General features: G+C 48.5%; 1 protein-coding gene and 1 long non-coding RNA gene across 2 annotated transcripts; one reads left to right on the forward strand and one right to left on the reverse strand.

Moving 5' to 3' along the window:
* Positions 1–34,849: 34,849 nt before the first annotated feature.
* On the reverse strand, positions 34,850–35,628 carry LOC128816913 (uncharacterized). The gene is made up of 2 exons (XR_008440048.1): positions 35,119–35,628; positions 34,850–35,006 (listed from the first exon to the last, which is right to left on the reverse strand). It is a non-coding gene; the product is annotated as an uncharacterized LOC128816913 (long non-coding RNA).
* Positions 35,629–62,467: 26,839 nt separating this feature from the next.
* On the forward strand, positions 62,468–95,102 carry LOC128816904 (heparan sulfate glucosamine 3-O-sulfotransferase 3A1-like). The gene is made up of 2 exons (XM_053994883.1): positions 62,468–63,036; positions 94,461–95,102. The coding sequence occupies exons 1-2, from the start codon at positions 62,468–62,470 to the stop codon at positions 95,077–95,079; spliced, it is 1,188 nt and encodes a 395-aa protein (XP_053850858.1). The 3' UTR covers positions 95,080–95,102.
* Positions 95,103–133,702: the final 38,600 nt, after the last annotated feature.

Below are 133,702 nucleotides of genomic sequence, written 5' to 3' on the forward strand. Positions count from 1 at the left end.
CCTCTTCTGTACACGAGACATCTTCAGAGAGCAGACAAGTGGCATGTGGAAACCCAGGGCACTGGGAATATTTCTCTCTCTGCTCTGGGGTGTCCTGACCCCCAGGGGAGCACTGACTTTGACCTTCATTCATGGAGAAAACTTCCAAAGCCTCAAGGCAAACCAGAAACCACAAAAGTGTGAAATAGATTGTGGAGATTGTAGAGAATAGTGTAGTGTGTCACATGGGTGAGAAATTTAGGTTTTAGGATTTTTAGTACGTTATAGATGGGTTCAAGATGGAGGGTACAGGGTGTTGAGTGCCCTTCTTTCTTCTTCCTCTTCTTGGGTTTGGGTGGTATCTTGTAATTGGGCAGAAAAATCCACATTGCGGGTCTTTAGGGGTCAGTTATTGGGTTAGAAAGGAAAATAATTTAGGAGTCACTTTTTAATTGGGTAGCTTAGTTTTTGATTAGACTTAAAAGGCCTTGTAACACAAGATTGTTGGCCATTTTTGTGCTGTTTTTTCCTGCACGCAGAGTCTGGTGCAGACAGTGCTGAAGTTTTGATAACAATAAACAGAAGCTGAAGACAGAAAAAGTCCAATGCATCTCTGGTTCCTGACACAGAGCTGCTCCAGGAGGGTCTCCCCTGCCAGGGGAGCCCCCAGGGAGTTCCCCAACTTGGAGCCTGCAAACTCACGGAGGCAGTTTACACAGGGCAGCACCCTAAAGCCTGTCAGGGAAAGACGAGGGCTGGAGTGGGATATTTCAGAAGTGATAGCATTGGAAGAACATGATCCTGCATAGGGCTGGGAAGGAATATGAACCATCTCCTTGTTGGTTCTGCAATTTATAGGCTGCAAAAGAAGAGTGAATTCCAGCACTGCCTCTTCCTTCTAGAACATTTCGTGTGGGACCAGCTGTTGAACGTTGCTAGTTTTGTAACAGGACTCTGTGAGACTGAAAATGCCTGAAGGTGCACGGAGCTGTGCCGGCACAGAAAAGCGCTTGGTTTTTTCCTGGGCACTGTGAGAGCTCATCAGAACAACCACACGATAGCGCTGCCGACTCGCGAAAGAAGGAAAGACCAGCTCGGAAACACCCCGGGGCAGAGCCAAGCTGGAAGTGTCCCTGCTCTCAAATAACCTTTGTCAGGACAGCAAGTTTTCACTGACCTTCCCCTTCTAAGCGCAGGCTCTTGTTTACAACACACCCAAAGGGTGTGACACGGCATGAATTCCTTTGCTCTAAGAAGTCTTTTCACTCTCGCAGAGTCTGCCTACAAACTTGAAAACATTTGGCAAAACCAGAGCTCACAAAAGTGCCAGCTGAGAGAGCTCTTGCTGCCTACAGCTTCAGCTGCACCCATCAAACCACCCTGGTGTGTTCGCTTTCCTTCTCAGCACTGTGTCCTGTCGTAATCCTTCAGCCTCACAGAGCCAGGATGCAAACAGAACACCACCAGGCACTGCTCACACACTGAAGGTACCGGGACTAAAAGCTCAACAGCCTGGAGTTTGCATTCGCACCATAACACTTCAACAGGTCCAGCCCATAGAGCTCCCTACTAGGAAAAGCAATTAAATTCACCAAGGACCACCCAATGTGTGGAATCCAAACTGGTTTCTTTGCTGAAGAGAGGAGCTATAAGAAGAAATGGGATTCCCTCCTCTAAAATAGAAAACATCTGGGGATTGATCCCATAAAAAGGTGGCAGAATGCTGTTACTGGGCATTAGCTGCCCTGGTAGGCCAGGCAGGCACAGGGAGGGGGAGGCAGGGAAAGGCCAGGGAAGTCAAGGCAGGGAATGGGTACACAAGGGATGGGCAGGCAAGGCAAAGCAAGAACACAGAGGGGTCAGAAAGGCAAGGCAAGGCAAAGAAGAGCAAGGCAAGGCATTGCAAGGCAAGGGAAGAAAGGAGCAGGCAGGTGAAGGCAGGGGATGTGTCTGAAAGGCAGCAGAAAGGAAGGGAGTGGGTAGGCAGGGCAGGGAAGACAAGAGGGGGTTTTACAAGGCAAGGCAATGAGAGATAGGCCCGGAGTGAGAGGCAGGGCAAGGCAAGATGGGGGAGGAAAGAAGGAGGCAGGTAAAGGTGAGGGATGGGTGTAAAAGGCACCCAAACAAAGCCAGATGTGTAGGCAAGGCAAGACAAAAAAAGGAGGTGGAAAGGAAAGGCAAGGAAAAGCAAGGTTTGGTGGGAATGGCAAGGCAAGGCAATAGAGTGACAGGCAAGAGAAAGCCCAGAGGTTTTAGCAAAAGCAGGGCAGAGGAAGGCGAGCCCAGTGACGGGTGGGCAAGGCCAGTCAATGGCAGGGGTGTAAAAGCAAGGCAAGGACAGGGAAGAAAGAGGTAGGAAAGTCATGGGCTCTGAAAAATGAAAATGAGATTTCCAAATGGCAGTGGCCCAGGGGAGGTCAAAGCCAGCCTGCCCTGTCTCTGCTAGCTGCTTTTTTCTGGGAGAAATCCTTGGATGTGCTGAGATTTGGAGGTGCAATGGAAATTTCGGCCATGGGCTTCTGGGTGAGAGGGGCAGTTCTTCCCACGGGAAGAAAAGCAGGAAGCCACAGTGCTCAATGTGCAGATGAGAGGAGGCCCACAAGAGGTCAAGGCCAGCCAGACTCATCTGTCCTAGCAGTGAGCAATCCTTGCAAGTACTGAATTTGGAGATGGAATCCCAATTTCAGCCAAGAGCTTCTGGATGAGAGTGGCAGTTCTCTGCCACAGGAAAGAAATCACATGGCCCTGGTGTTCCAGGAGTAGATGAGAGATATCTCAGGGGAGGTCAAGGCCAGCTAAACCCATGTGTCCTGGTTGATTTTGTCTGGGAGCAGTCCTTGGAGGTATTGAATTTTGGAGGTGCAATAAAAATTTTGGCCATGGTCTCCTGGATGAGAATGAGAGTTGCTCTCCACAGGAAGGAAAGAACACAGCCCCAGGGTTTCACATGCAGAGGAGAGGCAACCCATGGGAGGATAGGGTTAGGGGGTTAGGGTTCCATTTGTGCAAGGATTAGGGTTAAATGAGGGTTAGGATTAGGTTTATAGAAGGGCTAGGGTTTGGGATTGGGTTAAGGGTGGGTTTGGGTTTCAGATTGTTTATGTAGTGGTTTGGTTTAGGGTTGTTTAAGGATTATTTTTAGGGTTATGTAAGGCTTGGGGTTCTAATTAGTGTTGGGATTAATGTTTTTTTACATTCTTTATTAGGGTTAGGGTTAATTTTAGGATTTGGGATTGGTTTAGGTCTGGGTTTAGTGTCAGGCTCTTGTAATGAGTCAGGATAGGGTTAGTGTTGGTGTTAGTTCAGGGTGACTTTTTGGTTATGGTTAGATTTACGTTTTTGCAAGGTTTAAGGTTTGGGTCGTTTTTTGTTGTAGGGTGTGGGTGATGGTTATGTTTTGGGTTATGGTTCATTTTGGGGTTATTGAAGGTTTTGGGCTAGGATTATGTTAGGTTTATGGGTGTCATTAGCTTTAGGGCAAGTTTAGGCTGAGGCCTCAGGTTACCACGAGTGTTATTATGTTTAGAGTTAGATTAATATTTAGGGTAAAGTTTAGTGACAGGTCTGGTGTTCGGCTTAGTTTTATGCTCTCAGTTCTGCAGAGTTGAGGTAATATGTCTGGAAAACAAAAAGTAAAAATCACTCAAAATTGTAAAAATCACCTTGGGTGGGAAGAATAGGAAGAGCTGGGTAGGTGAGCCAGCTCATTAATTAAGTGGTTAATTAACTCATTAGCTCCAGGGGAGTCTGGGACTGCCATTTGCAGAAATAAAGGGCCACTTGGAACAGATGCCCGTGGCACGCTGGTGGCTGGAGCTGGGCGTGTGCTGGTGGCACACAGCAGCAGCTGGTGAGTGGGGTGTCAGCTGAAACCCGGGCAGGGGACACCCTTTGCAGGGGTGACATCCCACGCAGGACCTCTCCACGGCTTCCAACAGCCTCTTGGGGGTAGCACTTGAGTCAGAGCTCCCAAATTTGGATGAAAATATGGGGCAGACAAGCACCCGTGCTGGCCAGGGCTTCTTCCTCACTGCAGGACTGATCTTCCACCAGCCTCTGCTGCTCCTTTGGGTTTTCTCCCATGGCTTGAAGCGTTTTTGGGTAGCGTGGGGCTGGGGCTGATGGAGCTCAGCATCTCATCAGCAAGTGCTAAATGGCTGCAGAGCATCCTGGGGTGGGCAGGGAGTGAGGAGGGCTCAGGCTGCAGCGTGAAGAGCAGGAGCTGTGCAGCCTCTTGCCTTCCCCTCAGCAAATATTTATGCTTTAAGCTTTCTCACTTAAAGGCCTAATTGGAGTCTAGGTGAGCTGGCACACTAGAAGGGAGCCTAATAGAGACATTGCAGTGCTATTAGCACAGATGGTTGTCATATGTATGCAAATGAGGAGCAAATTGAATTTGGTGTCCCCTCTCACCAGCTGTCCTATCAGCACTGGCTCCTGCAGCAGCACAAGGCACTGCCACTGCTCTGCTAATCTGTCATCGCAGATTAATTACAACTAACACATTAATCTTCATTTGTTTCCCCATACAAAGGAAGTATCCTGTTCTTTCAAGTGCACTCTGATGGGATGGGGTGCTCCAACCTGGGAAAAGAAGAAAGAAAGGGAAGGAGGGCCAGGCAGCTTCATTAGTGCCAGCCCCGGGGGCTGGGGCTGCTGCAGCCTTAGTGGGGCTTTCGTGCTCCTTCTGGCAAACCAGACCCCACTGGGGGCACTGGGAGGCTCAGCCACCTGCCGGGAGCTCCTGGGACCTCCACTTTGCTCCGTGAGCCTTCCTGGGGCACGTTGCTCTGCTTGGCTTTGTCCTGAAGTGACAGTGTCGCTCCTTTCCCAAGCTGGCAGCTTCCAAGGGGGTGGTTGGTGTTAGCACAGACGTTTGCTGCTTCCCAGTAGAGCAGCTGTAATGGGGGTGCTGGGCCAAGGAGGCCCTTCAGGATGCTGAAACTCCTCAGGCAGTGGCACTTTTACTGCTGCCTTGGGTGGGAAGAGAGCGGCTTGCTTCAGTCTCACCACTAATTTTGACATTTTGATGAAAAGCAAAATAATTCTTTCTGTTTCTTGTTTGTTTTTTGTTTTTTTTTTTTCGCAAGTGAAAATATTGCAGCTGAGACATTTTACAGGCTTCTGGAGTTAGCACCCACTATGTTTTTGGGTAGAAGTCTAGTCTCTAATGTTTTTTTCACCCCAATTTTCTGCTATTTATTGGAGCAGCCCATAGTTCTGCTCAGTTCTCCATTAGCTTGGTGTTTGGATTGCTGTCTGCCCCACGTGTGGTCTCTAATGCTGCCATCTGAAGTGTCCTGATGACAAATGTTAACCATGTCTATTTAATCAGTCTGTAGAAGCCCAAATGCCATGTATCCCATGGGATGGAGAGATGCTAAAGGAGCCAAGGTGAACAACTTCCAGCCAGCTTGAGACAGCAGGAGCTCTCTTACAGGCAGCAGCAACAGACAGACAAGCACTTCCAGCCATCCTGGAGGTGTTTTCACATGTCCTCTTGATCCCAAAACCTATTCCCCTTGCTGGGCTGCTCTGCCCCACCACTGTCCAGGATCCACCATTCCCTTTGAGGCCCTTTTGGGACCATTTTGGTTCATCTGGGGTGCAGCCCTGGCTGGGCTCTTGTGCTGCCCAAGGTGGATCCATTGAGGCCTTTTAATAAATCCCTACTTTATTCTTTAACTCTGTCCAGCCTCTGTTCTAGGTCAGCCTTCTCAAGGCATCACATGCAAGCAGAAATCAAAGGGGCAGCAGAGATGCCCTTGAACAGCCAAAAAGGATCTTTCCAGCAAATTCCTTGCACAGCAAGTTGCACTTGAGACTGATTTTCCTGCTCTGTGAGAAGTCCTTTCTGTGACCCACAGAGTGTTTCCTCTGGTTACGGTGTGGAAACTCAGCTATTCCTTCTGTCTAACAGGGTTTGAAGCTGTCTGAAGTTGGGAGTGTTTCTATTAACTGCAGACTTCATCCCCAGCCCTTAATTCATGCTGGATGTGTGGGGGGAGTGCCTGGCATGAGGGCAGGATTTGGGGTGTCCCTGAAATTTGTATGCTTTGGCTGAAGCTTGCTTGTGGGCAGAAGGGCTTTTGGGGCGTGAGGCTAAAAAGGGTCTTTGAGTAGTTGTGCTCAATACTCTGTAAGGGTTATGTTAAAGTGTCCCCTTTTTTGTCAAATATGTGTCTAGACAGCAAATTCGTAGTCGTGGCCGAAATGTTTCCCTCCTGGCCTCATAAAAACATACCATCACCTTGAAAACATCATGCTCCTGCAGGAAAATTTGCTGCTCTGGAGTTACAAGGAGCACTTGAGCATCCCTGCAAGTGGAAAAAACAGGGGAAAAAATAGTGTCTGGTTTTCCAGGAAGGATTTGGGCAGTACGTGGGGCATCATCAGACTCACCAGGGGCACGTCCTGGTTGTTCTTTACAATTGTTCTTATTTTATGTGAGTGTAGAAGCAGTGCAGGTGCTGTCCACCCATCTAGAGCTCCAGAAAAACCAGGTTTCTCCCCTTTACCCTGCTGCCGGGCCCTCGTCCTGGCAGGAAGAGCCGGTTCACCCTCCTCACCTCCTCCTCTGGTTTACATAGGCAAAGAAATGCAAAGCACATCCCAGGAAGGCGACAGGGCGCTGCTGCCACCCCTGGCACAGGTGACAAGGTTCCTGCAGCATCGGCAGCTCCCTGCCTTTGTCCCCGAGGGTGGGCATCCCGTTGTTTGCATTCCAGCCGCGATGCCAGGCCGGTCTGTGGTGCTGGGAATTTATTGGGATGCAAACACACAATGGGAGTTGCCACGACTGGTGCCCGAGCCCTGCTGTCTGGATAAACAAAACTCTGATTTCGGATCCAGCCCCTCCTGTGCCCACTGCGTGCGTTGTAAATGAATGGTGTGGGGAGGGGAGACAGCTGGAAATTCAAGGCTTTTCAGTGACCCCACAAGTGTCTGGATGCTGCCCAAATCTCTGCTAATTGGCCCCGGGAGACCCCCATTTGCTGCACCCTCATCATTTTTTCCTGAGCCTGAGGGGGGAAATAAAAATCCCTGGATGGAGTGGTGGGGGTGGCATTTTGTATTCACATTCAAATGTCACAGGTTTGGGTAGCAGCAAGCACCTCCTGATCCTCCAGAGCCCACCTGATGCTGGCACCTCTCAATTTGCTCCAGCACAGACAAAAGGATGGGACTTGTCCCCAGGGCTGAGTTTTGCCCGGTGGTTTCCAGGCAGAGCTGGAAATGGGGAGCAGGTGGGAGGAATTGTAGCTGGCCCAGGGTGTTTTTGACAGTGAGTAATAAAGAATTGCAGTTTGAAAGAGTGAGACTCGGGGCTTCTGTGCTGTTGCATGACAATGAAATGCCAGCCCCAAGGTGGGAGAGGTGGCCTGGAAGTCTGGGCTTGCAGGAAGGGAAATCAATCACTCCTGGGCAAGCTGACCCCATCCCTGATTTGCCACAGGCTCTGCCAGCAGCTCTGAGACAGCAGTGTGATAGGTGGGTGATGCCACGGTTGACTCTCACAATTAAAATATCATGTATGTATGATAAGAGAAGTTTTATAGATTTATAGTTCTGTTTTACCCCCCTTGTGTTGTTACCAGGGGGTGCCCTGGCTTTGGGACATTTGGGAGGGTGGGATTGTTACTATGGCAACATCTGACCTCCAATCAAGATTTAAGGAAGTGATCTCCACCACTGGACAGCAAAGGAGGGGTTGATGGACAGAACTTCGGGAGGGAATAAAGGGTTAAAATGTGGAACACCCATTGTGTGGATAAGCACATGGTGAGGAAAATCCTCTGCTCCCAGCGCTGTAATATTTTCCCTATTCAGTCTTCTGTTGTGTTTTTGATAAGTTTTTAATAAACCTTTTAAATTTTTCGAAGTGAGCATCATTTCTCACAGCAGGGAAAGGTTTTCCCTGGATTCAGCTCCCACTCCAGGCTCTGGAGCCACCATCAGCCAGAACAGCAGATTGGAGCAGGTTGAAGGTCTTCTCTCCCTCCTGTGAATGATTTGATTTGGGTCCCTGTGCCCTGACCCATCTCTCCTTCCTCTCTCTGGTGCCTGCTGAGGTTATGGTTGACTTCTCCTATGGGGTTTGTGTCAGCAGGGTCCATCTCTGCCCTGCTTCTTTATTTTCTACCAATTTGTAGCTTATCAAAACCTCACCAGCAAAAGCAACTCCCTTATAGGAAATATTGGAGATGGGGTCTTTGCAAACTGCTTTTTATTTCATGGCACCACCCTCTTCCCAATATAAGATTTGTTCTGACTTTATCTGAATTGGTTTCCTGCAAGAAAACTTAAATATGTAATTTTAAGGGTTTGTTTTTTGTTGGTTTGGGGTTTTTTGTTTGTTGATTTTTTGGGGAGTGGGTCAGGAAAACGTTTTGTTTGTCTCAGCATGCTGTATTTGATTCTTTCTGTTTCCTCCTTTTTAATTATTAAACATGAGTATCTTTTGAGACAGAGCTTGGTTTCCAAATGAAATGTCAAAAAGTTTTCCTTGAAAACACTAAGGAAAATATGTTTTGGTATTTTCCATTTTGGCATATTCCAGAGGAATATACCAATATTTCCATTTGGTATGTCTCATTCTTCTTCCTGTTTTTGTTGCCAAATAACCCAATTAATTTAATGTGAGTTTGCTATTACTTTCATTCAATTGTAATTAAATTTTTTTTTGAAAAGAAATGCTTTCTCTTGAAAACTGAGGAAGGGGGAGGAAACGATGCTTGTGGCAGAGCAGGATTTTGAGTATTGCCTTCTGACAGCACAGAACAGTTTATGGAAGGTGGAAACTGGAGTTGTAAATATAAAAAAATAAAAAAACCTGTTCATCTCTAACCAGGCAACAGTTTCTCTCAGGCAAATCACAGAGATCTTACCAAGGCCCCAGGAAGTAGCTGGAAATGTTCCCACACCATAAATACACTTGACATCTGCCATTGAACAGTCTGTTGTGTGAAATGGAGCCAAATTCCATGAATTGTGTATCTGTTTTCTACTTTGCAATGCTCTATGTTCATTTGCTGCGTTCTTCCAGGTTTTTAATACCTTTTTTTTTTTGGAATCTTTTCTCCAGTGACGTTGTCCCCAAGGAAAGGTGCTGCTGCCACACAGGCTGTGGTGGGGACTTCTGGATGCTGCCAAACTTTGTGTTTTCTGCTGCCTCCCAGAATGGCAAACAACTTCTCCAAAGCCTTGTGGCACCTCCTGTGCCCTGGATGGGAAGTTGGGGATGGGAAATTGGGGATGTGGCTCCTTCCTTCTCCAGGCAGATGTAAAAGGATGTCACAGAACCTCTTCTCAGACTTCAGACTCGAGGTTTAATGGCCTTTCAAGTGTCGTTTTCTGGTTTGTTCTCTTTGTGTCCAGCACCTGGCATGTAGAAAATGTGCTTGGAAGGACAAATAAATCATTCTGATCATCCTGAAGGTCACAATAAATCACACAGGCCATGGGAATTGCTCCCAAAGACCCCGTGGGAGCTGGCTGTCAGGTTTTGATTTGGCCACACCTCAGCTCATGGCAGGTTTTGGTGCTTTGCACCAAGAGCTGATCCCTCTCGTGTGGGTCAGGGATGGAGGCAGGAGCTCAGGGTGGGCCCATCAGCTTTGGCCTTGCTGCCCCAGCAGGTGTGGTGTGGGTGGTGGGGACATGACATGTGAAACCAGCCAGCTTGGGATTTCCTGCTTTTAATAAGGGCAGAAAGGAAATAAATGGACTAAAGAGCAGAGCAGAGTTGACTATCCAAGTGACTGAGAACTGTGAACCAGAGGGGAAAAAAATAAATTAAAAAAATAATTTAAAACTCATGATACCTTTGGGAAACTGATAACACAAGATTTCCATCTGGCTCTTGTCTTTTGAGCCCGTTCTGCTTGGGATTTTTTGTTCAACCTGACTAGAAACCTATTATTTTGTGGAAATGAAAGATGATCCTGATACCTGGCTTGAGGACGCCATTGCACAACAAACTTGCCAGCTTGCGAAAAGAGAATTGCAACACTGGCAAAGAGCAGCTAAAGTTTAAAAATCCTCCTCATCTAATACCCCCAAGCTGGTATTAAGCACCCACAGATAAGAGGCAAAGCCCACAGCTCTCCCTTCTAAAGTGACTCATGAGTAAGAATGCTTCTACCACGGAAAGTTTTCATTTCAGCAATTCCTTCTTTGTGCACAGAAGCCTCATTAAACCGTGGTCACTGCCTGTCCTGTTGGACTTGTTTGCTCTGGGCCTCTGCCTTGCTGGGACAGTTTTGGGAAGCGTTGCTTTACAGCATCAAGGTGTTTGCTCTGGGCAAGGTTTGATCTCAGTGGGTGGATGTGAGGAGGAGGAGAAGGAGAGGAGGAGAGATCTGTGGTGTGAACCAAGTCTGGATAAAAGGCAGCAGAGGTAAATGGAAACACTTGACTCCCCTGCTCTGTGCTTCCTAGGAGCATTTCCTTTTAATTGAGAGGCATTGTTTGCTGAGCAGAACCTCTTGATGGGCTATTCCATCTTGCAGAGGGGCAGGAAGGGCTGCAGCTGGGGCTGCTCTGTCCCTCACCGCTCTGCACAGCTCGACACACTCAGCTGCATCATTCTCACTCACTGTGCAGCATTTTATGGGGTGGGCAGCACTTGCCCTGGCCTCAAACAGCCCAAGGATGGCCATTCTAGAATGGTTTGGGTTGGAAAGGACCTCAAGACCACCCTGTTGCAGCCTCTGCCACGGGCAGGGACACCTTGCAGGAGTTCAGGCAGATCCCTCTGGGCTGCACAGGCTTGGATGGGGTCAAACCCTGGCTCTGGGATGCAGAATGACCCTTTGGCTGCACTGCATGGGCCACAGAGCCATGGAGAAAGCCAGCACAGGGCTGAGCATCAGCCTGGGGCTGTGGGGCTGCAGGTGGGGACATTCAGTCAATCACAGTCATTCTGAGATGACTGGCAAAAAGATGATTCTGGAAAGCAAAAGCATGAGGCAATACAAGCTTTAATCCCTCATTAAGGAGGGTGCTGCCCATCCCGTACTGAAATTGATGCCTAATGGGTTTTGGTTTTTGTTTCTTTCATATGTTCTCTGTATTCTTTGCACAAATATGTGGAGCTCTGTAGCCTGTTACTGCATTCACAGATAGTTTTCTCAATACTTTTCCCTGCCCTGATAGGCAGAAAGACAAAATATATTCCAAAGCCCCTATCCTATCTTGGTTCTCTCTGGGAACCAAGGCCATAAAATGGCTCTTTGAGACATATTTTCATCAACAAAGTACAGTCCTATCTGAGGGGGAAGGATTTAGAAAGGGCTTGAACTGGAGGGGAATTGCATCACCACTTGTGCTGCTAATTGGTGCTTTTTGTCAATTGTGCTAATTTACTAACTTGTTTAATTTACTAATTTTCTAAACTTATAAAATTGTATTCACCCCCATGGTGGGAGGTGGGCTTTTGTGGACATTTTCTATACCTGCCCCTGGAGGCCTCCAATAAAGACCAGCCTTTATATTACCTCCTATGCTAATATTATCTCCAAAGTGTGCTTTGTTTCATTTTTAGCTTCGTTAGGGCATCAGGATGAGCCCCTGGGCAGTGCACTGTGGGAACCCAGCACAACCCTCTGGCTGCCCTGGCTGGCTCCAGACCCTGGCAGGGGGCTCGGAGACCTTGGCACAAAGTCAAAAACACCTGTGGCTTCCATTTTAGCCCATGGAAAAAGCTGCCAACTCTGTGTGAGGAATTACAAGCCACAAGGGTTTGAGCAGTGTGGCAGTTGAATTAACACAGGGTGAAAAAGTGGAATTTTGGGGCTTTCTAGAATGGGGTTCAAGGGGACAAGATGGAGGGATTTGGGCATGTCCTGACCTTCTTCTCCTTGCCCTCCATGTCTCGCTGTGCTGGTGACACTTTTCTGTTGGTTTAAGGCACAGACACACTGTCCAACATCAATGACAGATATTGGCACGTTATTGTAAACACAGCACACAGAGTTTTTGGTATAAAATGTGAACACTGCCCTGAGGGCAGACAGAATGCCATGGCCGAGCTGCTGGACAGAGCTCAGCAGGGCAGAGAAAGAATGTTCTAGATAAGGGAAAATAAACAACCTTGAGAAGCTGATCCTGCACATTCAGACTCCTCCTTTGGCTGCTTGGGCTGGGAGAACAAGGACTTTCACACTCTTGGGGTCACCTCAACCCCTGGACCCCAAGAGTGCACCTGCATCAAGGGGAGCCAGATGGATGTGGGAGAACATCAAACAAAGGGCTTTGAGCCCTTCAGCACCAGGGCCGTTTGCAGAGCTGTGCACTAAGGGGTTAAACTGCCCGTGTCACCAAGGTTTTGCTGGCCCTGGCTTCTTGGAGGATTGATGTGTTTGGCACATGCACACCTCCCTGCAGATAGGGCACAAGCACAGTGAGCTGCTTTGTGTGCCTGTGCGTGGATTGAGGTCACCTTTGTGCTGAGGGTGAACATATGGTTCATATGTATTTCAGAGAAGGGAGCAGGAGATTGAAGCTTGATGTGTCTGCACGGGGGTGAAACCATTTCAGAGCACAGGGTCTGGGGTGTTGGTTCTCCGGACCCTGAAAGAAGTGGGGGGATTCATTGAAGTGGGTGTTATCGTGTGTCATCTCTGTTGTTCACCACGGCATGGTCAGGATCTGGCAGAATTGCAGGCAGAATCTGGCAGAGAAAGGGTCAAACCCCTTGCTTGGGGCCTCCTTTGAGTCATGCTCACGTTAAACCCTAAAAACTCAAACACAAGCACAGTGATGAATGATGAGCAAGTGGCTTCCTACCCCTTCCAGTGGGATCCCCTCCACAGGAGCTGAGGGGACAGGAGTCCTGCAGGGAAACAGCAGCACTGACAGAACCAGAGGACACAGCCTCAAGCTGCACCAAGGGAAATACAGGTTGGATATCAGGAAAAAGTGTTTTACAGAAAGGTGATAAAGTTCTGGAATGGCTGCCGGGGGAGGTGGTGCAGTCACCATCCCTGGGTGTGTTTAACACAGACTGGATGTGGCACTGGGTGCCAGGGTTGAGTTGAGGTGTTGGGGTTGGCTGGACTTGATTATCTTGACAGTCTCTTCCAACCTGGTAATTCTGGGATTCTGTGAATTCTGCAAATTCTGTGAAAGGCATGGGATAAGGAGATAGTTGGGGTTTGGTTTTGGCTCAGCTCCTAATGTTCTAAAGACCAAGTCCAGAAACTAAAGTTAAGATTCCTATTGTGATAAATGGACTTTACAGCTGATTTTGATTTAACTTCAAACCAGTTCTCAGGACAGGAGGTAATATGGACTTCATATAACATGCAGGATATTTTCAGTAGTATTGGTGGGTAACATGCCAAATTCACTGATTTGAGTCTTTGAAAATCACATCCAGATATTTAAGAATACCCAGACCTGGAAAGGAGCTTTTTTGCTTCCACTGGGTCCATTCTTCCTATATTGCAGAAATAATGGAGGAGATGGAGGTGGAAAAGTCTGGCATTCTGCAGCAACAATATTTTTGCTGCCCCAGACTCTCTGAGGATTGCAGTAGATCTTCAAGGTAGTACCAGACACTGCTGTTGCCTTTGTATTTTTCATCAGCTCTCTGATGGCCTTTCAAAGGGAAGAAACACGTTGAATATGGGCTGTACAAATACACTCTTTTCCATCTGGAGAGAGGAAGTGATAATTTTAATGCCTGTGATTAGTCTGCAGTAATTTGTTTGTTTGCCTCTTCGCTTGCTTTTTCCCCTCCCCAAAATGAAAACCCAGAAAATTTTTGTTTTTGCTGCAGCCTGAAGTGCAGCCTTTTGTTTCCATGCCTTGGTAATTGAAGGTTTATGTTATTGCTGCTACAGCCTTTTTTCCAACATTAAATCAGTAATTAATGCTCTGTTGCTGGAATGTTAGCAGGTTTGAGCTCTGCTCTGTAGGAGTGTTTCTCCATCAACATATGAGAGAGACCTTTTGGTCCTTCCTCTGCGAAGTCTCTTGCATGGGCTGTTTCAGAATGCACTCAGCTAGAAAGCAAGCATAAGGCAGATTCTCCAGCCTGGTGGTCAGGGTGTGCTTTTGGGAACCAGAATTGCTCAGTTGCAGCCCTTGCTCCAATGAACCTGACATTGAAATGCTGACAATGGAAGCTGCTTTATTAATACAGCCAGCTCAAAGCGTTTGGAAATCATGTGTCAATCTTCTAAATGTTGAGATGGTGGAAAATGCAGCTGAATCTTTGGCTAGTTTTTATTTCCCTTTTGGTTTGTAGCTTTTGAGGGACACGTTTTCAAACTCAGGACCAAGACCGGGGCTGGGAAAAGCCGTGTGCATAAACCCTTCCCCTCCCTTCACAGGAACCCCCTTGGAGGGAATTTTTCCTCCTCATTTTATTTTATCAGCACCTTTGTACCCCTCAGCAGAGGAAACAACCTTTTAGTGAAGGCACTTCAAACTCCAGGGCAAAAGAACCATCTCCTCCCCAAAATCCTTGCCTCCAAAGGGGATATTCATACCTCCCTTTTACACTGGTGCTGCCTTCAACTCACCAATTTTCAAAGGAATAACCTTGAGGTGTCTTTTAGCACTATTCCAGACTGAAATGATTGCTCATCTCTAGTTTGCAGCAGAGCCTGACCAGATTTGCTCCCAGCGACCTTGTTTGAGCATCATTGTCAGGTTATTTTTCCTGCTTTCTCTCTGTATATCAATATTGAATCAACAACTTGCCATTAAACAAACAGGTCCCTGTTGATTTAGAATTTAAATTTCAGCCTTAACCCATTGCTTAGAAAGATTCAGTGACACGTCTCAATTTAAAAAAAAAATCTGCAGTGAAGATGATGGAAAGGTATCAGAGCCTGCAGGGTTACAGGGAAGCCCAAGGAGAGGATTTGGGGAAAATGCCTCACTCCCCATTTCTGCCATTAATGTTAGAGAGGTGGGGCAACAGAGGCAGTTAAATGAGCATTTTTTTTTTAATTTATAAACAAAATAATCAGCCTTTCCAAAAGCAACAGGGCATCTCCATTTATTTTGGAAGAATGTGTGAAATGCAAGGAGCTTTCCCTTTGCAACTTGTGGTGCCAAAAATAATGAGGTGAAGTGGGTTAGAAGAGTGAAGTTGTTAATAGTAATCTTACTTTTAAATTCACCACATTTGAAGAAGCTCTTAAAGAGTTCCTACAGATGCCCTAGTGCCTGATTTCAAGCTATCTGCAGTTCAAAACATAACCTGCTCTGACACGGTCCCAAGAGGGACCGACATCATTGGTTCTTATTTTGAATTACTATGAGTTTTGAGTTTTCTTATTTTGGGTTTTCTTATTTTGAGATTGAGTTTTCTCATTTTGAATTACAGGGTCATGTTCCTGAAGTAAGACCACTCTAAGAAGCACGACTGCGACTTCAGGAAATAATTCCCTTTTCCTACACTGAATATTTCAGTCTTTGCAGGCTCAAAGGACATGGAAAAAATGAAAGAGTCTTTAAGCAGCAGCCACAAGCTCACCTCTGGCTGCCTGCATCCCCACTTGTAACCTTCACAACGTTCAACTGTTACTCCTCGTGTGGATATTTTAAAGATTGGTCATGCCCATTAATACCTTTGTTCCAGCCCATGTCTTGCTGAATGGTGTGATATGATACAGACCACGATTCATAAAAGTTTCTTGGAAGTGGCTCAAGAGAGATTTGGTGTTTTCAAACAGCTTTTTGAAATGTTAATGGCTGTTTAAGAGCAGCAGTGAGCAATTTCAGCTGGGGATGATTCAGCTGGGGAGGTTCTTGAAGCAAGTTTGAAGGAGTCAGAGAGACCCAGAGAAAATAGGAAAGCTGGTATTTTGCTTAAACAGTTCAGAGTGGGAATTGCAGCTTCTTTAGAAGGAAAAAGACTCCAGTACATTAGAAACCACTTTAAAAATCAAGAGACTTTCTTGAGACCAGAAACTTTCCAAAGTTACGTGCTGGTACATGAGCAGGATGGGAGCAGGGGCTGGAGCTTTATCCCTTTGATAGAGGGAAGGATTCCATGGTGCTGCTGCCTTTGGGAGTCCCATCATGGGCTCTGGTAGAAAAGAAGGTTTGTATTTGTATTTTGTTACCCTGCTTGATCCTGCTGCTTGTGCTGATCCTGGGTTGCAGTGGAGTCCAGATTCCTGCACAGGCACCCTCTGGAAATGCTGAATTCCTGCTGCTGGGGAGGATTTGGATTCTCACTCAAGACCCTGGGCAAGGCACTTCATTCATGTTTCTTCTCGGAGAATTGCACACTTGGGCACACTGAGACTATAAAATTGAGCAGAGGGATCTATAAAACCAGACCAATATAGAATAGTGATCTATATGGAATAAAAGATCTACAGGAATAACATTCCTGACCCTGGTTAGATTTGTGTATTCTCAAGTGCTTTGCCTTAACCAGCAGCTTAACTCGAGCCAGCTCACAAAACACATCTCCATGTCCCAGTCCAGAGGAAGTGCTCTGAATGGGACTCCAGATTCCTTCATTTCAGCCTGAAAGGATGGTCTGATTCAGGAAAACCAACAGGAACTGGCTGTATGGTTGTAAATGGCCTCTCCAATGGTGGTGTGGCATTGGCTTTCCCTTCTTTGCTACCACTCAAATGTAGCTGGAAAGAAAGGAACTTTAACCGTATTTCTTGTGATAAATTTGCAGCTTACTGAGGTTGGACTTGCAGCTCTACTCGTAAAAAGAAGCTGGAGATTAAGAGGAGACTCTGGTGTGTCAGAGTGATGCCGCCTGGATTTCTGCCTTTTTTTCTTTGATACATTCTCTGTATTTTTTACACATATATTTGTAGCTTTGTAGTCTGATATTGTAGCTTAGCTTCAGTATTTTCCTAGGCAAAAAGAGAAAACAAATTCCAGGGCCCCTACCCTATCTTGGTTCTCCTTAGAAGCCAAGGTTGAGACCAGCTTTTCGAGACATGTTTTTTAAAAACAGAGCTTAGTCCTCTCATCTAAGGGGGGAGGGTTTAAAAGGTGCTAGAGATGAGGAGATTACTTCATTGGGAATGCTTCTAATTGGGGATTATTGTCAGATATGCTAATTTGCAGAATCTATAAAAATTTTGTACATGTTATACAGGGTGTGCTTCTTCAGCATTTCCCACCTGATGAACTGTGCACCTCAGGATCCTCATAGAAAGATTTTTGTGAGAAATGCATTTGTAAAGAATTCTTAAAACTTGATAGAAAGCTCACACAGTCTTGTACATTCTTATGTAAACACTGAGATAGGATGTGTTGACTTCAGAAAGTTATAGAATAGAGATGACATTGTTGAGAGAGAGATTGAAATAGAAATAAGTTTTAACAAGTTATAAAATACAGCTTTATAAAGACTAAATATAATAGAGAATTAGAACTGTAAAAAAGGTACTATAATAAGACTGTGTGAGGTAAAAATATAAGTAATTGGTGTTAGAAGTAATAATAGTATTGTGTAGTAAAAGTTAATAAGTTAAAAAACTTACTAGTATTAACTTATAAAGTATTATAACTATTAGTATTAACTTATGAAGTATTATAACTAAGTATTAATATTAACTTATAAAGTATTATAACTAAGAAATAAGCTGACTTTTAATAGAATAGTGTTGAGTTTCATATCTCTTATGTTTTACTTTTTATCGAGACTCATGACAGAATAAAATCTTTTAAATAATAGAATAAAATCTTTTAAATCTTAGTTATCCTGTCTCTAACACCCCAGCTGTGTCTGGCTCATGTTTCTAGGACCAGAGAAAAAGGCATCAGGAGCAAGAGGGTTGTGTGGAGGAGGGACCTTGCTGCTGAAGGAGCTGCACAGCCCTCAGCATTCCCCGTGTGGAGGTGGCTGTGCACGCCTTGCACACGATTTATTGCCAATGGAACAAACCTTCCCTGAAGGAAACGCTGCAAAAATAACCTTATGAGTGGCCAAAACCCAGCTGTAAAGTTTTCCAAGGCCACTGGTGCATAAATAACACGTTGCAAAAGCTCGATTTAAAGTCCGGAGAGTCATGGATGTTCCTCAAGGCCAGAAAGCAAAGAGAGGCAAGGCTGGGGCACAGTTTATTCACAGAACTGGGAAGTCTGGGCTGTATTTACCCAGCTGGAAGCAGGCTTCACATCTATTTCTGCCTAGGTTTTCCCTCAGGTGCATACTCTCCCATTAGGTTTAAGTGGCTGGAAAAGGCCAAATATGTCTGAGGTCACTTCTGGCTAATTAATACGGCAGCAAGTGCTGATTAATTAGTTTGGGCCTGAAATTAGCTGAGATAATTTTTTTTTTTTTTGCAATGGCATAGGCCATAGATTTATGAGCACTTCTTCTCCAAGACAAACAATACTCTGAAAATGCTGGTTTTGGGGTGCATTCACCCTGAAAATTGCTAATTGGATTTCTCAGAACTTCAACAGTAACTATTTTATTTTATTTCATTTAAATGCATGTTTTAATTTATTTTTACCTGATGGAAAATCTTACAACACTCAACATCCAGTGACAATCACTTTCCTTATTGTGTTCCACTCTGCTTGATGTGTGCCTGTATGTCAGAACAAGTTAAAAAACCTTTGGGATTGAGGTCCAGATTTTCAGTTCAGCTGGACATCACAGCAGGCAAAAGGTGTTGAGGTCTCAATGAAAAATGTGGTGTCCTCTGGTCATCAACATGCTTAACACCCAGACTTGCTGATTTTAACAGCTTGGTCAGTGAACTCCCAGTTTTGGTGATGATTTACTACTGTGCTAGTTCGAGCTGTGCTGTGTCTGACTTGTGGATATCCAGAAGTCCAGGACCTCAGAAATGATGGTGGAAATTCCCCTTTACACCTGCACAGAGAAACTCTGCTCTTTGCAGTGTACAAGCTGTAGGTGTGGATTGCAAGCACGCTGTCAGACTAATAATTATGAATAATTTTGAAGCTGATGTGGGCATGGATAGTGATGCTTGAGAAATATTGGACTCTTGTTCACAGATTACTGTAGCAGAAGGGCCCACCACTGTGTCTGGCTTAGGGATTCTGTGCAAGAGATTGAAATTGAGTCTGGCTTCCATTGTCCATCTGTCACACTACGACACGAAATAACTCGCACACGGACGCCAGATGCAAAAGAGGGAAGAAAAGAACCAAAAGAGAGATTTTATTTTCTGACTCCACAATATATAGAATTCTAAAAGTGACAGTGGATTGGAGGGTGAAATTGCCACCTCTCCAACCACACTGGTCAGACCAACAGTCCACCAGTTCTCTCCTCCCACAAAGAAGGATGCAAAACAATCATTATTTATGTGAACATGCGTGAGAACTCCAGTACAAATATGTAAACATCAGAAGGCATAGAAAACTTTTAGAAAAACTTTGAAACTTTTAAAAGAACAGGGTGACAGTCCATCCAAATGCAGCCACTTTGGAAATATAAAATTGTAAATGGGAGTGGCTGCCTGTGCCCCACTGAGGGCTCAGCTCTGCTGCTGATGCAGCAGGTCAAGAAGCAGGATTTCCTCAGCATGGGATTCTTAATTTTGCATTCAGACCAAATCAGGATGAAACCATGAGCGTTCACATTTCTCATGTGCTGGAGGTGGTCACCGTGCACGATGAAGAAGATGTCTGCTATTAAAAGAAAATTCCAAGGAACAGCTACAAATGGCTGCCAGTTCTCAAATCCAGAACTAACCCTGGGACAACAGCAGTACCCAGAGTGAAAGATCACTCAGGTGGGAACCCAGAAAACCGCATCAAACTCAAAATATTTAGGTATAGATGTCATGTCCTTTTGTCATTGCATAAGGAGTTCTTTATAACTCTGCTCCATCCATCCATCCATCCATCCATCCATCCATCCATCCACCATCCATCCATCCATCCATCCATCCATCATCCATCCATCCACCATCATCCATCCATCCATCCACCCCAGGTGCCTCTCCCTCTCTCTTGGGGAGTGTTTATCAAATTTTAGCAGAGGGACCCAATAATATTTCATTTGGAGCACAGTTTTGCCATTAAAGCCTCTTTAGTTGCAAGTTTTTGTCCTCCTTCTTTTCTTTTTTCTTTTTCTTTTTCTTTTTCTTTTCTTTTTCTTTTTCTTTTTCTTTTTCTTTTTCTTTTTCTTTTTCTTTTTCTTTTTCTTTTTCTTTTTCTTTTTCTTTTTCTTTTTCTTTTTCTTTTCCCTTTCCTTTTTTCTTTTTCTTTTTTCTTTTTCTTTTTTTCTTTTTCTTTCAGCTGGTAGGTCTGGCTGTTGCCCAGAGCCAGGAACCATCAGAACCAGTCTGGCAAGAGGCTTCTCATCCTTGATAGACTCTTCTGACATGAAAATTTATGTGAATTTGCAGGGCCTCCATTAGGTGAGTCACATGTTTGGGGGTGGAAAGGTATGTACTGCAGAGGGTTTATTTATCCCAGAGGTGATAGAAGCCAGAATCTCTGCTGAACAGAAGTGATCCTACAGGAGATCATGCAGGTGGAAACCTCAGAGAAGACTCTGCAACCCAAAGTCCTTCATGGTTTGGCTTTTTTTTTTTTTTTTTTTTGCCAGTGATGAAGTCAATAATGTCGATGCATGCCTTCAGTCATTTAATTTCATTTCTGGGAAGTGACTGCCAGTCCCTGACCTTGTGTGGTCCCATCAGAGCAGCCTTCCCAGGGCAGCAGTAACGTGCTCCAGGTTTTCCATGCAGTTACAGCTGAGCACGTTCTGGACTTCCCAGCCTGTTCATATCCTTTCTGCACCACTGTCCCGTGCTGCTGAGGGGCTGCCTTGTGCCATAGCCCAGGGGGAACGAGTGACACGGATCTTCAGGCTTCAGATCCTTGTCTGAAGTGTTTTGTTGGGAGCTAACACAGACCAGAGTCTTCCGCTTGGATTTCTGTTGCTGTGTGACTGCTCCAGTCTCCAGGTTATGCTTTATAATCCTGTTATCCCAGAGCTGCTTCATAACCTCTTGTCCCACAAGCCTCTTTCCAACTCATGTTTTTGCAGCTTGTCAAGTTTTCTTTGCCACTTTCCCCTACAACACCTTTTCCCTTTTTGTGATTTCTGAGCTTTCTGAGATGCTTTTACATGAAACCACAACCAAATCCTTCCTGAGGCTTCCTCATCCATTCTGCTGCTTCTGCTCCATTTCCTGGGAACTCTGAGCTGGTTTTCTCACTGAGTATATTGTCCAAGGATGTAATAGCACCTATTTCTTCTCAGCTGCATACTTGAAGGAAACCCTTTATTTTTTTTTTAATTTTTTTGCCCTTCACTGTCCTGTTGCATGCCAAGATAGTCTGAAAAAAATGCTTGTATGAAATTCTCTTTGCATTAAACTGGCCTGTGCAGCTTAGCAGGGGCTAGTGGACTCAACTGATCATTTATTTTCCTTCATTCACTTGTGAAAAGGGCTGTCCAGAGAGCAATTCACTCCAAATGGTTTAGGTCTGGATGAAACACTTTCTGAAAAGTGCTTATTTCTCTTCAGCTTCTGCTATTTCCAGCCTGCTGGGACTTAAAAATTCAGTGTAATGTTCAAACACTGACACCTCTATTTGACGTATTCCTGGACATCATGAGTTGCACTTTGAACAGTGATGTTAATAGTGATAACATCCTGCTAACTCTTAATTAAGACTAGACAACATAGCAACGCTGCATTTAGGCTGGTCACAAGCTGATCTCATCAGCTGATCATTTAAATTTAGTCTGATCAGATCCCAAGCTCAGGCTTTTGAGAGGGACTGGAAAGTTGCATTACCTGGTAGGCATTTCTTCCCTGGTTATGCCATGCAAAATTCAGTGTCAAACCACCAGCATATCTATCTTCATTTGGCGTTTGCAGCTGGCCATGCAAACAGTTTTTAAACCCTTGCTGGCTCTTTCAACCCTGCTGCTCTTGATGGGCATTTTTCAGTGCAAAGTCCTTCAGTGGCCTCTGAGCTCCACACCTTGTGAGTAAGACGTAGCAGAAATAACAGATTGCTGCATGTTTTGCTTGATTTGTGGTTAGCACACAGTGGAACTGGGAAATTAAGGAGACCTATAAATAGCAGGTCTTATATGTACACCTGAGCCTGCTGAGCACTGGACCACCTGCAAGGAAAGCAGAGCTGGAGCTGAACACCTCCAGCCCCTGGGACTGAGAGCAGGGCAGAGCAGCCAGACCTCCCTCCCTCACTGGCAGGAGAAAGAGCTGAGTGTGCCCTCGGTGGGCAGGCAGGAGCTGGGTGCTGCCTGTTGGGATGCAGCTCCCAGCCAGGAGGGTGCCCACGGGGATGTGCAGAGGATTGAAAGGGGCTCAGGGACAGCCCCTGTGCTGTTGGTCCCACTGGGATGCTCTGGAGCAGTTCTGGGCTGCCCTGGTTTGTAGCCTTGCTGCCAGAGCCTCAGGGTGAAGCAGGAGTGACCCTGCTGCTGGGGTAGGCAGGGAGCTCTCCTGCATCAGCCCTTTCCCTGTGCTGCTCCCAAACTGAGGCCAGGAGCCAAGGGTTGGCTGGAATCAGCATTTCCTGGGTGGGAGGCAGAGGATTCTGGTTTGAACTGGGAGAACAGGAGCTGTTGGGGCAGCTGATGTGAGCCTGCCTTTGGGCTCCAGTGGCTGTGGTCAGTCCCCATCACGCTGTAGCAAAGGGGAGAAGGGAAGAGGAGCTTTGATGGAAGGTTGAAAACCAGAGAGTAATGTGCCAGATGGAGGGAGGAAGTTGACTTTGCAGGGAAGGAGGAAGAGGGAGTGTAACAAAGGTGTGAGGGCATCAGCAGCTGGCCCTCAGAGCACTGGGGCTCAGGCCATGTGCTCTGCTGTGGCTCCATGGAGGTGCATGGGCTCCACCACAGGGCGTGCTCTGCTGGCCCCACCAGCCCAGGCTTCACTTGCTTCTGCTTCCATCTGGAAAGAAAATCACTGAATGCAGTTTGGATGGCCATGGGCTGGCGAGAGGCAAGGGACAGCATGGTGTACAGAGGTTTTGGTTCATAAGGAGGTGCAGGCTCAGGTGAAACTCCCTCTGGATCCCCTCTTTCATGGCAGCTCCCTGCTAGGAGGGCTGAGCTGCTCTTTGCATGTTTCCTTCTCCGACTCAGCCACCTGGTTTTGCAGAGCTGGTGGGAGCTGCATACCTGTAGCAGCAATGGCCTGGTCCATTCTGGAACAGGGGACGGCCCAGAAGTGGGGAGGAGACATCCACAGACACAGGAAACTCATGAGCCTCATCCTCCAGAGAATCCAGGATGGAGAGACATGGAGGAAAGGCTTAAAGCTTTGTCAGGCAGAGCTCAGCAGTGGCTCTGGCAATGCTGTTTCAGTGGAGTGAGCACCTCACGAGCACCTTATTTACATGTTTAAATCAGCCACAAGCTCTGTGCCTTCCCCACATGTAGAGCCCATCAATAGCAGCTTTATGCAGGCAGGAACAGAACCTGGGGACTGGAGCACCAGCACAGTGTCAGGGGAAGTCAGTACAAATTGCTCCATCGGCTGGACATTAAAGCAAGGAGTGATATCACTCTTAAAATAAGAAACTTAATGTAATGTGCTTTAATGGCTGAATAATTGCTGTGAGCAAAGAAAGAGGCTTTTGTGAGGGAGGATCAGTGAGAGCCAGGAGTGAGTGCCCATGACATCACGGCAGTGCACAAGAGAAACTTTATTCTCACAGCTCCAGCAGAACGGCTCCTCGAGCTGCCAGTCCCAGATAACTCGGTGGGAGACTTTAGAGAAGAGTTCATAAAATGATTGATTTACAGCTGGAAAAAATTAGAGCCTGAATACTGGCAGGCTGACATTGTTTGAAAGATGTACTAGAAAACTCCCCCACTTTTTTTTTTTTTTTTTTTTTTTTTTTTTTTTTTTTGAGAAGAAGGTCATTTGCACCTAAATTTGGAGCTTGCAGCACTTGAACTGGTATTTTGGGGGACTCACTGTCAGTTACCCTTCACAGGAAACGGTTGTCAAACTATTATCATCTTAATTTAGCTGTGTAAAAATAGATCTTAAAAGTCTGCACCTTCTTTATGGGAAGGAGTGGGTTTAAAATATTTTATTTTAATTTACCAGCTGCGGATCAGACCCAAAACCTTTATGTGTTTCTTATTGCTGGGTTTGAGTGCAGTGTGTTTGCTTTACTTGTTAGGAAAAACTGTCAACTTTGTCTCAATTCTGTATATATTTTTAAGGTGGTTTACAAGCACAAGGCAAACTAAGGGTCCTTTCACAACTTTTGGAGCTGGTCCATCATATTTTTTTTTTTATATTTACTTTGTAAAAATACTTCTTTAAGGTTGAAACACATGATTTACTGTTGATAGAAACAAAATCCTGGGGACACTGCATTGTCTTTGCAGAGAAATAGTATTTTTTTTTTTTAATGAAATTTCTCAGGTGTGATGGTAGAGGCAGCTCCAGGAGCCATTTGCAGCAAAAGGCAAAGGCATCCATAAAAAGTAGATGTTGAAAGGCAGCACTTTCATGCTTTCAATCTTCAACCACTCATTTAAAACCACATTTCTATTTGTGGTGTCAATATGTTTGATCCATCACTTATACAGCTAATAAGGCACAAGTCTGGCTTTCAGAAATCTTTCATGGGCTTCCAAAGACGTAACAAAACTTGCTCCAGACTGGATCTGACTCAGACTAGACGTGGAAAAAAAACACCTTCACAAATGTGTGTGCGAGTTGAGGGTAATCATGTAAGATGCAATGAACAGAAATTAGGAGGACATGAAGAAAAAAGAAAGGAAAATAAGGCCAATCATCAGCAATACACACTTTGAGGCAACCACAAACACAGTGGCATTATGTCCACAGCTCATCTCTGTTATTGAAGCCACTTCAGAAAGCGAGTGTCTGGAAAAGAGCAACACAATTGATGAACTTCAGTCTCTCACAGGAAAAAAATGTAGGCTCTGTGTTGGCTTTTGCATGAGATAATTATCAAGCTGTTTGTGTTTTTAAAGAATAGACAGGACCAAGGTAAACAACAGAGGGAGAGCAGTTGAAGAGGTTTAAAAATTTTCTGGTGTTTGAGGCTAATGGACTCTGAAGCCAGATGAGTTTTACCAAGAACTCGTATCTTTATTTAAGTCATATTGAGATCTTATCTTCATCAGACAAAATCATTGGTGTATCAACAGTCTGTTTTCACATTCTGTTGGAGTCTTGTCAAGTAAATCTACTTAAGGAGTTGTGCTCTGTGCTAAAAACCTCCTAAACAATTCAACAACTCTCCCACGCTAAAAATAGCCCTCAGTTTTACCTAAATGTATGCTGACATGTCAAATAATTTCATTTCCTCCTTGGGAATGAGAGCCAAGTGATGGCTTTTGAATGAGGAGGCTTTTGGCAGTGTTTGGATTGATGCTCTCCTGACTTAGGGCAGTGCTGTCTGGAGGAAAGCACCAAGTGAAAGATGTAATTTCAATATACACTTGGTTGAAAACACCTCATGAGAATAAAAATTATCTTAACAAGGCATGTAGCTGATTAGGAACCCGGCAATGTAACATTCAGTGAGAACTGTAAAAGGGGACATTTTAGAAGAACACAAATGCACAAGTACCACATCAAAACTAATTGACTGAAAAATGGTCTGGCATAAAAATGGATCACAAGTGAAACATGGGCCAAAATGGCAATATAATGCAAATCCTCAGTGAAATCTCATTCAGGGATGTATGAAGATAACTTCTTTGCTTCTGAGTGTGTTTGAGGTCTTGTCCAAAGCACCACATCCCACTTTGAATCCAGCACAGCTGAAAGAGAGAGGAGTTACAGGCTGAGGTCAGGAGAGCGCTGCAAGGTCCCAGCAAGGACTGGGCAGTGCCACCACTTAATGGTTTTGTGATTCTAGGATTCTTCATCTGGAGCACTTTCACGATACCAATTTATTTTTTAGTGCAAATGTTTGTATCTTTGTCATAATGTTGTTTCTTATTGAAAATTTTCTAACCACAATGAAAGTTTTCTTTTCTTTTTATACTGCTGGGCTTCTAGTGTTTCCCATTTCTGGGGAGGTGAGGTACAATGATTAGCAGAGCAGGCAGTCAGGCAATCCTTTAAAATGCCAGAGTGATCTTTTTTCTTTAAATTAAACCCCCAATTAAAACAGAAACCAGCAGCTCAGAGGTGGAAGCAACAGGAAGATTATTGTTAAGAAGAGAAGAACAGAAGGATAAAATGTGTAGCTTTTGAAAAGTCCTTTCTGTAATGAGACAGTTCTCTCTGTTTGCAGATGACAGAATAAATTAAAAATATTTCTGCCAGTCTAAAGATACTGATTTAGGAAGCCAAGGTTGCCTAATGGACTGGAATATCATCTCCATGTTTTCAATTTCCTCCATTTTACCCAAATCATTCACTTCAATAATTAAGGGATAATGAACCGAACAGTTTTCCCCTTTATACCCAACTCTCTCTGGATAGAGATTCAAAACAATCATTAAAAATAAAAGGGAATCCTGTCTACAGAACATGCCTGCAGATAATGGGAATATCCTTCACTTTCCCTCTCCTGGGGTTTCCTGGCTGCCCTGCCATCAGCTGCCATTCCTTGGGATGCTGTGAGGGGCCATCCTCATCCAGGATGATCTCTCCAGACCCACATTCCTCACACAGACACAGCCCCCTGCCTCGAAAACAGGTTTGTGTCCATCCATACAGAGAACCTCATTGATTAGGTAGAAAGAAAAATGGGCTAATCTTAATTAAAGCACTTCTTAAACTTTCCTTGACCTCTCCCTGATGCTGTCACCTCTTGGATCCACTTCCTTGCCCAGCCTGTGACAAGGATCAGGGAAAGGCAGGGCTGGTTTAGCCAAGAAGTTGTGCAGAAAAGGGGATTTTCCACAAAATCTGCACTTCTTGCATTTTTTAAAATCTAGTGCGAAAGCATTACAAACACTGAGCAGCTCATGCAGGAAAACATTCCTAAATCTTTGCATTCCAATGCAGCTGGATGGATTCACACCACCGAGGGCAACCCAAGGCCATGAGTGTGACCTTCACTCCCTGTCCCCAGCAGGGAACTCGGTGGTTTTCCAGTGATTCCCAGCCTTGTGCTGATGCCTTGTGCAGGCTGGCCTAGAGCAGAGGCTGGACAGAGTCACAGAATAAAGCAGGGATTTATTCAAAGGATCTCCTCCATGGATCCACCTTGGGCAGCACCAGAGCCCAGCCAGGGCTGCACCCAAGATGAACCAAAATGGTCCCAAAATGCACGAGCGCTCCCGGGGGCTCTCACTGGGATCAGCTCTGCTCCATTTGCACCTTGCAGTTCATTGTCCCATTCCAGCTCCAGCCCATGCAGTCCCATCCTGCTTGTTTTTCTCTCTCCAGCCCACGGTGTTTGTGCTCTTGGGCCTGCGATTTGGATCATTTGTCCTTGGTGCCCAGCTGGAGCAGGAATTGTTTTGTCTCCCTGCTCTGTGCACGGAGCTCAGCATCCCCTCATATGAAGCCCAGACCCACACACTAAAGCAGCACAGGATGTGAAAAATACAAAAGCTCAAACCTGAGCTATCAGTGCAAGCAGCAGCTCTCCTGGCCCATGTCCAGCACTTAGCTGTCTCCTACAAGGAGACTGAGCCCCTTCAAACATCTCAAAGACCAGGATCAGGATTTTTAAAAGTGGTTTGTGTGACAAAAGTGTCAACCAAGACAGATCAACATTTGATATTTTAAAATATCAAAATTCTTTCCATTTTTTTCCTAAAATCCACCCAATGCCCATTGCTTCCCTCATCACAGTCTGCTTCCACTGACCACCAGGGGCATAAATAAATTAATTATGAGTTTTTCCAAGCAATAAACCTTCTTCTTTGGAAAAAAAAAAAAAAGAAAGAAAGAAAGAAACAAACAAACAAAAAAGAAACAGCAGTATCTAAGAGCTTTCCATACTGGAGTCTGGGAGCTTTTCAGAGCCATGAAGTATTTATTTTAGTTTTTCTTTTTTTTTTTTTTCCATTAGGTCCTAATTCTCAATATTTTATAAGAAGTTAAATTATCTAGGAGAACTGAGTTTTCATTTTGGGGGAAAATAAAAACCCCAAAAGGCATTTGACTAATTAGAAAATGACCATCAGGCACAGAGTGCAAAGAGCATTTTGGATGCAGAGAACTGAGCACAGAAGGAACCGAGCACAGACTTTAAAAAATCAGAACTGTTTGTTTTTCCTTCAAAGAGGATCAGTTTTAAGAACTGAGCAGACTGCAGTAAATTTAGAGTCCTTTCTATTTCACCCCAAAAGCAAAGCAGTGCTTTTTATTCTTTCCTTTCAATGCCACTTCCTTCTCTGAGCCCTGTTTGCTGGAGCAAGCCCCTCCTGGCTCTCCATGTGCCTTCATCCCACCGTGCTCCACAGCTTTTCTCTGCCCTGTGCATGTTCAGCCCAGGGCAAGTAGGAATTTCAGGCCCCAAATTTAGGCTGGAATCTCTGGACTGTCTATTCAGGCCTTGCAGCCCCCAAAATACTGTTTTTGTGTCATGTGAAAGCTCAGAAAGCTCATAGAGCCAGAGCACCAAGTCCTCTGGGGAGCTCCACGTCTCTTGGCTCAGGCACAAGGGAGAGGGAGAGGGGCTGAGAGAAAGGAGACGTGTTTTATCAGAGTGAAGCCACCATAAAACAGGTAAAATGTGACAATTCACTTGTGGGGAATTTTGGAAGCAATTTGAGATGGGATCTCTGAATTGTTTTCGATGATGAGGTTTATTTTTCTTATCTTCTCCACAGGCAAAGGGTGAGTTTGGCTCACACCGTTACAGCTTAGTTCAGAAGGTCACAAGACCCTCAGTTACAAGACCTTTTAAGGAGTTATTGACCAATAAAACACTGTCAACAAGGATATTTATGTTTTTGACCCAGTCCTTAAATATTTCATCTTATGGACTCATGCTAGAGCATGAGCTTTCTTAGCCAATCATGTTATGGCACACAAACCCAAAGTGCTGCATTCTAAACTCCTTGTTCACCTCTGTAACTACTTTATTTTTTCTGTATCTTAAACTCTAAAACTCTAAACTTTCCTTTCCTTAGCTTAACGTGTCTCTGCTTTAAACTACAAATCCACATTCTTGTTTCTAGCACCTGAGTTTGGGAGCCTTTCCCAAGGTCTCAGCTCAAACCCTGGGTTTAATTCTAAGCTTTGGCTCGCAGGCCCAAAGTTCTGAGGGTTCCTTGCATTTCGGATTCCAGCAGTAAAACCCCAATTCTAGGTCTTCTCATATGATAAATCAGTTTGGCTGGAGCATGTTTGTCACCCTTGAGCCAAAAATGACACAAGAACAGACAAGAGACTCAGTGTAAAAAGGATGAAAAGAAGGCTTTAATGGAAAGGAAATTTCAGCTTAAATAGACTGATATGATACATTCTATTTGATTGATTAGTTAATAAAAACATCTTTCTCACACACTGTCCTTGAGAGTAACAGAAAAGCAGAGTGGAAAAACGCCACCTGCAGATTGTTTAGACTAACAAGTTATCACATTCCTACAACTCCCTAAAAATTCTCACAAGCCCCTGTGAGGAATGATTGCCATTTCTCTCTCCCTGACCAGGCTGGCATCCACACACGTTGTGGTCTGCCTTGGCACAAGCAGAAACGATGGGCAACCTGCAGATGGGAATTTGCAGCCCAGGAAAAGGGAAGGAGTGATGGCCCAGATGTGGGCTACAGGGGACAGCAGTGAGGGGGAGCAGGTGGCCCTTTGTGGAAGAGGTTTTACAGCAACTTCTGTGAGCCAGAGAGAAGTTTGAGAAGAGGATCCATGTTTACCCCTGAAAGAATTTTCTACCAAGGTCGTTGACATAGAAACCAAGAAAGAAAGAAGGATAAATAAGAGAAACCTACAACTGCCTGTTCCAATGAGCACTTTGCTTGTCCTTTGTGACCAACGAGTAAAGTGTAAACTTATGAGTTTTGTAAGAGTGCATAAAAAGCATGCGTGCTGTAATAAAACCAGTTTGAAGCCTTCTGAAAATTGAGTGTTGCTTTGTATTGTGACTGTCTAAACTGCAACAACCCTTGGGTACCCATCTGAATAGTCCTTGGTGGGAACATCCAGACTTCTACCAGTTCACTCTAGACTGAACTCTATCAGGGGAAACCCAACCTTGGCTTATTTCAGACCTTGCCTAAGCACAAAAGAATTTCTGCTGTGACCCACTTCAGTATCAGAGCTCTCTGGCCTCTCTGCTGGCATTCCCAAGGCATCTCAGTGTCACGAGATGTCACAATTGTCCTCCCAGAGCTTTGTGCCTGCCCTGATGCCCATGCAGGGGCTGAGAGCTGCAGCAGGGAGCAGCACTCACATGGTGAGGGGCTGATGAATTCTGGGGTTGGAATTTGCCATAACTTTTCTCATTAATTATATTCAAAGGTTATTAATTATGAACTCACTTGTTGACAATAAGCTGTTTCACTGTCCAAGAGGCAAAGACACAAAGAGTTAAAGGTTTGTGCTTCCCTCTGATGAACCAGCCACCTTCTCTCAACACTATCTCCATCTCACCCCCCTTTGTCCCCCAAATCAGGAAAGAATTTGCATTATTCCTCTGAAAGCGTTAATTGAGAGGAGAACAAACGGAGTTCCAGGCAATTTGAAGAAGCCTCATTACTGACTGAGGGCTTGTTTTGAATCAATGTCCATCAAAGCAACAATTGCACTGCCCTGGCCCAGCACCAGAACTGTACTGGGAGGGCTGGGACAGGCAGAGACAGGGTTTTGTTCTCCAGGAGACAGTTGTGCACCTCTAATGATGACCATTGCAGCCAGCTCCTGGCTGATTGCTGCACAGTCCAGTGCATCCTTTCCAGCATTAAGCCCTTGTTATCCAGCAGCAGGATGGAGCCCAGGGCCCGGGACACGCCGGCCTCCACACCGTGCAGTGGCTCCCAGACAATGTCACACTTCTCTGCCTGGAGACCACCCGCAGCAGGAGGTGCCACTTGCAATTAGGAGGGGCTTTTTCTGCTTTGCCTGACTTTTTCCCAGCTAGAAGAGAGCTCCAGCCTGGGCCAGGGTGAGCCATGAAGGCTTTGCAGAGAGCCCAAAGGGATGAAATACCTTCTGCTTCTCTGCACAGGAAGGGGGCACAGGGAAGGCTGCACAGGTTTTCAGCTGGGCTCTGCAACAGCTCCTGCAGCTTTTTTATTTCTTATTTTTCTCTTTCCTCTTGCTTCTCTCCTTTCCCTTTGGCCCAAATTCCCATCTTCAGTCACTTTCAGTTCACTGGATGGGATGACCTCCTCTGTCTCCAGGCATGTTAAGTGTCTAAGAAAGGCACAAAAGTCAATGTGGAAACAGAGGAGTCTAAGACAGGGTTAAGGGTGTTCCTGCTTCTCTCCATTACCCTTAAGGACATCAACCCATTGACTTCCTTTCTCCACAACTCACTGCCTTAAGGTGCTGCACTATCCTGAGTTGGCTGGTAATTCTTGATGGGTGAGAAGGATGTGTGGGATGGAAACAGAAGAGTTTTCCCCAGCAGCATCCAAGGCTGCTTGGACCCAGAGATTTTGCTTTCAGCCCATCTGTGCTTTCTGGGTGAGCAGTATAAGGGCTGTAAGCAGGGTAAGGGTAGGCAGAAGAAGCTGCTCACTGGGCCAGCAGACTTCTCCCCTGATGCTGGACAAGCTCTGTGGGATGATCTCTGAATTCAGACAGAGCTTAGGGACACTTTAACAGTTTGCTTTGTGTCTGCTCGTTGTGACTGATGCTGAAATACCAGTGTGACAGAAGAGCTGGGCTGAGCCTGACTTGGATAAAAGCTTTGGTAGCCTGAGCTGTACATGTGCAGCTCATCACCACCACGGTCCTCCTACAAGTGCCCAGCTGATTCAAAGTGGTCCTCAAACAATCCAATAGTAACTGTTTTCTCTAAACATTTACAACCAACAAAATGTGCCTGTGTACACTCAGCAGAGAGCCAAGGAGAGCAACGGCAGCTGCTCCCCGCATTCCTGCTGCAGCTTGTGTATATTCCAGTGCTTTTTAAAGCATCTATTTACATTTTCAATTTTGGATACCTCTTCGCTTCCTGAGAAGATTTGGCCAGCTCCAGGCCTGGTGCAAAGAGGGTGCATTGCCCTGACAGGGCACAGCCACACTCCTCCCTGCCAGGCACAGGGGTGACCTGGGGTCTTTTTCCACGTGGACCTCCCGCTTTGCTTGTGACACCGCGTTGATTTTTGCCTTTTCTTTTATATATTCTTTGCACATATATTTGTACCTTTGTAGTCTATTACTGTAGCTTAGCTTCAGTGTTTCCCAAGGCAGAAAGGCAAAACACATTCCAAAATCCCTGTCCTATCTTGGCTCTCCTTAGAAACCAAGGCTGACACCAGCTCTTCGAGGCATGTTTTTTATAAACAATGTTTAGTCCTCATCTGAGGGAGGAAGATTTAGAAGGTAGTAGAACTGGGGGATGACTTCACCGAGTGTGCTTCTGATTGGGGATTATTGTCAGATATGACAGTTTGCAAAATCTATAAAAATTGCATATGTGTTATGCAGGGTGTGCATTTTTGGTGTTTTCCACCTGACAAATTATGCATCTAAGGATCCTTATATAAAAGTAACCCCTTTAATCTCCCTAACTGTGTCTGGCTCATAATTCTAGGACCAGGAAAAAAGGCATCACTTGTCCTTATGAAAAAAGGCACTGGCACTTGGCAGCTTTACTGAAGTGTCCAGGCTGTGCTCTGTGCTGGACTGGTACCTTCAGGCCACTCATGGGTCCCTGGGACCTCCCCAGCAGGCAGGGATGCTGCTGAGGGAATACTGCACATCATGGAAGGCTGGGAGCCATGGGAAACCACCTTGGACATCCCAGTTTCACCTGCAAACCAGCGTGGCAGCACTACAGCTCCTCTGCTTTCAAACTGCAGCCCAGCCACTCAGAAGTTGAGAGTTTTTTAGAGCTGGATCAGTTGTGTTGGCTTCAGCAACGAGCATCAACCCCTCACGAGGGGATGCAGGAAACAGCCTGGCTTTGTGCTCAGCATGGCTCTCACCAGCTCCTTCTGGGAAGCAATGATCCTACCAAAGGCTGGGAGGAGAGAAAGTGCCATCCAGCCCATGCTGGGCTCTGGGGAGCTGTATTTTTATCAGACAGCATGTGATAATTTCAGTCTTTCCCTCCTTAATGATGTCTCGGAGCAGCACAATTCCCATCTCAGAGGAGGTCTTACTGCCCAGAGAAGCAATTCTGCCAAGAGAGCAAAAGGAAAGGCAGTGGTGTGTGTCCTTGCAGGATCACACTCCCCTTGGGAAGGCTGCACACCCCCAGGATTGGTGTCCCTGCTGTTCCACGTGGGACACTGCCAGGGGAGGTGTCTGCAGCCTTCTCACGCCTCCTGGCATCATGCTATGAACATTGCCCGTGGCTGTTTTTGGTAGGAAGGCAGCATGGCTGTGTCCCAGCTCTGGAAAAGTGCTGGAGATGGGCCAGGCAGTGTTCTGCTGACCAGAGAGCTCCCAGAGCATCCCCCCAGAGCAGCAGCATCCCCCAGGCATGTCCCGAGGGCACAGCCCTTGCTGGAGCAGGGACAGACAGACAGACAGACAGACAGCTGTCAGCTCTCAGGGGGATTTGATGGGGAATTCTCCCGAGTTCTGACACACAGTGCTGTGTCATGTCAAGGCTTAAATTCCTTCTGAAAGACGAAGCTGAAGCTCACGGGTGTGGGTTAGGAGGAGGCATGAGTGCTGCCTAAACATTTAACACTTTGCTCTTTACAAAATATAAAATACATGAGACTGCTGCGGCTGGTTTTGGAATCTCAGAGCTTTCTGATTTCTGCTAACAACATGCCTGCAAGCTGCAGGTAATTGAGAAGGTCAGGGGAAGAGGAAAAGGGCACTCTGAGGTTGTAGCTGATGCCTCCCCTTCCTTCCTTTCTCTTTTCCCTGCCTTTGCATGGAGGGGATCCTCAAAGCAAAAGATATCCATTTATAATTGTTTCATTCCAGGTGTTTTTTTCTTTGGATGGAAAGATAAAAAAGCCTTTTCATACAGCGAGACACGAGTGATCTTACATATTAAACAAAATGCTGACTATTTAAGGCCAAAACCCTCCAGGGGGGATTTTTAGAGCATTGCCCTAGGACCAGAAGGGAATTAGAATATCCTGTGCAATGTGATAAAATATCCTAGAACTCCTTCTGCAGGGCATGATCCCATAAACCCTGGTGTTCCCCTGGTACAACACAGGGACCTCCTTCTCTCCCCCAAGCTGCCTCCCATTCACTTTAATTATCTGGTATTTAATTTACCTGCACCACAGCAGGTATCTTGCATGGTTGGTCACCTTTAATGGCTGCTCAACAGGAGAGATTTAATTAAATTAGCAAGTTCAAAAACAATGGAAATGAAGAGAAAATAGGCCTGGCATGTTAAACATAAAAAATATCACTTAATAGTGATATTAACAAATGATGTTCACTACTAATTTTCCAAATGACCAAGTCTGATATCTGACGGAGATACAGGGACTTCTGGTAATTCTCTTTTAATCATTTTCCTTCACATGATGGAAGGTGGGAACTGCTCACCAGTAACACAGTGCTGGGCCCAAGGGGAGAGGCAATTCTTTATGGACGACAAGCTAAGGTTTTCTCTTGGTGCAGCATCAATGTGACCAGAGAGCGAGACACAGGGAGAGCAGAGTGCAGCAGGGTTTTAATCAGGGGGCAGGTTTTGATTGCCAGGCTCGGGCGAGCTGGCTGATCAGCTTTGCTTCCATGTGGCAGCACCTCCAGAGAGAACATAAAGACCTGAGTGGTGTACAGCACTGCAATTTCATAGCAGTTAACAGCAAGAGACCATAAAATCTACGTTGCTTTTTGCTTTAGCCTCCCCTTGAAGATCCATCTTCCCGTGCCTACGTGAATCTCTGGTGAATTCCTAAGAGCCATGAGTTTATTTATATTTCTGTGCCGCTCGTTCCTGTTTGCTCATCCCCTGTTAACTGCCACCATCTGCTTTCACCTCTGTGAGTTGTGCTGCGCATCCCATCTTGGACTCTGCTTTCACTCCCAGATTTCATAAATAAACCTTACAAAAAAAGGCAATGGGAACTGACACTGACTGCAGTGTCTCGCTCCGTCAGTGGTTGATGTGGAGGAGCTTTGCGCTCCTGCAGCAGCTTTATTTTCTCCTTGCTCACCTTTCAGAGCATCTGTCCCTTTGTGTTTTTCCCTCTGCACAGTGTTTGTGGCTGGTTCAGAGGTGTTTGCTTCTGCAGGCAGATGTGCTGTGGGGAGCACACGTGTGTGCTTGTGTGGGACGTGACAGGACACGCTGTGCCACAGCCCGAGTGCAGAGCAGCTGCTGGCTTTCCCTGGTTTTGTGTTGTTATTGCTGTGGGGGCTGGAAAACACCTGCCCAGAAACCCACCTGGGCTTAAAATGGTGGGAGATGGCTCTGCCTGTCCTGTGGTCCTCATTCTGCATCCCAGCACTGGCCACACTGCTCAGGCAGAGATGACTTTTAGGCACTGCTAATGATTACAAGTGAACGTTGCATTGCCTGCACAGGCCTTGTCCTCCTAAGTCCCACACCTCTAAAAACAGCAACCTCAGCTCCAAAGAGTTTGCAGTAATACCCAGCAGTGCCTTCCCACAGTGGTTACAGACAATTAACCCTGCAGCAGGTAATTCATTAGTGCGTGGAGCATCCCAAGGCAGAGCCAGCAAGGGCAGGCACTGCTGAGGCTGGGAACGGCACTTCAGGCACATGGGGTAGCTTTGTCCTCGTCTCCTTGTGGTGTGTCATAGAATAATAGAACATCTGGGTTTGGATGGGACCTTTAAAGGCCATGGCAGGGACAATTCTCACCAGAGCAGCTTGCTCAGAGCCCCATTCAACCTGGCACTGGAAGTTTCCAGCAATGGGATATCTGGTGCCTCATTCCTTGGTGGAAATTAAGGCGCTTTTCTGTCACCCCGTTGTACCTCAGGTGATATCCACGGGTGTCCTGGTTTAGGGCAAATTTGGGGAAAACCTCCAAAAAGGCCCCCCCCACCAGAAGGCAAACCCACATGGACCTTCCCCCCAACTGGTTCAGGAAGAATTTCCTCAGGGAGAAATGGAAAAAAACCTGTTTATTTAACAGGCAAAGCACTCCCCAGAACAAAAAATTAACAATACCAGGTTGTCGCCCTGTTCTTTTAAAAGTTTTAAAGTTCTTCTAAGAGTTTTCTATACCTCCTTATGTTTACATATTTCTACTAGAGTTTCTCATGCATGTTCATGTAAATAATGATTGGTTTCCATCCTTCTTTGTGGGAGGAGAGAATTGATGGACTGTTGGTTTGACCGGTGTGGTTGGTGAGGTGGCAATTCCATCCTCCAATCCACTTCCACTTTTGGAATTCTATATATTGTGAGGTCAGGAATAAACTTCCTCTCTTTTCCCTCTTTTGCATCTAGTGTGAATGTGTGAGTTATTTCGTGTCGTAGCACGACACCAGATCAAAAAACTCATTCGCCGCTCTGAGGAGATGGCAAATTAAGAAAGTCTCTCCAGTGGGTGGTCACTCTGTGTTGCCCTGACTTTTAAAAGTGCTAAGTTTTCTTTTATAGTTCTTTTGAAAGTTTTAAAGTTCTCATAAAACTTCTTTAGCCTTGTGATAACGTTTACATATTTCTACTGGAGTTTTCACGCAGGTAAATAATGATTGATTTCCATTCTTCTTTGTGGGAGGAGAGAACTGATGGACTGTTGGTTTGACCAGTGTGGTTGGAGAGGTGGCAATTCCATCCTCCAATCCACTGTCACTTTTGGAATTCTATATATTGCGAGGTCAGAAATAAAATTGGCTCTTTTTTCTCTCCTGAACTCACCAAGCTTCTGTGTGCTCATTTTGTGTCCAATAGTGACAGCTCTGTTATCGGTGCTGGGAATGGCTGCTGCCCAGAGCAGGCCACAAAACGCAAACTCTCGGTGCTCCCCGGGTCCTGGTCCAGGGCAGGTTCAAACAGTTCCAAGAAAAGGGAAAGAAAACCAGTCCAGGGAAAACTTGGACTGCCTCAGCTAGCCAAACTAGCTAAAAAGCAAAGGAGGATGGTGTTCTGCACTGTCCGTGTCCAGCAGACTGTGGGGGAGTGAGCAGGGTGATAACAAAACTCTGTGCTTCTTCTTCTTCAGCCTGCTTTTGCTTCTCAGCCAGTCTTTCAGGCACAGAACATAATATCCAGCATAAGCAGAACAGAAGATTGGGGATACGAGCATCATAATGCCACCCTAGGACAACAGGGTACAGGGGTGTTGTGATGCACTAAATAGTTATTTATTAATAAATAGTTCATTTTAAAAGTTTATATAAAAGTTATAAATTTATTTATAAATAGTTATTTTTGCACTGAGTAGTTTTTATATTGCACTATGTCACGTTGGTCTGTCCCACACACCTCTCCCCTTCACCCCTGCCCAAGCCTCAGGTGTGATGGGCTCTCCCTGCTCCCCCCTCTCCTCACCTGTGTCCCGTTGGATGTGGCTTCCCTGTTCCACCCCACCCATTTCTCCCTGAACTCAAAATCCCCCCAGGACAAAACATTCAGCCTCTTGTCTTTTTCCCTCCTGGACGCCACCATGGCCTCTGTTACCCCTGAGGTGTCGCCTGGATCTGAGGTGGCTCCTGACAATGAACAGGATTTAGTCCCGAGGAGAAGAGCGCCTTTTGTCTTTTATCTGTGTCCATGTAGGATTCCCACCCGTGCTCAGAGGGGACCAGAGGGAATTCCTACCCAGGGGCTGCTGGCAGAGCGAGTGGCACAGCCCGCAGCTGTGGGGAGGTCAGGCTGGTTCCACCGTTCTTTGGGACGTTCAGCCCCTTCTTTGCAGAGGTTTTGGGGCTGTCTGGACTTCCCCAACACGCAGGAGGGATCTCCTGTCCTTACGGTATCAGTGCTGTACCTTGGCAATCTGAGGGGAGCAGGAGTGGGACAGTTAACGTGGAGGGTTAATTCTTCTCAAATTCCTGAAGATTCCAGACAAATATGTTTCAAATGCTCTCTTTCAGCTGAGCTAAGAGGAGAAACCAACACCAGGGCATTGATGGAAACCATTGGTGATTTCTGTGCTGTCCCACACAGCACGTTCAGCTCTGACACGGGGAATTGTCACTGCAAATCCTTGCAGCCCTTCTGTGCGAGGCTTGGCAGTGCACTTCTCTAAAGCCCGGCTGCGCACGGATTTTGGGAGAGGGTGAAGAGAGCCAAGGACACTCCTGGGCAGCTGAAAAGCTGTTAACACAAAGTGTGAGACACAGCAGTGTCCCAGCACAGAACAACCCAAAAGGACTTCGCTTTGGGGTGTGATAAAAGCCATTTTGTGTGATAAAAACCACATTATTTACCATGACATTTCGGTGTGATATTTTATAATTATTTTCTATTTTAGAATTTGTAATTTTATATTTATCATGCCATTTGGGTGTGATATCTTATAATTATTTAATATTATATAATTTGTAATCTTATATTTATCACACCATTTTGGTGTGATAAAAACCATTTTGTGTGATAAACCCCACATTATTTATCATGACATTTCGGTGTGATATTTTATAATTATTTCATATTATATAATTTGTAATCTTATATTTATCTCACCATTTTGGTGCAATAAAAACATTTTGTGTAATAAGAACCACATTATTTATCATGACATTTCAGTGTGATATTTTATAATTATTTAGTATTATATAATTGGTAATTTTATATTTATCACGCCATTTGGGTGTGATATTTTATCATTATTTTATATTATATAATTTGTAATCTTATATTTATCTCACCATTTTTGTGCGATAAAAACCATTTTGTGTGAGAAAAGCCACATTATTTATCATGCCATTTCGGTGTGACATTTTATAATTATTTTCTATTTCATAATTTGTAATTTTATATTTATCACATCATATTTATATTTATGAAATGAATCTATGAAAACCCCAGCTGAGGCCTGCAACAGAGCCCTGGTGCTGCTCACAGCTGGGGCAGCTGCTGCTCAAAGCCTCAATTTGATTTAGTTGAGGTTTCAAAGGCAACGTGTAAACATTCCCAGTGAAGACACTTCTTCCGAGGGGCTCAGCCAAGTGGGGTTTCCTTCTCCGTGTTTATGGGAAAGCATTTTGTTTAGACAGAAAAGCAAATAAGCAAATCCCCACATTCCTCTCTGGCACATCTCAGCCAGCTCCTGGGATGGAGATTTAGCACAAACTGGAGGGAAATTTGCATTATTAGTCCCTGATTAACCCCCTGGCTGTGTGTCTGTGGGGCAGAGGCACCACAGCCTGGTCTAGGTGCTGGAAGAGGGTGGGAAACGCCACTGGTGATGCAGCCTGCGAACCAAGAGTTACCCTGAGATCCTTTGCAGCAGAAAATGCCTCTTTGAAGGACTCTTCTTGCCCATGACTCAAACCCACAGCCTGCCTACAGCCCAGGAAGGGTAGAAAAGCTGATATTGTTTGCACTGCGTCCTCAAGAACTAGGAAATAAGAAAGCGTTTCCAATTCTGCCCTTCAGGGCAGGTTGAAAATTCACCTCTGCATGAACACCAGAAAAAAGGATTTACACCCATGTTGTACCACTCAAAATAGGCTTTGAGTGAGAATTAATTGGTATCTGTACCTCTGAGCAGGGTGAAATTCCCCTGGGCCTGAATAAGTTCTGCCTAAGCCTTTTGTGGAGTTATTATTTCTTTCATTAAAGGGCTAGAAGAAGGGATGAAAATCTCCACTGAGAACAGCTGGGTAATTTTTGCTCTTTATTTATAACAACTGAGGTCAACATCTGATTTCTGGCAAGCAAAGCCCCAACATCTGCAGGAGGAGAGGCTTCTGCCCCTCCCAGCTTGCTGGAATTTTCCAGCTAATGGGAGATATTTCCCCAGTTAATGACAGAGGTAGGATGGGGTGACCAGGTGGTCATTTTCTGGGTGCATAGCTGGGTGTCACAGGGCAAGTGATTGAGGGAAAACCCAACCTCATGCAGAGGTGGACTCCACAATAGTGCTCCAAGGAGCCAGGTTTTCTTTCTGGGTCGGCTTTAAGGAGCAGGAGCCTCCTAATCTCACGTTGGCCACGTCCAGTTTGCTCCCTGATTTGTGGGAAGGGTTTGGTGTCGCTCCCATGTCCCCACTGACCTACAAAGACCCACCATCAGTCCAGAAACACTGATTCCATGGCCTTCTCAGCAGCAAAGTCCCAGGAGCTTTGTGCAGCAGGTCAGTAAAGCTGTTTGTCCCCACACCTGGGGAGGACAGGGTCCAGTCCTGGCTTCTCCAGCTCATCCATTCAGCACCACCATTGCCTTCTTAAGGGCTGGTCCTCCACCTCCCTACCCTGAGGATTTGACTCCAAATGCTTCCAAATGTCATCTTCTAGCTGATCAGTGGCATCAGCATGACACGAGACAGTTGGGATGCACCCAGGGAACCTGCAGGGCACTGACTGCTTTTCACTGATATTCACAGGGCTGGCACTGGGGGTGGAGGCAAGGAACAGAAGCATCAGGACCAACCTCACCTTCAATTGTGATCAAGGTGAAACCCCCAGACAGAGGTGTGGGAAGGCCCAAAATTAGTTAAAATCAGTCTGAGAGGCTCACTGGAGCAGTGGTCTGGCAGCTCTAATCCCCCAAATCCCTCTCCATCCTCAAAGTCCAACCCCCAAACAAAGGGAGCCAGTTCCTGACTGGGGACGTGCTGGGCACCCACAGGAAAGAGGCATTGCAAGGGTTAAGGCTCTTGGCAGCATTTCAGTGGCACGATGCAATAAAATATTTTATGGCATTTTTACAATATTGTGCAATGGGATTTCAAAACCTCAAAAGCAAACACGGCGTTAAAGAAAGATGCAGCTGAGCAGAGCCAGCCCAGCAGGTGAGGCTTTATCTCCTTCCCCTCCTCTCTTCAGCCCTCCCTCCACCCTTGGAGCACTTGCTCCCCATGCCCTGGGCCAGCCCAGCTTCCCTGGTGCTTCCCAGCACATCTGTGCTGGGTTTGTGTGCGTGCCACATATTTCCACAGTGAGCACATCTTTCATGTTGCTACAAACAGCCCCAATAAACACCCGGGCCAAGTGTGCCTGAGTATTGCAGCATATTAAACACCCTCAATCCCGATCCATGGCCTCGTAATGGATAAATAAAAACATTAAATAAATAAATAAATAAATAACATCTCCTCTTAAAAGAACATCTCCTCTTGAGACTGGGTTCTGTCATTGCCGTTGTCCACCAGGTTGTCTCTGAGTCAGCACCAAGGCTGTGTAAGCATCCTGGGGAAGAGCATTTTGCCCAGACACGGGACATGGGGTGGCTCAGGACCAGAGGGTTGTTCTGATCCTCTTCTGTCACTGCTCCAGAAATGATGTTCCCCTTTGAATGTGCTGCAGAAGCAGAAAATTGGACTGCAGTTCCAAGGTAAATTTGAGCAGGACTGTTTCTGGTTCTTGGGGATCAGAGAACACTCCTTACAGCATGCAGGATCTTTAATCCCCAAAGCTGGGTGGTGGAAAAGGCCTCTTCACTGCCCCCAAGTAAGATGTTCCTTCCCCATTTCAACCTTCTGGTAACAACATGGGGCAGGAATGTATTTTTGTAGCCGAGGCAGCAAAGAAGTTCTTCTGTAATCGCTTTATTCCAGGAACTGGCACTCTAAAGAAAATCCCAAACATCACAAAGCTTGGCATAAAATTGTACGGATTGGCAACACTACATTCAGAGTGAGGCAAGCTAAGGAAAGCCTAATCCAATCTTATGCTTTGGAGTAGCAGCATCGTGGCAACAGACTGCCTGGGGTGGCTGGGAAAGAAAGGCTTGTCCCAGCGTGGGATGTGTCCAGGCTCTCAGCAGAGCAGAGAGATTCACAGAGGAAGCCCCAGTGTTTGAACTTCTGCAGGCAGAGACATCTCCTGCCATGGCTGATTTGTCTGATCAAACAGAGCAAATCCCTCACTCTGATCCTGCTGATGGCTCTAAAATTGCTTTAACCATTGTGAAATGAGCCACACAATACATTTTCTATGTAAGCAATTTTCTTTTTTCCTCCTTAAAAGCTCTTTGGCCTGACTTCAGCAGGAGGTTCAGCTCCCTTGGAAGGTGCTGCTGAGGAACTGGGGTGTGTGAAGACTCACCTGAATTGCTTGCACTCTTTTGTTTCCTGCACTCTCCAATTTGGGCATTTGGAGAGAGGAGGCTGAGGGTGATGACTCTGCAGCTGCCATGGTTCCTTAGCTCTCTCTGCACAGCTGCTGGAAACCCCCTGTGCACTGCATGGCTGGAAACAGCTCCATCTTCTCCACCTCCCAGTGATTTTCCTTACAACATGAGGCTTTTGATGCCCAGCTTGGGCTCCCGCAGCACCTGCAGCTCACCTTGAACACTTCTTCCTTCAAGGATCCTTGCAAAGCATCTGCTGGTGGCAGCAGCTTCCCTGGGAGAGCTGGGGCTGTGCCTGGACACCTCTCTGGGCACCCTGGATTCCAGGCCAGCTGCTATCAATGGCATCAGGACTTGGATCACATCGATTCGTGTGACATTGCCCAACTGAAACCCTGCTCCCTGAGGGAGGCTCAGCTTCATTGGCTGTGGTTGTTAATATTGTATTATTGGCAGCCAGATGGTCCAGGGACAGGCAGTTTTCCTACATTTCACTGATATCCCTCAGTGGAAAATTATTTCCGCTTATCTTTCATCCTCACAGGCTTCAGCTGGAGCGAAGTGTTAAGAGCAGAACCCTCCACCACAGGCAAAGTCACCACGAGGAAGTGCCTGGCTGGCAAACAGATGTGAAGAGGTGTCTGTGCTGGGTTCCATTAAAACAGCTTCATGGCATGGCTGGGGGAGGAGGAAGAGGTGGTGGCTCCTTCCTGCCAAGCCTGGAAAACACCTGGAGTGGTAGTGCTGGAAAGGCTTTGCTCCTTGCTCCTTTTGTGTCTCTGCTCCTGACTTCTGGAATGACACTCAAAGAGCTTGCAGTGGTGGCTGCTCGAAACACAAAGCCTCCAGAAGCATCACCAAAAACTTTCCAGATGAAGCCTCCTGGGATCCACACAAGTTTCTGAGCCCATCAAAGTCTAAAGCTCATGGGAAGTTTAGGTTAGACACCAGGAAAAAATTCTTCACTGAAAGAGCAGTTGGGACTGGAATGGTGGTGGAGTCACCATCCCTGGAGGTGTTTAAAAAAAGCCTGGATGTGGCACTCAGGGCCATGGTTTAGTTGATGAGGAGGTGTTGGGTCAGAGGTTGGACTTGATGATCTCAAAGGTCTCTTCCAGACTGTGGAATTAATGAATTAATTCTGTGATTCTGTGATAGCCCTGGGTAAAAAAAAAAGTGAGAGGTTCTTCAGGGAGGTTTTTAACCAAGAGGTTTTCCGGCTCCCAGAGGAGATTCAGTCAGATGGATACCTCTCCCTAGGTCATTTCTCTTGATCCTAATTCTGCCACTGTCCATCTCCTCCTACCCCTGAGATGCCAAAGATGGTTGAGATAAACAGAAAGAAGATCCTGGCTTTCTGTTGCCAGAGGAAATTGCCATGGATGGTTCTGTGCGCCCTGGGCGTGCAGGGCTGCCCTCACTGCAGGTCTCCAGAGCTGTTCTCAGTGCTGGCTCTGGCACCAACTCACCTGCTGGCCCTTGGCATGTCCCTGCAGTGCCACTGCCACCCCAGCTCCACCTCAGCCACCTCCATGGGGCTGGGGTCTGCCAGGACCTGCAGGGAAGCATCTCCCCAAGGCGTGGTGGTGACAGGGTTAACTGGTGACAGGCCAGCACCTCCCTCAGAGCCTCACCACTCATCAGCCCTGTCATTAACTCCCCTCCTAATGAGTATTGCTGCTGGCAGCTCCAGCATGACCTCAGAGGAGGTTTGGGGGTGGGCTGGAGGCTCGAGGGGTGGGGATGGGGTGTCAGGAGAAAGCGCTGGTGGCACCAAGAGCTGTGGGGAGGGAGCTGCACTCAGACCCGTGACATTACAGAAACGTAATGACTCTGCCATTCCTGTGCCACCTGCAGCTTCTGCCCAGCCTCTGTCTCCTCCTCGCAGTGGGAAGGGTGTAACCTGGGGGGTTTGCTGGGCTTTTAGCCACCCGTGTGCCCAGCCATCCTCCCTGCTGGGCAGCCCTTGAGCTCTGTGAGCTCTCGGAGCTCATCCTGCCCCTCCAGCCTCCCCCACCGCCCTCCTTCCCTCCTTGAAACACAGATGAGGGTGGGGACAGGACCACGGGGGGATCCTGCCCAAAGTGGGCATGTGCCACACATCTGCTGGCCAGGCCACCAAAGCCTGGGGGGAAGCCTTTGAACAGACATCAGGTCTCTAAGATCAAGAGATTATTTGGATCCTGCTCAGCACTGCTGGGGTTTGTGGTGCCCTGGGGAAGTTTTGGGAAGCACATCTCCCCAAAGAGGAACAGGCATTTCTAAAGTGTCCACCCTGCCTCGGGCACGGGTTTAGCAAAGGAGCAAATTGCAAATTGCTCAGCGCAGGCAGCAGAGGAAGGCCAGGACAATGAATGCCTGTTTAGGGACCTCAGCAAAGTGCTTAAAACACTTCAAGGTGTTCTCACAAGGATTCATTCACAAGGTGAGCTGAATCCTCTCTGAGTGATAGTTCTCAGAACACCATGATGGCATTTTTGGGACATTGGATGACTCAAGGCATTTTGTGATTTGCTGTGGAGGCTTTCACTCCATGCCCAGTGCAGTGATTTGGCTGAGCTCAGCAGAGGGGTCCTGTTTCCCCCACAGCCCTCTTTGCTCAGCCTGTGCTGTTCCAGACACCACAGTCACGGGGTCCAACCACCCCCTGCCCTTTCCCAAGGCACCATACATGGGAGCATGGGGCACATCTTTGTGTCAGCAGCATAACTCTCTCCTGGCACAAAAACTTTAGTGCCTGGCCATCATATTTCACTGCTTTGCCCAAGCCTCAAGTAGCTCATCCTTCCAATATTTGCCTCTTGGATAAAGTTTCCCCTCCTCCTGGTGAGGAGAGCTGGTACAGAGAAGGTTTCTGTGACTGAAACCAGCCACAGGTTCAGGTGAAACCTTGATAAACCCAGGTTTAAGGCCGGCTTAGCCTCAGACACCTCATCCTGGGTGAGGCTCCTCGTGTGTCCGGAGCAGCCCAGGGCCGTGCTGCCAGGCAGCAGCTGGGACCTGCTCGAGGATGGAGCAGCTGAGCCCTGGTTTATTTTATTTTCCTGCTGACCCACCAGTGAGTGCTCCACTGCCACGAGCAGCATGTGCTCCCCAGGTCAGCCACTCACCGGGAACATCACCAGCAAAATAGCAAACAGATGTCATCCAAGATCATTCATAAATATTTTATAGCAGCCTGTGAGCCCTTTGGTGAAAGACAGAGACCTCAGCCCCGCTCCAAGCTAATTACTGAATGCCAACAAATGCTTCTAATTGGGTCGGTGGCAGTGACAATGTTATTGACAGCAACAGAGAGAACAGCCTGCTGGTGTTGATTTGCTTTGCTGTGGGTACCCGTGGTAATAAAATGTAAATTGAGGGTGATGCATAAGACTTGGGAACCTCTGTTCTGTCTTACTGAATTAACACAGAAACCTAAGGAAAGAGGGAGAGGTGAGGGGATGCAAGGAACTGCTGAGAAGACACAGGCAGGAGCCACTTTGCATTTGGTGTTTTCAGCCAGCTGAACCCAAACAGGCACCATGGAGTGAGGAAAGGGATATTTTTCAAAGAATCGAACCCATTTGCTGTCAGATTAAACATCACGAAACCACCATGCTGCAGGGCGTTTTCCAAGAAGGATCCTGCTGCAATCAGAGCAAAAATCCCATTTTCTCAACTCTTACCCAGTGACAGAGATGTCAGCAAATAGGAGATATGAAATGAAGGGGGAGAGGGTACAGGATTCAGAGGCTTCTGCTCCTGGGCTGCCATGTATTTGCCACACACCACTCGTTTCTCAGAGGCTGCAGCGCTGTCCCCATGTCACCAGGGATGATGTGACACTTGATTTGTTGCTGTTTCCAGAGCATTTTGAGGTCTTTGTTTGAAAGGAGCTTTTATTAAACTTCCTGCATGCTAAGAACTGCCTAGAACGAATAAACAGGGTTTAAAGAAAGTGATCTGGGGACATGACAACAGCTTGGTTCTGTGTGCTCTTGGGCCAGTAATCGTGGGTGTGTGTGTACAAGTGCCTGTAGCTCACAAATTCTCATGAGGACCCCCTCCTTTTGGAAGCAAAAGACTCCTATATGAACATAAGACTTGAAATGGCAATGTTTGATATGCGAGTATTAATTCCCTCTTCAAGCAGCCTGTTTATTAAGCTCGGCAAGTTTCATTTTTGAAGCTGGTTTCTCAAGACGTCATTATCCTCCTGCTGCAGCAGATTAGCGGATTGCTGGGAGGATGCAATTTGAGCTCAATTAATTCTGCTTCAAGTCCCAATTCAGTGGTGCTAAATAGCTCTCAAGCCCTCTCATCAGGCTCTCCAGCACTGCACTGCCTCAGGAATGCTGCCCTGGGACTGGGTTTGCACCCCATGCCAGGAACTGCTCCTGTTTGCACCATCACTCCCTCTTTTCTAGAGGACTTTTTTGCTTAGTTACTCAACGTTGTGTCCAGGGAGCAAACACCGAGCTGGTCTTGCAAAACACCAACCTCAGCATTGAGTTTTTCTTTTTTTTTTTTCTTTTGGTATCACTTCCCTTAAGTTGGTGAAGCTGTTGGCACAGTGATTTCCGTGTCTGCTCGGACACAGCGGAGAGAGGCAGTGGCACAGCTAAGCAGATAAACTAAAAAGCAGTGACAAGCAGCAAGTCATCACTTCACAAGCAGGGTTTGGTTTGTTGTTTTTTATTCCTTGGGTAGGAGTTTTCTTGACTGACATAAGCAGGATTAAACCAGAGCACTGACTTAACCTGCCGTGCCCAGAGCCTGCGAATCCTCGCCCGTGTGGTCGGCTTTGTGTGAGTGGAAATTGGGGTCCTGACACGTGTGAAGTGAAGACTGTGCAAATCACAGCTCATTCTTCCAGGCAGAAATTGTCATTTCTTTATATGTCTTTGCAAAACATGTAAAGCTGGGCCTGGAGCCAAGACTACCTAAATCATTATTAATCCTGACCTAGTTTACAAACAGGTATCAAGTCCATTTCCTTCGCTCCTCTCTCCTCCTTCCTTGCTCTCCCTCTTGTGCTCACAAATACATACTGCACATCCTCTCTCCTGCTGCCAGCCAGCATCTCTTTCAATGAGCCCACCTTATTTATTTATTGGTTTAATATGAATTCAGACCTTACCAGGATATTCAGCAGCCTCCCAGTGTGACATATCTATTTTCACTGGATGCTCGAGAGAGGAGAGCTTGGGTACCAGAACACCACTTAAAGCATCACCATCAGCATGAATATGGAGTAGGTGACTCTTGTAGCTGCTTTATTTTTGAGCAGGGAGGATTTTGAGATGCAGGCTGCCTGAAGGGGAAGGAGCTGGGGCAGGTGGAGGGGATGGAGCTGTTTCCAGCCATGCAGTGCACAGGGGGTTTCCAGCAGTTGTGCAGAGAGAGCTAAGGACCCACGGCAGCTGCAGAGTCATCACCCTCAGCCTCCTCTCTCCAAATGCCCAAACTGCACCGTGACAAATCCAGAGTGGTAAAACACTGGCACTGGTTGCCTGGAGAAGCTGTGGCTGCCCCATTGCTGGAAGAATCCAAGGCCAGGGTGGGCTTGGAGCAACCTGGTCTAAGGGAAGGTGTCTCTGCCCATGGCAGGGGGTGGCACTGGATGATTCTTAAAAGCTCTTTCGACTCAAACTATTCTGTGATTGTACAGAAATAAACTCTGAATTGTCAGGTGGGACCAGAGAGCCCAAACAACAAAAGTTCTTGCCCTGAGCTCAAAGGCACCAGTTGAAATGCCTGCGCTGCTCTCTTCTTCCTTGCAGTCTTCTGGATGTCTCAGGGCTTTGCTTCTCTGCTGCCACACGCCTGCCCATGTCCTGTGGCATCACAAAATCCTGTGGCAGGCACAAAGGTGCAGATGCTGACACTTCCATGCCCTGAGCTTGATGCTGTCGTTGACAACTGTGCCCACAAGCCCTTGGAGCTGGTAATGCTTTGCACGTGAGCCAAGGACTGTTATTAACAAGATTAGATATCAAAAATTTTCACGCAGAGGGTGGTCAGGCGCTGGAACAGGCTCCCTAGGACAGCAGTCACAACACCATGCCTGGCAGACTTCAGAAGCATTTGGACAACAATCTCAGGCACATGGTGTATCCTACATAGGGCCAGGAGCTGGATTTGATGGTGCCTTCCAGCTCAGCATTTTCTGTGATTCTGTGACTGTTCAAAGCACTGGCGTTGCAGACGAGCCTTTCTGAACACATCTCTCCAGCAAAAGGCAGAAAATGCAGCTTGGTGAGAAAGTCAGCTTCAAAGGGATTCCCCTGGCACATTCCAGACCTTTAGCCCATCAGACAGCAGCCTGAAAAAACACTTGGTGCCTAAAGGTCAGCATGTGTCACAGCAGTGGCCCAGCTGGGGAGTGAAGGGCACAGCTGAGGGATGTGGCACAGGTGCCACAAACCAGCAGTCTCCCAGAACACCTCTGCTCCTCAGGGTCCTCTGTTTTCCCTGCCCTTTGTGCTTGAGCTGGGACAAGAAAGCCTTGTCCTCGTCCCTGCTGCACACCCACAGCTGCCAGAGAGACCCAGCCTGTGGAGCAGAGTGGGAGTGCTGATGGCAGTGAGACCTTGATCCCTGCGAGGCACGGGGTGACCTTGGGACAGATGCCACTGCCCTCGTGGTGGGTGCCTGGGTGCCATGGAGCCGCTGTCCTGAGCCTTGAGGGCTGGACCACTGTGTGCACTCGATGAGCCCCAGCTGTGGCAGGGAGGTGACTGCAGCCCGTGCTGTCCCCTCTCACGTGCACAGCCAGCAGCACATGCTCTCTTCTGGAATTTTCTCATTCCCTGCATCACATCTTGTGCTGTCAACGCCAATTGCCAGTTGCCTGCACCTTGCAGCGTGGGTTGCTTGTCTTTCCTGATGTGTCCTTCAGACACGTGGCTGTCACAGGCATGTTCTTCTTTCTCTCAAGATTTTTCATAGAGGAGCACAGAGGGAAGAAAGATAAAACAATTTCTATTTCTGCTCCTTGTTTTTCCCGTGTGGAATGTGTTTGGAGAATTGTTTACCTGGGGTGATTGCTTGGTTGGATTCTGGTGAGGATTGTTTGAGCCTGATGGCCAATCCAACCCACCTGTGGCTGGACTCTCAGAGAGGGGCACGAGTTGTGAGTTAGTTAGATATGGGAGTTAGAAAAGTAGGTTTGTAGTTTTAGTATCTCCTTTAAATAGTATATTAATGTATTATAGTATAGTTATAATAAAGAAATCATTCAGCCTTCTGAGCTGGAGTCACACATCAGCATTTCTTCCCACCAGGTTCACCTGTGTTTACAAGATGTGCTGTTAAAGTGTGGGAGTGCTCACAGGGACGTGCTCTCGCTCCCCAGGGATGTGCTCTGTCCCTCTTGTTGCAGCGTGCCCTATGGAGGTGATATCCAAGCAGGAATGGATCCAGACCATGTCCTGCAGCACATCCAGGTCTGGGCAGCCTCTGCAGGGCTGGCTGGGGCAGCTCAGCCTGATGGCAGGAGAGCTGAGCCTGTGCTCCATCTGCCCTGCCCGGACACAGCTCTGCTGGTGGAGACACTCGAGGGGTGCTGGGGGCACCCGTCCCTGCTGCCAGCAGCCCTGCACTGCCTGGGGCTGTGCTCTGTTCCCTCCTTGCCCCACGGCTGCTGGGGTTTGGCTGCAGGTGAGGACAGAGCTGGGGGAGCAGCACAGGGCCACTCCTTCAGCTGTTCTTCTATCCCTGGTGTGCAGAGGGGATAAGCAAGGCTGAGGTGGGCACAAAGCGGGCTCAGGCAGGCCAGCTGCTCCAAGGCCACCCTGATGGGGTGAATTACTCTTGGACTAAGCCCTTTTCTGACCCAGAGATGGGGTAAATGAGAGGTGTTTTAAAAACTTTCATTCCATTTTCAGTCTCATTTGAAAGGTGAGACAATACAGATGTTATAATTCACACCATCACAATCAGAAGCCAACTATTTCCTAATTACAATATGTGTTCCTAAACACACTATTTCCTAAATACAATAAGTGTTTCTTGGCCTATCAGCTTTTGCCACACCATGCTGTAAATGCCTTAAAGCCAATCATCTAAAACTACCCCTCGTGGCTCAGCATTTCAGCATTTCTTATCTCAAGGTTTACATACATGCGAGCCTTCCGTCAGGTTTTAAGAATTTTCTACAAATCCATTTCCCACAAATTACCAGACAACTTGTGGCACCTCGTGGGGCTTTGCTGCCCCTCTAACACAGCTGCAGCCCAGCCCAGCCCTCTCCAGGCTGACTCTCACAATTAAAAGGCAAGTATCATGTATGTATATTAAGGAAAGTTTTATAGATTTATAGTTGTGTTTTACCCCCTTTGTGTTGTTATCACAGGGGGTGGCCTGGGTTTGGGAAGTTGGGAGGGTTGGGTCATTACTGTGGCAGCACCTGACCTCCAATCAGGATTTAAGGAAGTGATCTCCAGCACTGGACAGAGAAGGAGTCCATGGACAGAACTTTGGGAGAGGCCAAAGGGTTAAAAGGTGGATGAGCACATGGTGGGAAAACCCCTTGCTCCTGGTGCTGTAATATTTTCTCTATTCAGTGTTCTGTTGTATTTTTGATAAGGTTTCATAAACCCTTCTAAGTTTTTGGAAGTGAGTAGCATCTCCCACACCGCTGATCAGCCCCCTCTGCTTGCAAGGTGCCTGCCATGGCCGGGGTGGTTTGCAGCTATCGACTGGAGGGACTGGATCAATACACAATCTGTCTGGCCTTTGTGGCTGGGAATCCTTCAAAAAACACTTAACTGCTCGGACAGGCCCAAAGGAGGATGCTGCAGCTGGGGTTCGTGACCCTGGCAGATGCCTGCTCCTGTGAGGCCACCCAGCCTTTCCCAAATAACCCCACGGGGTGATTCCCAGCTCGTGGGAAGGATGGAAGGGCACGGGCGGGGCTGGGATGCCAGCACAGGGGTATCAGCTTACCACCCTGAGGCCACACAGCCCCAGACAGAGCCAGCAGCTACCACCTGCAATAATCTTCCTTCTGCAGAGTGATCCCAGCCCTAAGCCCTTCAGATGCACCCAGCAGAGATGAAGGAGCCAAACCATCCAACATCCTCCATGCCAGGGCTGTACAGAGCTGCTGGGAGGTCAGAGCCACAGCCTCCACTCTGAGAGGCTCCATGATGCTTTTAAAACGTTTCTTTACATGTGAATTTTCCTAGGAGAGCCCTGTGGCTTGGGAAGTTCGTCAGAGCATCCACTAAATGGGGAGGAGAGTGGCACAGATGGGTTTCAATGCCACAGCTGCCTGCTGGAATTTCCAAGGCATTTTGGTCAGCTTACGTGGACAGCTGAAGTCTTTCAGCCATTCCTGTGTCCATCAGCCTGCAGCTCATAATGCCCAGCCTGAGTGGAAAGAGGAGAAGCAACTTCCAAAAACTGGAGCTCTGAGTCTCACTGCCAGCTCAGGACAAGGGCAGGAGCTGAAGAGACTCAGAGAAAGGGGAAGAGCAGGTGGAGAAGAAGATGCTTTTGGCAAGGAGAAAAAGAGCAGAATAATGGATTTTTTTCTGTGGTTATTTGTTGTTTTTTTTTTTTTTCCAAATGGGAACTCCCTGTGAAACACAGGCATATTCCTCGAGGATCTTTCCCAGTGGTGCCAATATCACTGGAGATGTTCTACCATTAAAATGCTCATTACTGATCTACTAAACAAAACACAGCCTTGCCTCAAGGCTGGCTGGTGCACCAACCTTCCCCTCATGATGCTGGTGCTGGAAAAGCAGAACACCACCAAACCCCTTAAACAGGAGGTTCCAAAGGGCTGACCCAGGAGTGAGGATCAGCTGCACAACACCACCCAAAAAGAAAAATTACCTGGCACATCTCTGGAGTGATTAGATCCCAAAAAGAAGGTGATTTCCTAATGCTGTGGGTCTGTCTGTGTTGTGCAGAGCTCAGACATCTGGCAGAAGCACGAGGGGCCAGTGGTGGCCAGCTCTGTCCCCATTGCTGGCCAGTGAGCTGTGCTCAGTGAAACACTGGCCCATGATTCTCATGCAAATGGCCAGACTGCGAGAACAGATGTGAAACGTTTGTTTCTGTTCTTGCTGGCTTGTAAAGAAATAATGCAACTGGAATGGGGTTAAAAAGGGGGCCAAGCAGGGTGTGGGGGAGAAAGTTTATAACAATGGCTCTCCCTTGGTGGCCCAAAGTGATGGAGTTTATGGCAGGCTGTGCCAAATTCCTATCTCTAAGTGAATTGGACCAGCCCAGTCAGGCTTTGAGGTAGGGGCAATACACAAATATTATAAATATAGGGAAGTGTAGGAGCTGTGTCATGTCCAGTGTGGAGCCATCAATCATCCCCTTCCCATCCTCAGTTTATAAAGTGGTTTTTGATGGTACTTAGGCAGTTTACACCAGCTGTGTGGACGGGCTGGAAAAGCTGACTGCATGCTCCAAGTATGTCATGTCTGCTCTTGGGGAGCAGCAGTGATGAGGTGCCCTGGCAGGTTTTGTTGATACTAGCAGCCAGAAAGAAGTAAAATCCATTGAGGCAAAGAGACAGGCAGCTGGAAAGCAGAGCTGACCTGGTGGCACGGGGTGCCCATCACCTCCCTCTCCACTGCATTGTTCAGTGCAGGGGATGGGGAAACCAGGCTGGTAGGAGAAAAAAATCCCAGAGTGACACAGTGTGTGGTGGTGCTCCATCCTCTCTGAGATGTTCTTCGTCATGGCCCTGGAGTTGTAGTCACTGGGATGCCCATTCAGACAGAAATGTGTTTTAAAGCAGTGTGAGGCTCTTTTTCTTGGGAATATCCGTGCAGAGAAACCCTTGAAGAAACAGAGCCCTCCGTGAAAACATGCCTGAGGTGCAGATGCTCCAAGCTCACACAGTGCAGCCATGTGGGTGTCCCCCACAGCAAAACACACACCCACACCTCTGCCTGTGCTCCTGAGTGCATTGGAACACAAATATTTACACAGAGACAGGAGCAGAGCTTGGCAGCACACGCACAGGGATCCTGCGCCTCACTTTTCCCTTCTGTATCTAGGTGGATGCCTCTGAGCTGGGACACAAGCTCAGACAGTGAAGGGGAACCTCAAAGCTGAGGTGTTCCCACCTTCAGTAGTGCCTGAGCCCTCCCACCACACTTCTGACAGCCCCCAAGAAGGAGAGAAGGACTCCTGGGTAAATGTGGAGGCCAGAAGGGAATAGAGAGTGGGAAGGGACACCCTGATGAGGGCACATCTAATTAGTGCATGGCAGATGCCAAGCCCCTGAATCCCAGAATCCCAGAATGAACTAGGCTGGAACAGATCTTTGAGATCATCAAGTCCAACCCATGACCTAACCTCACACCTCCTCAAGAACTAAACCACGGCCCTGAGTGCCACGTCCAGGCTTTTTTTAGTGGTGACTCCACTCCCCCCTGGGCAGACAATTCCAGTGCCCAATCACCCTTCCAGTGAAGAATTTTTTTCTGACAGCTAACCTAAACTTCCCCTGGCAACTTAAGACTGTGTCCTCTGAAGAGACACTGCTGATAACAAGCCTGAACTGACCTGTCCTGCTCTCAGCCCTCATCCCCACGTGGAGGAGGTGACCACATCTCCCTGGGTACGTCCAACCAAGGCTGTTGGCAGCCCCTGTGCAGCCTCCCCCCGGCCCCACTGCTTCCCTCAGCCAAACCCCACAGGCAGCTGCCTTGGGAAGTGTCTGCCTGTGCTCTGTGAAGCACTGAAGGTGATGTTTGGAAACAGCCACAGAGCTGAGGCAGCTCAGTAATTACACACTCGGCGCCGTGCTGAACATGCAAATTAGGCCTAAATGAACACTGGGATTCTGTGCTCCTAACTGAGAACTGCTCGGTCCTGGGACTGCCTCCAGCACCTGGCACACACTGGAAGAGGCTCTCAGGGTCACACCTTGCTGGGGTTGTGTCCAGACCCCATCCTAGAGGGGCACACACAGGTTGGTGTGCGGAGTGAATCCCGGCAGATGGATGAGGACACCCTGCCAAACACACAACAGGGCAGCTTTCCCCTCCCTGGGGTTTTTTAGGTGTGTTTAGCATGGCCCTTGCCACTGTTCAGCCATCCTCTCTCAGGGGTCTGGAGGTCAAGGTGACCCCGAGAGTGTGAAAGTCCTTGTTCTCCCAGCCCGTGCAGCCAAAGGAGTCTGAATGTGCAGGGTCGGCTTCTCAAGGTTGTTTATTTTCCCTTATCTAGAACATTCTTTCTCTGCCCTGCTGAGCTCTGTCCAGCAGCTCGGCCATGGCATTCTGTCTGCCCTCAGGGCGGTGTTCACATTTTATACCAAAAACTCCATGTGCCATGGTTACAATAACGTGCCAATGTCTGTCATTGATGTTGGACAGTGTGTCTGTGCCTTAAACCAACAGAAAAGTGTCACCAGCACAGCGAGACATGGAGGGCAAGGAGAAGGAGGAGGAGGTCAGGACACACCCAAATCCCTCCATCTTGACTCCCTGAACCCCATTCTAAAAAGCCCAAAATTCTACTTTTTCACCGTGTGTTAATTCAACTACCACGCTGCTCAAACCCTTGTGGCTTGTAATTCCTCACACAGAGTTGGCAGCTTTTTCCATGGGCTAAAATGGAAGCCACAGGTGTTTTTGTCTTTGTGCCAAGGTCTCTGAGCCCTCTGCCAGGGTCTGGAGCCAGCCAGGGCAGCCAGAGGGGTGTGCTGGGTTCCCACAGTCCTCAGCCTCAGTGGGCTGAGGGTTTCTTAGGTGTGTTTGGCGTGGTCCTCGCCACTGTTCAGCCATCCTCAGCCTCAGTGAGCCTTCACCCTCTGCTGGAGCCCCACCAGCTCGGGGCTGACAGTGGCTGCCCCACAGGAGCAGGGGCTGGCTGAGGGTGGGGTGCTAAGAGCACCGGGTCCAGCCCAAACCCTCAGGGCGATGCAAGAAGGCCAAATTTCCCATACAAGGCAGGAATGTGCATCTCTTGTTCCCTCTTCCAGCAAGAACTAAGGCTGTGTTGCTGCTTTGCTTCCTTTTAAAGTGCTCTCCTGAGCCCAGCAAAGCCCATAAGCAGAGCTGTCACAGCTCAGCCGGGCTGGAACAGGGGGAGCCCCAAAGAGGGGGCACCCAGGATTTGCCAGCTCTGCTGCTGTGCTGGGCGTGCATCACTGCCCCTCTCTCTGTGCCTGCCCCATAGGGCTTGGTGTTTTCTGGGTGTTAAATCACCCCAGGAGCTCTGTGGGGCTCTGCTGGGCCAGTTGTTTCCAGCTGTGGGTTCATCCTTCCTGAGGGGAGTGGGGTGTTCCAAAGGTACTGGATAAAAAGAGCAAGGCATGAGTGCCTCCACATTCAACCTCCACGTGCACCATTGCTGTACAAAGGGCAGATTACCCCTAAAACCTGCTGTGAAGGGTTTTACACCCAGGCCCTCATTGGTGCATCCCTGGCTGGTTTTTTTCCAGCCTTTTGGAAGACTGATTCTGTCCTCAGTGGTCTCCAAGCATTGCCTGATACCCAATTAAGTCCATTTAAAGACTGCCCTTAACTTCAGAGCTGCTTGGTTGAGGCTTCACAGACAGACAAAGCATTTTATAGAGGAGCAAAATGAAGCTGGAAGTGGGTAACTCTCACCCCCATGTAGGGCACACCTTTTCCCCAGTCCAGTTGTTGGGGTCATTTTTTCCAGCTGGAATGTCCATCCCGGACTGGGGAAACCTTACCAAGTATATATCTTCATCCAAGCCAACCCCACTCCACAAAACACACCACTTTTCCCAAAAGCACATTTTTAACAGAGCCAAAACATTTTATCAAGAGTTAGCAGCCAGCCTTCCCTGTGTGTTTAATGAAGAACCATAAATGCAGATTTAGAGTTTAATTTTCCCTGTTTTGTTTTCATTGCCTGACTTGGTTTTTTTCTGTCTGTTTTTTTTTTTTTTGGGGGGGGGGGGGGGCTTTTTTTTTTTTTTAATGGAGAATAATATTAAAAAGCACAAAAGGCCTGGAAGGTATTTATTGTTGTTCCAACCCATAGCCACTCACAACTGTAGCACACTCAGCACAAGGAAGCATGCAGAGCACAAATAAAAGGAGACACAAACAAAGGTAATAAAAGAGACAAGTATCTGTTTCAAAAGCACTGGAAGAGCAGCAGGAGTGTAACTACTTCATGTTCCAGATAATATAGCTGTCTGGAGTGATCCTCAGGAAGCTATACCAGGCAGCAGTTTATGGGTTCCCCCTTGGAGAGCTCTTGTAAATATTTGCCTGCAGTGGCTGAGGGCTGCTGGGAACATCCCGGGCTGCCAGCCCCACAACGACCCCACAGCTCGGGGTGCCCAGAGCACCCCCAGCACCCTGTGGGCGTGGACGTGCAGCCAGGGCACCACAGGCCACCTCGGGGTGTGCTGGGCTATTCCAGGAGCGGGTTTTCCAGGATGGGAGCTGCCGATGCCTGGGCACTGGGGTGTAACAGGTTGTTTCAGATGTGAGGCTCCCCTGCGTGTGGCTTTGTGCTCAGCACAGTGTCCCCACCCCTGCTGCCTGCCCTGGCTCTCCAGCTGGCAATCCATTGTTCCCTACAGCCCGGGGAGGGGTGGATGTCATTCCAGCCAACACGGGAGGACAGGATATTTCCCACCTGGTGAAAGCCCAGGTGAGAGCTGGGCTCAGCACCCAGCTCCCACAGTGTAGCTCCTTGAGCTCCCAGTGTAGCTGTCAGCACACAGACCCCTCAGTGTATCACCCAGCTCCCATTCCCAGCAGCTCCAGACCTTCCCATGCAGCTCTTCAGGCTCCCAGCCCCTTGCAGCCAAGCAGCTGCCAGCACTGCCCCATGGAGCCAGCCTGTTCCAGCCTGTTCAGCCATCCTCAGCCTCAGGGAGTTCCTCACCCTCTGCTGATGGAGGAAAGGAGCTCTTTGCCTGCTCCTGGGGCCTGCAGGGGGACATGGGTGGTGCAGAGAGCCTCCCTGATGTGGCCAGGGTGGGTGGCTGTTTGCCTGTGGCATTTGCTGAGCCAACCTGGTGTGTTTCAGCTGGGCTGAGGCATCTCACAGACGTGGTGCCAGTCCCCCGAGGTCACTGGCTGCAGAAAGTGCCACTGGCTGAGGTCCGTGGGCTGCTCCTCCTCTGGCCCTGCCTCTGGCTGGCCACCAGTGGTGGGCTGGCTGCACTGGCCAGTCCTGGTCCCTTGGTGGGCTGCAGTGTCACAGCCCAGTACCAAGGCTGCCCTGGCCGTGCCATGTGCCAGCCTGTCCCACCATCACAGCCACCAAAACCACAGCTGGGCTCGGTCAGGAGGGGAGAGGCACACTCCTGCTGGCCCCAGGGGTCTGTAGCCCACTCCAGCCTTTGGGAAGCACTGCTGCAGCTGCTGGCATGGCAGGCTGAGCCATCCACGAGCTGCCACCAGGCTCTTCCCTCCTGCATGGCACAGGCATCCCCCTGAGCAGGATGGCCACCTTGGGAAGGGCAGGGCCGGAGGTCAGGACCCCATTTACAGCAGCCAGGCACCATGGCTGGCAGCGTGGAGCTCCTGAGTCCAATTCAGTCTCCTCCTCTTTCTGGTTCTTATTAATTCATGCTCCTGATCTGAGGCCTCCCAGATGTCCTCGTGCCTTGTGCCAGCTCTCTAATCAAGTTGGCCCAATCCCAGCTGGGCAGGAGGTAGCAGGAACAAGGTGCATTCACTCAGTGCCATGGGCATGCATCAGGTACAGAGATATGTGGCCTCCAGCCCCAGCCAAAGCAGGACTCGGATTTCACTGGCTTTCTGCTCACAGGTCTGCTTGCTTTTGGGCACAGGCACTGCAAATTATACAACAGAACAAGTCATTTGGTCGGGTTAAGAGAGTGCAGAGTGAAAACAGTCTCTCAAAATTTTTCTTTTTTTCTTTTTTCCCTGGTCTACATGGTATTTCCTGTAGATACTTTTGTCCTTCCAAAAGAAAAAAAATATTAAAAACCAAAGCAAAATCCCATCCCTACATTGTTCAATATTTCAAGATACCTTTTCAACAAAACTATCAGGACTAGAGCTGATGACCAGGTCTCCAACACCTCTCCATCACCGTCCCATCTGCTTGGACTCTGTTGATGCTCCATGGGGATGCAGCTCCTAATTCCCAGTGCCCTCATGGCTCTGCTGCTGCCCTGAACACCCTCACCACGTGCTGTGCCTAAGGAGGCCCTGCTGGCCCCCTAACAGAAAGATCACAATTCCTTTTTTTTAAATAACTTGACAGCATTTGACTCTGCCAGCCTCTGGGCATCCACACATCCTCTGCCCCAAAAATCTTGGTGGGTTTGGAAGCCCCTTGGGAGCCAGAGAGAGCTGGGATGAGGGCAGCAGCCACGGTGCTCCTGCCACCACTGCCAGCCCAGGGCTGGGGACATCACAGGGCACAGCAGCAGCTCCTCCCTGGCCTCTCAGCCTGCTCCAGGGCTCTTCCCAGCAGCCTGCCCAGCACACCTCAATGGCTCTCCAGAACAATGCGTGTTCCTACAATCTAAAAGCAAAAAGTCCTTGAACTTTCAGTCTGATTTCAAACGCGGGGGAAAGCCCAGGAGATTATTGAGATCAATAGAGGATTTGGGTAGAACAGGAGCTGTCATTGCCTCCTCCCTCTCCCCTGGCTCTCAGATCCTTGGCCACTGCTGGCCTGTCCCCATTAGCCATTGTTCCTATTCATTTTAGATGAAGGGGCTTTTGTTGTGGGAGCCTATGTGGGGTCACATCACCCCTTGGTTATCAATCTGTTTCACTCTGCTCTGTCCCATACTCCATCTCCCCGGCACAAAGGGATGTTTTCTTCAGCAGCAGCTTCCTGACAGGCAGCGGTTCCCTTTCCCTTCAGACCTTATAATCACTTGTTAAGTTGCACTAGCCTCGGGCTCCCGGTCCCTTTTCCACCAATACTCCCAGTTTAACCCCTGATCCCATCTGTGCTACGGGTCACTGGGAAGGGGGAAAAAATACAGCAATGCCAGTGGGGCTGGCACGGGCTGTGCATGCACAAAGCATCCGAGGTGCAAGCCTTCCCCCTTCCCAGTTGTATGGAAGCACCTGGAAATGTCAGATGGTGGAAGCAAAGTCTTCAGCTCTAGTTTGCCAAGGGGCAGAAGATTTCGCTTGCTCCATTTAAGCCTCACGTGGCAAAGGTCTCTCCTGGCAAGCAGGTGTGTTTCTTCAGTGAGAGGCATCCCAAATCAGCCCATTTGGAGTAGGAAACCTTGCTGCTGCTGCTGCTGCTGCTGCTGCTGAAAGGAGGATTTTGGCACCAGCCGTGCCAGGAGAGGAGCCCCACTCACCCCCAACACCCGAAATGACTGCAGCAGTGGAGCATTTCTGGGGGGAGGCAGGAGCGCAGCGAGCAATAAAACTGCAAACAGATAAAAGGAGAAAGGAAGGGAGCAAAGTAAGGAGCAAGTGCAAACAGGAGCACAGAGGAAAGAGAGCCTGCCAGCAGCATCCCAGGGCTGAGCCCATGCCAGCAGCAGGATTGGTGCCAGGGAGCTGTGAGTCACGGCCGTGGGGCACAGCCTTGGGGATGGCCACACTCCCCTCCACCCTGGCAGCACTCTGGGGACAGTGACCAGGGCCCATGGGGCCAGCGTGGTGTGCAGAGCTTCCCTGGGATCCCCCCCCAGGGATCCAAGCACCTTCTCCTGCCCGGCTGTGGGAGAGCCATGCTGGGTCTGTGGTGGGTGTAATGAAAGGCTCTGAGATGGGCAGACAGAAATTTAAGGGGCAAAGAAAGAGGCTGCACTGAAAATGTTAAGTCAGTGAGTGCAAGAGACTGAGTAAAATGAAAAGCAACTTTTGCTGCAAGCTCTAAGTCGTTAAAAACCCTTAAGTTATCCCTGAGAAGGGTTATTTTTGCAGCAGGGCTAAAATAGATAAGACGAGTAAGTTCTCAGCACTTGATGTCATGATCTCAGCCACATAATTTTTCTGGCTTTATAGTACAGCCTTCATCAAATGGTCTCTGTAGCAAGAAAAACTCATCCAAAAATAAGGTCCAAACCAGTCTGCTGCTAATAAAGAATCTCAGATTTGCAGCTGTACTAACAGAGTCCGCAGCAATACGGGTGAAACTATTTCCCTGTATTGCCCTTTCTAAAGCATTAAGACACCTTCCTTCTTGCAGAGCTGTTCCTGGCTGCAGAATTACTGGTGCCTTCAGCCCCAGGAGGCAGAAACCATGAGTCAGGGTCTGTAAAAATATCACAAGTTTGCCTTAAATATCGTAGGGCTCTTTTAAATATAGATATATTTAGCTTATTGCTTTCTAGACACTGAAACTTTTTATACAGGCTCTGGTCATATTTTCCCTAGTCAGCTAGTGACTCTTTAAAGGAAAGCTGAGATTCACACAAATATTTCCAGGAAAAATGCTGCAAACATAAGTCTTGCAATGCAATCCCAGCTCTACGCTCTTTCACGCCTATTTCACTTCTCTTTTCTGTTTTTCTCCATTTGAAACGACCTTTTTTTTTTTTTTTTTTTTTCCCAAACAGAAGGTGTAGCACTGTTCTAGTGCCTAGGAAAAAGGTATCATAATGACAATAACAAGAAGTCAAACCACTTTTGCCCTTCTGCAGGGCCCAGTCCAAAGCCCATTGATGTCAGCAGTGTCTTTTCATTGACTTCAATGAGCTGGATCAGAGCACAAATTTCTAAAGGCATTTAGGCTCCTAATGATGTAAGTAGTTGCCTAGAGGTGTTGGTGGCCTAACCTGCTTATAGCATTTTCTAAATCCACTTATTTATTGGAGCACTGAAATACCTGAAACGCTACAGTATCTTGAAGTCACCAAACACACTGAGATGTCCTAGAGTAATTCATTGCAAATAGCATTTGTTATTAATTTTGGTCTGTTTACTATTTGGAAACACATTTTTATTAGCCAGCCAGCTCTACAGATGGCTGATTATAATTCAATGCAATTTTTCTCCCCTCTTTCCATTGCATAATTTGTGGATACACCAGCTTTATTTCCAAGTAGTTGAAGTTTAAGTCCTCAGCTAGGTCCACACCAAACAGAAGGAAAAAAAAAAAAAAAAAGATCTAAGTCAAGTGTTTCATGTGCAAGTTTGTTTGAAAATTCTATAATCTATGACAAACATTTCAAATTAAGAGGGCATTCCCACAGGCAATGAAATAACGAAGCCCTTAGAATCAGGCAGCCGAGCCACGAAGCTGAGAGCTATTTCCACATTTTATGTACTCTCCAAGGAGAAGAGCAAATTCCAAGAGCAATATCGTGTTGCGTTTGTAGATATTTCTTACCAACCGTGGGCCAGATTCTGCAGCCAGCCTAGGGGCAGATTGTGCAAATTAGAGGGGAAAAGTCTGATTTGGGGTGTTTCTGTGCTGTGTTCGGTACAGAGCTCAGTGGAACTGTTGGTTGTGATACCGTGAGCGTGTTTTACACCCATCAGTGGCTTCGCTGAGCTTAAGGGGGACTGTTCTTCCATGCAAAGGGATTTGTGTCTGTCAGGGTGGATTATTGGGCATATCAGGAATTTGTCCTCAGGTCCGGAGGGATGCGGGGCAGGGGGGTTAGTTCAAAAAACCTGAGTGGCCGGACAGGCAGGTGCACAGCGCGGTCAGGCAGACACCAGGGTCTCATCGCACCGCACGTGCTGGACAGAAAAGTCCTGCGGAGCTCGGCTGCCAAAGCAGGCTGCCCGTGGGCAGCAGGATGTCCCACTGGGGCTGGAGAGCAGTCAGCGCCGAGAGGAAAACTAGGAGACAGTTCCCAGATCTCCTCCCTGCCCCGCGGGATAGTCTCAGGGCATCCCTGCGACAGCTTCTGGGGCACCCCCGCCCCTCCCGGCACAGCCTCCGGGGCATCCCTGCATCCGTCTGCCTCCGGAACAACTCCCGGCCACCCACGCATCCCCCCGGCACGGCCTCCCGGGGGGTTCCCGGCACATCCCCCAGAGCATCCTCGCACCCTCCGGGACAGCCTCCCGGACATCTCCGCTCCCCCCTAAAGGGCTCGGCAGCGGCTTCCCAGCGGGGTCCGCCCGCTCCGGGGGCGGCTTTGCCCCCCGCCCCCGCCGCGCCATTGGCCCCGCCGCCGGCAGCGCTCCGCCCCGCGCCCGGCGATGCCTCCGCCGAAGTTTTCCGCGGCGGGCTCCGCACGTGGGAGCCCCGCGTCGAGCCCCGGTACCGCACCTGGAGCGGCAGCGGGGGCGGCTCCGCGCTCCCCCAAACCCAGCCCCCCTGTCCCCCCGCGGGGGATGCCCCCCTGAAGCGCCGCTGCGGCGTGGTCCCCGCGCCGGGGATGCGGCAGCGCGCAGCCCCCCGGCCCCGCGGAGCGCAGCGCGGAGGGGCCGCGCCGGGGGGCGGCCGCGGAGCATGGCCAGGGCGCCCGGCCGCGCTCTCGGGGTAGCATGGCCGTGAGCGCGGCGGCCGCCCCCGCCGCCGAGCCGCTGCCCCGCAGCATCTTCAAGAAGTTCCTGGTGATGCTCTGCTCCCTCCTCATGTCCCTCTACGTCTTCTACTGCCTGGCTGACCGCTGCCAGACGCTGCCCGGACCCATCATCGCCGCCGGCGCCGCATCGGAGGAGGACGAGGGCGGCGGCGGCGAGTTCCTGGGCGGCTCGGCCGAGCTGCCCCCCTGGCAGGCGGCGGCGGCGCGGCGCAAGCGGCTCCTGCAGCGGCTCAAGCAGCGGCGGCGGCGGCAGGAGGCGGCGCCGGGCGCGGAGCCGCCGGCCGGGGGCGGCGGGAGCCGGGCCGGCGGCTCGGGCGGCGGGGGCGGCGCGGCGGGCACGGCCGGCACCCTGGCTCTGCTGCTGGGCGAGGGCAGCAAGCGGCTGCCGCAGGCCATCATCATCGGCGTCAAGAAGGGGGGGACGCGGGCGCTGCTGGAGTTCCTGCGGGTGCACCCCGACGTGCGCGCCGTCGGCGCCGAGCCCCACTTCTTCGACCGCAACTACGAGCGGGGACTCGCCTGGTACAGGTACGGGACGCGGCCGGGGATGGGGATGGGGATGCAGCGGTGGCCGAGCCGCCAGTGCCCCCCGCTGGCCGCCGCTCCCGGCAGCCCCGTCCTCGCTCCCCAGACCCGCCGATCCTTTCCTCGGCCACCCCGTGTTCGTTCCTCCGCTCTTCGAGCACTCTTCCCTCCAGCCCCTCGCTCCACCCGTTCCTCCGTCCCTGCTCCCACGTCCTCCAGCCCGCCTCTCCCCGCATCCCCCTCCCGGCTCTCCCCGTTCCAGGATCTCCTGTCCCCAGCGCTCCCGGGGTCCCCCCGGCGCTGCCGCCGCAGCCCGGCTGTTGCTGCGGGGTCCGTGACACGCACAAAGGGAGAAGCGGTGGGTGCCCCGCTGCCCTGAGGACTGCGCGGGGATGCCGAGGCAGAGCTAAACCCTGTCATGAGAAGCACGGGCCCCCAGTATCTTTATAATCCGCCAGCTCTTGGCAAAACCTGTGGCTGACCGCTGAGTCTCAGCCGAGCCACCCCGCAGCCCCGGCTGCCTCCTCAGCGGATCATCGCAGCTCCCAGCCCAGCGCTGCAGCCGCTAGAAGCCACTTTTCCTGTCGTCAGCGTGGGCAAAAACCTCCTCTTTCCCACGTAAATATTTCAGCATCCCAGTAGTGACTAAAACTGTGACCAAAAATGTCACTTCCAGGAGCATGCCCCACATGCTCACCTTGCCCACGGAATACTAGCAAAAGGCTGATCGGGTGGTTCTTTCCATGAATTAGTGTTTTGTTAAACAAGCCGGTAAACGTTAAAGCCAAGAGGGTTCTCACTGAAGTTGTTCAGGTCTTTTTTTTGTTGTGTGTTTTACAGTTAGTGGAGGAGCGTCTTTCCGGCAGATTCCTATAGGAGGGCTTGCTTAGGGTGAGAGTGAAACTGCTGTCTCGAGAAGTGTGACTTGTGTTTGTGGCTTTCTTGAATGAACAAGCAAACAGGATTTTGCGTACCCCTGGGGTTTGTTTTACTTTTGCATAAAGCCCGGCTGTTAGCAGAGAGAAGAGGATTTTGGCTCAGCTTGTGGTGACAGTATCGAAATGTGGAGTAGGGTAGTACTGACAGTCCGAGTGTTGATGTAAAAGTCTTAACACGTGGAAGGGATGAGCTTCCTTGTGTATCTGCCGGTGTCAGAAACACGCTGGGTTTCTGCAGGCTGCAAAGTGTGGGCTCTCTTGAGAAGAAAGATTTCCTTTTGTGTGGGCTGAAGCTGTCTACAAAACTGTATTTTTAGTCTGTGCTTATCCAATTTCCACATGCTGACCCTGTAGCAGAAAGGAAACGTTAAAAATCAATCTGAAAAACCTCAAGAACTCTAATCAAGTCTTGACTTTGAAAAATAAACACATGGCTGTGGGGTGGCATCTACTGAAATTTATGGTGGATATGCAGAAAAGCTCATTTATCAAAGATGCTCCCGAAGCTTTGAGGAGCAGATGGCAGTGGGACAGACCTGCTTCTGGAAGCAGGAGTGCAGACCTAGACAGAGGAGGAGCCACAGGCATTTAGGGCACAGTGCAGTGTCGGGGATATAATTTTCCAGAGGTTTGGTCTTGATCTTGCAGCTCTTATTCATTGGCCATGCTGTCCCGTGTGCTGTTTGTGTGCTCATTATGTTTTAGCAGTTGGCACATGAGCTCTCCCATCAATTGCTGCAGTTTGTTTGTTCTGGTATTTGATGTGCTGAGTGGAGTTTCATCTTTTTTTTTTTTTTTTTTTTCCTTTCCTTTTTTTTTTTTTTTTTTTTTTTTTTTTATTATTAGCCCTGTGGAGGCTGAGGTACAGTGAATTCTTTGTGCGGGATTATTCCTTTGAGACCTAATCTTGCTGGCTTTGCTTGTATGAGTAATCTTTGCTAGCACACGGGGCCCCGGCGCGATGGCAGAGCTGCGGTGCCAGCACGCTGGTCACCAGTTACAAATACTCATTTAAAAACCTACCTGTCTCTCTGCACGCTTTGCTGTAATCTTTGATGAGGGTTCAGCGCTGGGGAAATGGCCAGATGTTTGCCAGAGGTCCCCAGTTCCTTATCTTTGGCATCAGAGGCTTAGGTTTCATGCGCTGCTGTTTCCCAGCAGTCAGACTAAACAGGTTTAGGGTCATTACAAGGTATAAACACTTGGGTTTGTTTTCAGCCCCTGCAGGAAGCCTGCACAGGCAGCCAGTGCCCAGGGAACAAAAAGCTGGTGGCTGTTGCAGAGATTGAAGGGGCAGCCAGCCTGTGTAGCTGGTGCTGCTGTCACTGGAGCACGGAGGTGGGCTGCCACAGGGACAGGGTGGCTGTGGGGTTTCGGGCATGAGGAGAGCCCTGATTTTCCCTGGAAATAAAAGAGCTGCTCCCCTAGCAGCTGCTGTGAGCAGGGGGAACGGCTGGGCGGTGCCTGCAGCAGTGGGGTGATGCTCCTGGAGCAGCCAGCCTGGTGTACCTGTGGGGCACGGGCTTGGTGACATGCAGGTCACCTGCTGGGGTGCATGGAAACATCATCCAGGAAATAAACAGAGTAATGGTGCAGCCCCTGGTCCCCTGGAGAAGCTGACTTTGTCAAAACCGTCTGTGGGATTGAATTTGGTGAGTGTGACACCTCCGTGTGGGCCCGTGTGTGGGTTGAATATCAAGAGCAGCTGTGTGCCCAAAGGAGCTTTTTCTGTTTTGGGTTTGAGTCCCCTCATCCAGTGGGGACAAAAGGAGGGAGGGGGCAGCCCACAATGCTCGCATTGACTTCAGTGCTGAGATTGCTGCTCCAGCACTGAACAAGGCTATTGAGCTAACAGAGTTCAATAGCAGGTGAGCATGGGCTTTAATAGAGTTCAACTGCCAACCCCCACCCGAAAACGGCTGTACAGCCTGGGGAAAACTCCCAAGAACAGGGGCTGAGCCAGTCATGTAAAAAAAAAAAAAAGCCTGGATTAAAAGAAAATATCTGTGTTTGCGGGTGATACGGCGAATGTGGCTCTTTCCCTCTGATCTTTTGTTAGTCTCGCACTGATTGAGCTGCCTGTTGGAATGCCATTATACTGTCAGTCACCCCAGGAACATTTATTTCATATGTTTTAATCTCCCTGCCTCTGTAGCACCAATGCCACTTTCACAAGTTAATGTCATTAGATTACATCTGATGCAGGGGAAGATGAAAGATAATTCAAAGTTACTCCGTCAGGTTGGGAGTTTAAATATCGCTCCTCCTCGATGCTTCCAGAGCTGGGGAGTTCTGACTCCTAATTAATGTCCTCTTGGGATTTTTTTCCTTTTTTTTTTTTTCTTTGTAATCTAGGCAACCACTGATATTTCTGAGTCAAAGGGAACAGAGAACATCTCAGATGCTGACGAGGTCTGAGATGGAGGAAGAGGAGGATTGTTGGAAGGGGAGATGCTCACAGCAGCTGTGAGCAGCTGCATCCCACCTCGAGCTGTGTCCCATCCTCTGTGCCTCAAACCAGGGTGAAATCAGAGCCCTGGGGATGGAGGAGTCAGGCTGCTCCTCTGGCAGGGGTTTTCAGGTCTCTGTAATCCAGCAGAGCATTCTGTGAGTGAGTAAGTGTGGGAGGGAGGGGGGGAGTATTGGTGTGGGGGGCAAGAGTGTGTGGCTGTTGTCAGGGGGACATCAGGGCAGTAAATACAATTTATAGAAGGTGGAGGAGGAGCGGGTGGCCTTCAGGAGGAAAGACCTTGTTGCAAACCTCCCCATGTGAGGGAGATGCTGTAACAGGAGTTGCCTTGAAGTGATCATCTCCCCACCCTCCTTCAGCCATCCCTGCTGCTTCTGCAAGAAACACCAGCTCTTTGGCTGTGTTCAGGGTGTGCCCAGCACAGAGCACGGCTTGTGTTATTGGACATTGAGCTTAAACCAGTTTGGGTTTTCCACTCCCAGCTGCACGTAGGAAGGGCTGGTTTAGCAGTGCCTTCTCCTTGTCCCGGGAACATCTCATCTCCCAAGCACATTTGACTCACTAATAGCATCAAGCACAGCCTGAAGCAGTTTCCCTGGAAATTGCAGCCTTGGACAGCCACATGCTGAAGAGGATCAAGGTCCTTGTTTATTTATTAGCTGTGTAATCAAACACCTCCTGTACCGAGCTCGCAGGGCCAGGTACTGTATAAAAAGGAAACAAAAGGTGGTCATGGCCCCAAAGTGCAGCTAATTCACTGTAAACAACAGATGGAGATGGGCTGAGCCTGGCACAGCAGTTCCTCTGCTGGTTGGGCAGCCTGGGTCTCCTGGGCAAGGAGTCCCTGCAGAGGGAGGATGAGGTGGGTCTGTGGGTGGCTGAAGGGACATTTCTTTGCTGGGGAAGGGAGCTGGAAATGCTGGGGAAATCATGGCTGGAGTTGTTGAGTCTGTGTAAGACAGTAACTGGTTCTGGTGCTCATGTGTTTCGTCGCTGCCTGGACTTGGATACCCCAAGGATTTTCAGTAGAGATCTGAAGCAGTTTGGAAGTTGGCGCCTGGCTGCGGGGGAGATGTGGTGGTGTGCCTCAGTTTGCCCATGGATAAAGGGGAAGTCACTGCCCTGTGCTGCAGGGATGGAACCAGCAGGGCTGTGGCGTGACACCTCTCTCCAGCACAGACACGAGGAGTTACATGGATTCTGATGGGTTAAATACCACCCAAAGCAGGTGAACCCCACCAGAGCTGCTGGCAGAGCAGCTGTAGCCTTGACCCAGCTTTGAGTGGCTGTGTTCTTGCAGCTGGATGGACTCTCCAGGGATGGCACTGTACAGACACTCCTCACGAGATCTCCCTGTAGAGAACAGGGCTGGGCTCTTCCCCCTCTTACTCCTTAAAGAGACCCCAAAGGGTTATTGATTTTGGTGTTTTTTTCCAAGCATTTTGTGTCTCTACATACCCCTTCTGTTTTCTGTTAATGGAGAAGTTCATATCTGGGGTTTGTGTCTGTTCCTGATGATGGAGTGAGCTCTTGAGTTGGCATATTAGGAGAAGTCAACCACATTCCTATCAGAAAGCATCAAAATAAATTCTTCAGATTTTACTGGACTCTTTTTTTCCAGATGCTGTGGTCTGCACTGGGGAGGTTCAGAAGTCTGTAGCCCATCCTTCTCTTCTCTATTGCTTCACACCCCAATCCTTGAGGGAACAGCACCTTCCTCACCCACCTTGTGGCTCTGCCTCTACCTGAGATGTTTGCAAATAGAGCTCCCCTGGCCCTGTCTGCTGGTGCTGAGCAATTGGGAAAACATGGCCTTGGCTGTCCAAGAAGTTGTCAGTAAAATTCTCAGAGCCAGCTCTCATGCAGAGCAGCACAAAGCTGCAGCTGGCTGGGGTGAGAGCTCATTTATGGCAAAAATTGGTATAAACTTTAGAGAAGCAGCAGATTCACCTGCTTTAGCCACTCTGGTTGGATTTTGTGAGTCTCCAGCTATGCTCGTTGCCTGTCCTGCTGCCTTTGGGGGGGCTCCTGGGAGTCACTCCATGGAGTCTGGGATCCAGGGCCATGCCCTGGCCACACCGTCACCACCAGGATGTCTTTACCACAGCCCAGCTTGGATTTCACCTTTTGAAGTTTATAATAGGAGCAGTGAGGTCTGGGGAGGGGGAAGGGAGCTGCTGCACTTCCAAAGAGTTCAGGGCAAACAACCGGTGATCAGAAAACCTGAGAACAGCCCCCCATGAGCCCCCTGTGCGAGGCAGGCATTGAAACTCCTGAGCTGCTAATGATGCTTTTTCCCTGGGGAATTCTGAGGTAACCCAAACTGCTTTCACAGGGAAACAGCAGATGCTGGCGAGGGGCAGCAGGGGCGGGTGTTGTGGCCATAAATCTTTGCAAATTCTTATTACATGCAGGTATTATGGGAGGGAAGTGAATTGGGTCAGTTAAATTTGTGTTGCTGGGGTTGGATACTGCCCAAGTGGGGCAGTGGGGGTGTTCATGCAAGGTCTGGGGTCACCCCAGGGATTGTGACAGTGGCTGGTGTTCCTGCCTTTCTCCTGCACAACCCACCTCCCGGGAAATTCACTTTTTCATGGTTTGGGGTTAAACACGTTCAGCTCCAGACCGCGCCCGCCGGAGCCCCGTGCCAGGAGCGACGCGAGCAGGACGGTGCCCGCAGTGAGAGTATAAATAGAGTTGCTCGAGGAAGTGAATTATTCCTGGCGTTTCTTCCATTGAATAATGTGATTCTGCAGGAGGAAATCTTTCAGCAGAAGAAATTGCCGGTTCCCTTCGTGCGTGGCAAGGCCATCCTTCTTGCTTCCTGGAAGTGAGGAGACTCGTTATGTGCTCTTTCTCTTGCAACACCATCTGTTGCATGATATGAAGATCCCTGCTCAGACTCCCCCAGGCTGCTGGGTATGTCTCTGGTGGGAGGTAGAGGAGAAACTTCTCCTTGCTGCCCCAGGGGAGCTTTGGAAGCCTCGTGGGGCTGTTTTCCCCATGGCCGAGCAGCTGTGCCCAAGTGTCACGTTAGAAAATCCCACTGGGCTGATTCCAGGCATCTGAGGGCCTTTCTTGCACCAAACTCCTGCAGCTTCAGTGGGATCCTGCCTGGCTCCCAGCTCTACCCCTTGACTCCAGATCCTGAGCACAGCTGGTGGCTGCAAGCTGGGATATTAACAGCTGGATCATTTCTTTCCACAACCACCCTTCTCATATCATCCCCTGGGGAGAGATGTTCAGGTTCAAGTGCAACATCACGATGGGAAGCTGGCTATTTATCGATTTAATTATTTATTTCTCTCTCCAGTGGGATCTTTTTTTTTGTTAAAAATGCAAAAAGCCAGGCTGATTTGTTCTGCCATTGCCCGTTGGAAGAGGGCTCCCTCCCATAAACCAAGCTGTCTGGGGAAGCCTTTTATGGAAAATCACCAGATCAATAATTTTTCCTTCTGTGTTTTTCCATGTGTGGCTCTGTGTGTTTATATCCACAGCTTTCAACCCTCAGTGTTACATTTTGTCATTACCATTTCACTTCTGCCTTCATGGTCTTGTGTTGTAACACAGAGCATCTTTTGACATGATTTAAACACTTTTGCACAGTCTGAACTGGACTGTTTGGGAAGCCTAATTACAGAGAGAAATCCCAAGCACTGGCTCTGTAGAACAGGTGAGGAAACATCTGGATTTCCCACCTTCTCGGGGTCTGCAGATCAAGGTGACTCCGAGAATGTGAAATTCTTTGTTTCTCAGTCCGTGCAGCCAAAGAAGAACTCAGAATGCGCAGGGTCGGCTTCTCAAGGTTGTTTATTTTCTCTTATCTAGAACATGCTTTCTCAAGGAGCTGCAGTCTGTCTAGCAGGTCAGTCTGTGACAGACTCCCACCCCTTGGGGTGGTGTTACCATTTTATACCAAAAACTCCGTGTGCTGTGTTTACAATAACGTGCCAATGTCTGTCATTGATATTGGACAGTGTGTCTGTGCCTTAAACCAACAGAAAAGTGTCGCCAGCACAGTGAGACATGGAGGGCAAGGAGAAGGAGAAGGAGGTCAGGACACGCCCAAATCCCTCCATCTTGTCCCCTTGAACCCCATTCTAAAAAGCCCCAAAATTCTACTTTTTCACCCTGTGTTAATTCAACTACCACACTGCTCAAACCCTTGTGGCTTGTAATTCCTCACACAGAGTTGGCAGCTTTTTCCACGGGCTAAAATGGAAGCCACAGGTGTTTTTGACTTCGTGCCAAGGTCTCTGAGCCCCCTGCCAGGGTCTGGAGCCAGCCAGGGCAGCCAGAGGGATGTGCTGGGTTCCCACACCACCTGGGTGATGCTCTGTGTCCTGACTCTTCCAGCACAGAGCTAGTGAGAGAAAGGCTGGAGATGTGATGCCCAGGAGAGATGCTGTGCCAAGGAGCTGCCTGGCTCAGCTGAGCCACCCCAAACCCCCTGCAGATCAGTGACCCCACGGTGCTGATGTGCTTCAAGCCCCTGCAGCCAGCAGGGCATGTTGCTTTTCCCATTTTGCAGCTGCACTTTGGCTCCAGAGTTGTTACCTCAGTTGGAAACTTGCTCCTTAAATCATTTTTGTTTCCGGCATTGCTGGACTCCTGGTTGTACCTTGCCAGGTTTTGTTTTAGCCCTCAGTAAGAAGCTATTGGGAGGTCCCTGGGTCTCCAGGTGCAGCAAGGCACAGCTTTCCCCTGCTCCTGGGGGTCCTGCACCCACGGCAGGGTCCCCAGGCCTGGCTGGGGGAAGCAATTAGTGGGTGCAATTAGTACAGAGCCATTAACATGCTGTGATTTGCATAGGTAAAACTGGTGACGGCAGGAGGAGCCTGTGCCAGAGCCACAAGTGAGACACAGGCATCGGGTCAGTGGCCTCATCCGGGGTGTTTCTCACTTCCCCAGACCTTGCTGGTAGGAAATGTTGGCAAAGCCACGGCACAGCTCACCCCAGCCCCTGTGTTTGGCAGGCTGGTGCTGTGCCATGGCCATCAGCAGCGCTGGTGGAGTGAATGCTCCACTCTGCCCACGGGGAAAGAGGCAGAAAAGCACCCAGAGCCTCTGGCAGAGTTATGTGGGACCTCTTGGCACGTGTTCAGGCAGTGCTGATCTCCCCTGGCTGTGGTGAGAGGGGAGGCTGGCTGGTAGCAGCATCAGCCATGGGTGTTCAACGTGTGCTGAGCTTCCCTTGGCATCAGCCACATCCTCCAGGCTGCTCCTCAACCTGCTGCTCGTGCTGAAGGTCAGGAAAAGTTCCCCTGACGCCTCTCACAAGGGTTGAGGGTGCTAATCCCCACGTCTGGGCGAACTTCCATCTCGGGTAATTCTGGTCTGTGTCCCTAAAAGTGAACCCTGCTGTTTCAGCTGGTTCCAGTTGCCTTTGTTCCCTGTCCATGGACCTGCTGGCAGAGCCCCACCACAGGGCTTGGGGTGCTCTGCTTTTGATTGCTGTGAGATTGTCAGGTTGTTCTGAAAGACAGTTTGGGGTTTTCTGCATGCAAACGCTGCGTGTCACAGCAAAGCATAAAGTGAATATTGTGCAATAATCCCGTCCTGTTGCACTGCTGAACTCTGCTGTGTGCATATGAATATTTGCCTGGTATTCAGCATTCTTGTGCGTGTGTGGCAAAGGTTGTTGTAGCCTTCATCACCTCTAAAGGAGGATAAAAACACAAAAGGAAAATCTCGTTGCCTGCAGCAAGCAGAGCACAGGCAGTGACATGCAGAGCTGTGGTTTGGGGTTGACAGCTGGCACAGCCACCTCCTGTGCAGGGCTTGGGGAGCCCTGGCTTGTCCTTGCTCATTCCACGGGTCCAGAAGCCTCTGGGAGGAGGTTTCATGGGGTGCTTACTGAGGCAGTGGCTGTCCCTCCTCCCCCTCTCATGTCTCCATCTGTACTATCAGCAACAGGTTGGAAAGAAGCAGAATTAGAGACTTCCTCAAACAGTGTGAGATTAAGCTGTGAAATTGGCTGCCACGGGAGGTTTTTAGCTAAAAGAGTCTAAAAAACACCCTGGAAGTGCTTGGGAAAGAACAGTGCATCAGGAGCTGCTAAGTGTGATGGACAAGAAACAAAGTCCAGCTTTGTTTCCAGTCCAAGTCTCATCTGGGAGGGACCCAGGGGTCTGCTCCTGCTGCTGGCACAGGAATTATCTTGTGGATCTCAGGGTGACCCAGGGAGGCTCATCCTCCCATAACTGCTACTGGAGGGGAATTATGGTTGGTGTTGTTTGGTTAAAAATCCAGCTGCTGTGCAGGGAGGAGTTTTCCAGTTGGCATCACGTGGTTGGTAGCAAAGAAGGGAGCATTTCCAGCACTTTGCACCGTGGCCTGGGTAATTTGGGTGGAAATGACCATCAAACCCCTGCTCCCTGTCAGCTCTTGTGCTGCCTGGAGGTCATTAGCCCAACTCCTCTGCCCCGTGCAAGCCTGCCAGGGTTTAAGGGCTGCCAGAGGTTTCTGAGCAAGCACAAAAAAACCCAGAACAGTCTGTGAGTGAGTGTGAATGGCCGAGAGTCACCGTGTGTCCCACAGAACACCAAATTTTCTTGTCCAGCTGCTCAGCTGGACCCTCCTTAGGACCAGGGATGGGATTTTGTTGGGCACCTGTGGAGAGAGAGGTCCAGGGGCCAGCATGGGCATTTCTGTGGCCAGGACAGCATCTTCTGTGTCATGTCCAGAGCAGCTGAAGAGATTTTGGGACACACTCATCTGGCTGGTGGTGAGCAAGGGCCTGATGAACTCACAAAGCTGAGCTCATTGCTGAAGGTGCAGCTGGGAGGGCTGGGACTGGGTTTCCTGAAGCCAGTGAATGCCACGATCTGTGCCTCCAGCACTGCCCTCCTTGGGCTGTGTTTGCTCTGACCACAGGCAGACACAGAAGGTGCTCAGAGGCTTGGACAAGGGAGTCACACTGAGCTGAAATCTTGTTTTTACATGCCCAGGGCGTGACCCCAAAGGCACCCAGAGCTGCCTTTGTCACAAGTCGTGATGCTGCTCTGCCTGCTCCTGGCCCTGCCACCCTTCCCTCCACAGCGGGATCTCCTCTGGAACAGCCTCCTGAAGAATTTAGCAGGCAAGATAGAGAGGCTGGGCCAGGGGAGGGGCTCCCAGGCTGACCCAGATGCACACACAGCAGTTAATTGAGTTTGACCATCCCCAGAGCCCCCGGCCGGGGTCAGCCCTGGGCAGCACAGCCTGCCCCGCCGCCGGAGCTGCTTTGTTTGGTGTTGGACAGGTTGAGCTCTGCCCTGCCTGTGCGGGGGGTCGTGGCCCCCTGTCACATCCTGGAGACCCGCTGTCCCCACGGTGTGATGTGACAGGGTCAGCGAGCTGTGAGCTGTGCCTTTGGAGGGGGCTGCACCGTGGAGTTTCCAGCTTCATCTGCTCCCAGCTCCCTGATTGCACTGGGGTTGTTTGGCAGTGACAGCAAACCCCTGGGTCGCAGCTGATGCCTGGGTGTGTCCCCGTTCTTGGTGCTGCCATCCCTGCAGCCAGGCTGTGGGGGATGCATTTAGGAGTTGTTTGACCCCTCAGCTTCCCCAGATGCATCAGCCAAGGTGTCCAGAGGAAGCTCTGTCCTGGCTGATCTCCCAAGCCGGGCATTAAGCACATGGCACACACTGGGAGGAAAAGTGCTCTGTGCACTGAAACCATCCCATCCCCGTGCTGTCCTCGGGGAGAGGACACTTGCCACACCTCCAGAAGTAGGAGTGGAACCCTGAGATGATCTCACTCCTGCCCTGACCAATCTTTTCCAGCCCACTCCCAGCCCAGAGCTGTAAAACAGATTCCAGCAGCATCCTGGAGATGAGGAGCAGGGAGGGACCTGGGCACTGTCCTGCTCTCCTCCCCCTGCAGTGCCAGAGGCTCCAGGCACATCCCTTGCTGGGAGCCACAAGCCTTGGTGTTCTGGGGGGAAAAGAGCCAGGAGGGAGCTTTGGGGAGTGATTAACAGCCTCAGCTGAGGCAGGGCTGTGGGTCAGAGATTTCCTGGTGATGTTCCTGCTGGAGGGGGTGATAAACCAACGTGGCAGATACAGATCTACCTGCACCCTGAGCTTTGGAGCAAAGTAAGGACAGGGACAAAGGGGACATCCCCTGAGCCCTGCTCTGCAGGACTTTCAGGCACAAGCCTTGGGTCACCCTGACATTGCTGACTCAGCCACGGGCCCTTCCCTCTGCAGAGATTTCCAGGAATGCCATCCTTAACATCTCCCACTAGGCAAATCATAGCCAGCATATGGTTAGGGAGAAATTGGATTTCCCCTGTAATCTAATCAATGTTAAATAACAGTAATTCTAACTCCGAGCTCCGTGTTTAAAGTGCTGTTGGTCTCTGGGGTTCACTGGAGTTATTTAATCTAATGAAATCCCATTACTGTCTCATGAGGGTGCACCATGGGGATGTCTTTCCTAGCAAAGAAGGCAATGGTTAAAAATTGGGACAAATATCCAGGGACAAATATCCAGTGGGGGAAAGGGGCTGAGTGCAGTAAGTTGAGGGTTTCACCTGTCAGGAGCTCAGAGCACTTTGGCTGCATCATTGCAGTGGTGGCTGCCATTGCTCAGGACGTGAGGTGGGGAGCAGGACAGGGTCCTCCTGTCACCTCCCTTGGCAGGCTGTACCACCTGGTGCCACTTTTTCCTGGCCCTAACAGGAGCTGTGTTTCTTAACCCATCTCAATACTCCACCCAGCATCACACCTGCTGTGCTTCCTGCACTGGGGGGTTCCCAGCGCTGGTGCTGGTCCTGGCTACTGGACTGTGATAGAATCAGAGAATCACCAATGATTTGGCTTGGAGTGGGCCCTACAGACCAGCTCATTCCAAGCCCCGTGCTGTAGGCAGGCCTCGGGGTCTGGGTGTTGGGATGACCCCGAGAGTGTGAAAGTCCTTGTTCTCCCAGCCCGTGCAGCCAAAGGAGTCTGAATGTGCAGGATCAGCTTCTCAAGGGTGTTTATTTTCCCTTCTCTAGAACATTCTCTCTCTGCCCTGCTGAGCTCTGTCCAGCAGCTCGGCCATGGCATTCTGTCTGCCCTCAGGGCAGTGTTCACATTTTATACCAAAAACTCCATGTGCTGTGTTTACAATAACGTGCCAATATCTGCCATTGATGTTGGACAGTGTGTCTGTGCCTTAAACCAACAGAAAAGTGTCACCAGCACAGCGAGACATGGAGGGCAAGGAGAAGGAGAAGAAGGTCAGGACACGCCCAAATCCCTCCATCTTGTCCCCTTGAACCCCATTCTAAAAAACCCCAAAATTCTACTTTTTCACCCTGTGTTAATTCAACTACCACACTACTCAAACCCTTGTGGTTTGTAATTCCTCACACAGAGTTGGCAGCTTTTCCCACGGGCTAAAATGGAAGCCACAGGTGTTTTTGACTTCGTGCCAAGGTCTCTGAGCCCCCTGCCAGGGTCTGGAGCCAGCCAGGGCAGCCAGAGGGGTGTGCTGGGTTCCCACAGGCAGGGACACCTCCCACTAGCCCAGGTTGCTGCAAGCCCCATCCAGCCTAACCTTGAACACTTCCAGGGATTTAAGTTGGTTTCCCCCCAAACCTGCTGTACTTTTCCCATTTGCACCAAGCAATTTTTCCTAATCTGCTTTACAGAGGGAGATAGGAGCTCTTCCAGGTCACATTTCCCATGCTGGCTGTGTGACAATTTCGAAGCCTTCAATCAATTACATGACAACAGAGTCAAGCCGAGCCTATTGCACCAGTTGCTTTCCTACATGCTGAGCTTATTGTATTCAAATATCTTGGAATTCTCTCAGCAGAAGGCAGGGACTCTGCTGCTGTCAAATACCAGCCGGGCTGCATCCTGTGTACTGGGAGAGTGTTCCTTCCCCTGTAGCACGTGCTCCAGTTTCCCATTTTTACTTCTTTAATAACACTGATACTTAACTCTGCATCGCTCATTTGCTGCCAAAATTGGAACCATTAGAGCAATAAGTGACAATTACCTTGTGAGCAGTGTGGGGTAGGAGCCCAGTGGGGTGCTGCCCCAAAGGAGAGGGATCAAACCTGCCTTTGGGGTGTGAATTCCTGTCTCACACTGGACCAGCTTCCTAGGGAGAGTTGGGATGACTGTCAGGGGTGTCCAGCATCCTATAGAGGAAGGATTGCACCCATAGGTGCTGGGAGAGGACACATCTGGCTCAGTGTCAGTGCATGGGATAGGAATGAGGGGTTGTGGCTCTGTGCTGCTGAGTTACCTTGGGACATCCTTGGAGCTGCCCATCCCTGAGGAACAGCTTGTTTCCTTGAAAACCATCTTCGTTATAAAAAAAAAAAAAAAATCCCAAAACATTAAAAAGGAGCATGTCTGGTAATTTAATCACGTTAAGTGCTCCTAAAATCACGTCTGCACTGCACAGCAGCATGCCAGAGCTCTCCAGAGGAGCAGATGTGGCAGGGTTGGGTGCAGAGAGATGAGGCAGATGCCTCAGGTTTTAGCTTTTATATTTTTCACATTCTGTGCTGCTTTAGTGTGTGGGCTTCATATGAGGGGATGCTGAGCTCTCTTCACAGAGTAGGGAGACAAAACAATTCCTGCTCCAGCTGGGCACCAAGGACAAATGATCCAAATCGCAGGCCCAAGAGCACAAACAACGTGGGCTGGAAAGAGAAAAACAAGCAGGATGGGACTGCATGGGCTGGAGCTGGAATGGGACAATGAACTGCAAGGTGCAAATGGAGCAAAGCTGATCCCAGTGAGAGCCCCCGGGAGCGCTCGTGCATTTTGGGACCATTTTGGTTCATCTTGGGTGCAGCCCTGGCTGGGCTCTGGTGCTGCCCAAGGTGGATCCATGGAGGAGATGCTTTTAATGAATCCCTGCTTTATTCTGTAGCTCTGCCCAGCCTCTGCTCTAGCTCAGCCTGCACGAGGCATCAGGGCAAAGGACGGATTTCTGGAGGAGGGAGGGCGCGACGTGCCCCGTGCTTTGGCAAGCACTGCAGGACCAGCCCTTGCCCGCTGAGGGGTGGCACTCTGTCCTCAGCACTGGCCTGGCTGAGGCTGGCGGGGTCCCTGGGGTGGCGTGGGAGCAGTGGCAGGGCTGGGTGTGCTAACGAGGAGCGCCGGTCCCCGCGGGCAGCGCCGGCCGCGATGTCTGTGCTCATTATGCACGTCCCTTTCACACCGCCTTCATTATTCCCCTGCTATCTAGTGTCATTAAGATATCAAGTTCATTTAGGTACATCCACATTGGCAGTTTAATTATGTCTGGGTACTACTCTGTATTTTATTCATGGACTATCTGGGGGCGGTTGTCAAACACAAGACCAGGAGATAAAGGTTTGGTGGCTGCAGAATGCTAATGTCCTGCTGGTTCCCTTTTGACAAATACACATGCCAGTTATTGCCAAACTGATTATTTCATTCATTAACACCACATACATCAGCTCCCTTCACCCGCTATTATTGTGTACATTCATCTTTTCATAAACAATTACCTGACAAAGTTGAGAAAGGCAAGAATTGGGGAATGAATGCTGTGCTGGGAAGTTCCTGGTGTGGGTTAGTAACAAGGTGCTGGGGGTGTGTAGAACGCTCCGTTAGCGTGATGGCTTCATTAATCAAATTAGGGACAATAGCATGTCACATGTGTGCCATGCTTCCCAACAGCCCGTTGTGTTGTGCTCCCTCTTTGCCTCCCTGACCAGTTTGTGGTGATGAGGTGGGTGAAGTGAAACCCAGGGGACCCTGTGGGAAGGCTTGGAAAGCAGCCAGAACGTGATCTGCATTTCCCATTATTATTATTTTCAGTATTATTATTATTATTATTATTATTATTATTATTATTATTATTATTATGAGGAATATTTGCTTGAAAACGGGTTCTTTGTTTATTGTTTCTGTCTTTTTCCCAGCTTCCTCATACTGCTTTTTCCCAAGTTGGAGCCCTGTGCAATAGGATTAGAAGTGGTAGTAGAAATTATTAGGACATCATAAGTATGTAACCAGCTGGGGAGCAAAGCCCCCACTGTGGCTTCTTTCTACAGATTTTGACCGTAAAAACTGGAGATGGAGGAAAAAACCAGCAGGTTGCTCTTCACTGTGAGCAGTGAAGAGCAACCAAAGTCATGAAATAAGTGATTCCTGCAGCTTTCCTAGAGATGATGGTGAGACCCACCAGGAAGGACTTGCCCAGAAGGAGATCATTCACATCTCCAGCTCCCTATGGAAACCCCTGTGGAAGGGATCAGACCTGGAGCTGCTCCCAGCCCTCCCCTTGAACACAGTCCCCATGGTTTCAGTGTGGTGTCTTGTTCTATTTCTTCAGATGCTTTGTACCCTCAGCTGTTTCTGCAGGCAGACTCGCTCCCTCGATGTGGAGAAGGAGCAGCTGCAGGAGGCCACCAATACAGCCAGGATCAATTCAGCTTTTCACTCAAGCAGACACGCTCGAAAAGTAATGCTTCAGGGGTCACACTGCTGCACTGCTCCGGTGCACGATTTGCAAACTAAATAAAGGATCTGAGTGAGTTTTAAGTGCCTAACTCCCTTAGGCCCCTTTGGAAAAAACCCCACTGGAGTAACTAAGAAGCTTTCACTGTGCGTTTGCAGAACCATTAATCCTCCCCGCTATGTCACGTCTCTTTGATCACAATTCAAAATCTTCATCTCCAGGGGTCCTGTCTGGGCTTTCCAAAGTGGCTTAAGAGCAGAAGAGCTGAGCTCCCAAGGCTCAGAATCCTCTCCCAAATCCCTCCGTGGCTCTCTGTGTTGGAATGGAGAGATCCCACCGTGTCAGGGGTCCCTGTGGTCCCACTTCCCTGCAAGGTGGGACCCACCACGGGGTGATGGGTGACTCTTGTGGTGGGCTGTGGGGTTTAAAATCCCTGCTGCTCTCCAGTGTCAGCGTGGGCTTAGTCAGTTCTTCCAGTGTTTCCTTACGTATTCCCAGGAAGCAATGATGGAAGAGGAAGAGGGTTTTTTCTTTGGATGCTGAGAAATTAATGGTGAAGGAGGGTTGGTGTTGCTAAGCAGGGCAGCCCTGGAAAAGGAGAGGCTGGATTCATCTTCAGGAGCTGATCTGAAGCCTCCAGCCCACGTTCAGAGCTGGGTGAGGAAGAGCAGTGACCTGGATCCAAATGACTCAAGTTGACTTTTGAACTTGAGGTCAATAATTGGGTTTGTTTTTTTCATTCATCTGTATTCTGGAGAACACTTCATCTTTCTTTCTTTTTAGTTGTTTTCTTCTTTTCACATTATTGAGCTGTATTCACTCTGAACAACCTCGGTGTCACAGTACTGCCCAAGCCTGAGCCTCCACATCCCTTCCCTGTGACACGAGGGTGGCACAAACCTACAGAGCAGCCAGAGCTGAGCTGGCTGCTGTGCCCTTTACTCATGAAATTCAGATCTGCTGCAAACTAAAACTTCCTGAAACATGTCAGGTGACTCCGATGCTGGATCAGACAGTGATGCAATCCCTGGGAGAAGGTGGAATTGCTGAGCTCAGGGAAGAGCTCTTGCTGCATGATCTTGTGAGTAGTGGCTAAACTCCTTGCCTTGACTGTGGGGCTGGAGACACCAGTGTCCATCTCTGTGCAGCTTCCTCAGAAGCCAGAGCTTGCAAATTAGGCCAGGAAGAATATTTTTCAGCTTTTTGGAGACTTTTGTCCCCTTTGCACTTGACTGCTTTGCTCTGGGAATGAAAGTACAGAGCCCTTTCCCAGCCATTAAAGTTTCATTTAGCAAAAGGACAAAGAATTGGCACAGGAAGGATGAAGAACTGCAAGAGTAAACTTGTGTGACTCTATGTATTTTAGATCATAGCCTGAGGTCAGGCTCCCTTTTTTGTAATACAAATAAAGGGTTTTTTTGGCCATGCAGCAGCAGGAGATGTGTAGTGATACATAAAAATGTCACTTTTCAGCATAATTTAAGGAACAACCTCTGTTCTGCACAGTGAGGTCCTTTGAGGTGTCTGGGTGTTCCCTAAAACCCTCTGCAGGCACAGATGCACACACAGATGTACACACACCATCTCCAGCAGTCCAGGCCATGCCACAGGAATTTCCAAAACTTTATCATAATCTCTGCTGAACTGTTTAGGACTCCACAACAATATCCTGGCTGACAGATCCTTTTACCTCTGCAGATAAGGGAGAAAATGCATCTCCTTGCTCCCAGAGCCCCAGCAGCCAGTTCATAATCTCCAGAGACACAAGTGTGTCCAGAACTCCCCAGGTGTGGCTGGAGAAGTCCCCAGTGGGTCCCAGCCTGCTGCATCCCCTGCCTATTTCCAGTATTATTTCTCTAACTCCAGCTTCAGCTGCCTTAATTTATCTAGTTTAGTCCCTGCACTCTCTAGATTCTGATTTTCAGTCTCTGAGATTTGGTGGCATTTCTTCAGAGGGAAGGAGAATGGAGGAACACTGTGGGGTTTTTTTTGTTTGTTTGTTTGTTTGTTTGTTTTTTCACAAATCACCTCCATTTAGTGGTTTTTCTGTGTCCTTCCAATATTCAGTCAACATTTTATTCCCCTCTACGTTGCCTGCAGCTTCTCAACCACCACCCCTCTCTCCAGCTCCAGTTCCCACCCTGCCTCCTCTCCCATCCTTCTCCTTTTCCTCGGGAGGAGCACGTGCACTGCAGTGAGTGTGCATGGCCTGCACTTGCACCGAGGAAGAATGAGGCAGACATGGAGAAGAGCAAATTGCATTGTGTATTGCAGGCAATAATGCAGCTCCCAGGGGACAGAGATAATGTAGTGAGAGACAAAGGAACAACAGTTTTTGCTGGCCTGAGCACTCACTTGATTGTGGCCTTTCTGGAATTATTCCTGACTTCTCCTGGGTGATTGTTTGACTTTTTGGCTTTTCACTTTTGTCTGGCTTCCTCTGAATCAAGCCCCAGAGCTGATAAGGGATCAGGACGTGGGCAGAGGCATCCCCCAGCACCAGGGATGGGGTTATTTTCAAGCTGGCTGTGATTTTTGGGGTTTGTCTGTCTGGGGGACTTTTTCTGGAGAACTGGTGGTTTGGGTTCCCATTTTCTGGTGGGGGCAGATGTGCCATTGGCAGTGGGAGGGAAGCAGTGAAGATTCCCTGAGTTTTGGGTGCAGAAAGAGGCATCAGGATGAAACTGCTGGCAACAGCCACGCAGTGTGTGAGTCCCCAGGCCACATCTGGGTTTGGGGTTCTTGCAGGGCACAATGGGGCTGGTGATCCATGGGTTTGCAGGACACTGAACTGTCCCTGTGATGGGGATGGATTTCCTCAGCAGCCTAGGTGGTGAGAAGCTGTCCAGATCAAAGCTCCACCAGCTTTTGGAAAAAGCCCATCCGGGATGTTTGCCTGGGGGCTCCCCAAAGTCCCTCTGCAGAGACAGCCAAGGCTCTAAGATGTGCTTTGGACTCTTCTCTCTTCCCTCTTCCTCTTCCTCTTCTCTTCTCTTCTCTTCTCTTCTCTTCTCTTCTCTTCTCTTCTCTTCTCTTCTCTTCTCTTCTCTTCTCTTCTCTTCTCTTCTCTCTTCTCTCTTCTCTCTTCTCTCTTCTCTCTTCTCCCTTCTCCCTTCTCCCTTCTCCCTTCTCTCTTCTCTCTTCTCTCTTCTCTCTCTCTCTCTTCTCTCTTCTCTCTTCTCTCTCTTCTCTCTTCTCTCTTCTCTCTTCTCTCTCCTCTCCTCTCCTCTCCTCTCCTCTCCTCTCCTCTCCTCTCCTCTCCTCTCCTCTCCTCTCCTCTCCTCTCCTCTCCTCTCCTCTCCTCTCCTCTCCTCTCCTCTCCTCTCCTCTCCTCTCCTCTCCTCTCCTCTCCTCTCCTCTCCTCTCCTCTCCTCTCCTCTCCTCTCCTCTCCTCTCCTCTCCTCTCCTCTCCTCTTTTATCCCTTCTGCTTTTTCTGTCTTGTCTTTCCACCTTTCTGAGACGTAAGCAAATTCCAGGAAGGCATCAGTTGTCTTTAACACCCAGAGGAAAAATCGAAGGGAAGGGTTCAATTACCCACATGAAAAATGAGTCTCCTAACAGAGGTCTATCCATTTGCTAGTTGTGCTTGTTTTAAAACTGAGTTATAGAGACTGCACATTTTTCCAGAGACAAATGCATTAATTTTTCTCCAAACAGACAAGAGAGAAGCAGAGGGAAAATAAGATAATAAGAGTTTCCACAGTGATTTATATGCCTTTGTGAAAAATAATGGGGGCAGACAGCAGTGTGCTCCAGCAGCTGGGAGGAAGGGGCAGGGGGGTGGCAGGGACGACTGCAAGGAAAACTGCCAGAAGTCCAAGTCTGATTGTTGGTTTTAGATGATATAAGATCACTTTATGTCTCTGACTGGCTTGAAAAATCTCTCTTTCTCTCCCTCTCTCTATATATACACATATAAAATATAGACCATATGATGCACTTAAAACCAGCACAGTCTGTGGTGTTTATACAGGAAAGGATTGTGTTTCTGGCCGACCTCTCCCCAGCCCTCCTTCTTCTGACGAAGGATAAACTGGGACCTTTAGAAAACAAAGTGGTGGCTGCAATTTTTAACAGATTTGCTCTTGTATATATTTATACAGGGCAGGCGAGCCCTTCCCCAGGGCTGTCTGCCTGTGCCTGTGGGCAGGCACCAGGGGGGTTGAGTTTATTTTTTTTTTTATCTGTTCACTTTGGTTTGATTTATATGGTAAAGGAGATATTTTTATTACAGTGCATAGTAAATTGGGTTTCTTTATTGCTCATGAGAGCTGTTTCCCAAAATTGGAATATTTATATAGTACACTGATTGCAATGTATTTCTGATCTTGATGTCTAACTGTAGGGAATAAAAAAAAATGACAGAAAATCAGATTTTTTTAAGAAAACCTGCAACGTCTCTTGAAATAAGATGAAACTTTTTCTCGAGATGATGATGTGGCACTCAGCAGCTCCCAGGAAATCATCTTGGTTTGGTGACTAAAGACTTTTGGTGGGAACTGGAGGCTCTGGAAGGTTTAGAAGCAGTTTTGTGGTTTGTCCATTGGTGTAATCCACAGGAAACACATCCGTGAGGCCAAAGGCCACCAGGGCTGTGGTACCTCCAGAGATGTTTCTCTGCAATTATAGGAATGATTCAATGAATTAATCCCCAGTTGGTTTCCCAGCAGAAAATCCTGCAGCGTTCAGATGGATGTGAGAGTGGAGGGAGGCTGGAAGTGATGCTTTAAAGCAAAACTTAAATCTGTTCCAGGGCAGATGGTTAATTGTGTAGTTCAATTTATTTGCCTAATGCAAATCACGTCCCATTTGCCCATGGCGCCAGGAGAACCAGATTCCTGTTTGTTTTGCTAAAAGCTGATGTTTCAGGGAACATTCTGCAGCTCCCACGTGAACCTCCCACTGATGGCCCCAGAGGAGGATGACTTGCACACAGGACAAGCAGTGGTTCCCATGGAAAGGTGCTGGGATGGGGATAAGCTGCCAGCACCACGTTGGTTTGCAAGGTTCAGCCTCTCATGCTCGTGCCTCCAGACCTGAGGAGGTGCTTTAGCATCCTCTTTTCCCATTCCCAAGCCAGGCTCCAGGAAGTGTCTGTGGGGCTGCATTCCTGCCTTGGGCCAGGAGGCTGTTTCTCTGGGAACTTCCCAACTTCCCAAAAGGGCCTAATTGAAGCCTGTGGAGATTTTTTTTTTCACAGATTCATGGCTTTTCAAAGGAGAAATTTGCATATTAATAAGAAGCTGTTCAGACTGATTGGCTTAATGTGTTTGGTGTAAGTATAATTAAATGTCAAGGGAAATATATCATGAAGTAATGAACCTGGAGTTAATTTATCAAAAAAAACCTGAATCCTAAAGAGGGAGACACTTCCAATAACAAACAGTTCTTTAACCTTCCTCCTTAAGATGATTTGCTTAGTCAGGGCTGAAATGTGTGGTCTTGGAGATCCTTGAGTGAGAGAGACATGAGGAGGTTGTTGGTTTGGGGATGGAGGTTTTTCCATACTCCCCCAATGGCAGAGCCTTCTGTCCTGGCTGAGCCAGAGGGTTCCCCCAGGTCCAGGTGCAGTCCTGGTCCCTCCAAGCCCAGCAGCAGCTCCTGTGAGGATGTCTGGGAGGATGTACCCGTGTAAGACTTCAGAATGTGTCGGAACCCAAGGTGTCCCTCAGACACTCTTGGATGTTCCGGGTCCAGGGCAGAAGCCTCTGAGACCCTGGCAGGCAGCCAGAAACCCCTGTGGTTTTGAGTTTGACCCATGGAACAATTTACCAACTTTGCAGGAAGAACAAGAAATCACAAAAGTTTAGATATTATAATAGAAGTAATCACAAAGTGAAAGGAAGAATCTTTGAGTGCTGTACAGGGGGGTTTTAGGCCTTGTACAGAGGGGTCTGAGTTTTGTACACGGGGGTCAGAAGTTCTAAGATGGAGGGATTTGGGCGTGCCCTGTCCTCCCTCTTTCTGCTTCCTATCCCCATGTTCTTGGTGATGTTGGCACTCACAGATTGGTTTAGAGTAGAAAGCCACTGTTCAATATAGGTAATAGGCATTGGGGAAAAACTATAAACATTTAATACGTAATGTGTGATATAAAAGATGGCACCAGCCCTTGGGAGAAGAAGACGAAGGGAGACGAAGACGGAGGGAGACGGAGAGAGACGCAAAGGGAGAAAGAGTCAGGGACAATGTCAGGGAGTGTGTGTGCCTTGAGATTATTGCAATAAACTGCCTTGAGACCAGACGACTGAAGACTACTGAGTCTTTCTTTGAAGGCACAGGTTGGAGGAGAGACTTTACCACCACCCGGAGTCACCCCAATCTGGGGGAAGACTCCGACAAGAATGAGATTGAGATTTATTTATATCAGGTGCTGGGCCATCTGTACCCATTTTTTTCCTCATCCCTCAGTCTTTGCTCTTTGAACTTTTCAGAACACGTGCCATCTGCTCTGTTCACATCCTAGCTGGGCACAAACCCCAGCCCACACAGGCACATCTCTAAAACAAGCAAAAATTGCAATGCAGGTGCCAAAACTGGATGGTTTAAGATTATAACTGAGGAAGGTGAGGTCCAGGCTGAAGGCTGTGCTGATCCCTGTCAAGGTTGTGGCTCCTGGCATCCTTCTGTGTGCTGGAAAGAGCCTGGGAGCTTCCTCTCCATGGTGCAGACATGCAGTGGACAAACAGGCAAGGACTTCCCAGCAAAACTCTGCTTTAGGTGAGTGCTGGCTTCATGGCATTCGTGTCCAGCCATGTCCTCTGCTGTCCTCTCCCAGCAGTGGCTGACCCTCATGCGTGCTGGGATGGCAAAAGGGAGCTCTTGATTTGCACTTGCAAGGGATGTAAAAGGATCCTGTCCATTGTCTCAGCTGGAAAATCCTCCTTTGGCATGACATGACATAGAGGGGAGTCAGCAGGTTGTAATAAATGATCCCCTTTCACTTGGGACCGGCATTGGAAATGTGATGAAATCACTGTGAGCCTCATTTTCTCCCTTGTAAGAATCAGCTGGTGCTGCAAGAATTTGGCAAAGCTCCTTATGAGTGGAGCTCTGCCCACTGCTGTGGTTAAACTGCCCCTGGGGGAGGTACATGGTGCTGGAGAGACCAGAGGTGATGAGTGTTGGGTCCAGGTCTGATGGGACAGGAGGAGTTTGTCCTTCCCAGTGCAGGAGTTACCCCGCTCACTGGAGCTGCTGGGAGTGCTGGGAGAAGGGCTCTAAGGCTGAGTTAAAGAGCTCATGGCCAGCCCAAGGGGGGAGCACTGCAGACATGGCTGATGAACCAGCCCCAACCCTGGCAGAGAAAGATCCTTTAGAAGATGCCTGGTGGTGTCTCCATTCCCATACAAAGGATGGAGACATTTGAAGGGGCTGTCACCAAGAGCCCTGGGGCTCTTCATCTCCTCCTGGTAGGCAGAGGACTGGGATTTACCAGCAATTAGCCATTGGAAAGAAAACAAATCTGAAACACCCCTTTTCCAAACCCAGCTGGACAGCCCAGAGGAGCTGGTAGTGCCACCTGTGATTGCCTCAGCCACGATGAGTTTCTTGGTCCAGCAGAGAAAATCAATGGCTTGCAGGGCTAATGACACCAGGGAGTTTCTGCTTGTCAATAGCACTTAGGCACTGCTGGTCTGCAGATGTGCTTTCCAGCAGGGTGGATTTTTTTGGGAACCTCTTGGCACAGTTTCCTCTCCCACACTGGTCACGGGATGCTGGGACGCCGGGATCGCTTCTCAGCACAAAGTGGCCCCTGGGCACCTGCGTGAGCACAGCGCTCCCCACTACCTGCTGCCCTCAAAGCAGCAGCTCAGCCCGTCAATAATTCATCAGAGCAATTAGACAGGGGGTTTGCGTGCTGTAATTAGCTGTGATCCACACACTCTGCATCCCCAGGAGAGCAGGGGGACAGGACTGGGCACGGGAGGCACAGCGGGGGCACGGGGCTGGCGAGCAGAGCCCCCTCTTTGCGTGCAGATGCTGCCCCTGTCTGCACAGCCCCGGGGCTCCGCAGCCAGGGCAGTGACACGAAGGGCAGTGACACGAAGGGCAGTGACACGAGGTCACACTGTGCTGCTCTGACGGGGTCTCCTGGGGGTGTGTGACCCCCTTGTCTCGGGGACACCGCTGTTCCCCGCCTTGGCTCCCTGTGGCTTGGCTGCTCTGCCCTCAGCCCGGGATTGTTTGATCTCTACAGCTCCCTGAAAGGTGGTTGCAGTCAGGTGCAAATTTCTCCTTTGAAAAGCCATGAATCTGTGAAAAAAAATCTCCACAGGCTTCAATTAGGCCCTTTTGGGAAGTTCCCAGAGAAACAGCCTCCTGGCCCAAGGCAGGAATGCAGCCCCACAGACACTTCCTGGTGCCTGGCTTGGGAATGGGAAAAGAGGATGCTAAAGCACCTCCTCAGGTCTGGAGCCACGAGCATGAGAGGCTGAACCTTGCAAACCAACGTGGTGTTGGCAGCTTATCCCCATCCCAGCACCTTTCTGCAGGCAGCACTGACAGAACCAGAGGACACAGCCTCGACCTGCACCAAGGGAAATATAGGTTGGATATCAGGAAAAAGTTTATTACAGAAAGGTGATAAAGTTCTGGAATGGCTGCCCGGGGAGGTGGTGCAGTCACCATCCCTGGGTGTGTTTAACACAGACTGGATGTGGCACTGGGTGCCAGGGTTTAGTTGAGGTGCTGGGGCTGGGTTGGACTTGATGATCTTGGAGGTCTCTTCCAACCCAGAGATTCTGTGAATTCTGTGGTTGTTGCTGCTCCTCCTGAGCAAGGTCACAGCCAGAGGTGCAGGAAGGATCTTTGCCTCTGGAGTTATCAGCAAACAAGCTGCATTCTCCATGGCATTCCTTAGATGGATTTCCCAGCTCCTCAGGAAGGGATGAGGCTTCCTGGCTGTGACAGGGTGGTAGCAGCTGTTGCCTCCTTCAGTGCTGCACTGGGAGCTTGGTGTCCCAGTCCATTTTGGAGGCAGTGAGATTCATGGAGTGGTTTGTTCTTAAATGCTGAGGTGGTTCAACCCAGCGGTGGAAGGAGGGGAGGTGCCCGTGGCACTTGGTGTGCAACTGGGAGGTTCTGCTGAGCACCCCTGGTGTGGGAAATGGATTTGTAGAGAATCTTCAAAGCCTGACAGAAGGCTCACACAGTGTGCATCTGTATGCAAACCTTGAGATAAGAAATGCTGACTTGGAAATGCCATGGAATAGGACAGACATGGCTGAGAGAGAAATGGAGCTAGAAACAAGTTTCCAAGGATGGCCTTGCAAAAAAGACTATATATATTATATATATATATCATATATATTATATATAGAGAGATATATAGAGATTTATATGGAGAAATAGAACCATGAAAGATGCATTGTAGTAGGGGTAATTTTAGATGATTGGCTTTAAGGAGATTTACAGCATGGTGTGGCAAAAGCTGACAGGCCAAGAAACACTTATAATGTAATTAAGAAATATGATATAGATATATACACAGATATATATGAAGAAATAGAACTATGAAAGATGCACTGTATCAGGACCCATGAAGAGTAATTTTAGATGATTGGCATTAAGGTATTATAGGATGGTGTGGTAAAAGTTGACAGGTTAAGAAACATTTATAGTGTATTGTAATTAGGAGACAGTTGGCTTCTGATTGTGATGATGTGAATTGTAACACCTGCATTGTCTCACCCTTTACATGAGACTGAAAATGGAATGAAAGTTTTTAAAACACCTCTCAGTTACCCCATCTCTGGGTCAGAAAAGGGCTTAACCCAACACTCAGGCACAGCTCTTGGCTTGTGGGACACACGGACACCTCTGCCAGGATGTGATGGTGGGCACAGCATGGATGGGCACGGCTGCCTGCCCTGTCCCACTGTCACCCTGCCCTGCTGCACGGGCTGGGTTTGGGGCTGGGAGCCCTGGCTGTGCTCAGTGCTGGGGGTTTGGCTGGGGCCACAGAAGACACCTCGGGAGCCGTGGGAGCTGCATTTCAGCTGGAGGTTTGCACCCATGTCAGTCAGACTTAAACTTCAGAGGGAGCTTAGCTGGAAGGAGAGGAGGGAGGGACAGGAAGGCAGTTTTGCTGAGATGCTGCTTGACAGACACGGTGTGGAAACAGCTGCTGCTGGCTGCAGATGTAATGAGATCCATAAATACTGAGGCTTGCTCAAATAAACGCCAGCATGTGCTGCAAGGACGGGCTCAGGAGCTCCCAGAGCCCTCCCTGTGTGCCAGCAGCAGCCACAGAGGGCAGATTTGGGGGCTGGGGGCAGGAGAGGCTCTGCCTCTGGAGAGCACTGTGTTTGGGAAGGTGGCATAGAAATGGTGTGCCTGTTTGTCCCCAGCATGGTGGCTGTGACCAGCGCAGTCACCCAGCAGTGTGATGTGCTCTGGCACAGGCGTAGGTGGCTGCCTGCCACCAGGTCTGGTTTGTGGGGTACTTTTGTGAGTTCCTGAAAGTGTCAGCATGTCCCATGTGCTCTGAGAGCTGTCCCTCTCATCCCAGCAGAGCTCAGTGCACTGCATCCACAGGCTCCCAGAATGGTTTGGCTTGGAAGGGGCACTAGAGCTCATCTCGTGCCAAGGTGGGCAGGGACACCTTTCACTAGCCCAGGTTGCCCCAAGCCCTGTCCAGCCTGGCTTTGAACACCCCCCTGGGCAACCTGTGACAGGATCTCAGCACTCTCATGGTAAAGAATTTCTTGTTGATAGCTGATCTGCTTTCGTCACACTTCAGCTCCTCTGGAGTACTGGAGATGGTAAAACCTGTGTGCTGGGAGGGGCCTCACTGCACTGGGCACAGGGACCATGCCATGGTGGCAGGACGGCCACCTCAGCACATCCTGGGGAAGCAAACAACCCAGGGATTGTTCCCTGATAGTGGGAATGAAGCAGTGCTGCGGTGTGGGAGTCCAGCACATCCCTCTGGCTGCCCTGGCTGTCTGAGACCCTGGCAGGGGGCTCAGAGACCTTGGCACGAAGTCAAAAACACCTGTGGCTTCCATTTTAGCCCATGGAAAAAGCTGCCAACTCTGTGTGAGGAATTACAAGCCACAAGGGTTTGAGCAGTGTGGTAGTTGAATTAACACAGGGTGAAAAAGTGGAATTTTGGGGCTTTCTAGAATGGGGTTCAAGGGGACAAGATGGAGGGATTTGGGCGTGTCCTGACCTTCTTCTTCTCCTCCTTGCCCTCCATGTCTTGCTGTGCTGGTGACACTTTTCTGTTGGTTTAAGGCACAGACACACTGTCCAACATCAATGACAGACATTGGCACGTTATTGTAACCACGGCACACGGAGTTTTTGGTATAAAATGTGAACACCACCCTGAGGGCAGACAGAATGCCATGGCCGAGCTGCTGGACAGAGCTCAGCAGGTCAGAGAGAGAATGTTCTAGATAAGGGAAAATAAACAACCTTGAGAAGCTGATCCTGCACATTCTGAGTTCTTCTTTGGCTGCACGGGCTGGGAAATGAGGACTTTTACAATCTTAGGGTCATCCCAACACGCAGACCCCGAGACTGCTGGACTCCTTTGTGAGCACAGCCAAGGGACAGAGACACAAGTATTTCAGCAGGTGACACACTCACCCTGCAGGTGATAACACTCATCCTGCGTGGCTTGCAGTGCTTCCATGGGGGTGGAAGAGCAGAGACAAAGGAAATTCCAAGGCCCCTGACTTGTTTTGTGAGGGTGCAGCACGCTCTGAGAGATGGCAGTTGTATCACAGATTGTTCCAGAAACACCAGAATTTCCCTGAGCATTGTCTTTATGCAGAGAGAATGCCTCTACAGCAGGATGGGTAAGGACAGGAGAGACCCAGGGCTCCTTGTCCTCTCCTAGGACTGTTCCTGCCTCTTGTTTTGCTCCAAGCTCAGCTTAATCCATCCTCATTAAAATCAGTGGCAAGGGTGTCCTTTTGCTGTTAATGCCAGTTTGGTTTGATTTTACATCCAACAACACAATGAGTGATTTTCTTTTTTCCTTGCAGACCTCTCTGATCTTTTGCCCCTCTCCTTCCAGCTTCCTCAGTCTCACAGCTTTTCTTGGAGTTTTTTTGTTTTTTTTTTTAAATCTTTCTCAGTTTCCTGAAATGCATCTTTCCATGTATCGATTTCACCTGAGATCTAAAGGAAGGCAGAGCAGGAGGCTCAGCTCACTCCCATGTACACTCACAGCTCATCAAAGCAAATACAGAGCCTTGTGAGAGCTGCTGGGGCAGCACAGCCCCTGGGCTTAGCAGCTGGCCTCATGGGAGGGAGGAATTAATCTCTTTAGGCAGCATTTTTGAATTTATGTATCCATACACGCTCCTGGTTACATCAAGTTATCACTCTTGCTAGAGCATCTTTCTTTTCAATCATCTCCTGAACATGCTGTAATGGCACTTCTGGGAGTGTGGGCTGGAGCTGGGGGAAGGGGAGTGCGTGTGAGAGCGAGTTTTGGGTTTTTTATAAATTCCTGTTGCAGAGTCACTGCTTAAAATGATTTGGAAGAAAAAGAGAGATGGTGGGGGAAGAAGAAGACGACATGCTGGTGGCAGCAGTGGCCCAGGGAGCAGCACACACCCCTCTGGGGCTGTGAGGTTGCACCAAGCCACGATGCTGGCTGTGCCTCAGTTTCTCTGCCCTGCTTGTTTGATGGCTCCATGATGGGGAAGGCTCTGTGTTTCCCCCAGGGCTGTCAGCCCTGTCACATGCCTGTCACCACCGTGTCTGGCTCCTTCCTGGGGACAGAATTCTGGCACTGTTTCTGTGGAGAAGTCAGAGATGAAATAAGCCCCCTCAGACAGTTCATTTTCCCTCTCTGCCCTGCTACCCCACCCCATCTAGAGGGTCCCATCCATCCTGTGACCATTCTGGAAGCAGATTTGGCCCTTCCTTACCCTTTCCCACAGGACCCAAGGCTGGTTGCAGAGCTGTGGGGTTCTTTCAGAAAGAGCAGCATTTTTTAATAACAGTTTTCCCTGCAGTGACCCCTTCAGCAGCACCTCCTTCAAAACTTGCCACCACGACAGACTTCCTTTCCCACCACTGCCTCAGGCTGGGGTGCTCCAGATCCCAGCCAGACCCTGGAACATTTCTGGGAAGGAAAATCGAGCTGCAGCAAAGCTGCTGAGCAGGGAAAAGCTAACAGAGGGCAGATTTCCCCTTTGCAGTTTGCTTTAAGGTGTTTGTTCTCAAATCCATTGGCAGCTCATCCCAAGCCATGAAAGCAGGGAGGGTCCTTGGGTGCTCTAACACCACATGTGTCAGTGGTGATTCCCTTTGTCTTCACATCTTCAGGATGTATGAGAGATCTTTCACACTCCTCAGCTTGCTTATTCCCCAGCCTGAATGTCCCAAAGTCTTGGAGTTTCCCCCAGACAGAAACCCCCAGCAAAGGTTTGGCTTCTCCGGGAGATGTCTTTGCCCAGCCCCTGTGTAAGGTGGTTGCAAAGGGAATTACTTTAGGAAGGGCCATTCCTTGCTCTCTCATTTGTAACGTAACAGCCTGGGGTTTGGTTATTATTGCTGGTTTTAGCTGCTGTTGCCTTTTCATTGTTGCTTTTTTGATAGATGGGTTCAATTTTGCTGGCATATTGCACAGGTTTGCAAGCCAGATGTTGCTGCTGCAGGATGGTTGCAGGGAGGCAGGCAGGGAGCAGTTCATCTCACACACGGGGTCAGAGCCAGGGGGTCAGGGTGTGAGGGGCTGCAGCTGCCATGAGAGCTGCTGGTGGCATGGTGTGAACCTCACTGGGGCTGCAGGCACCCCCCATCCATCCCCCGTTCCCCCTGGGAAGGAAGGGACCGTGGGAAGATCAGCTGTGGAGAGGGAAAGTGCTGAGCATGGACTGGGAGGATGGATTTGTGTGTCACCAAAGGATGGGGGTGGGAATCTGGGGTTTTGTGTGAATCCGACCTAGAGCAGAGGCTGGGCAGGGTTACAGAATAAAGCAGGGATTTATTCAAAGGATCTCCTCCATGGATCCACCTTGGGCAGCACCAGAGCCCAGCCAGGGCTGCACCCAGGATGAACCAAAATGGTCCCAAAATGCACGAGCGCTCCCGGGGGCTCTCACTGGGATCAGCTCTGCTCCATTTGCACCTTGCAGTTCATTGTCCAATTCCAGCTTTAGCCCATGCAGTCCCATCCTGCTTGTTTTTCTCTCTCCAGCCCACGCTGTTTGTGCTCTTGGGCCTGAGATTTGGATCATTTGTCCTTGATGCCCAGCTGGAGCAGGAATTGTTTTGTCTCCCTGCCCTGTGAGGAGAGCTCACCATCCCCTAATATGAAGCTCAGACTCACACACTAAAGCAGCACAGAATCTGAAAAATATAAAAGCTCAAACCTGAGGCATCCTACTGTGTTGTAGGAGTGATGTGTGTGAGGGATGGGATGTGGTGTGGCATGCAAGTGGGATGAGCAGGAGAGGGAGAGGAGCTGGGAGTCACCTGCTCCTGTGGCTCCTACACCTTCCTGGTGTGCCTTGTTTAACATGAAGGAGCTCAGGGTATCCAGCCACCAAATCCTATGGCCCCAAGCCCCTTCCCACTTCACTCTAGGAGAGCTTCCCAAAGCAGCTGCTGTGTGGGATGTCTTTGGGTGAAAGAAGGAAATTGCTGAGGTCAGGGGGCTGATGTTGCACATTTTTATGTGGCTCCAACTTGCTGCCTCCTTGGAAATCCCAAAAAATAAAGTCTTGCATCCTGGCCCTTGAAAATTCCCCTGTCCGACAGGAAGGGAGTGTTGTTTCTCCAGGAATTCACTGTTATTCCAGGGAATTTAAGCCTCTGTGCAGGAAACCCCAGTGTGGGCAGGGAGGAATTTAAAGGGTAGGGCATTAGGATGGTTGAGATGTGCTGTGTTCCTGCCACTGCAAGAAGGGAGGTGGGATCCCATCCAGGGGGCAGGGCTTGAACGGGCCAAATGAATTTGGGCTTGGAGCACAAGCCCTGTGAGGAATGACTGAGGGAGCTGGGGGTGTCCAGCCTGGGGAAAAGGAGACCCAGGGGTGACCTCAGCACTCTCTGCAGCTCCTGAAAGGTGGCTGTGCTCAGCTGGGGTTGGGCTCTTTCTCCAGGATCTGACAGAACCAGAGGTCACAGTCTCAAGCTGCACCAAGGGAAATATAGGTTGGATATCAGGAAAAAGTTTTTTACAGAAAGGTGATAAAGTTCTGGAATGGCTGCCTGGGGAGGTGGTGCAGTCACCATCCCTGGGTGTGTTTAACACAGACTGGATGTGGCACTGGGTGCCAGGGTTTAGTTGAGGTGTTGGGGCTGGGTTGGACTCAATGATCTTGGAGGTCTCTTCCAACCCAGTGATTCTGTGAATTATTCTCTGAGTTCAGGTCTAATTCCAGGTAAATGGGCAGTGAAAGGAAGTGGGAAATCAAGGACAAGCTCAGGTGTTTGCAGAATCAGAGCATTGTGGCCTCCTGACAGTAAATGCGAGGAGGGAAGGGCTGGGCCAGAGGCAGGAGACTCAGGACCACCCTGCCCTTGATCCCCGGGACAGCCCCAGAGCTCTGCCCACATCCAGCTCCCCGACCCTGCCCAGGGCGTTTTGGCACTGACATGTCCCTCGTTCCCCCTCTGGCAGGGACCTGATGCCCAGGACGCTGGAGGGGCAGATCACCATGGAGAAGACCCCCAGCTACTTTGTCACCAAGGAGGCCCCAGCCCGCATCTCCTCCATGTCCAAGGGCACCAAGCTCATCGTGGTGGTGCGGGACCCCGTGACCAGAGCCATCTCGGACTACACCCAGACGCTCTCCAAGAAGCCTGACATCCCCACCTTTGAGAGCCTGACCTTCAAAAACAGGACTACGGGCCTGATCGACACCTCGTGGAGCGCCATCCAGATTGGCATCTACGCCAAGCACCTGGAGAACTGGCTCCTCCACTTCCCCATCGGGCAGATCCTCTTTGTCAGCGGGGAGAGGCTGATCAGCGACCCCGCGGGGGAGCTGGGCAGGGTCCAGGACTTTCTGGGCCTCAAGAGGATCATCACGGACAAACACTTCTACTTCAACAAAACCAAGGGCTTCCCGTGCCTGAAGAAGGCGGAGGGCAGCAGCAAACCCCACTGCCTGGGGAAGACAAAAGGCAGGACCCACCCTGACATCGACCAGGAGGTGGTGCAGAGGCTGCGGGACTTCTACCGGCCCTTCAACATGAAGTTCTACCAGATGACAGGGCAGGACTTCGGCTGGGACTGAGGCTGAAAGAAATAATTTAAGAAAAGGAAAATATAATATAATATATATATTTTTTTTACGTATCAGTAGAGGGGGGGGGGAAATACGAAAAAAAAAATAATAGCTGTGCTGAAACATGATTTGATCTGATTTGATTTTTTTCTTTTTCTTTTTTTTTTTTTTTATGCTGCTTTGTTTCCTTTCTTCTCTCAGAGAAGAGGTGCTGTGTACATCCAGAAAAGGAGGCTGTGAACAACAGCCTGGTCCTACTGACATGAGCAGCTCCCCTCAATGGGCCCAAGGTTTAGCCCTGCCTCTGTAAAAAAACAGAGGTGCAAAGTTTTCAGTTGTGACATGAGTGCTTGGGGTAGCTCAGAGTCTTCCTGAAAGTTCAGCCAGGTTTGAGCTTGCAAGGGCCATTTTGGCCAGACCTCACCACTTTTGACAATAAAACAAAGGTGGCTTAATACCTAATTTGGCTTTCCAAATGTTACCTTAGGGGATTTTTTATTGCATGAAACATTTGGTGAATTTTGCTTCCACTTACCCAATTTTTTGTTTTACTTTTACCCCCCTTAAATCAAGCTCTTTTCATCAGCCAAGCTTATTTTTCCTCTTAAGGAAGCCAAAATCAATAATCCTTTGTTTTGTTTTGAGAGAAAATAATTTTGGTAGCCAAAAGTGAAAGAACACAAATGATTCTTTTGACTCTATAATGAAAATTGCCAGGTAGTCAAAAGGCCTCATTCACAGGAGCTGGCTCTAAACCAGTGCTCCCTGTTGCATCCCTTTTGCTACTCTGACAACAAAATGGTTTTCTAAGGGTTTTTTTTTTCTTAAGGGGGACCCATCTGAAGGGATTTTGGGGATGGGAAGAAAGGTCCACACTGAGATGATGCTGATGGCACATCCTGAAGGTGTTGGGGGGACCCACCATCCCACCAGGAATATGCAGAAACTTCTTGGTGTCCAGTGCACATGGTTTAAGCCATAATGATGAATGTTTTAAGCTGGGCCAGTCTTAAATAGACTGGAGGAAGGGTTGGTTGGGAAAAAGTGAACAACAACCATGTCCAGAAAGAGGAATGAGAAAAAATAGTTCTTTCCTAAAGGAGAACTGAGGGGGAAGCTGGAAGGTTGTGAAGGGCTTTAAAAACTGTCAGGCAAAACCTTTACCTCGTTTTTTTAGCTGGTGGAAACAATTTAAGTGACAGAAATATCTGTTAGTGAAGCAGAGTCTTTTATTACCACGGGCTCATTTATCTGCTGGCTCTTGATCTCCAGCACTTCTGAGCTGTGGGAGTACCCAGTTACACCTTGGTGCTGCATGGACCACGTGGTAGTGCTCCCTCTCCTGAGCCCAGCTTTGAAGAGTACCTGAGGGGGCAAAACAAACTGTGTGGGGATCCCCCAGGAGTGTGGTTAGGAAGAAACCTGGGGATGAAGTTTACTGGCAGGATATTAATAAAATCCCAGCAGAGCAGAGATTTCAGAGTCCAAAGAGAATTGGATCAGAAGATACAATTTCACCTGAGGGGGAAACATTTGGCAAGTGAGGAGAAGGGTTTGGTGACCCACTCGGCCTCATGGCACTGAGTTCCTCGGCACGTGCTGAGCCACAGCTTCTCCTGGCTGCCCTAAACCACCTTTCTACTCAGCCCTACACGTCTCCTTGTGTTCCCAAAGATCCCGGAACCTTCCTATCCCCTGAAGACACAAACCCACAGGGTTTTACCTGCCAGGCCCATTTCCCAAGGGAAAATTCAGCTTCATTCAGCTCGTGAGGCCCCAGGAGCTTCTCCTACAGCTGTCACTGCAAAGCTCTACCTGAGCCCAGGTTCCCATGCCCCAGCTGGTAGAGAAGTGGTGATGGGTTGGTGGCACCAAAGCCAGACTGTGCTCAGCCCCTCTGTCCTGGTGTGGCACAGCTCAGTGCCATGTTCACTACCTCCACTGATGCTTTCACCTCTTCCCCCATTTATGTCCCATTTTAAGGCCTTTTGTGGCAATGTCCCATGCCACATCTGCATAAACACTTCACCTTTCAGCGGGAAGGAGGATGAGGCTCCACACACCCCCCCCAACAGTCCCTCTTCTTGCCTGCCTCCCTTCAGCCCCTCAAAATTCACACAAGGCATGACATGAGCAGATCAGAGATGGTCACAGAGCTTTGGCTCCATGAGGCCATGGTCCCTCCCAGCATCTGCAGCTCAAATCAGAAGCTGGGAGAACGCTGGGCTCTTGGTGTCACATCACCCCTCCCCAGTGTGTCACAGGAGGTGAGGGGAGCAATCTGCCTGTGCTGGTCAGAATGGGCATGAGGTGTAGCCAAAAGGATGGCAGGTAATTATTGGGACAGATGTTCTAAGAGCAAGGTTTTTTGGGGCAGGAATGGGGGGTGGACAGCCCTCCATGCTGTACTCTTTCATTCAAATGGAAAAACCAAGGTGGTAGCGAGGATGAGGCATCAGTCATGCACAGGCATAACCAAATGGTGCCAGCACCAGCAAGGCACAAGAGATGAGGTCTTCCCAGCTGAAAAGAAGATTTTAGCATGCTGTTTCTTTGGTATTTCAAGGAGAATTAAGGTTGGGATAATACAGACATGGCTTTGACAAGTTACTGTGGTTTAAGCCCAGCTGGGATCTCAGCCCCACTCACTCCGCAGGTGAGATGGGGGGAGAATTGTAAGAGTAAATCTAAGGAAACCTGTGGGTTGAGATAAAGACAATTTAATAGGTAAAGCAAAAACTACACAAACAAGCAGAGCAAACCAAGAAATTAATTCCAGACTTCCCATGAGTGCTCAGATGCTCGTCCCCAGGACAGCAGGGCTCCCTCACATTTGGAATGATGACGTGAGAAGACAAACACCATCACTCCAAAAATTTCCTGATTCATTCTTTGCCCACTTTTATATGCTGAGCATGATGCCATATGGTCTGGAATATCCAGGGTCAGCTGTCCTGGCTGTGTCCCCTCCCAGCTCCTTGTGCATCCCCAGCCTCCTCACTGGAGGCGCAGGAAAAGCCTTGATGCTTGTGTAAGAACTGCTCAGCCACAATGAAAACATCCCTGGGTTACCTGTACTGTTCCCAGCACAAATCCAAACCACGGTCCTATGAACAAAATGAACTCTACCCCAGCCAAAACCAGCAGACAAATATAAACATCACTTACGAGTGTGATGTTTTAAAAAATCAATATAGTTATATTGCCATTTTCTCCCATACAGTCACATTTGCACTACCATAAAGCAGCTTTATAGGGCCACAGACTGGTCTCCCCATATTGCACAAGCTGCAGCAATACCAAGCATTTTTTACAGCTGAATATCTGCACCTGCCACCAAATCCCTGCCATTAAATCAGTAGAGCCCTGATATGTACACAAGCCCATCAAATGTGCCTTTAAAAACTCTTCCCAGCACATCAAGCTCAGCCACTTAGGAATACTTTCCCCTAAATGCTTCAATGTTTTACTCCCCCTCATTTCCAGGGGTTTGAATACCTTGTTGCACACCTTGTAAAGCTATTTAGGGATCTGGGACTGTGATTGATTGGTTTTGATCTGGGCCATAAGTAGTTTTGAAAATCCCTCCACATATGAACAATGGCTTTTAAAAGGAGGTCAGGCAGCCAAATTGCTTTGAACTCTAATAGCATTTAAGCCTCTAAACTCTTTAGGCTTATTTGAAAATCCAGCCATGAAGTTTAGATTATTTTAACCTAAGAAGAATTGGAGGTAAACTATTGAAAACCGCATCCCTTCTGGGCCTGCAGTGCTGAGCACGTGTATTGGAGGAGAAATCAAAAGTAGCTATAAATAAAAAAGTGTTTTCCTTAAAAAAAATGCATAAAAATGAAAACATTAACTATTAGAAAATAATTAGGTTATTAAAATGCTTCTGGTCTCAATAATCAAATCTGCCACGAGGCATTGATGAAGCTCAGGCTTATATGTGATGCAACGTTTGGATTTTAGAACAAATCCAGATTTTGGATTGAAGAACCCACACCAACCTTTACAAGGCATCCTATCAGCATCAAGGGCGAAATTGATCATAAGGAAGTTTTATGCAATGAGGGTGGTGAGGCCTGGGCTGCCCAGGTGGTGGATTCCCCATCCCTGGAAGTGTCCAAGGCCAGACTGGACTTGCAGCAACCTGGGATGGTGGAAGGTGTCCCTGGAATGAGATCAGTTTTGTGGTCCCTTCCAATCCAAACCATCCCATGGTTCCATGGTCTTTGAGGAGACAGACACAGCCACAAATGGCACCACAGCTCTCCTGGACCACCAAGAGTGTGGGCTTGGGTGGGCTGAGCACCAGGATTGCCCCAAAGTCCTCAAAAGTAATTTTCCCCCCCACTGCTGTTGACAAGCTTTGGCACAGGCTTGTAGAGTTCAGAAAGGTCATTGAAGGTGTGATCTCCCTTTAACCCATCAGCAACAGCTTTCAGCCAAACCTGGAGGGTGGGGAAGCTCTTTGCTCTCTGTTTCAACTGAAAAAAATCAGAGAAATGGGGTTTTCTTTACCAGTGCAGTTTGGCAAGGCAATACCAGGTCTTTCTGCTGCTGTGAAATCCATCGCTGCCATTCCTGGAAGGGCAAGGATGGGGCTGCTGTGCCCCTGGTATCCTTGGTGCTGATTTTGTGCCGCGGGGAATTTTATCAGCTGCTGTGGAACTGCTGCCACTCAATGATCTACGCAGCTAAAAGGAGTTTATGCACCAGGGTGCCCTGGAGATCAGTGTGAGAGACTCCTCTGCCTGATGCCAGGGTGGCCTTTGGGAGCAGCACTAAGAGGCTTCCAGCAATATTTTGGCCTTTCCCACCCTGCACAGGGTGATTCTTGCACTGATTCTCAGTTCTCCCACATATACACTTCACACTTCACAGCATCAAGTCTCCACATGAAGGGGAAATATTGCCCATTTTCCTAACCATTAAAATATTCCTTGATTGTAGACAGCAGTTTCTGGGTTTTCTCTCCTCCCTCCCCTTCACTTGGTGATACTGTCATCCTTCTCCCTTTGGTGCTATTTCAGTATGAAAAAAAAAAAAAAGGTTTTAATTTAATTTAAGAATGAAAAAGCACACATTTAATAAAGTTTACGGGTACTGAGAGGCTGTGCTCTCTTTTTGCTGGTGGCAGCAACCTGGAAAGAGGGGAAAGGTTTATAAAAAAAGGGGAAACCACAAAATTACCCATTTGTGTCTGATTTCAGTCTGCTAAACCTAACTCACTCCATGGCTCTGCCTTCTGTGAACTCCCCAGTGGCACCTCTGGCATGGTTCCCATGACCTCTTGTTTTCCACCACATCAACATCATTGCTTTAAATTGCAAAAAATCAAGGTCAATGCTTTAAATTGCAAAAATTCCTTTCTTTAAATTGCAAAAATCCTCAAAAATTCAGGTCTCCCTATCTCCCCCAGTGCTCACCCCTTTGCTATCCCTGGCCCTGCCACATCCACAGCATTTCTCCACCGAGATGGAAGAATTCCTGCTTCCCCTGACCTGGGTAGCTCAGGAGTGGTCCCAGTTCACAGAGTGTGAAGCCCGAGGGGAAAGGAATTCCTCAAGAAATATATACAGTGGAGAAGCCCCCCTGTATCAGGTTTGCTGTGTGGTCAAGTAAAATGATATCCTATTTACTTTTTTAGATGTATAAACAGATTAAGTCCCAGGGAAAATATGCTCCCAAACTTCATAATATTTTATTAAACCACTGAAGTTTAATATAATCTTTTGGCTTCCACAGAAAAATTTTCCATTTCTTTTCTGAGCACCTTTGATTTTATTTTCTTTTAATTACGGCTATCCGGAGTTAACAATCTGGGGTTTGCACTCCACCCAGAAAGGACTATCCAGATTAGAAGTGGGGAATTTTGCTGAAATACAGAAATATCGATGTGGTGGTAAGAAGTCATCGACACCTGGGCAGAAAACTCTGGAGAAGCCAATGTGCAGAGTTAATTCTGCTCAGCCAGGCAGTAACAAGGCTGCATTCCTCAGTTCACAGCATTTATTACCTAAAATATTGGCCAGACATGGCTTTTGTGAAGAGTTATACCTCCTTCATCTTCTGCCTGTCTCCAGCACTGCCCTCGGGCTCAGCACTCATGGACACAGCTCTGGATCCTCATCCATCGGGGTGTGAAGCTGCAGGAGAAGGCCAACACCACACCGAGCCTCGAGCACACAGCTTGGCTCCTGACCTCCCACTTCTGCTGGCCAAGGAATGCCCTGCAGGCAGCCTGGCTCGTGGGGAAAGCTGCTGGGAGCCAAGCAAAGCCCCTCAAGAAAGACCCAGCACCTGCATTTCCACGTGGTTAATTAGGAATAATAACGGCCATCGTGGTGTCACGGTTCTTCAGACAGCTGTGTGACTTCTGGAGGCCAAATTCGCTGGTGTGAGCGTTACCCGAGGTCCTCAGTGCAGCAGAGGAACTGCAAATGTTGCTTGTTAGCCCCACAAGTGTGTCCCTGCAGCTCAGATCAGCCCTGGAAATGGAGATCAGCTTTTGGAAATGGAGATCAGCTCCTGGAAATGGAGATCAGCTTTTGGAAATGGAGATCAGCTCCTGGAAATGGAGATCAGCTTTTGGAAATGGAGATCAGCTCCTGGAAATGGAGATCAGCTTTTGGAAATGGAGATCAGCTTTTGGAAATGGAGATCAGCTCCTGGAAATGGAGATCAACCCTGGAAATGGAGATCAGCTCTAGAAATGGAGATCAGCCCTGGAAATGGAGATCAGCTGCTGGAAATGGAGATCAGCTCCTGGAAATGGAGATCAGCTCTAGAAATGGAGATCAGCTCTGGAAATGGAGATCAGCTCCTGGAAATGGAGATCAGCTCTAGAAATGGAGATCAGCTCTGGAAATGGACATCAGTCCTGGAAATGGAGATCAGCTCCTGGAAATGGAGATCAGCTCCTGGAAATGGAGATCAGCCCTGGAAATGGAGATCAGCTCTAGAAATGGAGATCAGCTCCTGGAAATGGAGATCAGTCCTGGAAATGGAGATCAACCCTGGAAATGGAGATCAGCTCCTGGAAATGGAGATCAGCCCTGGAAATGGAGATCAGCCCTGGAAATAGAGATCAGCTCTAGAAATGGAGATCAGCTCCTGGAAATGGAGATCAGCCCTGGAAATGGAGATCAGCTTTTGGAAATGGAGATCAGCCCTGGAAATGGAGATGAGACCAGGAAATAGAGATCAGCCATGGAAATGGAGATCAGCCCTGGAAATGGAGATCAGTCCTGGAAATGGAGATCAGCCCTGGAAATGGAGATCAGCCCTGGAAAAGGAGATCAACCCTGGAAATGGAGATCAGCCCTGGAAAAGGAGATCAGCCCTGGAAAAGGAAGGTCCTTCTTCACAGACACGCCAGCCTCTCTGAGTTTCTCCATTAATGCCGAGGCAGTGGTGAGGCTGTAGGTTAGACTTGCTTGGCCAGAGTTTCTCCAGCTCATTTCTTTTGTTCTTCCAGCCCCTGGTGTGATTTAGGGCGAGTGAGCAGCAGTCTAAAGGAAATGGCTGAGAGCTAGTGGCTGGGGAGCACTTACCTTCCCTTGTACAGGGCTGATGGAAGAGAACCAAGGGGTTTTCCATCCAGCTCACTGCTGGGCACCCCCATGGCTGGGCACACAGGAGATGGCAGTGGAACGTTCTCCTGAGCAGGACAGGTTTAAGAGCACAGAGGGAAGAGGCCAAATGCATCCTATTGACAGGGCAAATGCAGTCACCAGTCTAATTACTCACCTTTCTGCTCACTCACAGCTCTCCAGGGCTCTGCCACTGCAAAATGAGCACCAGTGCTTTCCTGGGATCCACGGCTTTGGGATGTGCAGTGCTGGCTGTGCCCTGAGCAGGGGCAGGCTCCAGAGAGGAGTAGGGCTGGTGGAGACAGAGGGAACATCCCATCAAAGCTCCCAGCAGCATCACCAGACTTGATGGAATGCCAGGAGCCATTTCCCTGCTGGGTTTTAATCAGCTCTGTTAAGTTCTGACAGGGTCTGTTGGCCCTACAGTCCAAGAACTGCAGTTTAGGGGCACATCCTGTCCCACAGGCACATCCCCACCCACCATAGGAATCGTAAAAAGACAGAGGAATAATAGGACTTACAAAAGACAAAACCATAGGAATTATAAAAGATAAAACCAATGGCAATGATAGACCACGACCTAAAAACCCTCTCACTGCTCCCCTTTCCTTTGACTCAAACCCAGTGTTGTCCTGAGACCAAACTCCTCCATTTTTCCACAACGGGAAGATTCAAGGTGAAATGAAGAAATTATTTGTATGACTTCTCCTGGGAGCTGCTGGGGCTCAGGGCACGGCCAGCTCTGCCTGTATAAATTGGATATTAACCCTGTACATCTGAGCGAGCAAGACTTGAGCTCTCCCTGACCTGCAGTGACCCCCGTGTCTGGAAGATGCTGCTGATGTAGTAAAGGAGTGCACATACACATCTGGGATCATATCTGGGCTTTCAGCAGCTTAGAAAAGCTTGTAAATGGCAGAATTGATCTTTTTCCAGCAGAGCCTGGTCCCCGATGCAGCATTCCACACCAGATCCCAGAATGGTTTGGGGGGGAAGGGAAAGCCCATCTCATTCCACCCCCTGCCATGGGCAGGGACACCTTCCACCATCCCAGGCTGCTCCAAGTCCTGTCCAGCCTGGCCTTGGACACTTCCAGGGATGGGGCAGCCACAGCTGCTCTGGGATCCCGGGGAATGGACATCCAAAGTCAGAGTTTGATGTCTGAACCACCTAAACCCCTGTCAGACACGATGTGCCCTGGATGGGGAGGGCATGGGGGCAGGGAGGGGCTCGTGGTGCATGTTGTACCCTGGGCATTGTCACTCCAGAGGGCAATTCCACTGCCTGGAGAGCCAAACTATCCCACTAGCCTGGGAAATTCATCCCGCTTTGACACCCCATATTTTACCAGCTTCACTCAAGAGAAAATTGTCATATGCTTCCACTTTTCGAGGAGCTGAGCTGTCCTTTTGATAGCAGCTGCCAGCATAAATATACATGAGAAACAGGTTTTCAGTTCCTGAAAAATGTCTAAAAATTGTAAACAATCCTCAAGTCATATGGGGATAAACAGTCAGAATTTTAATATTGTTTATAGTTTAAAAAAGCAACAGTTGTCTGAGTCGAGTCAAGCCAAGTCCTTTTGAATAGATAATTTTCAAACATTTGGTTTCAATTCTCCCAAACCTTCAGTAGAGAAGTCCCATTCATGGAATATTTCGCTTACAATTCAAAATGAAAAGTATTACGGAGTAGAAAACTGGATTTTCTATTTCAAAAAATAAATGGCCTCAGATACTGAACCATCTTGAAAACCCTTCTTAGAAAAAAAAAGGAGAAATAAAACTACTCAGCCAAGAAGTTTATCCAGGCTGTTCTCCTGCCGAAAATTCCAGTTTTGCTGAGTTAGTTGTTCGTTTCACTTAACAAACAAGATTATTCCATCAGAAATACAGTCCTGCTTGTCAGGCTGAGAGCAGACATGTCCCTGTCCCCCACCCTCCAGCCCCTCAGCCTTCCCCCACTCCAGCACAGAGGTTCTGGAACTGGGGAGAGTGGAAAAGAGAGTTCTTTCATTTCCTCTTTGCATTAGAGTTCATTAGGAAAAATCCAGAGGCCCCTCGTTGTGCCTGCATTTGCATGTCTTCTGTGGATGTTTAAATTATATTTTCCTGTGGTTGTTTTTTGGTTTTTTTTCCCTGTTTCATGTGTCTTTCCTGTATCACTGACACTGGATTGCTTCCCTGCTCACAATTAATTCCTGAAATAATTTATTTCACTTCTGTCACTGTTTCTCAGCTGGATGGCTCACACAAACAGAATTTGTTAATGGTGTTGGTAGGAAATTATTTATTTAAGCTATTTGTTAGTATTGGGGAATAGTCAGTCAAGTTACATGGCAGAACTCCTTTTCCCAGGCTGGATAAGACATATTTCAGGAAGAAAGGAAAAGTTACTAAAAAGCTTTACTGGATGCATTTTGGATGCTTCACTCCCCCTCCTAAAATCATAGAATAATTAAGTTTGGAAAAGCCCTCTAAGATCATAAAATCCAACCATTAACCCAGAACTGCCAGGTCCACCACTAAACCATGTCCCCAAGGGCCACATTTGCACAATTTTTTAACACTTCCAGGGATGGTGATTCCACCATTTCCCTGGGCAAAAATGCACCAAATGTGATGGTTTTTTAAACTAGAATTTAGTTCTTTACTCAGAGGGCGGGCAGGCCCTGGCACAGCGTTCCCAGAGAAGCTCTGGCTGCCCCTGGATCCCTGGAAAGCCAGGCTGGACAGGGCTTGGAGCAGCCTGGGACAGTGGAAGGTGTCCCTGCCATGGCAGGGGGTGGAATTGGATGGTCTTTAAGGTCCCTTTCTACAAAAACCCTTCTGTGATTCTAACAAATCAGCTGACATTTTGGTTTGGATTGTTGTTGCTGTCCTCTGACCCAGATTTCCGAGATGCACACGAAGGGGTGTTCCATGTGGGAGACTGGAGCATTTGGAGCTCTGGCAAACCCTCTGTGCAGAGGATCAGAGAGTTCCTGCCCTGAAACACAGTGGAGGCAGCAGAAGGAAAGAAAAAAAGGGCTCCCAGATGTTTCACTTGACTTTCTATCAGGCTCTTTGCTACCTGTGTGGCCTTGGCAGAGCACTGGGGTTTCGTGGATGTGAGCTCCCATGCTCCTGTTGGATCCATCCCAAGGCAGGGAGCTGCCAAGCTGCCGCTCTTTCCTCCTTCCTCTCCCAGCCCGTAGGCTGTGCTCCAGTATCTCTGCTGAGAGAAGCTTTGTGTTAATCAAATGAAATAAAGACTGGAGGGATGAAAGGGAAGGTTCCAGGGTGGGGAGAGCCCACTGGAGTAACTGGAGCGCAGCAGCTGTCTCTGTAGGGCTCAGTCCTGCAGAATTGTCATTTGTGCTTCACCCCCTTCTCTATTCCATTTCCAGCCTGGCCTTGGAGCAGTGAGGCTTTTCCACCCTTCCTTCCTCCCAGCCCTTCTCCCCCTCACACACACAGGCACTCACTGTGGGTTTGGGCTCTGGCTAACGCTGGGCACGCTGCTCACCCAGGGCTGCCCACGCACTGCTATTGTGAACTGGTGAACCCAGTGGGAAGAAATGCTGATGTCTGACTCCAGCTCAGAAGGCTGAATGATTTCTTTATTATGACTATGCTATAATACATTAATATACTATAAAAAGGAAGGTACTAAAACTACAAACCTACTTGTTCTAACTACCATATCTAACTAACAACTCGTGACCCTCTCTGAAAGTGCAGCCACAGGTGGGTTGGATTGGCCATCAGGCTCAAACAATCCTCACCAGAATCCAACCAAGCAATCACCCCAGGTAAACAATTCTCCAAACACATTCCACACGGGAAAAACAAGGAACAGAAATAGAAATTGTTTTCTCTTTCTTCTCTCTGTGCACCTCTATGAAAAATCCTGAGAGAGAGAGAGGAATGTGCTTGCCACACACTGCTTGGAGAAAACAGTACTGAACAGTGACTAATTCTGTCAGATACAGGGTTTGGGGATTTCCATGCCCAGCCTTTGGCCCTCATCCTTTCATGTGCCAACCACCCAAACCCAGAATAAGCAGATGAATGAGCTCCAGGGTGTAAAAATTACTCTCTGCCTTAGTAATCTCAGTTCCAATTTATTGGCATATAAATTCCTTTGGTTACTCCCTGTTGGAAACTCCTTTTCCAAGCTCTCCTTCCTTTCCAGCACCACCACACCCATGTCCAACCAGACATGACACCAAGAACTCCTGCAAATCTCCATACAAACAGGGTGTAGCTCCATCCTCAGGCTTAGTTTCAGGCACTTTGCCCCACGGTCAATTGGAAGCAGGGACAATCAATCATCCTCCTGTTCTTTTTATAAGACATCCTGCAAGCGCTGAAATCCAGCCAGGTTTGGGAGGTTTTGGTAGATGGGTGGGCAGCTGATCTCTGCAAAGTGATCTGTGAGCCAGCTCAGGAGGATTTTGCATTCCAAGACAACTGGAGAATATTGTAAATGCAGGTGAACCCAGTGGGAAGAAATGCTGATGTCTGACTCCAGGTCAGAAGGCTGAATGATTTCTTTATTATAACTATACTAAAATACATTAATATACTATTTAAAGGAGATACTAAAACTACAAACCTACTTTTCTAACTCCCATATCTAACTCACTCACAACTGGTGACCCTCTCTGAGAGTGCAGCCACAGGTGGGTTGGATTGGGCACCAGGCTCAAAGAATCCTCACCAGAATCCAACCAAGCAATCACCCCAGGTAAACAATTCTCCAAACACATTCCACATGGGAAAAACAAGGAGCAGAAATAGAAATTGTTTTCTCTTTCTTTCTTCTGTGCTCCTCTATGAAAAATCTTGAGAGAGAGAAGAATGTGCCTGCCATGGGAGAAAATTTCTGCTTTTACATCAAATTCCTGGCTACCTTTGGGCAGGAGGCTCCCACACATAAGGAGCCTGTGCATAAGGTCTTGTTTGAAGATTCCTGCACGTGGCATCCTTGCACTCAGGTTAGGTGCTGCAGAAGAACATCCACATCAGCTCACATCCACCCCAGCAAGGTCCTGATCCTTCTTCTCCCTCTCCATGCTGCCAATCAAGAGTTGAGCTGGTGTCCTGCAGCTGGTGGGTCCAGCAGTCACTGCAGCTGGTCCAAGCTGCAAAGTTCAGTCTCCAAAGAGCCAGAGGAGACTGTGGATGGAGCTGGCTGGGACTTGGAGGCAGGGAACCTCTCCTGCCAGGGCCCTGCGCTGTGTTTCCACATCGAGTCAGCTCTAATGGGAAATGACAGCTCATGAAAGCTGCTATTCATGGCCCTCTAAAGAGCTCATTACCCCCTGCTCATCCCAGCCCCTCTGTGAGATTCACTCTGGCTTGACTCCAAGCCCAGAGCCAGAAGTGTCTGGAGAATCCGTGGCAGCCCCAGGAGCTGGAGCTGGACCAGGGTTTTCCATTGGTGCATGCCAGCTGCCCGTGGAGCACAGCCACAAGCTGGGTCCTGCCCCACTGCAGAGCCAAGGCCCATCCCAGCTCTCCTGTCCAGCTCATGATGTGTTTTTGGTGGGACTCTGATGGTCACCAAGGCCTGTCTGTGTAAGTTTCTTCAGTATCTCAGTACCTCCATGAATCACTCCAGATGTGTTCCTGCCTTGGGGCACACACAGAGCAGGCACAGCATCCACCACTCTGCTGTTTATCTGGCCACTTTTGTCCCTCCAAGCCCTAAATGCCTTCTCCAAGCCCAGAGGGTCCTAGACATCTCCCTTTTCTCAACTTTGCCAGCTCTAAAAAACCTTTAGTTAAAAGATCTTTCATTTCAAAGACTTTCAGTTTTCACCACTTCCCATTGGGGTGGCTGCCTGCACAAAGGACCTGGAATTTAGGTAGGATCATGTCTGTAAGGTCCTGGGCAGCTGCACACCTTGAGATGTCAGCAGAGAAGCTGCAGAAGGATTTAAAGAAGACCCATGAGATTGGGTGAAGCCCTGGAAAACCCTGGAAATCCTGCCCTGAATGAAGGAGCCAAGCAAAATCTATTTTGCTTAACAGTAACCATTTCTCAGTCTGTAGGAGAAGAGATCCAAGACCTACAACAAGCTGAGCTTGGAGCAGGGACTTTGGTCACTCATTTTGGTGCTAAGTTTGATCCTCTAGGTCTGCATTTAATCAAGCTGGGCAGCTGTGCTATGGAGTGGGAATTAATTCTTCTATTTATACCTCACAGTTCTGAGGCTTAATGGATGTAAATGACTTTGCAGAAACACACCACGTAACTACCAGGAAAAGAATTCCTACCCACAGGCCCTAAGACTGTGAGACTGGCAAATGAAAAGGCAAATGCAGCTTTTTGAAAAGAAATCTCAAAAAAATCAGCTCTTACCTCCAAAACCCTGAGTGTGGCATCATTTTACAAGGAAGGGGTTCCTGCACAGGATACTGAAAGAGATTTCAGCAAGGATGACTTGGTGGATAATGAGAGGGTGGCAGGGTGAGCTGCCAGGGCCTTTCCTCAGAGTCCTGTGATAGTGCCACAGCTGTGACCAGCAGGAAAGGACAGAATTCCTTCACCACAATCTAACATTTCTGGGCTTGTCCATCTCCTGGGACAAGCCCTGCCCTCCTCACTTTTGCACTCGCTGGAAATGCTGCCCAGAAGGAAACTCCCCAGAGCTCTGGAGCTGACCCCTGCCATGCAGCACTAATGGGCTGCTGTCTGCAGGGATGCTCCTGCTCCATCAGCTGTCAAAGCCAAGGGGGAGGCCTGAGATGGACCAAATTAGTGTCATCAGCCTCCTAAAGCCAGGTGCCAAAACTGAACCAGCCACCAACCTGAGGAGAAGCAGGAGTATTTAAAGGTGCCTGGGGATACCACTCACAGGACAGCATCAATTCCATCCCTGATATCCTGGAGAACAACAAAGCTGCTTTTTTGTGTCTGGCTGTCAAACAAGACCAATACAACACTTCTGGCACACAGTAACACCTTGTCTTCCATTGTGGGGGGACAGGAAGGGGTTCCAAAGAGCCATCACTAATTTATTTAGCCAAATACTGTCCATATCCATCACCTACTCAGCTTCCCTTGAGCTTTTTGCTAAGGACCTACAGCAAGTAGATTTTAGGCAGCCCTCTTTGGTGCTGTCACAGTGGAAACCTTCACATCCAGAGGAGCTCAGTGTTCAGCTTTTCCATGAGAGTGGGACACTGTGGAAAAGTGGGTTGGGGAGGACCTTGAGCTGCTGCTACTGGCTCTGAAGAGGAAGGACCAAGGGATCTGTGTCTCCCTGGAAGGATTTACATTTCCACAGCAGACTTTCAACAGCATTAACAGCCAAAGCCTGTGAAGAAAAATGTCTGTTTGTGGGTAATAAAGGCAGACAGGTGCCCCCTGCATGCAAACTGTCAGTGCCTCTGAGACAACAGGCTCTAAATAAATAATAACAAATCCTAGAGCTGAATGCACAGTTACTATTTGCATCATAAATAAATGAGGAGGCTTTTATTTACTCATTCTGGGGGCAGAGCACAAACCAGAGGAAATCCTCAGAGCTTCCACACCAGAGATTGTCATTAGCTCAGCACAACTGCTCGGTCCCCTTTGCTGTTTGCCCCAGGAGATGCACTCAGTGCTCATCAGTGAGGGGGAGAACCACGCAAGGCCTCCATGAGGATGGAGAGCTGCTGGAAAGCAGGAAAACTGGCCTGGGTATCCTGGTCAGTGGCAAGCTGGGCATGAGCCAGCAGTGCCCTGGCAGCCAGGAGGGCCAGCCTGGTCCTGGGGGCATCAGGCAAGGGAGGGGATTGTCCCGCTCTGCTCTGCACTGGAACGGCCTCACCTCCAGTCCTGTGTGCAGATTTGGGGCACCACAATAAAATAAAGACATTAAACTGTTAGGAAGCATCCAAAGGAGGCCGTGAAGATGCTGAAGGGCCTCAAGGAGAAGCTCTGTGAGGAGCAGCTTGGTCTTTTCAGCTGGAGAAGGCTGAAGGGAAACCTCAGGCAGTTGCAGCTTGCTGGAGAATGGCTGCCATGAGGATGGGTGACAGCTCAGCCAAAGCAAACTGGTTGGTTTTCCAGTAAGACATTCCTTTTTAGCTCAAAATAAGGTTGGTTTACCGTCTGGGACATGCACATTGGTGTATGGCCTCTTGCTGTAGAAGGAGGATAGGTTTCCTGTGGGCCCTGGTGGGTCATTTATTCACAGAATTGCAGAATGATTTGGTTTGGAAGGGACTCCAAAGAAGAATTCCACTCCCCTGCCATGGGCAGGGACACCTTCCACTATCTCAGGTTGCTCCAAGCCCCTTCCAGCCTGGCCTTGGACACTTCCAGGGATCCAGGGGCAGCCACAGCTGCTCTGGGCACTCTGACACACCGTATCATCCTTCCTCCTAACTTACCACGCTCAAAAAGGGTTTTATTCTTCTGTAAAGTGCAACCACCTCCAGCTTTTCCCTCAGCTACTGGTTAGCAGAGGAGATGCAACATGGTCCCTGTGCACCCCCTGCCCCTCCTCTGTGCCAGCTCCCCCCTGGCCAGCCCCAAGCAGCTCTCAGAGCAGGGCAGGGCTGAGACCAGCCCCAGCAGGATCTTCCTCCCTTCCCTTCCCTCCCCACCCTCAGCTTTTGCATGGCAAAGCAGGGAGATGCTCCAAATGCAAAGGGAGTCTCCATCAGCTGCTCCTCTCTAACCCAGCCACCCCTTGGCCCTAGGCAGGAGCAACCAGCCCCTGGGGCAGGCTCGTGCACATCCACTGCTGATGTTTCATGTCCACGTTTCATCCCTGGCGATGATGGCAACGAGGAACCCTCCAGTGACCAGCACAAGCATGCCTCTGGCAGCGTGGGCTGTGTTATACCATGTCAAGTTTTCAGCTTCACAGGAAGGAAGCCAACGCTGTGAGGAGAGTGGGAGAGCCTCAGAGAAATCCCCTCAGCCTGGTGTTTCTTTTACTCTGCCAGACAGCCCTGGGATTTTCCTTATGAGCGTTGATTTTGGAGGTTTCCCTTAGCTGAATCATTACTTATTATGGCACTGAACGACTGTTCTGCCTGGCTCTGTGCCACCACCATGGCAGTGGCCACGTTCTGTAAAGCTTTGGGTTTCCCCATTAGAGGAGAGCAAGCCTGCCCATGTTTCCTTGGCAGAAAAGCAGGCTATGACAGGAGAACTGTGGCCAAAAATCACCATAAACCCAATGCTATTTCATTTTAAACGACAGCTCCATTTACACTGTGGAGGAAATGAAGAAAGGCCTTCCCCTACAATCCTATTTGTTTATTTTTCCATGCTCTTTACTAACGAGCACAACAGCAAGTTTTTAACACTGGCCATGTCAACCCATCCCATTATAGTAAACTCCTGTGTTGCATGAGTAGCTAGACACATGAATAATTTAACCATGGTTTAAACAACATTAAACTAAAAGTTTAATCAAGACCAACTATGACATCTTTCCCTAAAAGAATTACAGACCAAGGCTCTGGCTCTGGTTTCACTGCACTAGAAGGACAGATATATCCTCAGTGAGGTTTCAAACAGACCAGGGAACATCACCTGGCTGCAGCAGGAGGAGCAAGGGAAGAGGCAGGCAGGAGCTTGGTGCTCCTGTGCTGTGCTTGCTACAAAAAGGGAAATACCATGGAAAACGCAAGGAAGAGGGGCAGAGTAGCTCAGCTAGTGGATATGAAAAGAGCAAAAACACTTGGGCTAAGCAGAGACCACTGGGAGAAGCAACCACGTGCAGGAGGCAGGAAAATCACAAGCCCAGGCAGTGGGAGAAACCTGGTGAATCAAAGAGTGCAGGGAGGATCATCCATGAGCAAACAGAGAAAGGATCATCCATGAACATAGAGAGGGGTATCCATGAAAAAACACAGAGGGTCATCCATGAACTAGCAGAGAAAGGATCACCCATGAACATAGAGATGGAAATATCATGGAAAAATGGAAACAAACACAGATGAACAAACACAGAGAGGACCATCCATGAACACAAAGAGCGTCATCCATGAACACAGAGATGGAAATACCATGGAAAGGTGGAAACAAACACAGATGAACAAACACAGAGAGGACCATCCATGAACAATCAGAGAAAGGATCATCCATGAACACAAGGAGGGCCATCCATGAACACAGAGGGCATTATCCATGAACAAACACAGAGAGGATCATCCACGAACACAGAGATGGAAATAACGTGGAAAGATGGAAACAAGCACAGATGAACGAACACAGAAAGGGCCATCCATGAACAAACAGAGAAAGGATCATCCATGAACAAACAGAGAAAGGATCACCCATGAACAAACACAGAAAGGATTATCCATGAAAAAACACAGAGAGGACCATCCATGAACACAAAGAGGGCCATCCATGAACAGAGAAAGGATCATCCCTGAACAAACACAGAGAGGGTCATCCATGAATAAATACAGAGAGGGTCATCCCTGAACACCTGCTGGTCTCACAAAAGGACCAGAGAACCACATTCCTCTCCTTCTGTGTGGGAGTCCTCAGACACCTGAGGTCAAAATATGTGGCACACACTGGCACATTTCTAATGCCAGCAACAGCAGGGAAAGCAGATGTTGACACCCAGCTCCCCTCAAGCAGCATCAGCCTCTTCAGCATCCACATTTCACCAGAGCTGTTTTCACCAGAGAATTCTGATGGAGAAATATTCACCAGTTACAAGCTGAAACTCAATGGCAGCCAGGCAAATCCTCCCTCCCTGGACCTTTCAAAACACTTTCTGAAGGTCCTGTGCAGCCCAGGCCTCACTCTGCCCACGACCTCTGATTTATTAACTGTTTTAAAGGACTTTATGGCTGTTTCTGCAGTGGGAGATCACCACAAAGGCTCAGGCCACACTGTTGGCTCAGGGCTGCGTGTTTGTGCCTCTCCAAAATTCACAGCCACGCTGATTTTGTTCCAAGCAGCCAGGGCATCCTACGGTCCAAATGGTTCATTATCTCAGGCTTTCTTTAAAAGGTCAAGAAATACTCTCAGCTTGGCAGGGTAGGAGTCATGGAGTCTCAGGATTTGTAACATAACAAGATTATTAAATTGCAAACCCTGAGCAGAGGCAACACCAAAAATTTGCCTGAAGTTTTTAAAGAAAGAAAGAAAAAAAGTGAAATTTTGAGAAAATTATTTTTCCCTTTTTTTTTACCAAAAAAAAAAAAAAAAAAAAAAAAAAAAAGAAAAAGAAAAGTTGGCTCTCAAAGCAAATAACTCTGCTTTCCAAATAACTTAATTTCTCATTCTTTATTTATTTTCTGACCTGTTGCCTCCAGGCCTTTCTTCCCTTTGCTATATTTTATTTTCCCTGCTGCAGCTACTGGGGAAAAGAAGGAAAAGACAAAAAAAGAGTAGGAACTCCCTCCTCCAAAAGTTACCTATTCAACAGCTGTTCAGCTCCCACTGCCTTTGTGTCAGATTGAGAAATTCAAAGCTCATAAGGACCAAGTACAAGCACCAGCTGCAGGTGCAGGAGAAGCTCCTGGTGCTGCAAGTGAGCATCTTTGGGTCCAGGGTTATTTTGGGATGGATTGGCACCCACACCCTGTGCTAATGTTCCACCTGGGCACCAGGAATGGGATCACAAAAATAGAAATAACAGCCCAGCATTAAAAATCCATATCCCCTCTTCACCTGTTTCCTGCTGAGTCTTGCTGACTGTTTAAGCTAGAAGAGACCAAATTAAGACAAATGCACTTAATAACCATGAGTCCCCAAAACAGAAAACCTCTGGGAGTTTGTGGTGCTTTCCTGCTGCTGTCAAATCCAGCAGCAAAACTCCTTGGCTGGCAAACAAGGAGTTTGGCTCCAACTTCCCTGGGTTGGGATGCTCAGGAGCTGTTCCCATAAAACCCCAAGTCCTCGTTACCCTTTGTGCCCCCCCAGCTCTCCATGGAGCTTTGGCCAGGAACCATGAATGCCAGCCCCAAATTCCCAGCCTGGCAACACTGAGCAGAACTCAGACTTTAACCTTTACAGAGCTTTATGGAGCCCAAACTGAGTTTTATTGACTCCGGTAGCTGCCTGGACAAAGCACTCTTTGTAAACCCCATTAAGTTCCTGCTTTCAGCAAACACTTTTCCCTTCCACGTTGTAATTATCTGCCAACAAAGCAGAAACCAGGATCCACTCCTAGGGCTTGTAACACCCATTTCTCTGGCACAGGTACATTGTCACAGTGGCACAACTGGTTTATTTTTGCAGTCACAGGAGGAGGAGCAGAGGGAAAGTGGGTGCAGGAGAAGGTTGTAGGCTGGAGGAAGAGGGGCAGGGGAAGTGGTGATCTCTGGGATGAAGTTCTTGCCCAGATTCTCTGCTTCACCTGCTGCTGAAGCAGCACAAAGGGTGAAGACAGTGGCTGCAGACGTGGAGGAGCTGCTGCAGGCAGGGAAGGATAACTGGGTCTTCCAGCCTGGGTTGTGCAACCTTGGCAGCCCCGTGCCTGTCTGCAAAGAGCTCTCATGCCATGGGCTCAGCTGCAATCTCAGCTGGGCAATTCAACCTCAGGCTTCCAGTTCCCAAAATGATGAGAGGTGGTCAGGGACAAGAGCCACAGCAAGAGAATCTGCACAGCTGGAGAATCTGCACAGCAGGAGTGCACGTCCTGCCAAGCTCTGGGGCATCCTGGGCTTCAAGTGGCTCCAGGAATGGAAGCTTCTTCTTGAACAAAGCAGTGATGCTTCAGAGGGTCCCCAAGCCCCACTGATCCACTCCCAATCCTTACCACTCTGCCACTTACAGACCTGTATTGTCCCAGGAACAGGAACACACGCAGACCTGTACAATTCCCTGTGGGAAACCCCCCCTGGGATGGATCCCAGTGGATCCCAGCTGCCAGGGTGTCTGGGGCATGCAGAGGTGGCAGCAGGTCTCTCCAGGCTTTACCTGTCCTGGGGACTGAAGTCTGGCCATGGGTACAAATTTCAGCACCTGCCTTCCCTTGTTCTCGACTGAGTCAGGGCCTCTGAGGTGAGAGATGTTAGTTTGTCTTCCACAGCTCAAAACCTCAGCTGTCCCCAAACTCAGTGGTGTCCTCAAGGCTCCCACCTTGCTGTCAGGACCTGGGCAGGGCCACACCAGCCTGCAAAACCTGCACTCACCACTCTGTTGTTGTAGGATCTTGCAAGGCATGGTGCTGTTCTCTTCTCAGGAGAGCACGTGCCCTCCTCCAGCTCAGGGGTCCATCCTTCCTCTGCCTGAATGCCAGGGGACATCTGATCTCAGCACTCCATCACTGTCAGAGTCCAGGACATCCCTCTGGCTGCCCTGGCTGTCTCCAGACCCTGGCAGGGGGCTTGGGGACCTTGGCACGAAGTCAAAAACACCTGTGGCTTTGATTTTAGCCCATGGAAAAAACTGCCAACTTTGTGTGAGGAATTACAAGCCACAAGGGTTTGAGTGGTGTGGTAGGTGAATTAACACAGGATGAAAAAGTAGAATTTGGGGGTTTTTAGAATGTGATTCAGGGGGTACAAGATTTGGGCATGTCCTGGTCTTCTTTTCCTTCTTCTTGTTCTCCATGTCTTGCTGTGATGGTGACACTTTTCTGTTGGTTTAAGGCAGAGATTCACAGTCCAACATAGATGATAGATATTGGTAATAAATTGTAAGCATACACATGTAGTTTTGAGTATATAATGTGGGAGCCGCCCGAGGCTCGAGGCAGAATGCTGTGGTGGATTTGCTGGGCAGAGCTCGGCAGGTCAGAGAAAGAATGATATAGATAAGGAAAAATAAACAACCTTGAAAGCGCAATCAGACTCATTCCAGACTCCTTCTTTGGCTGTGCGGGCTGGGAGAAAAGACTCTTTACAATCTTAGCATCACCCTGACCTTCAGAACCCCGAGAAATCGACACATCACCTCCAAAAGGCCACACAGCTCCATTAATTGCTCGGAGCAATATTGCCTGAACTCCCCCAAAAAATTCATTTCTAGGTGGCACAAATATCTTGACACGCTTCAGAGCAGTTGTCCCTGGGACCTGACATCCTTGTTCCCGTGACCCTGTGGAATTTGCCCTCTTGTATTTGCCCCTCAGACTCCCTGACAGCACACACTGCCCAGCAGAGCCCAGTGCTGGCTGCTCCTGTCCTGCTGGCTCCCCTGGATGGGGATGCAGCTATTCACCTCCACCCTGAACCAAAAGTACCTGTGCCCTTTCCACTGCACTCGTTCACCTCCAAGATGGGTGTCTGTGCTCCCCATCAGCTCAGAGAAGACTTTCCCCTGGGAGCAAGGGCTGGTGGAATCCAGGGAAGCAACCCTGGGAACGTCCAACCTTGCTCAGGGTGTCCTGGCTCCTTTAAACAGCTCTCTTGCTCCCTGCTCACTTTCTTTCAGTCACCTGCAAATTTAGATTAACAAGGAGGTTTGACAAAGTGCCACTGTATATGTTAATAAACCCATTAGTGTCGGCCTGCCTGACATATAACCTGCAGAGCCTCCAGTGTTTACTAATATGATTGTCAAAGCAGAGGAACATTACTTTTTAATGACATTTCATATCACTTCAGTTGAAGTAATATCCTGGGACACGATAATCAGAAAGCCATTTAGCCACAAAACTATGTGCTGAATCGAGGCTGGTGCATGAAAAAAAAATGCTCATTTTGTCAGAATTAAAACATTTGTGTTTGCTTCATAAGTTGTAAGTGCACTTGTGGAGGAGAAACATGTTGTGAAATATTTATTGGAAGCAGCCAGGCTCAGGTAAATGGGGCTTCAAAATGAAATGCTGGGAAAGGTTATTATTCTAGTCGCTGTCTCTTTTGCATGTGATACATCAACTGACAATTCAAATGTATGAAATGCTTAATAAAGCAACAAGATTTTAGAACTTCTCTTTAAAGAACAGTTCTGAAGTGGTATGAGTGGCCATAACCAGCCCAGCTGAATTTATTGCTGCTTTCAGAGTCAGGCAATGGCTGCGAGACAGACTGAGAGGGAGTTTGATTTTATAGTGCACCTCACATGCTCCAGGTGATTCCAAAGTGCTTTATAAAGCATTGAGTGTGGCTCAAAGACAGCAGTGGCACAGGGACTGCAGCCCTGCTGCTCTTCATAATGGTTCTCTCCCCAGCCTGGCTGTCCAGGGCCATCTCTGAGTTTTGTACTGAGCTTTAGAGGCAGCAGATTGAGGAGCAAAGGATGCTCGTCCAGGGGAAAGCAAACTGGGAAACTCCCTGAAACACCCTCAGAGCTGCACTGGAGTCATTGAATAAAACAAAGAAATTATCCTGGTTTAGATAAAGATATATAGATGAACAATAAATTAATAGTTTCTCCTTGTTTTGAAATAAAGAACCAAGGGGATCCCTCTTTCAATCTGGTCAGAACAACCCTTCTGATAGAAATCAGCAATTGATTTAGTTCAAGTCTCCTGCTGGATGGTGGAGAGAGCTGATTAAAGCTATGCATGTACTCCTAATAGGAGCAGGATGCCTTTCTGTCATTATTATTAATTATGCTACTGTGATTATTATCTGCTCATCCACCCGCTCATTCCCCTTTCTAGCATCCCAGCACTGGCCTCATATGTATGGATACAGATTTTTACTATCTTTTTGTTCCAGGTTTTCCAGGGAGAAAAAACAAACAAACAAAACAAACAAACAAACAAACAAACAAAAACCCACAAAAATAAAAACAACAACAAAAAAAAAAAAAAAAAACAACACAACCCAAAAAACGCCAAAAAAACCCAAAACAGAAGGACAAAAAACATAAAAAAAAAACCACCCCAGACCAAACCCCTGAATTTGCAGGATTTCTTAACAGAATGTGTGAGATTGTGAGTTTGTCTGTGTGTGAGAAAGGGGTGGGAGGTGCGTGGGTGTGATGTACGTGGGAGCATTTGGCTGTGACAAATGCACAAAGGGAAGGTTAAGCCAAAAAAAGAGAGACTTTGTGTTTCATGTTGGACCCACTGGGCTCTTACAACCTCCCCCTGCCACAAAAGCATGTGGGCCTGAGCCCTGGGAACCTCTCTCCCACTCTCACATCCCTACCTGGGAGCCAGGTTTTCTTGAACTCCTGGTCACTGGCCCCCAGATAGCCAGAAATTCTCCTTCACCAAATAATTAGGCTGTGATAAGAGGAAACAAAGGGCCCTCGGAGCAGCGAGGGCTGCAATAAGAGATGAATTATTAGGCCAAGATGGAAATCTCTGTTGATAAATGACTGGCCCCAAGCAAGGAAGGACTCAGCAAAACACAACAGCATCCTTGTTGTGACACAAGGAAGGGGAAGGAACAACATTAAAAGACACAACAAAGACCCTGTGCAGCCGCCTTGATCAATTGATTAATCAAGTGATATTGATATTTGCTCCTCTTTCTTTGTATCAGTTACAGCACCCAAATGGGCTGTGCAGGATGCTGTGTCCAGTTCTGGACCTGGTTTGAAACCATGTCCCTGGCAAATACCACCATGGGGAGGGAGGGTGGAGTGAAGCTACCAACACATCCCAAGGATTGGTGCCAAAATCCAGTGGATCCTCACAGCACATCAAAGTTAACACTCCAGCACTCAGCCACAGCAGTCTGGGAACAAAAAAAAAAGGAGAGAACCAGGTTTTTCCCTTTCTCTCCCTCAGTAGGTTGGCCCCTGAGTTTAGGAAGGACATTGAGACGCTCGAGCACGTCCAGAGGAGGCAACGAGGCTGGAGAGGGGCTGGGAACACAAACCCTGTGAGGAACGGCTGAGGGAGCTGGGGGTGCTCAGCCTGGAGAAAAGCAGGCTCAAGGGTGACCTCATCACTCTCTACAACTCCCTGAAAGGTGGTTTTAGTCAGATGAGGGTTGGGCTCTTTCTCCAGGAACTGACAGAACCAGAGGTCACAGTCTCAAGCTGCACCAAGGGAAATACAGGTTGGATATCAGGAAAAAGTTTTTTACAGAAAGGTGATAAAGTTCTGGAATGGCTGCCCGGGGAGGTGGTGCAGTCACCATCCCTGGGTGTGTTTAACAAAGCCTGGATGTGGCACTGGGTGCCAGGGTTTAGTTGAGGTGTTGGGGCTGGGTTGGACTCAATGATCTTGGAGGTCTCTTCCAACCCAGAGATTCTGTGAAAGTCTTTGAATTCTGTAATTCTGTGATGCCTCGTCCTCCAAGTGGAAGAGCTGCTATTTATTAATGCCCAATTGCTGGGATTTTTAAATCCTAGTTCAGAGCTGGGGAAACATCTACTGGTGTCACTGAAAATAAACCTGACAGTGAGGCACTGGGTAAAGCACTGAAATCAGCAGGTTTTAACATTGCAGCTACTCCTGGGCTTTGGGAGGGGAGGGTCAGAATGTTTTTATGCCAACAAGGTGCAAGAAGAGCCCTGGGATTGGTACCCAGCCACGATCAATGACACTCTTGGAGTTCCCTGTAGCCTGGCGTGCAGTTATCCCTGGGGGCTGGCACCTGGGGCCTCTGGTACCACTGGTTTTTGTGGAAGAATTAAGTAGAAACAACTAGCAGAATGTACATGTATGTATATGTTTGTTGTGCATACCTATATACTCATGCCTTTAAAACACTGAAATGGCTTGATCTGGAATTGCTAAACCTCTTTCTTTCCTTATCCTCCTCCAGCAACCACTACCAAAATACACCTCTCCATTTAATGAGATTAGCAAGGTACCATGCTAGATCTTTATTAGTTAAAGCTGACCATGCTGCAGAACTTAGGCTGAATTTAATGAGATGGCTGCCAGAGTGAGGAGTGCAGCCAGTGAGCAGATTTATTCCAAATGGGTCCCTGCCTTAGGGAATATGCTTCCTTCTCTTTAACTCCCTGAAAACTGGTGGCCAAAGTTCAGCTCTCCTTGCCTGTGGTGCCACTGCTTCCCGCTCACACTGGCCTCACACAAGCTTAATTCCACTGCCATGGTGATTTGCATGAACACAAGGAAAGAGAGAAATGAATTTATTTGCTGTGATGGCTCACAGCAGGATTAGCATTGAGGACAACTATACATGGCAAGTCCTGCCTTCTCTGCTTTACTTGACTGGCAAATTGGAGAGACCAAAATATCAAATATTAATACTGTTGGGCGTTGATATCAGCAGCACTTATTTTTACAGCCATCTTCTGCCCTCAAACAAGTTAGTTTGTATCCCAATGTTTTATTTTGTAAAATGGGGGCAGGGAGGAACAAGTGAGAGAGAGAAGTTCTGCTATCAAACAAACAATGCTGGCCTACCCTTAGATGCTGATGTGGCCCATCAGAAATCTTTCAGGAGATCACATGGCTTTCCCAGGTCATGCCCAGAACTTTTAAAGGTCTCAGGAGGACCAGCACGTGCCTTGGGGAAGGAGAAGAGGCCAAAGCATGGCCATGGATGAGCCTTTCACTGCTAACGAGTTTCTTGCTTTGGAGCAGAAATGACAAGCATATGCAGAAGAGATCTGGTTTCCATCAGCCCGTTATTTATAGCACAGCTTTCACACCATGGATTATATCCATTCATGCTTGTTCTTTGGGGCTCTCTCTGCTGCACTGCCTCCTCCCCTGAGCAATGAATCTGTGTGTTTCACCCTGCCATGACCAGGCTGTTCACGTCTCATTGAGTTGTGTGTTCACTAAATGGGCTCTGCAGAGCTTGGCTGCTCCTGAAAAGGGGGTTTGCCAGCAGAGTACCTCCAAAACATCCTCCTGAGCCTTGGGCTAGGGCGGAGAAGGCAGGCTGGTCCATCAGCTTGTGCACAAGGCAGAGATCTCCTGGAGCCTTTGATGCATGGGCCCCAGAGGACAGACAGCCTCTCTGCAGCTGGATTAATTAAAATTGGCATGGAGGAGAATAGTCTGGTGGAGCAGCCAGGCACTCTGCTCTGCTGCACTCTGACAAGGACTCCATGTCAGGTCCCACCTCGGCCGACTCGCTGGACACTGCAGAACCTCCTGCACTCAAACCATTCCAGACAGCAGGACTCTCTAGCTGGACCTGAAACAAGCTCCTAGCCAGCACAATTGGTGAGGGAATCTGCAGCCCATGCACATGCTGATTGCTCACACAGAGCAGAGTGAGTGTGGTAGGTCCCATCTGGCGTGCCTGGAGTCATCCAACACTGTTCTAAGAACTGAGGTTCAACAATGGCTGTTTGGTCTCCGCTGTTGATTGAATGGGATTTGTTGTCCATAATAAAACTCCTGGCACATGATCAGTCACTGTATATAAACCCAAATTACACTACTAACAGCCACAGTGCTGTAGAACAGCTATAAAACACCATTAAAACGGGGGCCAGCCCAAGTCCAGGCATTCTGAAGAGCCATGAGAAATCTGGCAGTGCTGTGCAGGTCCTCCTCAGGTAGACTTGCAGGTGGAGAACGTGGCTGATGGTTGTCCTTGAAAGCTCCTGTCCAATGTCTGAACCCCAGCACAAAGGCTGGGACAATTTCTTACATACCTAGAACCAAACAACAGAAGGTGACACGACACTCTGTCCTTGAAGCCACAATAAACAGCATCAAACAGTTTAACTCTGCTGGATTTTACTGGCAGAGCAGGGCATGAGCCTGCATCACCAGCATGTCTTCCTCCCAAACCCACAGAGATAAAGCTGACAGAAGCCCAGACCTCTCAGTCATACCAGTGGCTCCATAACCACAACAGATGCAGCTTCTGGACACTGGCACCTTAAACCAGTGTTGACTTAAACACCAAAAAACCACTTGTGAGCTTTGACTGAGCAAGATGTCCTCAGGAGAGGAGGTGGCAGGTTTGGTCTACTGCTATACCTGTCACGGGTTCAATTTAGGGGAGATGGATCTTATGTCCTTTTTCTGGAATTTCAGGGCTTGATTCGGGTGCCTAAATCCACATAGCCTCATCTAGTGCCTCTGCAGATGTGGCAGATCTGCCAGTTCCACACAGAGGTCTCATGGTGGCATGATGGGCTTAGTGGGCAACTAAGCAGTATCCAAGCAGGAATTCAGGAGGAAAATGAAGGTACAGACTGAGGGCTGTGGGGTGCAGCAGAGCTCACACCGAGATACTGAAGGTGCTTAATAATTTAGCTTATCTAAAGGAGAGGAAGAAATATCTTATTAAAGATGAAGAGCACTTACTAAAGATGAGATATCTTATGACAGAACTCTCTTTAATTTAACAGACAAAGCCATATCAATATCCAGTGTCTGGAACCAAAATTAGACAAATTCAGACTGCAAAGAAAGTGCCAGTTTGTAATTGAAAGAGTAATGAGCCATTGGAATTACTCACCCTGGGCTGTGATGAATTCCCTACCATCTGAGTGGATGCTCTTCTAAAAAGCACCACACTGCAGACACATATTTCTGTGTTGGGGAAATAATGGTATAGCTTTTCCAGCTTGCATTTTGTGCTGTAAAACACAAACAAAAGAAGTATCAGACTGCTCAGTTACAGATGGAGAAGGAAAGCAGAGTGAGCGTGAGTGGACAGCCTGTGACAGTGATGCCTCGAGAGGCTGCCTGGCACAGAGGCTGGACAGAGTTAAAGGAATAAAGCAGGGATTTATTAAAAAGACCTTCAAAGGATACACCTTGGGCAGCACAAGAGCCCTGCCAGGGCTGCACCCAAGATGGACCCAAGATGGACAGCACATCACATGTTTTCACACTTTCATAAGTTTTGGTCCATTTAGATATTGGGGTTCATTGTCCAATTACAGCTCCAGGTTTTGAAGTCCCATCCTTCCAGTTGACTGTTTTCTGAAATGACTGCCCAAGTTTGGATCAGTTGTGAGGTTTGAGGAAGCTGAATACACACACTCCTTTCCCTGGAGCAGTGGGTACAACACTGCCTGAACCACAGGAAGCACGGGATGGATGAGGAATTCTTCCCTCACTTTGGGAAATACAGCAGTCAGGATACCAAGAGGGTGGTCTGCCTGTTGATTCAGGAGACAGAATTCAAACTGAAAGCTCCATGTGGAGCAAATTAGCAAAAACTAATTCTAATCCGTCCCACACTGGCACAGAGGCACGTCAGCCCTGCTTAAAATTGCACCTCCCTTCAGATCTGGGCTGCTCCTTGTCCTACATGGAGAAAAAAAAGGATGGGGAGAAGCTGCATCGCAGTCAGCGTGCAGATGGTCTGTGTTACTGAGCCTCTGGAGGATCAGCCACTTGCCCCTGTGCCCCAGGATAAATCACAGCCTCCTCCAGTGTGCTCAGGGAAGAGCAGTGCTCTCCCAGACTGTTGGTTTTCCCAGCTTTTACAGAGACAGGGCAACTGAGAGGTGCTTTTAGAGATTTTATTCCATTATCAGTCTCATTGAAAAATGAGACATAAGAGATGTAAAACTCAACACAATTCCATCAGAAGCCAACCTATTTCCTGGTTACAATCCCTTAGAAATGTTTCTCAGCCTGTTAGCTTTTGCCCCACAATGCTGCTGTTATTTCTAACACCAATCACTTATATTTTTACCCCACGTGTTCCTGCTACAATGCATCTTTCACAGTTCTAATTCTCTAAAATATCTGATCTTTTTGCAAGGCCATCATTTGAAACTTGTTGAAACTCGTTTCTAGTTCCATCTCTCTCTCAACAATGTCATCTCTGTTCCATGGCCTTCCTAAGTCAGCACACCTTATCTCAGAGTTTGCACACAGATGTACAAGGCTCTGTGAGCTTTCTGGCAGGTTCTGAGAATCCTTTACAAATCCATTTCTCACATCTGCCTCTCTTTGCTGAACGGTAAAAACTTCTTTGATGGTCTTATTCATCATCTGCTGCACACAGTGAAGTACACAAGGCACTATTAATTATAATGCTGCTACTATAACAATCAATACATAGAAAGGTTTGGAGTCTGACTGGTTAAGGAGATGCCAATACTGAGCCCCTATCAGCCTGTGATCATCATCATCATCCTGTTAGGGAACTACTCACATCTTTGAGCAGTTACTCCCTGTCTCCTCCACCTGAGGAGAAACTCTGGAGCCCATTTCCAGCAGCCAGCAGAGCACTGGTTTTCTTTAGTTGACACAAACAGAGTTTGTCAGCTTGTGTCTTCTTGATTTCCGCCTGATTTAAAGTCGCTGCCGATCCTTGGGAGCAGCTCAGCAGCTGGAAAACAGAGAACCTGCAACCCACACCACAAAAGTGCTCATCCAGCTGCCCCAAGTCCTGCCCAACAAGAGCATCCTCTGTGCAGTGGCCTTCAGGACACTTGGTCCCTGCCTGGGAGGGGGAAAGTGACACTTGTGGTGACTCTTGTGCAAGGCAGAGCCAAAATGTGTGCATTCACTTTCTTCTGCAGACAGAAAACTGAAGAAACACCCAGCTGGGCCAAAATAAATATGTTTGGCATCTTTCCTGCTTCTGCACTGGCACGTTGGTGGTGCTGGAACTGAAAACAGGCCTGAGCTTTATTTACACTGAAGTCTCTTTCCATCACTTTGGCAGTCGGAAGGGGCTTAGTCGTGGTACATATTATATTTAGTTTTCAACATGTGTAAATGAGGATCAGGGTTTTGCATGGCTCAAAATAGATGTAAATGACCCTTTATGCTGTCAAAACAGTGTGGAGAGGCCTTTCTGCAATTAAAAAATCAGTCCTATTATGCTTTTTTATCATGCTCCATTCATTTAGTTTTAGTATCCCAGCCCTGGGCAATTCCCCTTGACCTTGGCAATCTGTTCTGAGATTTTACACAGTCTGGGACTAAAACCAGGGGGCTGAGGAAGGTGCATGAGCTCAGACAGAAAGACATCAAAACCTTCAATCTAAACTGAGCTTGAAGACCCACCTGGAAGACTCCCCATCCCCAAAGGCCATCTGAGATAGGTTTATTCTGTCTATTAGTTGCTCTGATGACTCCTTTTAAAAAAAAATTGTATATTTTACTGATCTTTACAAAACTGTGAAAGGAGAAAAAGAGGCAGAGAGAGAATAACAAGACATGCTGGGCTGCCATCAGGGTTTGGAAGGCTCACAGATGGACTTGCCATGCCTCCTGTTCAGACCCAGGAGAATCCATATTGTGAGGATTGAGAGACACGGACCATGCCATGCAAGTAAAGCCAGTTTGTTACACTAATAATTCATATTTATACTTCTCTAAGTTCTGTACAAAACTTTCTACTCTGAATCTTTTGTTCTTGCTTCTTTAGTAGCACAATCTTTTTGGTTATCAAGTCATTGGGCATTGTTAAGCAGACATTGGGCACATGTCTGCCCAAGCCTCTGGTTTTGCTCAGCCACCAGTTTGTTCTGTGCACATCAAAGGACACACTGATGAGAAGGTGACACTGTTGAGCCAGGGACAGGTGAAATGACTCGCGTGATTTCATAAGGCAAATGAAACTTTATTCAAAAGCACCTCTCTCTTTTATAGAGAACATTGTGAACATTAATTCCATTGGTCTGAAAGTAAAAACATTTCACCTGATTGGTACACTGGGCTTAGGTCAGTGTGGTAGAACACATCTATAAACAATGTGAACAGAAAGCAAGATAATTGCTTATATTCTTCTCAGACTTTTTCCCAGGCTTAGCCTGGAAGAAATCTTTCTCTTTTTCTCTCTGACTGAACTGAGAATATCCACTGGCCTTCCTTGGATCGCCACTGTTCGATGCATGAATGTTCCTTGAAGGGGTGTTCTGTGAACACTGAGCACCCAGGCCAATAAACAAGCTGAGCTACCCGAGTTTGTGGTGGTTGAGATCAGTGACACAATGCCCATCCCTCCTGTCTGATTGACACAGTCTGATTAATCCATTAGCCAGCAAGAGCTGACCAAGGAGCAGACCCCAGACAACCTGGGGCTCAGTATTTACAACCTGGTAGCCCAGGGGAAGATCTCTCTGGCTAAGGAGCCCATGTCCTTAGGCTCAGTCCTGAAGGGAGTGTCTCCAGATACTCCAAACCCCTGCAGAACTCTACTTGTCCTCCTTCTTGTCACACTGTACAGCAAGTAAATTACTAAGGACCTTAAAACCAGGTGATATATTTCCATATTGGTGTCATTGGAGCCAAGAAGGGGATGGCTGTTATTGATTATTGACTGATTGATTACTGTGGGTGCTCCTCGCTGCCCAAACTGCTTTCAGCTCTGAGAGAGAAGGGCTTTCATTCTGCCTTCTGGACTGTTAAATCCACATGCCATCCACCTTACTGCTCCACCAAATAGTGTCTGGATAGACTGCACTGTTCCTTTGGAGTGGCCATCACCTGTGGGGACACCCTGACAGGTCACCAGGGCCATCACCCCTGAGAGCTGGAGCGAGTGACACTCAACCCAGCTGCAAAGTCACTCACTGGGGTTTGTGTCAGCCTGTTCCACCCCCAAACCAGAGCCACCCTGTGGGCACTGCCCAGCCCAGCACCCTCTGGATAACCCAGCTGAAGGGCAGAACGTTTCCAGGAACTATCATTTTCTTTTCCTTTCGGAGGAATGCACGAGGGATTGTCAACACTTTCCTTACCCCCCTCCTCTATTCCTCCATAAAATAACTCTCTCTCCAGCTCTGCCTGCTGAACGCTGCTTTGCAGCTTTGCTCCAGGAGCAGTTGCAGTTGGAAACACCCAGACAAATCTTATCCAAGAGTTTATGAGGCATAGCTCAGAGGCACCCTGAAAACTGCAGCATGCTACCTAGAGTGCTGCAGATTGTTATTACTTTTTTAATCTTGGTACAGTTCTGGGTAAGGTTTTAATTGGGCATAGTATTTCAAAGCCAAGGAGCAGGATCTATGCAAAGCACTGGATGGTTTCTGTATTAATTGACCATCAAATCCTTCCCCTTTGCATCTGCATTTTATTATTAGAGAATGTAAAGCAGTTTATAGGGCTTTTAACCTCTTCAAGCAAACACTCTGTGGAAGTTATGCTGCTGCAGGGACCATATTAGCTTTATAGACTTCATTTCTAATCCAAGGAAGGTGGAAAAGTAGAGAAGAGACTGAGCAAATGAATGATTTTTGATGGTATAAATTCAGCTGGTGTAAATCAGCACAACTCCATTAACTTTGGTAGAGTTATGCTGATTTATGCCAGTTTAAAGATCAGACATTTGATCTGCAATGAGGTCCTCATTCCCAGAAGACCAAAATGGTATCAGAACAATCTTCACAGACCATTTATCAGCCTTCACAAGCACATGGAAATGCCCTGATCAGATGCCAAGGAGCCATCTGGCAAACTGGGTCCCAGGCAGGCACGCACTTGGAGGAAAATCCCCTCCCAGCAGGACCCTTCCATGACCTGAGTGACCACCAGGCTGTCACCTGAGCTGCCAGGGTGAGGGGTGTCACACAAAGGCAGAGCCTTGCTGTGGAGCCTCAGCTGAGCCCTGCAAGCTCTCGCTGCTGAGCTCTGCTGTCCTCAGGGAATAAGAGAATTAGGATTTGGAGCCCAGACTGTCATGGGTTCCTGTGTGCAAGGGGTGAAACCTGCCCTTACATAACCAGGCAAGACAAGCCATGATTGATCTCCTCTTTGAGTTCTGTGCAGCAGAAAAAGAAGGAAAATTCACCACCTCACTTCCCCTCCTTCCCTGCCTTCTTCACACGGTTGTTCCACCACCCCCCAGCAGGTGGGATTCCCGTTTTGCAAATCCCTGCCCTATTTCTTTGTTCCACACTAATCCCAAATGCCACCAGACAGAGCCCTGGACAGTGATTATGAGCAGGCAAACAACGGGATAAGGGCCAGTATAATTATCTTGTTCCTAAGCACTTCACAAGGCTCCCAAGTATCTTGTATTTAGTTACTTGGTAAGGTCCTGAACGTCTGACTCTCAGCCACTATGGTTTTATTGCTACAGAATAAGCCAGAAACCATTCAAAAGCTCTAAAAGGTCTTTTTAAATAGTCAGAATGAATTTACAGTGTTGGCTGCCTGGCAAATGCAACAGGCATTTCAAGTGGAAAGGAACAGCTCTTTATTGCATCTGCTCCTGGCATTTAGGGCGCCCTGATCACTAACAATTCCTCAGCTTCAGTGATCAGAATCCTGCAGGCTGCTGGCTGGGCACAGCCAAGGGGGGAGACAGGCTGAGAAAAAAGGGTCTGCATGAAAGGAAAACCTGGATCCAGAGTTAGCTGGAAATTTTCATTACGGTTTATCAGAAAATGATCGTTTTCCAATTAAGTGTCACAGCAATTCCTTGGTTTCAAACACCTGCAAGTGAAACCTTCCCCAGGTTTTCCTGCCCAGCCTTGATTCTCTGAGTGCCACCTCACCTCAAGGGTCCAGGTTTGGAGGGCTTTGGCAAAAGCTCTGGAACTGACTTCTGAATGGTGCTGAGTCCTTGAGCGGCCCTGCTGAGGACACAAGGCTGAGGAGGACCTCACACCAAGTGCAACCCTTCCTCCACCCACGTTCAGGGCTACTGACACCCCATCTCAGCCACTTCATGGCATCACCATCGTTATTTAACCAAGCTGGTGCCAGGGCACCTGGCCTCAAGCAGCATGGCAGAGGGGACGAACAGCAGATGACTTTTTGATGGTCTGGAAAGCCCAGAACTTTTGGCTTTTTGATGGTCTGGAAAGCCCAGAACTTTTGGCTTTTTGATGGTCTGGAAATCCCAGAACGTTTGGCTTTTTGATAGCCTGAAAAGCCCAGAATAATTTGCTAATTTTTGTGACCAAGACAGATTAGAGTGACACAGGACTGAGGGGTTTCTAATTTTATGTCTGGGGCTCAAAAGCCATTAGAGGAGCAGCTGGAAGAGCCAGTGCATGTGTGGAGAGGTGAAGGGGGATTCATACAGCTCTGTGGGCTACAGGAAAGGACTTCTCCAAATCCTCCTGCTCCACCTCAGCTCAGAACGAAGCGCAGGGCACACCTTTGCCATTCCCATGCTCCCACTGCCCTGCCCTGCATCCACACCTGCAGGGTCACTCGTCCCAAGCTCCAGACAGGTCTCTTCCCTCTCACGTGCCTGTGCAATACCCCGGTCTGGACAGCTCTGAGCTCCTTCTGCAAAGTGCAGTTGCTGCTCCACTTGGTCCCTTCCTCAAGCAGATGTGAGGCAGGGGCTGACCCACAGCCCCTTCTCAAGAGCTGGCTCTGACCTCGCATCTCAGGATTAGGTGTTTCCTGACTTGGTTACTGGTGTTCTGTGGCCATTACCTCCCCATTCTGGGCACAAATAGGGCCATAAAAAATTGTATTTCTTCTCCACCAAATTGCATTTCTCCACAAAAATTGTATTTCTTCTCTGACAAATCTCCTACATTTAGGAAAAAGTTTATAAATATCAGGTCCAAGTTCCCTGTCCTTCCCTTCAGAACTTCTGGAAAGTGCAGGCTTCCTCAGGGCACTGGAGAAAGACAATTAGCAAAGAAGAAGGTAGTCAGGAAAACGCTTTAAAAAGACTAACTAGAATAATTTAAAGGTATTATTATTAATGATGGCTATTACTGTACTAGAAAGCTCAGTGATTTTTCAGACAGGAGTGAAAAGGGAATAGGAGCAAAACAAAGTAAACTCTACAAGAGTGCAAGAGAGGAGCTCTGGAGACCAAACAAGATAAGTCTCAGGACAATCAAGCCAAATCCTCTGCTTCAGGACACCAGTGGGGGTTCCCAGGAGTTCAGGGGCTGGGAAAATAGCTGTGGTTACCTCCCTCTGACCAGGGCAGAGAAAATCAAAGCTGAACTTTCCAAAGACCCTTTTGGGAAGTCAGCTCACAGTCACTGCAATTAAAGGAGCCAAGGAATTCCCTTGAGGCTGTGCAAAAGTCCCTGCTCTGTTGTGCTAACCCACCCTCCCAGGAGCCATCAGGACCACTGTCACCCACCCCTCCCACCCTGGATCACTTGCACCTCTCTACACACCACCAGACTGTCAGCTTGGGACATTTCTCAAGGATTGGGCAGAGGCCACGGGACCTAGAAGTCCCTAATTTTTAGGAAGCACCCACTGCCTCATTGGTAATTACCTAAATGAACTTCCCTTTCATAGTGTCCGAGCCAGGGCCTTCCTGACACGTCCCACTAAATTTTATTTAAGGTAAGATAACAGGAGGGTTCCACACGCGAGCTGGGCTGCACCTGATGAAATACTGGGCCCTGGGGATGGCTGGATGGCTTGAGCTGGGTTTCACCACCTGCCTCTCCTCTCCCCTGGAAGATTCCCTGCCTATATATCCTTCGTGCAAATCTGTCTCATTAATCACGGCATCCCAGGTGCACCACGGAGTTATTTGCTAGGAAAATACCATTCCAACCCAAGGAGAGAGCACGTCACTGTGGTCTTTACGAGGGGTGATATCTGCTTGGAAGTCTGCCAGCCTCCAAAAGTTATCCACCCTGCCTGAGTTTAAATCTTGGATCGTGGCTATTAAAGCCAGAGCTGCCTTTGCAGGCAGGAAGGATCAGTCACAGCCAGGGTTATATCCCCTCCCTGCCCATGGCTACAGCACCCCGGGGTCATGGGAGAACCCCCAGCTTGAGAACTTGGGGTTTGGATGATGAGCTACCCCAAAATAACCACAATGAGGGTCTCTAGAACACGGGCTCATTGCATCAGCCAGCTCTGAGCACAGAACCAGCCTGGCAATTTGCTTCCTGAGACTTCACTAAAAGCTGCAGCTTCTGATTACCTCACTGGAGTGAGTGGTTTTGAGAAAGATCTTATTTGTCTCAGTGATGGATGCTTCTATAAGCAGAGATCCAGCTCCCAAAACTCCAAGAATTTCTTAGATTTTAAGATTTCTGGTCTGTCAAGTGATTATTTTGTCTCTGATACAGAATTCTAGTTTGACAACAGTACCTCAAGCATCTCTAGTTCTCACACGTTTCCACAGCATTTAGTGTACTCCCAAACAACTTATTCTTATTTACAGTTGTCCAGAATATGCTTTGCTAATGAGACCTTTGATCTACCTTGGTGTAAACCCATGAGATACTGTGGAGCAGCTTTCAAGCCTTTCTGGCCTTGTTTTTCAGAAAAGGTAGCATTAAGTTACCAAAAAAAGATCCATTTTAGGGCAAGAGTTTTGCAGGTTTGCTGTGGCAGGAGAAAAATCTCAGGATATCAAAGAGTCAGGGGAGGAATATGGTACTCAGCTGAGGCAATGGAAAAGCAATCAGACACAAAAGCCTTTCTACAGCTCTGACAAACAATATCCTCAAGCCCCTGTAGAGCTTAGTTTAAACCGAAAGGACAGAAAAAGGAGACAAAACATGGAATTAAGGTATTTCCCCTCTGCCACATGAACTTCAGTAATGTGGTGGCATAAAATGGCATAAGAAATCTTAAAGCTCATAAAAACTTAACTGGAAAGATACATAGAGTGGGGATTTTCAATTACATCCTAGAAATTTAGACATTTTAGACCCTTCAAACCACAGCACAGGTATTCAAGACTTTATCCACATTCACCACAGGCAGTAAGAGCTGTCAGGCATCAGCAACAGACAGCAGGAGCCCAGAGCAGCTCTCAGTTGGGTCTCTGGCCCCACAGGGCTGGAGTTTAGCTCTGATCATAGGTATTTATAACCCTGAAGACAGAGAGCTGGTTGAACAGAATTTATCAGGAGCAGAGGCAAATGGCAACATGGGACTGTTCAAAGACAACCATCTGCCAGCAGCTCTACCAGCAGCAACCCCCCTGCACTCAGCTGAAAGGAGGTGACACATCTCTTCTCAGGGTCAAGGCCGGGCTGGATGGGGCTTGGAATGACCCAGTGCAAAGAAAGATGTCCCTGCTCATGGCAAGGGTTTTGGAACAAAATGATCTTTAAGGTCCCTTCCAACCCAAACCATTTTGTGATTCTGTGATCTCTGTCCCTCAGTGTGTTGAGTACTGCACCTCTCAACATTTCGGGCCAGCTGATGTCCAGCAGACACCACCCAGGGAGGTCCTGGTGCACTCCTGGCTCCCTGTTACATCCAGACAGATGTAAAAATCCAGAGGTCCAGAGGTACTCCAGGAGTGAGCAAACAGGCACCAAGGACAGAGCTCCCTGTCTTTCACCAAAATGCTTTAACCCCTGCCCTCCTGGAATGAAACCAGCCCCTCCAAACAACCGCCACGAGGAACAGAAAATTGCAAACGACTTTAAGTGGGCTGGAAAATCCCTGAGCTCGACAATCACAAGCTGAGGCCACTAATCTTCTTGTCATGGGAGCAGACTCACCCAGCAGAAGGGAATTCCTGCCTTTGACCGGACTAATTAGAGACATCGAACTCTGCTCCCGTTAGGGCTTGAAGTGCCTTAATTGGATGTGACGCTCGCCGTGCGCGAGGGACGCGGACGCGCGCGCGGCTCTCCTTGTGCATCTGGCACCCGCGGGGCTCTGCAGCCACCACGCTGCCTCCCTCACCCCTGGGGTGATCTGTGTGGGGTGAGAAACACTCATCCCACCCCAGAGCCACTACCAGCCCTGGGCGGGGGGGCTGGAGGCTGGAGAAGATTCCTCTGTTTCAGGGGGAGAAGTTTGGTCTGACCCAACACGGAAAGGATGTTCGGGAAGGTGGGGATGGGACTGGGATTCAAAGCTTGGCTCAAGTGGAATCAAGGCAGAAGGTGCTGGAGGAGCAGTGCCTGTTTCTCTCCTGCACAGGTACAGGAACAATCAGCTGCTGTGCCTCAGGAGTGCATCATATTTCCAAGCATGGTGGTACACAAGGCTGTGAAGATCTCAGAACAGAGAAGATTTAGATGCAGGATGAATCAGCTGGGTGTTTGTGTAGAGTGATGTGAATCCTCACCTCCTGTCCAGCCCTGGCCCCTCGAAGTCCAGAGGTAAGTCATCACACTCTGCAGAATCCTGGGGCAGCCCTGGAAAGAGCTTTCCTTAGCTACTGGTGGGAAGGAGACAAACCTCACATTTCTAAGCCAAAAGCTCTCTTCTCCACAAAGCACCACAGTTTGGGAAGCAGCACAGAGTGGCCTGCGAGGCACAGGACATTCCTGCAGCCCTCTCCAGTCCTGCTGAGCTCTTAGAGAGCAACATCCACCACAGGGAGGGCACTGAGAGCAGGTGAGCAGAGAAGTCTGAGCCATTGGAGCATCAGGCTCTGGAGACCTGAGCTGAGACACTGGAAAAAATTAAGCTTCCTCAATGGCACTGCAAGAAATCAACTTTCCTCTTC

This window comes from Vidua macroura, chromosome 19 (assembly GCF_024509145.1).
Source record: "Vidua macroura isolate BioBank_ID:100142 chromosome 19, ASM2450914v1, whole genome shotgun sequence".
In the NCBI taxonomy this organism is placed as follows: Eukaryota; Metazoa; Chordata; class Aves; order Passeriformes; family Viduidae; genus Vidua; species Vidua macroura.

Coding starts and splice junctions, on each gene's coding strand:
- LOC128816904 (XM_053994883.1), top strand. CDS start 62,468: ATGGCCGTGAGCGCGGCGGCCGCCCCCGCCGCCGAGCCGCTGCCCCGC. Junction 63,037..94,460: donor CGGGGACTCGCCTGGTACAG/GTACGGGACGCG, acceptor CCCCTCTGGCAG/GGACCTGATGCCCAGGACGC.